Below are 109,837 nucleotides of genomic sequence, written 5' to 3' on the forward strand. Positions count from 1 at the left end.
TTATCGCTTGTTGAATCAGTTTGTTGTTGTCGAGATATATTCTTCACTCCACTTTTTCAACATGTGGTCTAACAGTCAATCCGTGCCACGATCTCCAGAACTTCGAGACGTGAGCTCTCTTAAGAGTCAGATGAAAGTTTCAGTGGAAAGTATCAGCTACTTTTTATCTGAGTCTGATCTGAACGCCAATGCGGACCATCCCTCGTCTCATCTGCCCTATTCCTGGAGCAGTGCAGTGAGGATGGACACAAGCACGCCTCTCCATCAGCATCCTAAGGTTGTGTGCTCAAACCTGACTGTTCTGAAGCTGCGCCATGTTCCTGTGAAACCTGAGAAGCAGAAGTTCTCTGATGGTCATGGGCTGCCAAAACGTCGAGGAGTGAGGTCTCTTAAGCATATGATGGAGGTTTCACTGAAAGACATCAGCTATCTTTCATGTGAGCCTGACCTGAATGCCAACGTTGACCATTCCTCATCTCTCCTGCCTCATTCTGAGAGTCGAGAAACTCCACGCTCTAAACTGCCCATTCTGAAGCCAAAGCGTGTTCCTGTGAAGCCTGTCAACCAGCAGAGTTTCACAGATGAACCATCAGAATGGCTGGACGTGGGGTCAAATCATATGATGAAAGGTACAGTGAAAAACATCAACCCTTCATTTGAGTCTGACTTTAATATCAGTGTTGCCCCTTGCTCATTTTTTGTGCCCCTTTCAGGGAGCCAATCAGTGAGAATGGACAAGCGTAGGCCTCTACGTCAGCATCCTGATGCTCCACGCTCTAAACTGCCCATTCTGAAGCCAAAGCGTGTTCCTGTGAAGCCTGTCAACCAGCAGAGTTTCACAGATGAACCGTCAGAATGGCTGGACGTGGACTCGAATCATATAATGAAAGGTACAGTGAAAACATCAACCCTTCATGTAAGTCTGGCTTTAATATCAGTGTTGCCCTTTGCTCATTTTTTGTGCCCCTTTCAGGGAGCCAATCAGTGAGGCTGGACAAGTGTAGGCCTCTCCATCACCATCCTGATGCTCCACGCTCAAAACTACCCATTCTGAAGCCAAAGCGTGTTCCTGTGAAGCCTGTCAACCAGCAGAGTTTCACAGATGAACCCTCAGAATGGCTGGGCATGGGGTCAAATCATATGATGAAAGGTACAGTGAAACACATCAACCCTTCATTTGAGTCTGACTTTAATATCAGTGTTGCCCCTTGCTCATTTTTTGTGCCCCTTTCAGGGAGCCAATCAGTGAGAATGGACAAGTGTAGGCCTCTACGTCAGCATCCTGATTCTCCGCGCTCAAAACTTCCCATTCTGAAGCCAAAGCATGTTCCTGTGAAGCCTGTCAACCAGCAGAGTTTCACAGATGAACCCTCAGAATGGCTGGACATGGACTCGAATCATATGATGAAAGGTTCAGTGATAAACATCAACCCTTCATGTGAGTCTGACTTTAATATCAGTGTTGCCCCTTGCTCATTTTTTGTGCCTCTTTCAGGGAGCCAACCAGTGAGGCTGGACAAGCGTAGGCCTCTCCGTCAGCATCCTGATGCTCCACGCTCAAAACCTCCCATTCTGAAGCCAAACCATGTTCCTGTGAAGCCTGTCAACCAGCAGTGCTTCACAGATGAACCCTCAGAATGGCTGTTCATGGCGTCTTGTGAGCATCAGATGGAAGTTTCACTGAAAGATCCTCCATGTGAGTCTGACCTGAATGTCAGTGTTGAGTGTTCCTCATCTCTTCTGACGGTGAGAGTAGGCAAATCCCAGCATACTGCTGCTGTTTCCACACACTTGCCTATTTTGAGGCCACGCTGTGCTCCTGTTAAGCTTTTGGCTGGACAGAAGTTCATTGACGAATCTCCAGAACGTCAAGCGTGCAGGTTTCCTCCTTTAGTGAATAAGGCAGAGAGAAACGGAACTGACCCTTCATTTGGGTCTGATTGGAAAGTTAAGTCTCACCTTTCATTACCCAGCCTGCCACGTCTTACAAGTGGAGTGAAGATGGACAAACATGTGCCTCTGCATGTTCCTTCGTCCACAACTTTGCCTGCTCTGAAACCAGCTCATGGTCCAGTGAAACCTGCTCTTCCTTCAAACTTCATGTTTATCCCATTTAATAATGAGGAAGTCAAGATGAAGAGGGCTCGCTCAAGAAAAAGAAGCCCTCTTCTGCTTTCAAGATTCCACTCTGCAACCTATTTTTAGGACTATTCTTGTTTTGTGTGTGTCAATAAATGTTTTCCAACTTTAAAATTATTCTCTGTGTGTTATTCTTTTTTTTAATGCTTATTTGTGTATTAATCAGTTATTTGAGCTTTAAGGAAAGTCATATTTTTGTGGGTCAGAAAGATTTTCAACTTGCTTTAAAAGGTTCCATCACCTTGCATAGATTAATAAATTAATCTCAATGACATGATAGGTTTGACAAATTATGAAATGAGCTTTACATTTTCTTTTCATTTTAAAAAGCCATTGATTTGAAAATTAGTATATACACATACATTTTACACAAATATAAAGTTCTAACTATTTATACTTGCAACATGTCAGCAAAAAAACATCAAATAAATAAAATAAAAATAAATTTATTTGTCTGAAGGTAGAAAAATACATCTAGTATTTTTTATTTTCAATAGCATACAAAAAAAATTTGGAATTCAGTACATTTTTCTACATCAAAGGAACAAATCTATAAAGAATAAAAACAAAATATAAGTAAAATGACAGGGTATATATTAATGACAAGAAATTAGCATAAGAAATTGATTCCAAAATCGCATACATCCTTATGGCTTTTTTATTTTTAATGTCTTTTAGCGTTTCAATATAATGCTTAAGATCAATTTTAATCAAATAAATGTTAGGTTCATCATGGGACCATTTTTGTTTGTGCATATGGTATTTCCCATATACAGTGCTGAGCATATATAAGTACACCCCTCACAAATCTCTCTTTTAAATTGATATTTTTAATAGGAAGCTATACCATATTATATTTGTGCATATACATTACATTAGTCAGTACTGAAGCCAAATCTAACAAAATAACTTACGATAACGGTGCAAAAACTAGTACAGCCAAATGTATATTATAGAAAAATATTAAATACAAATTTAAAAAAAGGAAAAATCAAGAGAAGCAAAAAAATTGAAAAATTTTGTTGAAATTTTGTAAATTGTAATTGATTTTGCAATATTTTGCTTGAATTTAAATGTATTATCTTTCAATTTCTAAATCTGTTTGGTGACTAAAATATTACTTTAATATATATCTGTTTAATAAATCTATTTTGTTTAAATGCACCAAAATATATTACCTATATTCACTGAGAAATGGATCAAAATAGTCATTTATAGTCGTATAATAATTAAATTAACGAACAATTAATGCTCAAAAGTTGTATTATTATTATTATTATTATTATTATTATTATTATTATTATTATTATTATTATTATTATTATATGTCAAAAAAATCTTTACAAGAAAGCAGAAGTTTTAATTTTTGTAAGTTTAAATATAAGATATTCAACGTCAAACCAAAACATTTGGGTATATGTGCATTCAAACAACAGATGTTTTATCAATTCCTCATTTTCACAAAAAGTGCACACAGATTCCAGGTCTCTAAAAACAATTTTAACAATTTGTTTCACTAGCTAAAATAAATGAATTGTCACTTCTTTAACTTTATAGGTCAGACAGCATTTACTAGGTAAGTTCCAAACTCTTTTCTATTCAATCTGCTCAAATAAGGAATCCCAAAAAGGTTTGCACTTAGGAAATAATATAGTTCTGCATAACTTTTGAATGTAAAAGTTGTTAAATTTATTGTCTATGGTTGGACACGATCATTAAGAACTGCTCACTGGACAGATATTGAAGAAGCTCTATGCTCACCTATACCTCTGACATGTCTTCCTTTCATTAACAATATGGAAACATTACTCCCAGTGACAAGAACTTGTGTTATCTACAACATCCTTCAGGCCTGAAAATATGCAAAAAGGTTTTGTGGCTCCTCTGCTAGAATATCTATATTAGCTCCTCTGTCCCCTAATTCAGATTTCCCACCTTCACTTGGGAAATCTTTGTTTATAAAGTGGAAGGAACATTGCATATGTCAGTTTCGAGATCTGTTTATCAATTGTACCCTTAAATCCTTCTCTGACCTCTGACCTAAGATACAAAGACAGGAGTTTTATAAATATCTGCAAATTCGCCATTTGATAATTAGTCATGAAAGGAGAGGTCAACTATCCCTAGAGCTCTCCAATATAGAGGAGATTTTGGTGAATTCTGAATCTTTAAAAGGAAAGATCTCTGAGATCTATTCTGCACTATTAGAATATTACAACTCTTCACTGGGATCACTTAAAAAACGTGTGGCAAAGAGATTTGGAATATAATTTTAATGATGATCAGTGGGAGACTATATATGCCAGAATACTCTCATTCCCCTTTCCAATAACAGAATAGTTGAACAATAAATGTATGCATAGGATGTATCTGACCCCACTTCGTTTGAGCAAAATGTACCCCAATGTATCATCCAGGTGTCACAGATGTAAAACCTATTTAGGATCAATCATGCATAAAATGCTAAAATGCTAAAATTTTTCTGGAAAGCAGTACAAGACTTTACAGTCAAAGCTTTGCAAATTCCATTGGACAACAGACCAACACTATACCTCTTTGGCACAGAACTGAACAAGACACTAGATCAGGCATGGGCAAACTCGATCCTGGAGGGCCGGTGTCCCTGCAGAGTTTTGCTCCAACACTAATCAAACACACCTGAACACCCTAATTAGTGTCTTTAAGATCACTAAAAAGCTACAAGCAGGTGTGTTTGATTAGGGTTGGAGCAAAACTATGCAGGGACACCGGCCCTCCAGGATCGAGTTTGCACATCCCTGCACTAGGTCCTACTTCTTCAAAGAGACTCGGCTTCATTTCCTATATCTAGCAAAATAAATGCATTTTGCTCAACTGGAACAAACAAAGGCCTCTAACATTTGAACTGTTCATGCAACTCTTGAATGAAACAATGCTCTTGGAACAATATACATACTATTTAAGAAACAAAGGGGATGTCTTTCAAAAAATATGGATGCCTCTAATGAACCTCTGACTCTCTGAACACCTCTGATGTATTTTCATAATATGTGTGACTTTACTCAATCACAGCATAACTTTATTTGTTTATTACGATTTTTTTGTTCTGTTTGTATGTTTATTTATTTGTTTGTTTTTTCTTCTGACTTTGCTGCTATACTTGTCTACTGATATCCTTGTCTTTGTCCCTTTTTTCTTTATGTTTGTATGTTCACTAAAACCAGTAAACAAAGAATTATAAAAAAATTGTATTGACTATAATTCTCACACCAGGCCTGCACGGTGGCGCAGTGGGTGGCACTATCGCCTCACAGCAAGAAGGTCACTGATTTGAGCCTCAGCTGAGTCAGTTGGCATTTCTGTGTGAAGTTTGCATGTTTTCCCCACAAAGACATGTGGTATAGCTGTTGCAAACAATTTATTTGTGTTGAATTTAAACATGCAAATTAAATGTAATAATGTTCAACTTAATTTGTCTGCTTAAATTCAGCCCAAATAAATTGTTTACAACCACTCAACGTTAAAAAAATTTAGTAAATCCAAGGAATCATCTTTAAATAATTATTTTCAGTGTAGGCTAAATTATCCATAGTGTATGTGTGTGAATAAGTGTGTAGGGATGTTTCCTAGTGATGGGTTGCAGCTGGAAGGGCATACGCTGCGTAAAACATATGCTGAATAAGTTGGCGGTTCGTTCTGCTGTGGCCACCCCAGATTGATAAAGGGACTAAGCCGAAGAGAAATGAATGAATGAATTTTCACACCATTGATACTTAATTGATGAGTATGTAAAAGACTGGATTCAGAGGACATATTACCAGATAAGAGCTGAACAAGTTCACTTGGAATTGCATCAAATACTATTGCAAATTATTTAGCAGTTATGGGGATCTTGTAATAATTGAGAAAGTCACGATAATTAAAAAGTTGTCCATTATATTTGAATAACTGTCTCACAATTGAACATAATTATTGTAAAAATTTGTATAAAATAAGGATTTATTTTTAAAGGTTATGCATTTGTTGTTCCATATCACTGATTTATGTTAACATCAAAATTACACCTCAAAAAAATTCTAAACCCCCCACCTGGTCAAAAACTAATTCAGGGATGATGCTCCAAATGTTGCCTCAGAATTCAGGTAATTCTGAATCCATTTGTTTTTAAATACACAATTAGCAGAGCTGAATTCAAAAACATTGAGACCACCATCTTCAACTGGACTGCATAAAATGTCTTTTTAAATAATGTGGTCTGTTCCTTCATATCAAATTGAACAAATATCCACTTCTTTTATGTAAATGTATTTTCTGTCACTTTTGATCATCTGTAAGAAAAACTTACAGTCTCCGGACTTTTATTTGTGAAGCATCAGCTCCCCCGGTCAGAGTTGACTGGAGTTTTGAAGATGGCGGCGCCCTGTGAGCTGTTTTGCTGGAAGGCTGGTTTGGGTTTACCGTCAGTAAACACAGATTGTCTCATCGTACTGGTGAGTTTTCATTATCTGCTGGATATTCATTATATGGACTGGTGTTTATATAAGTCGGTATCTGATTGTTGGATTTTGCTAGGTAACGTTAACTACCCGCTAAACCGAGTCGATCGATATATATTTAACGTTATAGTTATTAATTAATGTACTAGTTAGTGAAAAAAAGTCTCAAAGACAAGATTTTTGTTTTAAATTTGCACCAATGTCATCAGTAGTTTACAGATAAATAGGAAAATTGCGTTTTACTCTAACACACAATTAGTTAAATTGCCCTTTACAGCGTTTGTTTTGTTTTGTATAGCACAAAAAACTGCCATGATTTCAGACGTTTGTGTTCGTTATATTCAAATGGCACCAATGTTTTAATTTCAGTGTTAAGAAATTAGTATTTGATTGAAAATACAGTATAATGTAAAACAGTATATAGTGCAAATACCAAAGACTATAGATATACATACTAGGGATGCAATGATTAACTGATTTCACTATTAACCGCGATTTAATTCGTCACAGTTAATTATGCTGCATGGGACAAAACTGCTGCAACTAAACTAAAGTTTAGAGTCAGTCAGTCAGACAGAGGTTCAGCAGCCTTTGACTACATTTGTTCTCTTTAAAAGGGAAATACTTACTTTTACATGATTAAATACTTTTTAGATTTACATTAGACACATACTATTTTTTATTTTTATTTATTTATTCATTCATTGTTCTGTCGTTTATTTTCAGTGTAAAATTATTACTTATGTTTAAATGCCACAATTTTTTTACTTATTTTTAAGCACAAAGAGAGAAATGGGCAATTGTTTGTTTTTTATTAATATTATTTTGTGCTGTATTACTTGCTTACTGAGCAGCAATAAAGAACACTAAAATATAAGGAGTTTTCATGTGATTTACTAAACTAGTAGTGTTTTGAAACTAAAGTATGCATAATAAGTGTGATAACCGTGATTATTCCTCAGACTACAATTGTACAATCATAATCAATAATCGATGCATTCCTAATACATACTTAACAGTACAGAGAACTAGAGAATTTTTAAGTGCTTTCTTTCTTGCTTGCTTGCTATTTTTCTCTGTCTATCATTTTATTACAAAGTAGTTTTAATTAAGAAAATGCAGGGTTCCATAAAATTCATTCATGTTGTGCCAAAACAAATCAATAAAGTTAACTTAATTGTTTTTACAAATTTAAGTGGATTGAACATAAAATGGTTAACCCTCTACTGCACGCATTATGATAGATCTATTAAAAAATATTTGACTGTTTTTCTTTTCTTAGACTGCCTTAATTTGAGTGCTGTAAAAGAAATTATTAGGGATTTTTTTTTTAAAGTACTTTATGATCTGTTGCCATTAGGCATGGGACGATAATTGTTTTCAAGGTATACCTCAATTTGGAAAAGCTAAGGTTTTAAAACTGCCAAAATACCATTCCTACGGTATAAGTAAGATTTTTTAAATTTATTTATTTATTTATTTTTTGTTTGTTTTTTATGACAACAGTATCTCCAGCAGAAAAGATATCCAAAGATGTGTTTTTTTGTGTTTTTGAAACTAACGAAGTCCGCAGAAGTCAATGATTCATTTGAATTATTTAGCCTGACATGTTTACTGTTCCAAAACATTTTAAATGTTTCTAAAAAATAAAATATATTGGCTTTGTCTGAAATTTCTTACTACTCAGTGGGTACTGCAATTGAATTTGAATTTATTACTTGCGGATAGAAAAGTATGTTCTACACAGTATAAATGTAAGTAGTATGAATAAAGCTCAGAAGTTTGTCATCATCACGTGACATACCCGCTTCACTCCTATCAATGAATTCTCTCACGGTGCATCATGGGATAGCATAGCGTCTATCAGATGTACACTGCCGAATCTCACCAGTAGTAGTAGGTCATCCAGGTACTTGCATACTGTTTTTTGAATTCTACGAATTCGGACGTACTACTCTGCTCACTACTGTTTTTAGCCTACTATACAGTATCTAAATATGTTATTTCGGATGTAGCCATTGTGTTCAAAGCAAAAAAGTTCTTGTTTTTTACCCAGATATTTAAAAGACACATATTTTAGAGCAGTAATCACAACACCATGGAATGTGATTTTTTTTATCCAAGGATATCATGCCATTAGAGTCTTATACCGGCCCATGCGTAGTTGCCATGTTAACAGTGTCCAATAGTGGATCTAACTAGGAAATTTCTAATTTAGAACTTTCCTTATAATTATTAATTTTGTTGTTTGAAATGCTGTTTGTTTTAATTTAAATGGTGTTGCAGTATTATAAGCTTTAACACAGAACTTATAAATGACACCTTATACATACTTTTCAATAACTGTTATTCAAACAGCTTTCATTTATTCCATTCTTTTTAGCTGAATATTATTGAAAACAAACATAATATTGTATTATCATGTATGTAACATGCAGTAAATAGAAATATTTTCTCCAGTAAACATTATAACAAATAAATAGCAAGTCTAATATATCCATATGCATCAGAATAATGCAGCTACTAGCTAACAATGTTTACATATTATACTATATACTATATGCCTGTCTTATGTGCCTCAGAGCTAATTTACTCAAACTGTCTCCATCACTGCTCTTATCAAATGTCCAATCTGCATCATTCTCATGGTCACTAAAACCCATCTCATCCTCACTTTCATCTGCAGGAAGTGCCAGTTCTGTCCTTTTCTTCTTTCACTTACCATAGAACATGGTGGTGCTCGCTAATACACTGTTCCCTGTACATGTATTTAATCAAAATGTTGCTATTCAAATTCGATTTTGTCCATAATGCAAATGTCATTAACATATGCCTAATCAACATTAAATTACCAGGATTCATGTTATTGTTACAACTTAAAAGATCAGCTGACTTCACTAGCTAGCTAAGCTATTGCAATATTGCACATTCCACAATTGCAGTGTTGCCATTTGGCAACACATACATTTGATCGATTTGTGAATATGTCATCGTAACCTACTGGAGGTGATGTCCCATATATCTTTGTGGATCTGACATCATTTGATCCTTTGTTTTTATTGACGTTTACGTTTTTATTCAGCAGCTACGCACTATAAACTCCTATCTGTCAGAAATCGTGCCACAGAAAAACAGTGCACGTCATGTGACTTAACAAAAGCACATCATTGGTTACTCTAAGGTCTTCTCTTTCCAACAAAAAACAATTAGGACATTGGTCTTAAAGAAACAGTGGCAGGGAAATGAACATAAATATCATGTTGCAATATGGCAACACCATGCATTAGATGGTTAAGTTGTTCCATATAAAATTAATAATTATATTGTTTAAACTCATTTTAAATAAGTAGTTTGAACAAGCAGCAAAAGTCATTTTTGAGTGTATTATTAATGAGATATCTTGATTTAAATGGTCCAGAATTAACATGTAGAGATAAGGGGTGGGTTTTCAAAAACCATCATTAGCCAACCAAGGGCGTAAGTTGCGTTGTTACAAACATAGTTTGTTGATTTGGCGTTTCCCAAATCCATCATTCCAACCCAAATCCATCATTCCAACCCAAATCCATCATTCCAACCCAAATCCATCATTTCAACGAACATTCGCAAACTGTGTCACAAACTTGCATGCTTGCAACTGCACCTCTAGAGCTGTAGTTAGAAGCATAGTTCCTGGCTGTGTTCTAATCCCAATTGTCCTCCTTGGAATTAATTTGCTTTCAAAATATTTTTACAGTTCGGTTTTAGCGATCTTCATGTTTACAATAGCGCTCCCTTCGCAGTGCACTTTGAAAACATTGATGTCATTTTGAACAGAGCCGTGGATCGTGACGAAAGCTATAGGTGACCTATTATTTAAAAGTGGAATTTACATTACGACTCTAAAGCTTATGAAAACAAAATTTATAGCACACGTTAATGCTTTTAATTTATTGTAGGTTGTTTATTAAGTATCTGTATATATCATGGGCCTGTTGGTTAGAACATTTCTGCAGTGGTTTGAATGAGTCAAATTGTAAAAGTAGACTTTAAAAAATAAATAAATAAATAAATGATATCCTACTTAATAATAATAATAATAATAATAATAATAATAATAATAATAAAATCATAGTTAATATTAAAGTATGATTTTTTATTTCCTAATAAATAATAAATATAAAATTTAATTTCTTAATAAATAACCTCATTATTTATTTATATGATTTAAATATGATATTAGAAATGTGTTAGCTTTTATAAGTGATTTTATGTTTCATAATAGAATATGTTGTCAATAATATTTATAAAGGAAACAGATCCTATATGTGCAATTTACATATATTTTAATTAATATAGAAAGCGAGATCATGTTTTTACCAAAATTAATACTGGATTTTTTAAAAATGCGTGTGCATCTAAAACAATATAATTTGCACAAAGAAATTTTGGGGTTCTTCTCTAAAGAAGTTGTTACCACCCCCTTTAAAGCGTCATTATGGATGATTTTTGTTATAACCAATGTGGTTCAAATGATGGATTGCGACAGAGAAACTACCAGTTTTGGGAAACACTGGTCACTACATCGTTCTTTTCCCAACCGATGCATCGCACTATGATAGATCAGCCGTGAGTTATGTCGTTTTTTGGGAAACGCACCCCAGATCAGCAACAGTCAGATCATTCTGCCCTCATTTGAAAAGCAAATCTCCACTGTTTACCCTTCATGATTTAAGCTTGCAGTCTTTTAATACCTCAGTTCATCCCAAAGCCAAAGTGCTTATCGGCAGTTATTCCTGCAGCATGATTCATCATGTGGGTTACGTTTCCTCTGCTTTTTCCTATTTTTCCACTTCAGTTTGGTCACACCAGGGCGCCACCTGTCTGTGCTACTGTAAACCACAAACCCACCACTGTCATCTGGAGTTACCATCAGTCTCATCTCCCATCGGCCGCTTTGGAGACTGCATTCATTCACATTTTATTCCTGATCAGCAAAGGTTTGCGTGTGGGCAGGGAACCAGGTTGCTGTTGCTGAAGTGGCATGTTAAAGTGATTAGGTTACATCAGTGCTGTGTGTTTTGGACTCTTGGAGTGTGCTGGGATTTTTCCGGCTCGCCAGCGGTCTGTGTGTGTTACAGTCTGTCTGCACTCACTGCGAACCGCAGGCATGTTTTGCTCGCTCTGTCTGATGCTTAGGTAATGTCAAGTTCATTCAGAATTTTCCGGATTATCTCGCTGCTCCTGAAAGGATAGAGTTGCATTAAATTGGAACTGCATGTGAGGGGCTGGGGGTGTTTGGAGATTAGCCTGGTTGACCGTGATTAAATGTTAATCAAGTAAATGTGATTTTTACTACAATGTCTATTTTATTTCTACTTGTATGAATTTATATATATTTTTACATTTTGAAATGGTCCATTGCAAATTGTTGCTAACAATTTATATGAGCTGAATTTAAACATACAAATTAAGTTGAACGTTTACATTTAATTTGTTTCAATTCAGCTCATATGAATTGTTTACAACCAATTACCTTAAAAATGTAAATCCAATTAATCATTTTTGAGTGTATATAATTTTTATTTACAATTTAAGCAATTAATAAGGCTACAAATATTTTATAATAGTTCTTTTATCTGCTGCAACATTAGAAAGAAATTAATATTAAGTGTAAAAACAATCTGAATTTGTTTTATTTTCTCACCGTATATAATATAGGCACACAAATTAAGAGATTATTCAAAGTTATTATTGATTTTTTAAAAAGTTTTAATAAATTGGTATATGATTTGATTCAAAATTAAAAATGTTTTTTATCTCGTATACAGGAGCAACATCACACTCGAAGCAGTGTGATGTGGCTGTATATCGGCACTGGTGGGAGGTGTTCGTTGGTGCCTTGGTGTGATATTGCATTTATTCAACAGTTCGACAGCACAATCAAGTATATAAAAAAGAAAATCAAACACGGAGAGTCTCAAAAACCCTTTTGTAAGAGGAACTACTTCCTTCCGCCCTTCATTCACATCTGCAGCTGATGTCAGAACAGCAGAAACCCGTGCTAATTCACCAACGTCACTTTAGAGCTAGTGTTTGAATGATTCTCTAGCGTAATGTCTAAAGTGATGACAAAACAGGATATTTTACTCACATTTTAAGATTATAAAGCTGAACGGCATGAAAAACCATCAATCTACAGAGATTTCCCAGCATTTCTCTGTTGCAATCAGGATATCACAATAATTAATCCCGAAAAAGATAAAGCAGTGCAACGACTACCAGATTACTGTTGTGTTTGCGAGATAGAAAAACACTAAACACGTGGGCATTTCTTCTTTCTTTCTGTTTACTGAACTAGTCTGCAGTCACGAAAACAGGAGTTCTGATATTGCAGAATATTGCACTGCTATCAGCCAATCAGATTCGAAAACCAGACAGAACTGTTGTATAAAAGAGTGTATGTGTATGTGTATATATGTGTGTATATATGTGTGTGTGTGTATATATATATATATATATATATATATATATATATATATATATATATATATATATATATATATATATATATATATATATATATATATATATATATATATATATATATATATATATATTTATATTTTATATATTTATATATATTTATATATATATTTATATTTTATATATTTATGTACATATATGCTTTTTATTATTATTATTATTATTATTAACATTTAGATCTAAAGGCTTACTCAGATACTCTTTGCTCAAAAATAATTATTTTCTTATTTAAAATTGTCACGTTATCTGTGTGTTTTTGTACTTAATAGTTGTACCTATTAATCGCACATCCATAGAGACAATAATATACTTATATAACTCTATCTGTATATCTATATCTGTGTAAGCACTGTCAAATTATTAATAGCCCTGGCAAATTATGACTTAAAGTTTTTGTTCAAAATGTAAATAAAAGCTGAGAAATATATTTTTTCCCACAATGATGCCTCTTGTACATTTGTCTTGTCTTTTGCGAGAAGCTTTACATTTCTGGTAAAAAAAAACAAAAAAACCTTGGTGATTGAATAAAAGTTTTTTTATAATATAAAAGAACTTTAAGTGCGAATTAGCTAGGTGTATGAATAATTTCAGGCTTGACTGTGTATATATATATATATATATATATATATATATATATATATATATATATATATATATATATATATATATATGTATATATATGTATATGTATATAAATAAATGAGTAAAAAGTATGCAATTTTAACATTTCATTATGTCGTCCTTGGTTTTTGGCAGTAATTTTGGAAAATACGCTAACATATAATGTGACACATAGTTAATCCATCTTTCAAATGTTACTGTTGCTGTTTGCTGTTGTGTGTGTGTGTGTGTGTGTATTTTGTGAATTAACCTCTGCTGTGGCCGTTTTGTTTTGTTTTGTTGTGTTGGAGCATTCTCCCTTAACAACAGAGCAGGGATTGGACGCTCCACGTTTTGCCGGCGTGGCTTTAAATTAGAACCACCCAATCATCATATGTGCCACACTGTTAAGGGATCTTATGAAGGGCTGTAAATAATTATTACCATCTGCACTTTCAAGAGGAGCTGTTCTGTCATCCGTGGCCTAATTTCAGAGTGTTTATGTGTACAGCAGGAGTCTGATGAACAGTTTTTACTGTGGGCAAAGTGGACCTCAGCCAGCTGTAGTTTTACTCCCTAGTGTTTGCTTTGGACAGTGGCGGTTGTTCGCAGAGCAGTGATTTCTTTCCAAACTTGATCTCCTTCACTTTACGAGCCACAATTTAGGATTGTGTAGGAATCAATCTAGTAATAAATCTGAGGTTATGATGTCAGCCTTTGATGGAGTTAACTGGGCTTTTCCAGCTCACTGCTCAACTGCAACCGGGAAACGGAGAGAATCTCAGAACTCAATACTCGGCTCTTTCCACAAATCCAGTTTCCTCTACACATTTTTTTACAGTCACTGTGAGTTTTTAGTCAAAAGTATGCTTCAATTTGTTGTATGTTAGCGTACAGCATTTTACAGTATACCACGTGTGATAGTACCACATTTGCTCGACACATCATCCAGTGTCAGCTTCTTTTCTTTTTAGAAGTTATGAGCAAACAAATATGTTGTTGTTTCATTTAAATATTTTAAATATTAAATAGATTTGATTTTAAAAGATTTGCAGACATTTTTATCTTTTAATTCAGTTTACATAACTTATAACTTAATCTAACCGATATATAGGCTATAACAGATGGATAACCGATATATAGGCCATAACCGATGTATAACCGATATATAGGCCATAACTGATGTATAACCGATATATAGGCCATAACCGATGTATAACCGATATATAGGCCATAACTGATGTATAACCGGTATATATGCCGTAACTGATGTATAATCGGTATAAACGTCATAACTGATGTATGATATATAGGCCATAACTGATGTATAACCGATATATAGGCCATAACTGATGTTTAACCAATATACAAGCCATAACCAATGTATAACCGATACACAGACCATAACCGATATATTGGCCATAACTGATGTATAACCGATATATAGGCCATAACCGATGTATAACTGATATATAGGCCATAACTGATGTATAACCGATATATAGGCCATAACCGATGTATAGGTCAGTATATAGGCTACATAGGCTAATAAATAAATACAAATGTTTGCATGAGTTTTTCAAACCCTCCATAATTAATTGGCCTAATTGATCTCCCATCCCTGACTGAACATGTAATACAAAAATTACGGTAAATTGATAATGTTTTGTTTACACAAACACAATAACAGCATAATAAAAAAAGTCTTTGTTCCCCTTAATAATAGCAGATTTTGTCAGAATTGTTTCTTTAAAGACATGTTTATACATCAATGATTTCAACTTTTTTGTGTTTTGGCCATTCATTTACTCAAAAATGCTGTTTTGGTGGGCCTAAATTATATTTAAATATATATTTAAAAATCTTAACACTTTTGAAAACCTAATCTGTCTTTGTCAACACTAAATTGGTGGGAAAAATGTGAATTTGTGAAAACAGTGATGTCATGCATATGCATTATATTGGTATCTACTCTCTATTGCCATCTACTGGCCTGGCATGCAGTATATAGCCGTTTTTTCACCATCGCATCTGTGATGACCTGTCATTTTGACAATGCTATAAAAAAGTACAATGTTGTCATGTAAATGTACCCTAGGCATCAAGACTGATTATTCTTGAGTCATTCTTGGCTTCAGCCTGAAGTGTAAAGAGTTGCTCAAGGACATTTAACCCCAGTGATCAGTCGTATAAGATTATTACGAGTGGAAAGAATCTGCTGATCCAGGTGTGAAGCTCTGAATCTGTCAGCTCTCTGCTGCATGTGCTGGAATTGAAAATTACACCCCTCTTTTTCGGATATTGTCGTAAAATGAGGCATCCCGTCCTAAACTTTTAACAACTATACAGAGATATTTGGTTAATTTAGATTGTGTGATCACTGTTTTTGCTTGTTTTGAGTGCTTGTTTTATTTAATAGGGGCTTAAAAGAGAGAGAGAGCAACTGTTGTTGTAGCTTTTGTAGTTGTTGTTGTAGTAGTTGTTGTAGTAGTAGTTCTAGTAGTATAGTTGTTGTTGTTATTGTAGTTGTAGTAGTTGTGGTTCTAGTAGTAGTTGTACTAGTGGAGATGTAGTTCTGTAGTAGTTGTTGAGTTGTAGAGTTGTTGTTGTTGTAGTAGTTCTAGTAGTTATTGTAGTAGTAGTAGTGGAGTTGTTGTTGTAGTTCTAGTAATAGCTGTAGTTGTTGAGTTGTAGAGTTGTTGTTTTAGTAGTAGTAGTAGTTGTTGTAGTCATCGTTTTTATTTTTAAGCCATATTTTATTGTGCTATAGAATTAAAGATTATTTTAATTTTTTTCATTTTTAGGTTTGTCATTTTGTTGAGTTTTTTTATTTTTATTCTTTCGTCTTTCCTTTTTATTTATAATATTAATAATGTTACGTTTTAATTTAAACTAATTTTAAACATAAATTTTAAACATAGATTTATTCTAATTAACATTCATCTTGTGTATAATATATTTTAGTTTTAAGGTCTCAGTTGAAGTTACCGGTAATGACTCTTAAAAAATATTTAAAGAATTGGATAGGAGAAGATTATTAAGCTCGTTAATTACTTACTTTTTTTTTTTTTTTTTTACACAATTATTGCGTAAACCAGCAGTTTGAATCCATAAGCTAAAACAATAATAATAATACAATTTATTTATAGAGAACTTTACATTTAAGGTAAATCTCATTGCTAAAGAAAAAAATATGATGAAATAACAAAAAAAAAAAACAACAACAACTAGAATTTACACACTTGTGCTTTATTTACTGCAACTCATTTAGTTTAAGTTCAGTCAGTGCAATGTAATCCAATTTTGAGTTCTCACAACTTTATTTCTATCACATGCAATAACGGCTCAATTAATTTATACTTTTTTATTTTAGTCAATGTTTCAACAGTGCTAGATTAGATTGTAAATTATAAACGTGAAATAATTATATACAGCAGTTTATTCCGCTGTGAATAAAGGGACTAAGCTGTAAGAAAATAATTAAATGCAATGATTATAAACATGATACTTTAAATTTTTTGTCTCGTCTATAAGATTTTAAAGCTCTAGCCTAGAATATGGTTAAAAAAAATCTGTAAAAATGCAAAACCAGACACCTTAACAATCACGTAAAGTTACACACTAACTATGAGTTTGTCTAAACTTGGAAATTTGAATCTAATTAGCCAGCACAATAAAATATTATTACTGTGTGTGTATATATATTAAATATAATAATCTTAATAATTATCTTTTACATCATTTTCCAGGCTTACGCTCGCTTTGCTGGAGCTCCACTCAAAATTCACAAGATCTCTAACCCCTGGAGAAGCCCCACAGGTAAGCAGGCCCAGATTTAACAGTCTGTTTCTTGGCAAAGCCTCCATATTCATTAAAGCGGTTTTGTTTGGTGTGCGATTTAACTGAAGCAAACAGGCCTCTTCCTCTTTCCTGCCGAGCTGCTGATAACTTGCGTCTGGGAGTTTTCTCTTTTCACGATCTTGTCTGCCACCATTATTATTATCTTTGGCTCCCAAATTTTTCCAAATTGAAAGTATTCCATATTGAAAAACAGTGTTACTTAAATAGTTTTGTACTTGGCAGACTTTGCTTGACCAGGAGCAACTTGTGTACTCAATTCAATTCAATTCAATTCAATTCAATTCAATTCAATTCAATTCACCTTTATTTGTATAGCGCTTATACAATGTAGATTGTGTCAAAGCAGCTTCACATAAAAGGTCACAGTAAATAGGAACAGTGTAGTTAAGTTTGTAGTGTTTAAGTTCAGTTCAGTTTAGCTCAGTTCAGTGTGGTTTAATAATCACTACTGAGAGTCCAAACACTGAAGAGCAAATCCAACGATGCGCGGCTCTACAGATCCTGAACCATGCAAGCCAGTGGCGACAGCGGAGAGGGAAAAAAAACTTCACTAAAGGCGGAAGTGAAGAAAAAAAACCTTGAGAGAAACCAGGCTCAGTTGGGCACGACCATTTTAATTTCTCCGCTGGCCAAACGTCTTGTGCAGAGCTGCAGTCTCAGTGGCGGAGGCTGGAAGCTGGCCTCAGCGAAGACTCGTCTGTCTCTGGAGCGTCATAGGAAACAGTCTCATGTTCTCCACTCTTCCATGACCATCGCAGTAGTTGTTCAGGATTCGGCCAGGTCCAGGATATGGAAACCTTGGGATCATCTCGTCGTTGGTCTTGGATCGAATCAGTGACTCTGCATAGTCTGAGGGCCTCGGGAAGAGTATCCCCAGGTGGAAATGGAGAATAAAGAAAATAATTAGCGTAGCTGATGTTCACAGTGTATATCAGCAAGATGCATAACCTGTGTGGAAGCCCCCTAAGTGGTGCACTAAGTGTATGCTTTACTGAACAGATAGGTCTTTAATCTAGTTTTGAATTGGGAGAGTGTGTCTGAGCCTCGGACGTTATCAGGAAGGCTATTCCAGAGTTTAGGAGCTATAAATGAGAAGGCTCGACCTCCTTTACTCGACTTTGCTATTCGAGGTACTACCAGAAGTCCTGAGTTTTGAGATCTTAAAGAGCGAGTTGGATTGTAGCGAGACAGAAGATTGGTTAGATAAGCAGGAGCTAGATTATTTAGAGCTTTATATGTAAGAAGCAATATTTTAAATTCAATACGAAACTTAACAGGCAGCCAGTGTAAGGAGGATAAATTGGGGTGATGTGATCAAATTTTCTAGACCTGGTTAGAACTCTGGCAGCTGCATTTTGTACTAATTGAAGTTTGTTAATAGAGGATGCTGGGCAGCCAGCAAACAGAGCATTACAGTAGTCCAGCCTAGAAGTCATAAAAGCATGGACTAGCTTTTCTGCATCTGAGATGGATAGCATACTTCGTAACTTAGCGATATTTCTCAGATGAAAGAAAGCAGTTTTTGTGACATGGGAAATATGATTTTTAAAAGTTAAATTGCTGTCTAATATGACACCCAGATCTTTTATAGTAGAACTAACGCTAACTTTGTATCCCTCTAATTGTAGATCGAGTTGTGAGATCTGCTGTGTACAGGATTTAGGCCCAATAAGTAATAATTCTGTTTTGTCTGAGTTTAAGAGAAGATAATTGTTGGTCATCCAGTCTTTAACATCTTTAATACACTCAGTTAGCTTGGACAGATTAGACGTCTCGTCAGGTTTAGTTGAAATATATAATTGAGTATCATCTGCATAGCAGTGAAAGCTGATCCCATGTCTTCTAATAATGTCTCCCAGGGGTAGCATGTATATTGTAAACAGTAAAGGGCCTAAAACTGATCCTTGAGGCACCCCGTATTTTACTGGGCTGATTTGTGAAGGCTGTCCATTTATATTTACAAACTGGTAACGGTCAGATAAGTATGACTTAAACCATTGTAGGGCATGTCCTTGGACACCTGTAGACTTTAAGCGATTAATAAGGATACCATGGTCAATGGTGTCAAATGCCGCACTGAGATCGAGTAGAACTAATAGCGAGATGCACCCTTGGTCAGCAGCTAAGAGTAAATCGTTGGTTATTTTCACTAATGCAGTTTCTGTACTGTGATGAGCTCTGAAACCTGACTGAAACACTTCAAAAACATTGTTGGTCTGTAGAAAGGAGCATAATTGAGCAGAAACAACTTTTTCTAGTATTTTAGATATAAATGGAAGGTTTGAAATAGGCCTATAATTAGCTAAGTTGCTGGGTTCCAGTTGTGGTTTCTTAATAATAGGTTTAATAACAGCTAACTTGTAGGGATTTGGAACATGGCCTAAAGATAAAGAAGAGTTGATAATGTTAAGAAGAGGTTCTCCTATAACAGGTAGTAATTCTTTCAGTAACTTTGTTGGAATTGGGTCCAATATACACGTAGCTGATTTAGAGCTATTTATAATTTTGTCTAGCTCTTCCTGTTGTATGATTTTAAAGCACTGTAGGTTATTTAGATTCAGAGGCGTGTTTACTGGATCTGAAGTATAAGGCGGTGCAGAAAGTTTAATATCTCCTATTTTCTGTCTAAAGCCTTCTATTTTATCACTGAAAAAATTCATGAAGTCATCACTACTAATTTGCGGTGGAACGTTTTGTTCCAAAGATGACCGATTATTTGTTAATTTAGCGATGGTGTTAAATAAGAATCTAGGATTGTTTTGATTATTTTCTATCAGTTTGCGGAGGTGCTCAGCCCTGGCAGATTTTAAAGCCCTCCTATAGCTGGACATACTGTCTTTGTATGCAATTCTAAAGACTTCTAAATTAGTTTTTTTTCCATTTACGTTCCAGGGCACGGGTTGCTGTTTTGAGAGCGCGGGTATGACTATTATACCACGGTGTAGTTTTATTCTCTCTAGTCTTTTTTAGTTTGATGGGTGCCACAGTATTTAAAGTGCTAGTAAAGATGGCATCCATACTGCTGGTTACTACATCAAGGTCATTTGCGTTTGCGGGTGCATTTCGAAGTAGAGAAAGATCAGGTAAGTTATTTATAAATTCATCTTTAGTGGATGGAACAATAGTTCTACTAGGACGATATATCGGAGCGGATCTGCTAATTTCAGGTAAACACAGCTTATATAGTAAGAGGTAGTGGTCTGTAATATCATCACTTTGTGGTATAATGTCTACATCAGTGACCTCAATTCCATAAGACAGAATTAGATCTAGTGTATGCTTTAGGCGATGAGTTGGACCAATAACATTTTGCTTTATTCCTAGTGAGACCAGCAAGTCCGTAAACGCGAGCCCTAACGTGTCGTTAGCGTCATCTATGTGGATGTTAAAGTCTCCTACAATTAGTATTTTATCAGTTTTAACTAGTAAGTCAGAGATAAAATCAGAAAACTCTTTTAGAAAATTGACATAGGGTCCTGGAGGTCTATATATGGTGATTAGAGCGAGAGATAACATAGGTTTTTGCATAGTGTTTGGAAGGACAACATTAAGCGCTAGTACTTCAAAGGAGCTAAACATAAGTCCGAACTTTGCCATTAGAAATTAAACCTTGATTTAAGACCATCTAAAATATGATTTGCCTGCATTTTAACATGCTGGAAGCTCCTCTTTGAGTGGCTAGGATTGCATTTTTGAACTTTTCATTCAGTCCGCCCCTTTTAAAAAACAGCCAATAGTGTTTTGTTTTTATCATAGCTTTCCCAGTGAGAGTGGCTCAGCTCAAGCCCATCAAATGAGAAGTGTCTAAAAGAGGGCGGGGCATGTCAACCAATAGAGAACATTTGATTGGTCAAGATTTGATAAGAAACTATAGGTTTGAGGTGACGTGAAAAAAATAGTTGATCTTTGCATGTTTATATTAGTTTTATATTTTCTAAATGAGAGTTTTGTGATTGTTTTGGAGCACACTAGCTAAAAGATATCCATAAAACTAACAGCATCTAAAACTAGCATCTAAAACCATATATATTTTAATTTCACTGGAACAATCTTTGGAATAATCTTTGTAGCCCTGATAAAACATGACAAAACCTTGCCTTTAAAATCATTCAGCCAAAAATGTGTTTATCGATTTTGATGTCTTCACCGAAGGTTCACTTCCAGCTCTCAGGACCAAAGATGAGGGCAGCTGCTCACAACCCAGTCAGATCATCATTCAGCTGAGGAAACAGGTGATTGTTTTCTCTCTTTAAGGCTCTTAGGATCACATTTTGTTTCTTTACCGAACACTGCTCATGAGCTCCAGTGTATTTCACTTCAGGGGCACATTTTGTACTAAAACAAAATTTAATTTGTTAATTTTCAGGTTTGTTCATTTGAGGGCGGCAACCTTTTCTATGCTGCCTTATTTTCTCATTAATCATGTTCAATTGCACAATGAAAGTATCCATTAAATCTGAATGGAACGAGACACAGTAAACTTGGGTTTTAGTAAACTTGGGTTTTAAGGATTTAATTATGTGCGTAATTAAAACCCTTCTTAGGAACATGTTTATTGCATTTCATTCTACCTGCTAGAGTTGTTTACAGTCAGCGTCTGGTTGCATCATGGAAATAAAACCAATGGGTTTTTAGTTAAAGGGGGCCTATTATGCTTTTTTCTAATATCGAAAGTTAGTAAATGCGCATATCTCGATATGTTTTACGCAGCGGATGCCCTTCCAGCTGCATAAATTAGGCCAATATTATTAGCCTTATTATTAGCAATGATATTATTAAGAGATTTTGTTTGTTCTGTAGAGACTATCTACAAAATAAACAAACCTGATATCCAATGATTTGCTATTATGCGCCAATTCTAGGGGAAAACAACATGGGCATAATAAACGATAAAGGTTGTAAATGGTGGTTTTCCCAAAGGAAACAAACATTAAAAAACTTATGCAAAAGATCACAATAACAAACAAAAGAAGCTGCAAAGTAAATAAACTAAATAACCTGTAAGAAAAATACAGGGAGCTAACCTTCCTCCCTAAACATAGGGATGGCTGACATGAAACTGACGACTCGTCACAGTGTCGAGATCTTAAAGCGCAAGTGTTTCAAAACGCTGCACCGAAGTATGATCCTAAACACCCAGGTCATGTGACTAAGGTGATTCTAAACACACAGGTCATGTGACTTAAGTGATTCAAAGCATCTATCATTTCAGAAACGTTTCGAGACCTGGCGAATCTGCATTTGACTGACAGGGTCAGACTAAATCTCTGTTTCATATAGCCTAGTGGACTGTGCGTGTGCGCAAAGTTACTGTGCTGCATAAATAAATAGGCTGGCCACCACTACAAGCTCAAACTCTCAAAAAGTTGCAAGTATATACATGGACATTTGTACAAGAATAAAGTTGTCGGCCAGAGAGGTAGGGAAATCCAGGAGCTCTCGACTCCCAGCAACCATTGCACCAAAAATGAGCTCCTCGAACTCTGCTGGAAGTTCTGTTTTATAGCTGTCCGAGACCAGCAGCCAATCAGAGCTGTAAAGAGATAGCGAAGGGGACTCTATACTGCTCAGTGGGCGCCATCTTTCAGATGAGATGTTAAACCGAGGTCCCGACTCTCTGGGGTCGTTAAAAATCCCAGGATGTCATTGAAAAAGTCCATCAGGGCCTCCTAACCATCCCCATATCATAATTGGCTAATCACTCTCCACCAATCAGCTGGTGTGTGGTGTGCTGTCTGGGGCAATATGGCTGCCGTCGCATCATCCAGGTGGATGCTGCACACTGGTGGTGGATAAGAGATCCCCCCCAAATGTGTAAAGCGCTTTGAGAGAAAATGTAAGGAATTATTAACAAAAATAAATAAAAAAACTTTAGTGGAAACACTTGCCTAATTATCCTAACTAGCCTAGTTAACCTAATTAACCTAGTTAAGTCTTTAAATTGCACTTGTTAAAAGTAGTTGTAGTGTATGTGTTTTTCTTTTTCTTGCTCATGCTCTCTCTCTCTCTCTCTCTCTCTCTCTCTCACACACACTCTATGGTCTTGCTTTCTCTCGTTCTGAATCAGTGTTGCCAACTTAGCGACTTTCTCGTTATATTTAGCGAAATCACAGACCCCCTTAGTGACAAATAAAAAAAAAAAAGCGACTTTTTTGAGTGTTACTAGAGATTTTTATAGACTCTCATGTGTCCATACTATACAGTCCCTACTGTTCTCAGCCTGGCTTAACCACTCCCGATGTTATTTTGCTTTTTATTTTCTGTAAGTAAATAATATTTCCTTGTTAATTCTCCGTGGTTTGTGTTTTGGTTTATATATTGGGGAGAGAGAACAAGGGATTATGTTATTACTTACTGTTATCTTGTTATGTTTTGGTTGAACTTTTTTTTTGGTTAAGAATTTTTTTATTTCATTCGTAACAATTGGGGGCTCGTTCGGGTTCGTAACAAGCTGATACTGGTGTCTTGTAAAATAAGAAGAAAGATATTATGCACTGTCACCATGGCAAATCAAAAAAATTGTTATTAGAAATTAGTTAATAAACTAATATAATAAAAAGTAAAATATTATGTTGTATGTTATGTTTATAAAATCTTCTCTCCTTTTATCAGCACCTAGAAATATTTTTTAGATAATAAAAAATTCACAGGAGATCTAAAAATGTCGACTTCAACTGAACGTATCACAGGGTCTTGCAATAAATGTTAAATGTTTGTTTTCCCGATTGTTCTATTTTCAATTTAATTTTTTTTTTTTTTACTGCAGTAGTAACAGTGTACATTTGTTTTCTAGAAATTCAATGCAGACTATGATCTTTCAGCCAAGGAAGGTGCAGACACGCTGGCCTTTATCTCTCTGCTGGAGGAGCGACTGTTGCCGGCGCTGGTAAGATACTAATCCTGAAACTCCAAGAGGAAAGTTTTTGTCGGGTACATGCTCAAACTCTGTCCTCGTCTCTTAACAGATCTACGCATTATGGATCGATCCTAAGAACTATGTGGAAGTGACGCGCCGCTGGCATGGAGAGAATATGAGCTTCCCTCTTAACTTCTTCCTGCCGGGCCGCATGCAGAACAGGCAGCTGGAGCGACTCCGACTGATCCGAGGGAACAGCACGCTTGAGGCAGGAGAAGAGGCAGAGAAGGAGGTGAGATGGGAAAAATGTAGTTTTTTGGGGGGTTTGTTTTAAGAGTTTAGTTTATTATTCTTTGTTTTAGATTCACACAATTTACAGTAACCTAGCCATGTACTTCAGAAAGCAAGGTTAACTTGTCAACCACTAAAAGCTAAACTCTGTATTGGTTAACCCTAAACCTGCTTACTCGAGGTATGATAGTTCCAAAATTTATCTTGGGTATAAGTTCAGTCTTGGACATCCCATTGGAGGTTCTGGTACCGCTTAGAAACCACCTAAGGATCACGGTTAATTTGTTTGTGTCACAGTTGTAACCCTTTGTATGGCATGATGGGTCCTAAGCTTGTTCCTGGAGATCTAACTTCCTGCAAAGTAGGGTTTTCCAAAGTATCGAGTTCGGTACCAATCGGCACTGAACTTTTTAAAACACCCATTTCCTGAAAACATTTGAGTGCTGTTGAGCGTGTGCTTTAACACAGCTGATTGGCCATTGTGTTCACATGCTCAACAGAAATGACTGTGATAGGCTGTGAAGGTCATCAGTTCACCATTCAAAAACATTTTTCCAGTTTTTCTTATGTCAGCTCATATACAGACCAGTACTTTGAAACGCTCCGGTGTCCGTGTATCTGTATTTGCGCTTGGAGAACAACGATGAAGAATGGTGAACCAATGGCCTTCACCGCCAATCACAGTCAATCTTGTTAAGCATCTGATAACAACAGCCAATGAGTTGTGTTTAAGAATGTGCTCAAATGTTGTTGTTTAAAATGGATGTTTTAAATTTTAGTACCGATTGGTACCGAACTTAATATTTTTGACAAACCTACTGCAGAGTACAGCTCCAACCCTGTACAAACACAACTAAACCGACTAAATAGGATCTGAAGGAGCACTTGGTAATTAAAGCCAGATGTCTTTCAAGGTTGCAGCTGAACTCTGCAGGATGGTAGATCTCCAGGAACAGGGTTGGACACCCCTGCTGTTGGGGATCACCCATACACTCTCTCATTCATACACACTCCTCGCACACATTCACTACAGCCAATTAAGTTAGTCCAGTTCACCTATTCTGTGTGTCTGTGGAATGTGGGGAAACCAGAGGAGCACCCAGAGCAAACCTAATCAGACACGGGGAGAACATACAAACTCCACACAGAAATGCCACCTGGCCCAACCTTGACTCAAACCAGCACCCTTCTTTCTTTGAGGTGACAGTGCTAACCACTGAGCCACTTTCCTAACTCTATTAATGATCAAATTTGGGTTAAGTGGTGTATTTATAGAACTGTATGCAATTAGAGTACCACTGAGAGTTCAGAATATATTCAAGAGAGAAAAGTGATGTATTTTGAAAATCAATGCAGAATCGATTCCTTGATCAATTTTTCACCACCATTCTGTTTAATAATCGAAAGAAGAATGAAGAAGGAAGAATAAACTTTCATGGATGCCCATTAAGGAGCTTTATTTTTAAGAGTGTGTTTATTGTGTTTGATGCTGTCTTTTATGTGCTGTGTAAAATGCATCAGATGATCATTTAGACTGAGTGGGTGGGCCATCTCTGACACTTACGCCTTCTGAGAGACTGGAGAGTCCAGCCAGAGACAACAGTGTTCTGGTCCCCGAAGAGGACACTGATAAAGCAGCAGATGTGGGAATCTGGGCTCAGACGGAGCAGAAGTTCCGTTCTGGCAGAGAGTTTTGCTCTAGCTAGATGGTAATCTGGAGTTAGGAAACAACTCTGAGTTTATGACACTGAGAGTCATAATATTGAAGAATCTAACGAAGGCCCCGTTTACACACTAATACGTTTTAGTTTTAAACAGCGTTTTAGAATGAAAACGATCCACATCCACACTGGCGTTTCACCTAGCGTTTCTGAACAACTCTGCGTCTACATTACACAGCTGAAAACGCACATCACGTCACCACACACACATTGGCATACACTGCAGCATATCTACCCAGATGAGAGCTGCGCTCAACGGACTGTTCATCAAGGATCTAACGCTGGATCCAATCTCACTATATTTGTTAAATGTGATATTTAATTCATCTTGTTGTCTATATCTAACGACGTATCCCCCGACTTTGGTCTGTTGAATCTATTTTTTTGTTCTCAGGTAACGTGTTTTGGCTGAACGCAAAGATAAGTTAATGATTAATGTAACCACGTACACTGATTCTGCACATTTGACTGATTGCTTGCATTTATTTCCTATAGTGTATAAACTTATTGTACCTTGTACTTTTTTAATGGCATTATTGATTATTAAAACTGGTATTCAGCGAAAGAGAGAGTATGTTTCATATTTTTCACTGAAAATGAAAGGCGGCAGTAATGTCATCGGCTCAGTTTTGTTATAAATATACATACAGTGAAGGTGACGGTCATATAAATATGCAGCTTTACGATGCCTCAATATTACTGCTGTCTGTTAAGTTGCTAATATCAAAATGAAAATAGGCAGATCCTTGTATCATGTTTTCATTTTATTGCTAAGAAAGTGAAACGGCATAGCCAGTGTGATGTGAATGAGGTTATAAAGCACACCGTTACCTTTCAAGATTTATCAGATGTGTTCTCGGGAGTCTGTTTTCCATATCAAACTTGTGAAGTCTGAACTTACAAGGAAAGGATGCAAGACTGAACTGTGTGTAGGCTACTTAATATTGAGGAAAAAGCCCCAGTTAGATAGGTGAATGTCTCCAGCCCTGCCTCCATTTTCAGATGTCTCCGTTTTCCCTCTCCACATTAACACAGAGCAGCAGCATTTTCAAATAAAAACGGCCTTCTCAGCGTTTCCAAAACGATCCATTTTAGGCACCTGAAAACTGCAGCGTAGTGTGGACGGGTGGTGTAATCGTAGCAAAACTTTTGCATTTTAAACTAAAACGTATTCGTGTAAACGGGGCCTACGGATCTGAGAATGCTTATAGCAAACTTATGTGTGTGTTGTTTTAAGAAAACAACCATTCATTTGTGTTGTGTTTTATTTTCATTTGTTTGTATTCATTTATTAATAAAGGGACTAAGCCGAAAAGAAAATGAATGAAGGTATTCATTTATTCTTCATTTAATTATTTTGTTTAATCATATGATCATTAGTCATTTAAATAATTATCTTATATAATTTTATTGATCATTAGTTAATGATTTGATTATAATAATTGATTATTATTTGTCATTTTATTATGTTTTTTATATTTTATTATTGCTATTTTCCTATAATTATTGCTTTATTAGTATTTCATTTTTCCATATTGTGATAATTTTATGACTTTGGAATTAAGCGACACTTGATTTCATGAGTAAGAAATAAGAGAATGTCTCCATTTCAAGGTCTGTATTGTCTCCGGACAATGTTGTGAAGCAGTAATTTTCCATTGCTGTTGCTTGTGGTATAATAACACTTGTAGGATTTATCCTGGTCAGATGAAGTTTGAGCACTGAATTATATGCAACTAGGATTATTCGATAAACTCTGCTCTTTCTTTATCATTACTTCGTCTCCTGCTTCTGTTCCTCTCTGGTTTTCTCAGTCAACTCTTATATTAATAGGACACTGTTAATTCAGTTGAATTGTTGATGGTTAACAGGTTTGGGTATTGGAAACTCTGCTGACTTGTGTGTATATATGCACTTGATATACCTGGAAAAACTGACATTTCCCGACAAGATCTGGCGTTTGGGGCTGGATCGTATTTATCTGGCGTAGAGATGGTGAGCTAACAATATGGATTGCTGAGGATATAAAACAAAGTAAAAAGCTGTTTTCTTGCATGATTCATATACAAACCTATGGTGGCTATCCGAGCAGAAATTAAAGCTGTCGTCTATTATTTTTTTTGCATCCCTGTGTAAATTGATAAAGCTTATCTCACAGCATTCGATTTCTTGTATGTCTTCTTCCTTTCTCTTCAGCTGTACCATGATGCTCTGGAGTGCTTGAATCTTCTCTCTCAGCGTCTGGGATTGAACAAATTTTTCTTTGGAGATTCGTAAGTCCTTTACTTTACATACAATGTTGGGTAGGTTACTTAAAAAAACAATTGATTAATTACCATTACAATTGTATATAAATTATATTTCTAATTACTTTTTCAGAAAAGTAACTTAGCTACTGAGTTATTAATTACTTGAGTAAATATTAAAAATCCACAAATCTCAGTGTATACACAATAGAAAATCAACTCTTCTTTTATTTTTTGCAATTTTAAACAGAATATGTATCAAAGCATAAAATGTTTTAAATAAATGACACCATATTTCATACATTGGCTTAAATTTACATTTAATCTTTTCTTAAGCATGTGCTGTTGTCGGAGAAATGTTGTTGTTAAAATTGTTGGTTGAAAAATTGAGCTAAAATGCAAAATAACTGGGTAACAAAAAGCTGTTTTAACAATTGCTCTCTGAATTGATATAAATATAGATGATCTTCTGTAGATAAATACCTGAATTTTCTTAAACACAAAAAATTGTCTTGGTAAATGATGTTTTTATATATATATATATATATATATATATATATATATATATATATTATATATATATAACTTCTCTGAATTGATTTATACAGAACTTTTGAAGTTATGTACAGTATTTAAGGCTAGTAATTTACAAGTATTGTTATAAAATTACCTAAAAATGAAAAGTAATCCCTTACTGTATCATTCAAACAACAATCAAAACCCTTCTTTTCTATTATAACCTGAGCACTTTAACCCCCCCCCCCCCCCCCCCCCCCCCTCCTCCTCTTTACTTTAGCTCTTAATTCTCTGAGCACTTAGAGATCCTGTGTATAATTAGCACTTCTTGTATGTATTGCGAATGCCTCCTCATTTATAAGTCGCTTTGGATAAAAGCGTCTGCTAAATGACTTGATGTAAATGTTCTTTACTTTTTCAGCACTGAGTTCCCATGCTTCATGAAAGTACTTGAATTTCACACATTTGAATTCAAGGCCTGCAATGTACTTGAAAGTGCTTGAATTTAAAATTGATGGTGTTCAACAATTGTACTGTGCCGCTATCATAAACTACTTCAGAATCCGGATTTGAATATTGCCAGTATAGATTTCAACTAGTTGTATTATAGTTCTTTGAACATGACATTTATGATTTATTCATCATTACTGTGACATTTCAATGTAAATAACAAGTGTAAGTGAAATGTTAAATACAGGAAGGACTTTCATGGCGCTTCATATGCTGGGGGTGTGAATTAAAGAACTCTATTGTCCATGAAAGAGCGGTATCCCTGTCAGCATAAATGTAATATTAATTATAATTACTAGCAACTTTTTAACTATCAACACTGTTTACATAATGTGTACAAAGATTGATATTTGAGCTACTTAGCAAGTTGAATTTGATAAACATTTGTCTTTTCTGTATCGAAGGCCATCTTCTCTGGATGCATATGTGTTTGGTCATCTAGCGCCGCTTCTTAAGATCAGGCTGCCTAACTGCAGACTGCAGCAGAACTTGAAGAACCTGGACAACCTGAACACATTCTGCTCTAACATTCTCACTCTCTACTTTCCCAATGAGAGTATCGGTAGGCAACCAGCAACCACAATAATGCATTTGCAAAGAAAAAACTTGTGTTTTTCTGTCTAATGTTGTGTGTGTTCTGTGTTCAGAGGGCGTCAGTCGTCCGGTGTCCAGCACGCAGCCGGGAAGCGACTTGGACAATGAGCCGTACAAGAGACGCAAGCAGCTGCTCTCCGTGCTGGTTGCGGTCGCAGCTATGTTGAGTTATGCTCTACTCACCGGCATAGTGGCTATTGAGCATGTGCAGGAGGAGGAGCCTGTAGGCCCTGCCTCACTCATAGGCCATTCCCATGAGGAAGAAGAGGAGGTGTGAAGGAGAAGAATGAATGAAAGTAGGGCTTTCTGTTGGTTGCACTGGAATGTTCACTTCAACATGGTGCAGGAACTGTATTGTTGGGCATATACGTTTTATTTATTCATTGACTTGAGCTTTAATTGCATGATAATCTTTGGTTTTATTTTAATTTTTTTCCCCCATTGAGCTGCACTTGCTTTAATCTCTTGTCTGGGTTTGTTGATGTGTCTACTTTTTCTGAAATACTGTAATTCGGTACCAATTGGTACTATAATTTTAAAAACGTCCGTTTCCTGTGAACATTTGAGCGCTATTGAGCATGTTCTTAAACACCGCTGGTTTGCCATTGTGTTCACGTGCTTAACAGAAATGACTGTGATTGCCCGTACAGGGACACTGGAGCATTTCAAAGTTACGTTGATCAGCTGGTTTGTCTATAAGCTGACATACAAGCGATCCACCAATGAATCCCGGCTTTAAAATGCTCCAGTGTGCCTGTATCTGTGGTTACACTCAGTAAACAGCAGCGAACTGATGACCTTCACAGCCAATCACGGTCATTTCTGTTGAGCACATGAACACAATAGCAAATCAGCGCTGTTTAAGAACGTGCTGAACAGCACTCACGTTTAAGTATCAAATTTCAGTATCGATTGATACCGAATTCCAGTATTGTGACAACCCTACTTTGTAGCTAATATATTTCAGATGAGAAAGCACTTGAGAGCTGAGGGAAACCCAAAACTTTAATTTTGTGGACCAAAACATTAATTATAGTGAGATTTAAGCTCTTTTTACTGCTTTACGATAATAAGAATTTGTATCTTATGAGCATTTGCCTTGTATGTATTGACATTCAGACTGTGTTTTTCTCGCTTTAACGCACAATTTCATTCACTACTAGTTTGTGGTTATACTATAGTTCCAGTTTAAACCGAAGTAGATCTACGAGAACAAAATGGTGTTGATTCAGATGACATATTTTGTAGGATTGCTTATTCCTGCACAGTGAAAATATTGAGAATTTTGGATTTTTACTATGTTAAAAAAACAGCAGTGAACAGTGTGTGTACAATTTTTTTATGAGTAATCTGCAGCCATACTATCTATAATTTGTGTAATTAATTGTTAAAGTATTCCCTTTCGGTCAGATTTGTACTTGTACGTATTCAAATTTGGAGCAGCACGCTTGGTCACATGAGATTTGCCATTACTAATATGCATTCTGAACAATTGAATATTAGCTTATAATGAGATAATACGAGGTCATAAGATTTTTTGTCTACATGTGATGTAAACACATTGCTTTGGGATTTCTATTTTCATACTTTAAAGGGGAAATAAATGGTCCAGAGTAATCTTAATTACATTTGGGTTTCTTTATTTTCTGCTATGCGATGTTGCATTGACAGCTAACAATTTGCTCCAACAAAACTGATTTTATCTGTTTCATTGCTGTAACAAGAGGCCCTGAGGACTAAAGTGGAGGTTGTAAGAAAGAAAGACATTATAATGAGATGATTTGAGGTCATAAAATGATTCAGATTATCTGTATATTTTTGTGCAAATCCTAAAGGTTTACAATGACCTAAGTGTGAGTGAATGATTATATAAATTATATAAACATTTTCATTAATATTTTCATCTAACTAGAAAAGGATGAAGAGAGAAACTCGTGTAGAAATTGCTCACTGATGTCATTTTTAGTAATGGATTATTGAAGCCAAAAGATACTGTCCATTGAAAGCTCGCTGACAGACCGCAAAACTGGCTAAGTTTCAGTTTCTGTAACTTTCCATGAGGTCCTTGCAGATTTCTGTCTAATATGTTCTGTATTTTTTCTCTCTAGTTAAACTATGTGTGAGAGACAAACAATGAGTTCATAAAGATAGCTGATTTGGGTAATGTATTGTCTTCAGTATTTTTTTTTTTTGCCTAAACATTTGTTTTTCACAATAATGCTTTATAGGAGTGAAATCAGTCATTTTATTTATTTTAAGTTTTTTTTTGTCTACATGTGATGTAAACACATTGCTTTGGGGATTTTTATTTTCATAATTTAAGGGGCAAATAAATGGTCCAGAGTAATCCTGATTCTCCTTTGGGTTTCTTTATTTTCTGCTATGCGATGTTGCATTGACAGCTAACAATTTGCTCCAACAAAACTGATTTTATCTGTTTCATTGTTGTAACAAGAGGCCCTGAGGACTAAAGTGGAGGTTGTAAGAAAGAAAGACATTCTCTTGAAGCTTCGGTTTACCTGCCGGCAGTGTTTCCGAGCATCCGAGCCGACAGATCGAGAGCTGTGTGAATTCGTGCCCTGGGGAGACACAGCTGTGTGTTACAGCACCAGCCTGGAATCTCTCTCTGGCTCCTGATTTTTCTTAGGTTTGTTTCCTTGTACTTGTGTGTGGAAACACATTGAACCCCCTCCCCACCACCACATCCAGAGCAATCAGGAGCTCCCCGAAGCCGCACGGCAGCATTTAATGACCTCCACAAAGATCATCTGGGAAAGAATTCCTGTTCGAGAGGGAAAAATGCGTTTGGATGGTGCTCATTTTTCCACTCAGGGATTGGGACAGGGGGGAAGCGGTGGGTGGGGTTACGATCTGAACTGGTTCTGGTTTTGTTCAGAGTGTAAAAGTTTGATTCATGACTACATTGTGAAGATTTTACTCAAAACTCATATTTTCCCTTCTGGGAAGAGGGCTGTTTAACTAGCTGCTCATTTAAAGCACTTTCGGATGAAAAGCTGAACCATTTTTTTTCTGCTTCCAGGGTCCAGTAAAGCTCAAGTATGACTGAACTGTTCCCCTGACACCTGCTGTTAAAAGCTGTTTCTAAGGAAACTCAGAGGTAATGAAAAATAAACATCATCTCAAGACAGACTGTCGAGACTGGACGCTGAAACTGAGCAGCACTCATACTGCTCTACTTTAAAATGTCAACAGCGTTTTCTTCTTCTAAACTGTGTTTGCATGCAGACTGGCACAAAATCAAGCGCTTAAACAGGATAAGTTTAAATGATAATGGGCAGCGTAGGCCAGTGTATGGATTTGCTATTGTTATATTGACACTGACATAAGAATAAAACAGTATTGGCATGTTTTTGCATGATAATACAAGGAAACAGAGTGTTTGTAGCCATGAGGTCAAAACCCTGAAGGCTTGATTGACCACTGAGGGCCATTCTGAGGTCAAAACGAGTAGTGGTATGTAAGAAAAAAATACGAACATAAAAAATCTGCAGTGTGTGCTGAAAAGTGCATTCACCCTGGCCTTTTAAAGAATGAATTCATAGATTCAATGCTGTATGCTGGGCTAAAACTTGTCATTTTTGCACATAAATATAAGTCGAGGGCTCACAAATGCGTATTTAATGTGTAAAAGTGGTCAAAACGGCAAGGAATTTCTCCATTTTACACATACACAAATAGAGGACTTCGGGGTTCCCACTGGTCATGGAATTTTGGAATATCATGGTATTTTAAAAGGTCTATAGACCATTTTGAGGGATGTAAACAAAAACAAGGGTCCTAAAGTATTTCCTGTTTTACATTTTTCATTTCCATAGTTTCTTCGAATCCAAAAAGCATATTGATAAATAATGTTATGATAGCTTTTTAACGTAGACTTATGATTCAATTCACTCTTTTTTTTATAGTTATGAAATAATTTGAGAGCAAACAGGAAATGTTCATGGGCCAATAACATCGCCACATTGAAATGGTCTATTCCAGACATTCGAGTTAGGGAATTTTATATAATTTTTCCATATATCGGGGACTTTTGTTTGTCACTTAACACTTTATTTTAATTTATCAACGTATTTATCTGTATGGTATGTTTTTATCATGTTGTTTCACACTTTTGCCTATAGGCTATATGCACATGGACTTTTATTTTTTAGCCAGGCAGCCCAACAGTTTCCGGTGAACTGCCTTTCCATTACAAAATGGTCAAATTTAAGATCTGATTTCTTTAAAAATCAGCGATCTTCACTGGCTGTTAGATAAACATTATGAAGTGGGTCTCAGATTGGACAAGAAGCACTGCATTAAATTCCAATTCCCCCTGCCATGTCTTTAAAATATGACGGTTTAATTTACCCCAGTATTTTCAATGGAATTTCTGCGCTGGCCTGTTGCTACTGACAGCGCTAGTGGTGACAATGGTTTTTCATCTCGTTTTACGCTTGGAACAACTAAATGAATGCTTGAGTTTATTTAACTGAATGTATTGTAATTCCATTACAACATCGATGCTGTAAAAACCACCTCGTGAAATTGAAAATACTCACATTAAGCATTCACCGGAAGTTTATCGTTGGCTTTAAAACTCTAGCTGTGCATAGAGCCCAATGAGCAACATGTATTTTTCCATACCGTATGATGTTTTTATCATGCTGTTTCACACTTTTTCCTATTGTTATGATTCTGCTATGATTATGATTCTGGCAGTCACCAAGCTGTAGGCAAACCTGCCAGGAAAACGAACATTTCAAGAGCTTTGGCTATAAAATGGCCACTTTTTGTCTGTTTTCAAAACCTGAGGTAAATTATTTATCGTTGCTCTCATAATGGCTATTAAATTCATGAAGAATGATATTGAATCTTTTTCCATTTATTGTAGGTCATTGTAGGTCATGGATAGACCCTCCTAATTAAAGAGGACGTTAAAACGAGATGTGTGGGGGGTCAGCCCTTTGAAACTGAGAACATTTTTTAGTCTGATCTGTATTTTAAATAATAATGTTAATTAATTAATTAAAGTGAAGTTTAATATTCAACTTAGTTTGAGAGGAGCACATGCTCATGATTGACCCAGCTGGCCCACATTACCTAATCATGATCCTCCGATCAAAGAATCCCAAGTCACTATATATAGATCCTCATTTACTTTCTACATCTTTGCCTGGAAGAAACCCCCCTCCTCCCCTTCTTCCACCTTTATCCAGAATGGGTGGCACGGTGACCCAGTGACTAGCATTGTTGCCTCACAGCAAAGAATACCAATGGCACCGGGTCCTCGCTAGGCCATCTGGTATTTCTGTGGGGGGTTTGCATATTCTCCCCATATCCACGTGGGGTTCCCAGGTTTCCTCTCACCATCCAAATATGCTCTATATTATAGACAAAATAAGCTTAAATCTTTTTTCTAGATGTTTTACTCTCAGGAAGTTCACCTTAGCCTCAGCAGCGGGGGAGTTTTGAGATCGACCTGAGCTGCGAAAGGGAGGGAGCCCTGGGCCTGAGGATCCCTGTAGCTCAGGGCTCTCTCCTGGGACAGCATGCCAAACAAGCTATGTATAAATCATGAGCTAAGAGTGAATTCTAGAAAATAGACATCCATTTGATGACCCCTATAAAAGTTCTCACCAATCAGTCCATGCAAGGAAAAAAATCATTCAACCGTCTGAAACCGGCAGATTTAGAGCACCGATACACACTGTCAGAGTTCACAAGACGTTGAGAAAACCACGTTTTCTCATAAAATAAGTGTTTGTTTTTACATATTGCCTGAAAGTAACGTCAAATTAGGTGCATTATTGGCATGGTTTGTCCTAAAGAAAGCCGGAATATCCAATTAGGTCAGAATACACTAAATCCCACAAAACACTGAAAGCTTAAATACATTTTATGTATAAATTGGATGTAATTTAAATAAACATATACATTTGATACATTGATGTCAAAAGTTAATGTTAATCAATGTAATTCGCACACTGGTTATAAGTTGTTTTGGTGCACATCAACGAGGTAAAATTCCGATGAACATCACTAACAAATCACACCAAAGAGTTGATTAGGCTAAACCCACCGATCAAGTGTGAACACACCAAAATTAAATGTAAATGATATTTTCAGTTATTGTCCACCCGAGAGAACATAGGCTAGCTATTTCAACTTGAAGCAAAACAGTGAGTCGACATTATCTGTGGTATAGAACGATATTTTATAAGGTTTCCTGAGTGCCTCAAAACGAACCCTGATGCCAACACGAATAGGCTAATTTTCAGTTTATTTCATGGTTTTCTGGTTCACTAAAATCAAACACGTTAACTTTGCGCTCTGAAGACGGCGTCTTTCTTTGTTATTTACGTTTTTAGTTACCTTATTAAGCTAAGTATACCCTAATTAACTTTCACAAACACGTTCAGTTATTTTACAACTCGAACGCGTCTCAGTTCAACGGCCCCATTCAATCCATCATGCGTGTGTGTTTTACAAGAGAATAAAGTGTTGTATGATGGTGATGAGGGCGGATTCAGTTCTCAGATCATCTCTCTCTCTCTCTCTCTCTCTCTCTCTCTCTCTCTCTCTCTCTCTCTCTCTCTCTCTCTCTCTCTCTCTCTCTCTCTCTCTCTCTCTCTCTCTCTCTCTCTCTGTGTGAGCGCAGGTTTGCTCTACTGGAAATATTCCGTGTTTCAATGCATCGCTGACGGATCTGTTCTGGATATTTTCTGCACCACTTTTGCGTGTATTTTTGTAAACATGAAACAAATGTTTGTACACATTTGGGTCAGTCTGGTCGTGATGATGTTCGTCTGGTCAGCACAGAGCGACAAGAAACACGACGTGCCAGGTAATAATTCCCACTTTCTAAACTTCAAGTAATGACCTAATCTTACGTCCTTGAAATAGCTTTATCTTTTGTCTTTATAGTTGTATATGTTTCATTATTTTCTCTGCTTAATTCACATTCGCTCCGCATTTCTTTTTAATTGTGTATTAACGCGGTTTCGAGAACATTTGAGGAACATTTGACCTATTTTAATTGTTATAAAATATTTTGTAGAAAGGAAAAAGCAAGTTTAGATACTTTAAATTCTTTCATATTGCAGTACTGTTGTAGAAAAAGTATAATTAACTTTCAAATTGGACCAAACCAGTATAACCTTAATACTGAATTATGTAGCCTACTTGTAATCCTTGTCCAACAATTACAATGAATGTGAGTTGGAGCTTTCAAGAGGAGCAAAAAGGTTTAATAAAATTGACTCATTCATATGGGATTCTATTCAAAACTTTGAGTCATTGAGTCCATGAGCTATTTCATCTGAACAGTCTGAATGATTCATTCACAAAAATCGGTCTGATCCGGGTTCTGTGTTCAGCTTTAATTTCAGCAGAAAAAAAAAACAGGGGTGCACAAACTTTTTCTTACTAAAGGCCAAAACTAAATATCATTGAGAGGTGTGGGCTGAAGATAAAATATACCAAACTATTCTACATTAAAGTAATTTCGTAATTTATACATAAAACATCACTTTGAATCGTATTAACTAATGCAGTATAACTTTTTAAATTATAACTTATTGCAATAAAACAACAATCACATTTATAACACAGTGGAGTTTAATGCTGAATACACTAGTCGAGCAGAATCTGCCTTTGCTTTGATTTGCTTACCAAATTCTCTCTATTGTCCTCTATGCGATGAGTGACAGTATGTACATTTTAAACTAAACTACAGCATTTAAATTGAAATAATTATCTTCAGTTAGATTTTTTTTGTAGCTTAAAAATAAAACAAACAAATAAAAGGCTACATTAAATTTGAAATCACAATCTCTAAACCATCCCCATCATTCTCTCGCTCTTCTCAGATGGAATGGCAGGCCAAATCAAAGGTTATCATGGGCCAATTTTGGCCCGCGTGCCCTAGTTTGGGCATCTCTAGTTTGAAAATAAATACAGTTTTTTGGTTCAAATTGCACAAAATATTTATACATTTATTACAAAAGTGTAATACAGCTTTAATATTTTTCTGAACATTAGAAAGTTTTATTTAGCAAGCATTCACAGGATTTACAGAAGATTCCCAGGATATTGACATTTAGTGTTAGAATATTTATAATAGACGGCGCAGTGGGCAACATAATCACCTCACAGCAAGAAGGTTGCTGGTTCGAGCCCCAGCTGGGTCAGTTGGCATTTCTGTGTGGAGTTTGCATGTTCTCCCCATGTTCACGTGGGTTTCCTCCGGGTGCTCTGGTTTTCCCCACAGTCCAAAATATTATGCGCTATAGGTGAATTAAATAAACGAAATTAGCCGTTGTGTGTGTAGGAGTGTGTGGGTGTTTCCCAGTGTTGGGTTGTGGCTGGAAGGGCAACCGCTGCATAAAACGTGCTGGATAAATTGGCGAGAGATCTGCAGAATGAATGGCAACATCAACAGCCTGAGGTATCAATCAATACATTTGTGCTGCCCATTACATTACAAACCACAGGAGAGGGCACATTCTTCAGCAGGATAGCGCTCCTTCTCATACTTCAGCCTCCACATCAAAGTTCCTAAAAGCAAAGAAGGTCAAGATGCTCCAGGATTGGCCAGCCCAGTCACCAGACATGAACATTATTGAGCATGTCTGGGGTAAGATGGAGGAGGCATTAAAGATGAATCCAAAGAATCTTGATGAATTCTGAGTGTCCTGCAATATTACTTGCAAAAAGTCTCATCTTTGAATTATTAATATAATATAAGCCTTTGTTTTAACATAAATCAGATTTGTAGACAACATTTATGATGCTTTTATAACTTATTTGTTGTCTGGATGCTATTTTACAACAAAAAAAAGATTTATATAAAGACATTTCTAGTTTTCATTAGGAAAAAAATGACAATATATGTGTTTGGAACATTCACGTACATTAACATACTGTTCATGTATTTCTCGCTGTCTCTGTGTTTGCGTCTCTCAGTGATAGACGTGCTGGGTTTGGAGGATGTGAAGCAGACCGTGGCCGCGGTGGAGAAACTCTCGTTGGCTCTGAAGACTCTCAGTGATGTGTATGTGATGTCTACTTTTCGTCTTCCTTCAAAACTTGGTGGAGTTCTGCTGGGACTCTACAACAAACAGGATAACAAGAAATACCTGGAGGTTGCCATCATGAGCAAGATTAACAAAGGTAATTCTGCTGTGATCCTTTTGTTTTTTTGCAATCTATAATCATAATCAACATGCAACTGCTTTCTTTTTCCACTGACATCAGTGCATATGCTATTGCGTAATCTTGACCAACAGCCAAACAACAACATGTTGCTTTAAAAGGGTCATGAACTGCATTTTTATTAAGTTTGCACTGTTCTCTGAGGTCCACTTATAATGTTATCAAGATTTGTATTTAATTTAAAAACATAATTAAAAAATAATGAGTTATTTATGTGCTGTTTTGGCACACCATTTGAATAGGATTGTTGACTCAAGATAATCATGCATTGATATGATTGCCTTCCACAAGGTGCTGGAAATCCTTGAAAATACTTAAATCTCAATCTAGTGTTTTCAAGGATTGAAAAGTGCTTAGATTTTGGATTAAGTGCTGAAACTTCCTTTAAAATGTAATTGTGCTGCTTTAATAATAATTGATCTCACTACATTTATGAACTATTTTAATAAAATAAGTATTTTTGCTTTAGCGCAAAATGAAAACAAAATGCATCAAGATTACCACTTCATCTGTAAATAATGCATGAAATATGGCACATTTAGATGTTCTTAAATGATATTTAATAGAGCAAATGACGGTAATTTAAAGTTGAGCATGGGGGAAAATGCCATTAAAATTGTTCATAGCATCTGATATAATGTAATAAAGTTAATATGTCACTTGCCATACTTGTAAAGTGCTGATTAAGTTTGAAAATGCACCTGGAAAGTGCATAAAAAGTGCTTAAATTTGACTTTAGAAACATGTAGGAACCCTGCTTACAATTTTGCATGTTTAGATTTCTAAACATTTTACTTCTAAAATAAAATGCAAATATTTGCAAGCATGTGCCCACCAATGTAAACCTTTACATGTGTGTTTGATAGCCTACTGCATCCTTTGTAGATGCTACAGACACTGCTGAGATTTAGGTAAAAATGCCTAAATACTATGTGCACTGACAACAAACCATCTGTAATAACAAAGTAAGAGTGAAAACGTAATAAAGACTGTTTCAGTCTTTGTGAAATTACAGTGTGTAACTGTGGCGTATTTTTCAACTGAATTCACTGTTAAATGAAAGGAACAGGTGACTTAGTTTTACTGTTGGGGCCTGAAATTTTATTAAAAATAAAGTTTATCCACTCTTTCGTAATGTTGGGATCAAAAGGAAGGCCAAACAATTGCTGTTTTCCCACGGTTTACTGCCTTTGTAACCATTTATATAGTTTGGTTTCTGCGTAGAACATGAGCCTGTACCATGAAGTGAGAATAGCTGGCTGACCAGTTAAGTTTCAGTATAGTTTGCACTAGTGTTGGGTCGATAGGCGATGCCATCATCCATTGCCGATGGTCGATAGACATCACGATGCTAAGCCTGCATCGCAAACCTCCGCCCCGTCACAGCAGCAACCTGCTCGCGAAAAATACACACATATGTTTACACTAATATGCCTTAGTTTTAAAATGGCATTTTAGAACGAAAACGATCCACACTGGTGTTTCATCTAGCATTTCTGAACAGCCCTCGGTCCACACTATACCGCTGAAAACATGCATCACGTGACCACAGACACACACTTTGTCATGCGCTCTAGCATATGCGCACACAAAACCACAGAGAGCAGTGCACGTCGGACAGTTTATCAAGGATGTACCGCTGGATCGCATCTCTCTGTAGTTGTTAAACCTGATTTTTAATTAATCTTGTCTCTATCTAACGACTCTTCAGTCTTTTGAATATATCAGGTAACGTGTCACAGCATCAGTACACTACTTCAATCTTTCGCTTTAACACTTGTACTTAGTACTTTTAGCGAAAACCTCAGATACTGTTGGTTGGTTCCTGTAGGTTGGGCACCTTCTATACCAACCAAATTTGTGGATGCCATTATAACGACACCGATCACTCTGCCTATTCATGCCAGAAAAAGTGATTGACAGGTGGTAATTTGTGTTTGGCTTATCTTTATTTATGATTTGGTTATGGGTAAAACAAAGACCATGTGGGTCAGGTAGTTGAAACAGTAGACTTCAAATAATTAATTCATTATGAACAAATTAATTATCCATAAATAATTAATTCTCCGCCGCCTATGATGACGATGCCATCGTCTATCGTGATGTTTCACATTAGACATCGTACAATGCCAAATTGACTGACATCGCCCAACCCTAGTTTGCACCAATTCTGAGTTCGGTACCACGAAGGTGACTCAGCTCTGCTGCTCCATAATACCATGGCAACAAAGAGTGAAAAAATCAAGCTGTCTTCATGCTACCTAAAACCCACACTAAACTGAAACTTAACTGGTTAGCCAGCTAACCCAGCTTCATAGTACAGATCACTGCTTTAGTCTTTTTATTTACATACTGCATGCATGAATCAGTGGGCGGAGCTAAACGGACATTGATGTAGAAGTGGTAATCTTGTTCTGTGGCTACGAGTTTGGTCACACTATTACATAATAAGTCAGTTTCACAATCAACAACCTTGGCTCTTATTTCCAGATTGATTTCAATATAAGCTGTTTTTAGACTAAAAAGAACGTTTTTGAGTTCAGAAACTTACAGGAGGTTTTTATAGTACACTGACCTCTTATATGTCCAAAGATATCTCAGTTCACGACCTTTATAACTTATGTTCCTATTTAGCCTATTCAATTAGCATATTCAGTTCAGCCTTAATTTGGTCTGTTATGCCCACTTTAAACCACTCAATTAATAATTATCTTGTTCTACCAATACATAATATGTGACAGATATGAAATGGCTTGTGAACATGCCTTTTGAAGATCTATAAAAGCTGTGTTTTTGCTGTAGTTCTGGTCCGGTATGTCCGTGAGGATGGAAAGCTGCATACAGTGAACATGCAGAGCCCGAATGTGGCGGACGGACGGCCTCAGTCACTGATTCTGCGTGTCGGTGGCCTGCGCCGGGAGTTTCTGAGCCTCGAGCTCTATGTGAACTGTCGTCTGGCTGACTCCGCCCAGCGCCTGCCCCCATTGGTCGATTTTCCCAAAGATGCTGAGCTGGTGGAGATACGAAATGGACACAAGGCATATGCTCGGATGCAGGTGAGATCAACATAGTTAAAATCAGTGTCTTCACAACATTTGATTATTTATGATCTGTATGTTTTGGGTTTTTTTTGTTACATTTTAAATATATAGAAATAACATTTTAAATAAACATTTCTTGATCCACTTCAAATGCTGACCAACTTTTTCAAATATCATTTTAATACATAAATAGTTTTTAAAACATTTTTAAACATAATAGATTAATAACAAATCAATTTTGTCTTTGCCATGATGGCAATGAATAATAATTTTCTAGTTATTTTGAAATATACTACAATTCAAATTAAAGTGATATTTGATATGTAATGTTTATTAAATCTAATAAACTAAATTAATTAGGTTAACTAGGCAGGTTAGGTTAATTGGCCAAGTCACTAGCAACAGTGTGTTTGTTATACACTCACCAGCCACTTTATTAGGTACACCTCACTAGTATTGGGTTGTACCTCATTTTTACTTCAGAACGGCATTAATCCTTCATGGCATAGATTCAACAAGAGACTGGAAATATTCCTCAGAGATTTTGGTCCATATTGACGTGATAGCATCACGCAGTTGCGGCAGATTTGTCGGCTGCACATCCATGATGCGAATCTCCTGTTCCACCACATCCCAAAGGGTGCTCTATTGGATTGAGATATGGTGACTGTGGAGGTCATTTGAGTACAGTGAACTGAATGTCATGTTTAAGAAACCAGTCTGAGATGATTCATGCTTTATGACATGGCGTGTTATCCTGTTGGAAGTAGCCATCAGAAGATGGGTACACTGTGGTTAAAAAGGGATGGACATGGTCAGCAACAGTACTCAGGTAGGCTGTGGCGTTGACACAGTGCTCAATTGATACTAATGGGCCCAAAGTGTAACAAGAAAAATATCCCCCACACCATTACAACACCATCACCAGCCTGAACCGATAATACAAGGCAGGATGGATCCATGCTTTCATGTTGTTGACGCCAAATTCTAACTCTACCATCTGAATGTCGCGGCAGAAATCAAGACTCATCAGATCAGGCAACATTTTTCCAATCTTCTATTGTGCGAATTGTAGCCTCAGTTTTCTGTTCTTTGCTGACAGGAGTGGCACCCGGTGTGGTCTTCTGCTGCTGTAGCCCTTCCGCCTCAAGGTTGGAAGTGTTGTGCGTCCAGATATGCTCTTCTGCATACCTCTGTTGTAACGAGTGGTTATTTGAGTTACTGTTGCCTTTTTAGATTATACTAGATTAAACTTTATTGTTATTACGCATGTACAAGTACAAAGCAAGGAAATGCAATATCTTTCTATCAGCTGGAACCAGTCTGGCCATTCTCCTCTGACCTCTGGCATCAACAAGGCATTTGCGTCCACAGAACTGCAGCTCACTGGATAGATGTCACTAACAACCATGCCATTTTCAAAGTCACTTAAATCCCCTTTCTTCCCCATTATGATGCTCGTTTTGAACTGCAGCGGATCGTCTTGACCATGTCTACATGCCTAAATGTGTCGAGTTGCTGCCATGTGATTGACTGATTAGAAATTTGCATTAACGAGCTGTTGGATAGGTGTACCTAATAAAGTGGCCTGTCAGTGTTTAGCCTATCAAAAACAAAATGCTAAACATCACTTGGGAAATATTTGAAAAAGAATGAAAATTTCACATAATTTGTATTCCAATAAATGCATCCATGTATAAAACTGAACAAATTAATTTATTATTTATTAATTTATTCTAACATGCGTGAAACCCACATTTTGTGTAGTGTGTATTTAAAAGCATAACTGGAGTTCTGTAATTATTTAATTGTTTTTCCAAAATCTGAACTGCAAGAATTCTGCAGAAATTCAATTATTTAGCATGAAAACAAATTGCATAATTCAGGTTTGCATCAACGTGTGTGAGTAAATAATTATTGAGTTTCCATTTTGGTTTAATCCATTTATTTATGTTTTATTGATAGAAATATTCAATGTGGTCGGGTAAAAACTACAATCCAGATATCAAGAGTAATCCCTTGGTAAAATGCAGAATCTAAATAAACGTTAACCTTTATAACTAAAATGTCTTTCTTCAAGGGTTCGATGGATACTCTTAAACTGGCACTGGGGGGCACTGTTGCCCAGGCCGGCGCTCTCACCGACTGTCCCTTTCAGGGAGACGCCTCTTCATACAACATAGGTCCGCCAACATCAACACAGGACTGAGGTTTTTAAAGGCTTGAAAAATGTAGTCTGAATATTGTTTTGTTTTACCTTTGTTTTTCAGTGAATGGTGAGGTTAATTCTATTCTAGGTGAGTTGACTTCGCAGGTGCAGTTGTAATAGGGATTATTCATTTTCATTTATTTTTATAGTTATTTAATTTGAAGATGTTTTACTATTTTTGCACAGGTGACCACACTAAAGCTCTGATCGGCCAGCTGATCATCTTTAATCAGATTTTGGGAGAGTTAAGAGAGGACATCAGGGAACAGGTGTGTGTGATGGACATATATGGGCACAAATGTGAATGTTTACATGGGCATGACGCAGGTATATCAATGAGATGGTGAATTATGAGGACATTGCTGATGTCCCCATTTTTCAAAAGGTTTTTAAATCATACGGAATGTGTTTAAAGACAGTTTGTACAGTATAAAATCAATGAAAATAAATGGAATGTCCCCACAGTTCACAAAAACAAGCCAGTACGCGTGTGCGCGTATGTGTTTGTGTTTGTGTTCCTTTCTTTAAAGGGATAATTCACCCCAAAAAATTATTCGCTTGCCCTCAACTTAATTTGTTTTGTCTTCTGTTGAACACAAGAAGATATTTTGAAGTATGCTTGTAACTTATAGCCTTTAACTTCTATTCTAAGAAAAGTCAATGGCTACTGGTTTTCTAGATAATTCAAAATGTCAATTGTGTTCAACTGAAAAACTAGGTTTGGAACAAGATGAGCATGAGTACGTTTTGGCAGAATTAAAATTGTTTGGGTGTACTATCCATTTAACATTGAAGTGTTCTTGTGCTGTTTAGGTGAAAGAAATGTCCCTGGTAAGGAACGCTATTCTGGAGTGCCAGATGTGTGGTGAGTATCAAACCCTAAAATCAACCTGACAGAGCCCATAAACTGCATTCAGACAGATGCAGAATACAGTGTTCAGGCTTATTTGTAGAGCTGACAGTTTAGAGGGAGAGTGATAAGCAAAACCACTGTTATTAGACGGCAACCTTAAAGGGATAGTTCAGGCAAAAATGAAGATCTGCTGTTAATTTGTTCATTTAATAGGTAGCTGACTTAATTTCACACCATTATAGAAGGTTTCTAGATTAAATCATGCTTTTTGTGGATTCACACATAATTTAAAGTGACTATCAGTATTTTGAGAATGCAAAAACACATACAGGCAAACTTAAACTAATATCTGTGGCTCCTTATGATACATTGAGTTCTATTGAATTTAATTGATTTGTATCAATTGACCCAATTGTATTTTGAGTCTTGTATTACAGAGGATAAAATGCAAGGAGCGCCAAAATTTAAGAATAAAGTGAAGCAAAATGAAGCTACTAGTATATATTAGAGCATTCTGTGAGTGTATCCCAAAATGCATTGCAGTTGAACCTTAATTTTCATGAAAAACCACAGCTGATTGTCATTGTATCATTCTGTCTGTATTTGAAAAAGAAAAAAATATTCACTGGAGTGCTAATAATTTTGACTTCTATTATATAATTCACATGATGTTTAATTTCTTTGGGCTATTTTTTCACTTATTATTTCTCATAGTATTTCTTAAATGGTCCATCTCTGTGTTTTGAAGGGTTTCACGAGCCTCGTTCCCGCTGTCAGCCGAACCCCTGTTTCAAGGGTGTGTCCTGCATGGAAACGTTTGAATACCCAGGGTACCGCTGTGGGCCCTGTCCAAATGGCATGACAGGCAACGGCACACACTGTCAGGACATCGATGAGGTGATTACACTAATATAAAGTCAAAATTATTAGCCCATGTGATTATTTTTTTTTCTTCTACAAAAAAATGCTAAATTTATATTTAACAAAAAAAATAACAAAAAATATTAAACTGTTAAGTATAAATTTAGGATTTTTTGTAGAAGGAAAAAAAACCTAAATTTATATTTACAGTATAGTATTTTTTTCTTCTGGAGAAAGTCTTTTTTTTATTTTGGCTAGGATAAAAGCAGTTTTTAATTTTTTTTTTTAAGCATTTTAAGGTCAATATTATTAGCCTCCTTAAGAAATATTTGTTTTTCGACTGCCACAGAACAAACCATTGTTATACAGTGACTTGCATAATTACCCTAACTTGCCTAATTAACCTTATTAATCAAGTTAAATGTCACTTTAAGCTGTATAGAAGTGTCTTGAAAAGTATCTAGTAAAATAATATGTACTGTCATCATGGCAAATATAAAATAAATCAGTTATTAGAAATGAGTTATTAAAACTATTATGTTTAGAAATGTGTTGGATAAAATCTTCTTTCCGTTATACAGAAATTGGGGAACAAAGGGGGGCTAATAATTCTGACTTCAACTGTAAAGTGATGATGTTGCTTATGTTGAGTTATTAATAATTTTGAGCATATTTTGAGTTATTGAATGCATTTATTGTGTTTTCCTCCATCAGTGTTCAGAGGCTCAACCGTGTTATACACCGGGTGCTTGTGTCAATACTGCAAGAGGTTTTACCTGTGAGTCGTGTCCCCCAGGCATGTGGGGTCCACCTCTGTCTGGAGTCGGTGTGGAATATGCTAAGAGTCACCGCCAGGTACAGGGCATTTGCATTATTGAGAATACTGTAAAAACTGTGATATTGTGGAATTTTATTAGAGTTACTCCAGCTTTCAGAGTCAAATAATCAATCAGAAATCGTTCTATTACGATGATATGGTCCTATGATGTTTATTTGGAATTTCTGTAACATTAAATGGAATGCAAAAGTACAATTAGCAAGAAAAAATAATATATAAAAAAATTAGGGGTTTTCAGATCCGATCACGTGATCAGAAATTAGGCCTGATCACATGGTTTCATTGTTCTGGAGGTATTATAAAGTTGATGACGACAACATTGCCCAAGCGAACTGTGACATATGTAAACTTGGGATTGCCTGGCGGGTATTTTACATTGAGGTACTCTTTGTTTTTATTTTTGATTTGTTTTTATATTTACTGTTGCACTAAATTCCAAAAGTGAAGAATTAATGTTATTTATTAATTGATTGTCAAGCTACCTCACAGAAGTGCTCTGTTTGTTAATGGAGTTGTTGAATGTTAAAATAGGGCGAATTAAACCGATCCTGGATCTGTTTCTTTACTCTTTTTTTTATTATTTTTTAATGTATTATAGAAGTTTTAGATCGGGTTTTGGTATTGGTAGATACTCAAAATCAAATGACACTGACTCTAGGGCAAAAAAACCTTATCTGGACATCCCTAAAAAAATATATATACAGTATAGAATAAACAATACCCCCACCTACACATACATGGTATGCTTGTCTCAAATTTTGTCAAGACATTTTGTTGATTGTTAAATAAAGGTAGAGATACAATGGATAAAGATAATACTAAAGTGCTTAAGAAACTTTAAATAAATATTTGGTAACACTTAAGTTTCACACCGTTCACTACTGGCTTAGTAGCTGCATATAATTAAGATATTAACTGCTTATTAGCACTTATATAGCATGGTCTTGTTTTTCATCACTAGTCCTACACAATAATAAATTAATGCCCATAATAGAAACCCAACTACTACTTTACTAACTATTTATAAGCAGATAATTAGTAGTTTATTGAGCTTAAAGTCTTGGTTAATGTTTTTTAATTGTGTGAATTGTACATTAAAACAAAGTGTGACCAAATATTTTTTGATTGATTGTAAACATGAGTCAACCAAATATTATGAAGACACTTCAACGTTGAAGACACTTCAACGTAAAATGGAAAAGTCACCTATGGTTTTGTGTATAAAGACTTCATTTATACAGTGAAAAATCAAGGTGTAATGTAAATAGGATGCTGATTAGGGATCCAAACGCAGGATTTATGTAGAAGAATGGTCAGGCAAGCAACAGTCGACACAGGAGCAAACACATGTATACAGGCAATCTAGAGTTGTGGTCGATAAACAGGCAAATTGTCAGTACAGGCAGGAAGCAGGTAGCGTAAACAGACAAAAAAGGCGTGGGTCAAAAACACGACAAGGCAAGGAAACCGTTGTAATGTTCACTATACAGTTTAACAGCTTATAAGACTCAGCACCGATGTGTGTGTGAGTGCTTTTTTTATAGTCTATGTAATCGCATCATGAGCGGCTTCAGCTGAGACTGTGTGTGTGTATTTGTAAGCGTGCGCAACCACTGGAACTAGGAACATGTGTGTGTAAGCGGTGCATGACTGGATCTTGTAGGCCATGAAATGGCGGATTTGTAGTCCTTTAGTGATCTACAGCCGCTAGATTGCTGATGATCATAACACAATGTGCCTAAAATATTATTAGCACAATTTTTTTGTTTCCATTTGGCTGACCAAGGTTTTATTTATTTTTAAAATTATATTATTTTTAGTCTCGAGTAGCAAGGGTGTAAAAAATGGCAAACTTTTCAGAATAAAGGTGGAAGTGTTGATAATTTTTTTTTCTAAAATGCATTTATATTTAAGGACAGTATATCATCAGATCATCAAAGCAAATGTCAGCAAGTTTGTTTGTGTTTCAGGAGTGCTCTGACATCGATGAATGTGTAGATTTGGCCAACGCCTGCACACCCAACTCTGTCTGCATCAACACTATTGTGAGTATGAGTCAGAAAAACTCAAGACCTGTTTTCCTGCGTATGAATTAATAACTTGTTTTATATTCCTTCCTCGTCTCTCAGGGGTCATTTCGATGTGGTCAGTGCAAGACTGGATATGTTGGGAATCAAACAGCCGGATGTTTCCCTCGAAAATCATGTTCTTCACTCAGTTTCAACCCCTGTGACACGAACGCTCACTGTGTCATGCAACGCAACGGGGACGTGTCTTGCGCTGTAAGTTCATACTTAACACTGTGTCTGTACCAGCTTTAATGCAGAAATATTTATAGTGCTGCATTAATTCTGCATTAGAGGACTCCTATAGCACATTTATTTGCATCCAAAGTCAAGAAACGTGTTTATATTTCTCATAAAATCCTTTCAGCATCAGATATTTTCTCATACTGTCTAAAACAGTTATTTCAAGGATCTGGGGCCTCATGTACTAATGCTGCGTACACACAAAAACTTTGCGTACGCCTGGTTTCACGCTCCCGTTTGGATTTACTAACAATGAAATTAACGTGAGAATGTGCGTTGGTCCGCGCCAACTTCATGTCTGGTGTACGTCTATTTCTTGTGTGTGTTCGTTTTTTTCCATTGGCGACTCCTAGAGGCAATTATTTTAAATAAAATGGGTTAATTGACACTATATATATATATATATATATATATATATATATATATATATATATATATATATATATATATATATATATATATTTACCAATTATGTGATTTAGAACTTATAAAACCATTTGCAAATGTATACAACCCTTAGTCTATGGCAATGGCAGTGTTGGCCTTATGAGAGGACATTGTCAATGATCGAATCTGAAGGCTCCAAGGTGGCAGGGTGCGCAATGGGTGGCTTCTTGGTGAGTGATGTATGTAAAGATATTCCAGCTAAGTTTTTTTTTTATTTAATTTTTTTAATTGAGCATAATTATTTAACTGCATATCAGGAGACCGGGGTTATCCATTAAAGACGTGGCTGTTAACAACCCACAAACTGACCAAGAGCACAGATAAAATGTTGCCCATTCTCGCACTCGTCATTTGTAGAACGGGCGATTGGGCAGCTGAAATGCCGGTGGTGCTACCTTGAGAGCGGAGGGGTGCTGCTATACCGCCCTAACAAAGTGTTCCTGTAATACATCTGTGTCTCCCACAGACACGGATACTACACCAGACAGTAAAGTGTCGCCCACAATTGAGGCAACTCTCTTCTCAAAGGGTGTTAGTTCAGCCTCCCCTGTTCCCCCGCCTCTTCGGTCGACACTTTGACGGTGCGCCACTGTTCTCTTATTAACCTGCACCTTTACATTGGACCATTTCTTTTTTTAATTCACTCAAAGTGCGATGTTCAGACCCCACTGCATTAATTGCATCAGCTAAATTCTAGGAGCACCTCCAATTCAGATTTTGTGAAGTTTCTCTTCTTGCTTGCTTTTACCATTGCTCTTTCGTTTGGTTTTACCGAAGTGGAGTCATTACCATATTCATTAGGGGGAGGAGGCAAGGAGGGGTTTTGTGCACGTGCGCTCTGTTTCACGTTAATTCGGATGTACAAAGAGAATATGCGTGGGATTCCGCGTACGCAGTGTTTCATACATCAGATTTTTTTTTTACTGCGTAGTGCATACGCACATTTACAACTTTGTCCGTACGCAATGTTTTAGTATTATTCAATGCAACTCTTCGCACATGAGTATTCTCTTCTCTGATTGGTCAGACAGCTTAATCCATTGTGACCGTTTTTATTTGTTATTAGTGAAAACAGAATAGTCACTATTAGTATATATTGAAAGATGCACAAGTATCTAATGTTTAAATACTAATATCTAGATAAATAAGCACCAGTATCTGAAAATGACAATTATTATGGTTTAATAAAATTTGTATTATCAGGCTTTTTTAAGTACTACTATCTAAAGTAAGCACTAGTAACCAATAAATAAATACTCCTAGTTAATGGAATAGATACTAGTGTAAAAAAAAATTAATTAGCATGAAAATAGATGCTTGTGTCTTTTATGGGCTAAATGTTATAGGGTAGACATTGAAGGATTTTGGATCAATAAGGTTTCAGTGTGGGTGGGGGCTACCCAACGGTGTATTAAAGTAATTGACAACATACCAAATCACTAAGCACTTCTGCTCATCTATCATATCTTTTCTACATCATAGCAGTTTTCTGATAAACCTTCTCTGTGGTTCTCCTAGTGTAATGTTGGATGGGCTGGTAATGGTCACACCTGCGGGAAGGACACAGATATTGATGGTTATCCTGACCGCTCTCTGCCCTGTATGGACAATCACAAGCACTGCAGACAGGTTTGAAAATCGTCATCATCTCACCCACATTCCTTCTTTGACTCTGTATAAACGTTCACTGATGTTATTCTTGTAAGAACTTATAACCATGTTGTTTTATTTATTCAGTGATGGTTTATAGACTTGATGCACTCCAGCTCAAGTACTATTGTTCATACATCTTGTTCCTTTCAATTAAATTAAGCTATTCATCCTAGATGAGCTAATGTGTTGACATTTAATTTAGCATTTGTTTGGACATTTATATGATGGATAAGAATGCTTTTAGTGTGTCTGAAGGTTTAAAGTACTTTAAGTGTAGGGATGTTCATATATTGTGTGTTTTTTTTCAGGACAACTGTGTTTACACACCTAATTCGGGTCAGGAAGATGCAGATAATGATGGGATTGGAGATCAGTGTGATGAAGATGCTGATGGAGATGGAATAAAGAATGTTGAGGTGCATTTGTGTCCAATCCAACTAGTGTTTTTAGTAGGGATGCTCCGCTCAGGATTTTTGCAGACGACACAGTGTGTCGATTCCTCATCATGGTGATCGGCTGATGCTGAGTAACAATTCTGATGCTTCAAGCTATAACTTTGGCATTGCATAAAGCACATTTTCGTCTAAGAAGGATACTTAAGTGGAGATCTCTTCTTTCCTAAGAGAATAAATGAAGCAGTCGCATATAATCCCTTTAATATATCACTTATATCCATTTAGTGTGGACATGTCATGGTCAGAAGCAGCTTAACAGAATTGAAAATTTGGTAAGAAAAATGACTAACAGTGCAATTTGAAAAACATTGCAAATGATGGAGGAATAATTCATTGCGTCTCAATCAAGAAAAAGTTTGGAGTGCATATTTGATGCATAAGAGGTTTTCCTCTGCTTGTAAATTCATAAACAAACACTTGTGATCGGTTCATGAGATCAGCCAGATTAGCGAGTAACGATTGAGTCTTGAAATGTGATTATTGGGCCGATACTGATCTCTGGCCAGTTGACCATCTCTAGTTTTTAGTTGTTGTTTTTCGTTTAAATACAGCTTAAACTTGAAAAATGAAAAATTGTATTTCAGTTCTATTATGTACAGTACAGTGTCATGTGGACACTCATTTCCAAAATAATATTGCAACAGAAACCAAACTGTTAAACACATACTTGTGGAATGTCCTATTTTTAATGTTATCAGACAACAATTTTTTCTGGAGAGACTTTAAGTGAAGTATTTTTTAAATGTGAATCAATCCAAACTTGTAAAATTTTATCAAAAGTAAACCTTAAAAACAGTTTTAGATTTTTATCTCCTAAATTTTTATTATTACTATTTATGTATTTTATCTTATGCATTATTTATTGCTGTTGATGACTTTTTATTGTTAAAATATTTTTTATAATTATAGAAAAGTGATATTTAGAAATGTAAACTTGATCTGTTTTTTTTTGCCATGAAACAGCCAGAGAAGCTGATATGGCAATAAACTCAAAACTCTCTCTCTTGTTTCTAAAATAGGATATTAAAAAAATCTAATGTTATTTATCTCCTAATTCTCACTTTTTCCCACAATTTGGAGAAAGTAATTTGATATTGAGATTCTGAAAAATGTTGAGTTTATGGACCCTATCATACACCTGGCGCAATAAGGCGCAAGACGTGTTTGCCGCGACATGTTGCTATTTTTTAGACCAGCGTAACCCTAATTTTCCCGTTTTGCACCACGTTGTTTAAATAGCAAATCAATATTATTGTTAATTTATTAGTTTGCTATGAATTAGAACTGCATTTAGAAATTGTTTTGAAACAAATATGTGCAATTAACAAATAAAATTATAAATGTAGGCTAATGGATGTCTATGCGAACAACACCATTTGCTTATCTACAAAAGAGAGAAAGATAAAGTAAAGAGGTCGAATAGAGGAGGCTCATTCTTTATCCTCGCGCTGCAGATGGTCTGTTTAACTGTTTTCACGCTAGTGAAGAGTTGCTATGTAAATGGAAAATGTGCCATGGCATGACACAACTGACTCATAAAGGGAATGGGAGATGAGACTCTGATTGGTTTATTCTTAAAACACACCCAGAACTCATTAAGAAAATAAGCACAACCCTGTTAGACCAGGCACCGTGGTGCAAACCATATTTTTCCATTCCTAAAATTGCAAAAGTGGATTCGGACACAACTTTAATGCCTTTGCACCATGTGCTTTAGACTTTGCACCAAGATCGTTAAAATAGAGTCCTATATCTCAAAATTTTTACTTTTTCGGAATTATGTGCTTATAGATTTTCTCATAAATTTGACTTAATTTTTTCTAATTCTTTGACAAGATTCCATAATAACTAATTTAGGCTAAACAGAAATATTTATGAACCCTAATAAAAAATAGTGCAATTACTAAATGTCAACTAATATTTAATAAAAAAAAATATCCAGATTTTAACAAATGCTATGATAATATTAGTCATGCTGGTTTGAAACCACTGCATTTTTAGATTCTTTGTATACTTTTATAGAACTGATTAAAATATATATTGTATCTATAAAATATATATTGACATATTTTCAGTTATCACTTTCAATTTAGTTCTTTTTTTTTTACAATTTTTTTACAATTTAGTCATTATTTTTTATATTCAGTTTTGAGTTTAGTTTTTAATCATTTCAAGTTCGCAGTTTTAGTGCTTCAACTTATTTCTCTTATAACAACATATTTCTGTCTTATTTCTGTGGCATAAAGTTTTAATCTCACAATTCTGACTTTTTCCCTCACAATTTAAAGAGGAGTAAAAACTGTGAGAGATACTCTAAGAATTGTAAGAATTTAATCTATATCAAAATAGAAAACAAACTAATATAATGTATTAATTAAGAAAATTAATGTTGATAAATACTTTGTTCATATCTTATTTTTATTCTTATAAAATGACACAAGAACACTGCATCTGTCTTATTTCTTCAGGATAACTGTCGTCTGGTCTCCAATAAAGACCAGCAGAACTCGGACACAGATTCGTTCGGAGACGCGTGTGATAACTGTCCCACCGTTCCCAACATTGACCAGAAAGACACCGATAGCAACGGAGAGGGAGACGCATGTGATGAAGACATTGACGGAGATGGTAAAAAACCATTGGGCTCAATGGATTGGACTGTTTTGTGTTTTTACAGCATCATCTTGAGCGGATGTGATGTTTTGCAGGGATTCAGAATGTCCTGGATAACTGTCCTAAAGTGCCGAACCCGATGCAGACGGACCGGGACAGAGACGGAGTGGGCGATGCGTGTGACAGCTGTCCTGAGATCAGCAATCCCATGCAGGTACTCTAGCACAGCTTATATTAGTGGACAAAGATTAATCACATTCGAAATAAAAGTTTGTTTTGACATAATGTATGTGTGAGTTATATAAATTTATTATGTATATGTTATACACACATGCATAGAAACAGAGTCCAAAAGAAGCCTCTGTAGAAGTTGGGGCTGGTGCTCTGACTCTTTTTTTAGTTTGCGGAGGAAGTAAAGATGCTGCTGTGATTTCTTGACCAATGCAGCAGTGTTGTTCGTCCAGGAGAGATCCTCAGTTATGTGTACACCCAGGAACTTGGTGCTGCTCACATGCTCCACAGACGCACCATTGATGGTCAGAGGAGCATGCAGAGTGTACGCTTCTCTGAAGTCAAAAACAATCTTCTTCGTCTTCTCCACATACAGAAAGAGATTGTTAAATAGGATTGCATACTTATATACATATACATATATATATATATATATATATATATATATATATATATATATATATATATATATATATATATATATATATATATATATATATATATATATATATATATATATATATATATATATATATATATCCATACCTACATACGTTTGATATATACACACACACACACACACACACACACAGTTGAAGTCAGAATTATTAGCCCCCTTTTTAATATTTTCTGAATTATATTTAATAGAGCAAGGAAATTTTCACAGTATGTCTAATAATATTGTTTCTTCTGGAGAAAGTCTTATTTGTTTTATTTCAACTAGAATAAAAGCAGTTTTAAATTTTTTAAAATCCATTTTAAGGTAAAAATTATTAGCCCCATTAAGCAAATTTATTTTCGATAGTCTGCAAAACAAACCATCAGTATACAATAACTTGCCTAATTACCCTAACCTGCCTAGTTAACCTAATTAACCTAGTTAAGCCTTTAAATGTCACTTTAAGCTGTATAGAAGTGTCTTGAAAAATATCTAGTCAAATATTATTTACTGTCATCATGGCGAAGATAAAATAAATCAGTTATTAGAAATGAGTTATTAAAACTATTATGTTTAGAAATGTGTTAAAGAAATCTGCTCTCCGTTAAACATAAATTGGGGAAAAAAAATAAAGGGGGGCGAATAATTCAAGGGGAATACACATAATACATGTATACACAGTACATGCACATATATTATGTCAACACAGACTTTTGTTTCGGATGCAATTAATAATAATACGATAATTTTTTTTGTACAGCAGTAATATATATTCATGTACTACGGTAATTTTATCAGTTTGTAAATAGCCTGTATTGTCATTTTTGTGTATTTGCAGCATTTTTTCATTAACTATGTTTACTATGTTTTATTACTACCTGTTGTTTTATTTTTGTTTGTTTTTATTTATTTTTTTTAATACATTTTTAATCATTACTTTGATTTATTTTTTGTGTTTTTAGATGAGTTTTAGTTCAGTTTTACCATTTAGTCAATTTCACTTATTAATTAAATTTTAGTGATTTACAGTAGTCACCAAGCAGTATTTTCATTTATATTTTTATATTTGTATCTAATTTTATTTTAGCTTAATGAAAAAAAAAATTAACAATTTTGGTTAACCTTGTTTGGAACTACGTGATGTTGAGTAAATTAGTTGTTTTTTTTTAATTGAAAAATAATTTAAGTAGCTTAAAAACAGCTAGTTTTTCAAATGTATGTTTATTTGATGTTTTCTCTCATATTAATGCTAGGAATAATAAACTCAGTCATTACTTTTGCAGACAGATGTAGACAATGACTTAGTCGGGGATGTTTGTGACACCAACCAAGACACGTGAGTCCTCACAAAACAGCATTTGTTATATTACATTACATAGGAATATTAACATTGTATATAACAGGGGTCATCAACCTTTTTGAAACTGAAAGCTACTTCCTGCGTACTGATTAATGTGAAGGGCTACCAGTTTGATACACACTTCTTTAATAATTAATGATATTCATCTGTGTGAAGACACTGATCATGTTAATGATTTCTCTCAATAGTTGTCAACAATGATTTGGAGGTAGGAAACAGATAAATATCAAAATGCAACACTTTATATCTATAAATCTACAATATTTTCACTAGCCACTAACAATTTTTAACAAACCATACACTACATTGTACCATGTTTGTACAGATTATCAATTGTGTAATATAAATCAACTTAGATTTTACTGAAGTTATGACCAAATCTACAGCACTTTTTACATAACCGACACTCTTCTGACCATTGTAGTTGCCCTGTTGGACATAAGAGAAAGTGGAGATTACATCTGTTCCTTTTTTTTAAGCACAGTTTTGCCTTCACTTTTACACCAATGCAAGTGTGATTTAAAAATTATTGCTACAAAAAATATTGTATGAAGCTTACTGGTAAGTGGCTATGGTGAGCTATTTTTAGAACAGACCCGTGGGCAACTTGTGTGATCCCTGCAGGCGTCCTGGTGCTCGTGGGCATCATGTTGGTGACCCCTGGTATATAAGAAGTTTGCCGCCATCTAGTGTCTCCCAGCATTGAATGTCTCTTCAGTTGAGCTCATGTTTTAATATTGTGTGTTTCAGGGATGGAGACGGACACCAGGACACTCGGGATAATTGTCCCGATATCCCAAACAGCTCTCAGCTGGACTCGGATAATGATGGCATCGGAGATGACTGTGATGAAGACGACGACAACGACGGTATCCCGGACAATCATGCCATCAATGGCGTGGGGCCCGATAACTGCAGACTCATATCCAACCCCAACCAGAAAGACTCAGACAGTAAGAGCCTTCATATCCACCTTTCCTTATTAATGAACAGACATGATCTGAATAACGACACTCTGTGCTTGTTGAGTCTAAACACACATCAGTTTTCAACTCCAGATGGTCTAGAAGATGCCAAATGTGAACAACGAATGTTACTAATATGTGCTCTACTATACTGTTCTGTAATACTACACTATAGTAATTCATAATAAATACCATAGTGTCTTTGAAAGATACTACACCACCTGACAAAAGTCTTGTCATCGATCCCAGTTGTAAGGGCTACAAATAATAACTTGACTTCTAATTGATCATTTATAAAAGTGACAGAAGGTAGATTTTTCAGATGAATCATCTGATGAACTGCATCCCAATCATCACAAATACTGCAGAAGACATATTAGAACCTGCATGGACCCAAGATCAGTCAAGTTTGTGGAAGGAAAAATCATGGTTTGGGGTTAAATGCGAGAGATCTGCAGAGTAAATAGCAACATCAACAGCCTGAGGTATCAAGACATTTGTGCTGCCCATTACATTACAAACCACAGGAGAGGGCAAATTCTTCAGGAGGATAGCGCTCCTTCTCATACTTCAGCCTCCTCATCAAAGTTCCTGAAAGCAAAGAAGTTCAAGATGCTCCAGGATTGGCCAGCCCAGTCACCAGACATGAACATTATTGACAATGTACTGTATGGGGTAAGAGGAGGAGGCAATGAAGATGAATTCAAAGAATCTTGGTGAACTCTGGGTGTCCTGCAAGAATCAAGTTATTGATTGTTGTTCCTAAAACGTGGATAGGCGATAAGACTTTTGTCAGATTGTTTATAGTAAAGTATTTGAATTAATCTGTTGTGGTAATAGTTGCTATATTGATACAACAACTATAGTAATATAAGCTAGGTTTTCTACGCCTTATAGGTATATTGTATTACACCACAGTTAGTAGTGAAAAAACTATAGTATACTACTTTATTTATTACAGTTTATCATTCATTCACATAGTGTTGTAAAAGATATAATGTAAACAGTATAATACATATTAAAATATGGTATTTACTATAGTAACTTTGTTCATTTGGGCTAAGATAGTCGGAAAGTGATTCAACTTTGATTTATTGTTGAAATATTGGTGTCTGTGGTGCAAAGTGTTGGGTGAAGTTACTTTTAAAAGTTATATATTACAATGTTGGATGGCACAGTGGTGCAGTGGGTAGCGCTGTCACCTCACAGAAAGAAGGTGGCTGGTTTGAGCCCGGGCTGGGTCAGTTGGCATTTCTGTATGAAGTTTGCATGTTCTCCCTGCATTCGCGTGGGTTTCCTCTGGGTGCTCTGATTTCCCCCACAGTCCAAAGACATGTAATGTAGGTGAATTGGGTAAGCTAAATTGTCCATAGTCTATGTGTGTATGTCCTGGTCCTCCAGGTTGGGGGTTGAGCGTTGAGCTGACAACCCACCTCATTAAAACTAGATGTTTCAAAACCCCAATATGGTGCAGCTAAATATCAACTTCGATATAAAATGGCCCTGGGAGTAAGTATATTACAATCTTGAGTCACTTTAAAAAAGTATCTAAACATGTTACTTTGTTACTTCATAAGGAAAGTAATGTTAAAGTATCTTATTTTAGATTAAGATATGTTTAAGATTGTAATATGTTACTTTTTTTTAAAGTAACTTTACTCAACACGGATGCAGAAAGTCAGATTTTGTAATTCGTTCACTTTATTGTGTCATATGACTATACCAGGAGTGCCCAAACTTTTTCATATGAAGGCCCAAAACCAAATATCATTGAGAGCCATGGGCTGAAGAGAAATATACCAAACTATATTACATTAACGTTGCCACGGGTCATTTCCTAATTTATTTAATAATATTTCAAAATAAATAAAAAAACTAACTTTAAATCATATTAACTAATGCAGTATGACTTTTAAATGATAACTTATTGTAATAAAAACAAACAATCACATTGATAACACAGTGGAGTTCAATGCTGAGTACGCTAGTCAAGCAGAATCTGCCTTTGACTTGATTTGCTCACCAAAGTATCTGCATTGTCAGGTGACAGTATGTACATTTAATCAAAATCTGATTAATTTACACCATTTAATTGAAACCTTTAATTTCAGTTAACTTTTAACAATAAAGTAAACAATGGGTAACATTAAATTTGAATTGACAGTCTCGAAAGGATTCCCATCATTCTCCCTATCTTGTCAGATGGTATGATGGGCCAAATCAAAGGTGACCATGAGCCAACTTTGGCCCACAGGCTGTAGTTTGGGCATACCATACAGTGGTTATAACAGCTATTGAGATATTGAGTTTTCTCATTTCAAATGAGCAGAAGCTTTTTATTTATCCGAAAATAATATATTGTAATATACAGGTATATTGTACCTGAATCAAATTAATAAGAATATTTTTGCACTATTAGAAGATTAGTTCACTCAAAAAAACAAAATTCCGTTATTAATTACTCGCCCTCATGTTGTTCCAACCCCTGAGACCCAGAAATTAAGATATTTCAAGCCTGTTTCACACCGCAAGCATGAGCAGAGCGTGTTTTTTTTTCTGCGTCCATGTTAACAGGTTACAGCTTTTATACTGCATGCAGAAGCAGCACGAAGTAGCAGTGCCGCGATTGTTTCAGCGCTGGGTCAAGCTCATTTAAAGTGACAGTGCATTGATAATGACCAAAAGCACACTGAATGACAGTTAAAAAGTAGCAATTTTACCCAATAAATGCATCGATACGATCCATTGATTTTTATATATTCAACCAAATGAACTTAAACGATTAAAAACGGCAACAAATATTTATTTGGGCTCGAACTACAAAACCAAATTTAACACAAGTTTAGTATTAGTTTTGCTTAGTAAGTTGCACAGTAGTTTGATCATGTATAAATACCATTATAACTATATTGTATAAATATTATTAGAATTATAGGCCTACATCATCCTGACAATCAAAAACGAAATGACATGATATCGCAGGCGATTTCAGTCTTCTGACCGAGTGCATCTGAAAAGACATGAATGACACTCCTCAGTGTGTTAGAAGCATACAGCTCTGTAGGATCTATATAATTTGTAAAATAAAGACTTGGTTAAGGAAACAGGATAGGAGGAAGTTGCCGCAGGCCTTGGTGCAGATGAAAAGTAAAAAAAATTGTATTTATAGATAAATAGGTAACTAGATAGAATAGACAGAGATAGATTGAGCTCTGCAGCAGCTGCCAATGAGCTGCACGATGCAGACGCAGTCAGTGTAAAAGGTAAACGCCTGCACGCTGCTTCTGCTCTCCATACGTGCTTCGCAGACGCTGCTCATGCTCTGCTTGTGCTTGCAGTGTGAAACAGATGTTAGACAAAATCGGAGAGCTCTCTGAACCTTCATAGACAGCAATGTTCACGAAAACGTACATAGAAAATGAAACAAAAACATTGTCAAAACATTCTATGTGTCTTCAGTGGTTCAACTCTAATATGAAGCTCCAAGAACAGTTTTGTGCACATAAAACTTTAAAAACGACACTGTTCACCCAAATCTTCCATGTCCGGTCAGGGTTTATGTTTACTATGGGTAATATGATACTTGCTTGTTGTGCTGCCGACTTTAATGGCAATATTTTGTATTAACCATAGTGAACACTGATGAGGAATATATAGGCAAAGTCTTATTTACCCTTTTTTTGGTGCACAAGAGGGTTTTTGAAGCTTTGTTTGATTACAGTTGAACCACTGAAGTCACATGGACTGTTTTGAAATTTGTTTTAGTTCCTTTTCTGAATGCCTTGAGACCATTGTTGTCTATTGAGGATGAGAGAGCTGTCAGATTTAATCTAAATATTCTTAATTTGTGTTTGTAAGATCATGAATGAATGTCTCGGGGATTGGAATGACACGAGGGTGAGTAATCAATAACATTCATTCATTCATTTTCCTTCGGCTTATTCCCTTTTTTAATCTGGGGTCACCACCGCGGAATGAACCACCAACTTATCCACCATATGTTTTACGCAACGGATGTCTTTCCAGCCACAACCAAGCACTGGGAATCACCCATACTCTCCCACATTCACACACATACACTACAGCCAATTTAGCTTATTCAATTCACCTATAGTGCATGTCTTTGGACTGTGGGGGGAAAATGCAAACTCCAAACAGAAACGCCAACTGACCCCATCAGGCTTGAACCGGCAATCTACTTGTTGTGAGGCAACAGTGCTAACCACTGAGCCACCGTGCCGCCTAATCAATAACAGAAGTTCCATTTTGTTCTGAATTAATCCTTTAATTCTGAATAATGACGTATGTGAAGAATGCATCATCGACACATCATTTCTTTCATTCTGTTTTAGGTAATGGAGTGGGCGATGTATGCGAGAATGACTTCGACAATGATTCAGTGATGGATTTGGTTGATGTGTGCCCAGAAAGTGCTGAAGTCACACTCACAGATTTCAGAGCTTATCAGACAGTCATTCTGGACCCGGAGGGCGACGCTCAGATCGACCCCAACTGGGTGGTGCTCAATCAGGTAGAGGATCATGTTGATCTGACACATGTTGCTCTGACACAGTTTTTCCCAGAGATTACAATTGTTATCTGCTTATAAGCATCATTTAAATCATTCAGTATCTGTATTATTGCATTTTGAGTCCACTTGTACCTGAAAAGGCATTATTGTATGAAACAGTCATAGCTTAATTTTTTTTTAGAAAGAAATCATATTGAGTTAGTGTGGGGGAAATAAAAGTCCTAAATATTTTAACAGTGTAACTATAATTAGAAGTTCTTTAACAAAACACTTGAACCACCTAAAAATGAATGCATTATAGATGTACAATTGGGAATTTTTTTAAAAACATTGACACGTTTTATTTGATTATGTAATTATATAACATTTATAAGAACATGAAGAGTTCAGATGCAAAACCATCTAAATCCATCAGACCGATTTTCTTGTAAAAGAGCATTTTCTATCAGACTCCTATAATTAGGTTCAGAAGTATTTTTATTTCAATCAGAATTTTATTTGTAATGATAAGGTTATTAGCTGGGAAAAAATATATATATATTTTTTTTTTAAATGTCACTTTAGACTATTCTTTGGTTTTTAACATGAGGATTCAAGAAATATGTACACCTTTCAATATCTCACACACACACACACACACACACACACACACACACAAACGGACGCACAATCACAAAACAAGACAAAAACACCTTCACATGTACAAAATAACAACAAAGTAAAAGAATATAAATCACTCTCCTTCTGACAGACTAAATTTTGCATGTAACCAAAACACTAAATTTGACATTATGGACGAGGTTAGATGATAATAATAATGATAATAAAAGTTGTGTGTAATGTATGTCCTGGACCAAGGACAGCATTTGCAATTGAGATGCACACAGTTGAAGTCCAAATTATTAGCCCCCCTTTGAATTTTCTTTTCCTTTTTTAAATATTTCCCTAATAATGTTTAACAGAGCAAGGAAATTTTCACAGTATGTCTGATAATATTTTTTCTTCTGAAGAAAGTCTTGTTTGTTTCATTTTGACTAGAATTGAAGCAGTTTTTAATTTTTTAAAAACCATTTTAAGGACAAAATTATTAGCCCCTTTAAGCTATATTTTTCTGATAGTCTACAGAACAAACCATCATTATACAATAACTTACCTAATTACCCTAACCTAATTAACCTAGTTAAACCATTAAATGTCACTTTAAGCTGTATAGAAGTGTCTTGAAAAAATATCTAGTCAAATATTATTTACTGTCATCATGGCAAAGATAAAATAAATCAGTTATTAGAAATGAGTTATTAAAACTATTATGTTTAGAAATATGTTGAAATAATCTTCTCTCTGTTAAACAGAAATTGGGGGGGGGAAATAAACAGGGGGGCTAATAATTCAGGAGGGCTAATAATTCTGACTTCAATTGTATATTTCTTTTAGTTAGAGAAGATACTTATTTGTAAGCTTGGTTTATGTAGATTACTTTGAAGATGCCTAAATATGGATTTTAGCTCAAAGGAAAGTCCTATAGATTGTCCAGTAAGTTGCTTAACTGTAATTGAATAGTCTAAAAATGCAATGTGATCTTTTACTTTACTTTTCAGAAGGCAAGTATTAAATGCAGTAACTAGATACTTTGTAATTTATTACTAATGTTGGGTAAAGTTACTTTTAAAAGTAAGATATTACAATCTTGAATCACTTCTCTTTTTAAAAAGTGTTACTTAGTTACGTTTTAAGGAAAGTATGTGTCATGTTGTTTTTTAATATTATCATTATTTTTTATTATTAAGATTGGCTTAAGATTGTAATATATTACTCTTAAAAGTAACTTTACCCAACACTGCTAATTACACCCAAAACTGGTCATAAACATCTGAATTGGAATGTGTTATTGACAGCTGTTAAAAGGATAGTTCACCCAAAAAATTGAAAATTCAGTCATCATTTACTCGACCTTCACTTGTTCCAATCCTGTTTGAGTTTCTTTCATCTGTTAAACACAAAAGAAGATATTTAAAAGAAAAAAAAGTTGTAAAGCTGTAACTATTGACCTCCATGGTAGTTGTTTTCCTTGCTAATGTCAATGCTTACAGGTTTTTTTTTTTTGCAAAATATCTACTTTTGTGTTCTACAGAATCTATAAACTCATTAATGGCTCATTTCCACTTAGTGGTACGGTATAGTACGGGTCACCTTTTTCAGGCTTGCGTTTCCACTGCTTAAAGGGTACCAATGGTGTACCCTTGGTGTAAGTTTCAGTCGACGTCATTTGATTATAACTGCAGATCAATGATATAATAAATTAAATAATTATAAAAATAGTCTACTCTAATGTCTGAAATTATATAAAATAAATGCAACATATATGAACATATACAGACTCTTACAGTCTTCGATATGTTACCAATTACATGTAGTCCTTATTTGGGTTCAAAAACAACACGTAACATATAGCTCACAGCTCATCTGTGTCTTTAATCTTCACCAGTACATGCAACCTCTGTTAGAAAGTATTTTCGTCATTCCGAGCTCATAACAGTCCAACAGGTGATGATGATAATTAAACATGGCAGTATGTTCATGGTTTAGGTTGCTGAAAGAATCATTAGCTCCTTTGTTTTTTCTGGCTTCTTCATGTTTTTTTTGCTCTTCACTCTGGTATTTGTCTGTTTCTGAAAGGATTGGGTGTCAGAAGCACTTCAATAATCACTTGCATGTTATTATCATTAGCTCAAGAAGTTCGTTATTTCAAATATAGATGCGCACACAAGCTCTCTTGAGAAAGTGAAACCACTCACGCTCCGAGGTCTCGTAAAACAACAACAGGACACGACAGATTCTGTTCTTCTGGGCTTTGTGGCTGTTCATCAAGATGACGACAAGGTTTGTTTGAGCTCGCGTCGACAATGACTCGTTATTATATGTATATAATATTACGGCATAATGTCTCGGCTGTGTGTTTAAAAACAATGCTTCCTTTGTTTTCATTCTCCTACTTGTGTACGCGCTAGTGATTCTTCTCTCTAAACCAATAGCATTTAGCTGTGCATCTAGCTCTGCCTTTTGGTACCCTATTGTCGTGCTAGATACCGCTTGGAAAGGGTACCAAAAAGTGCTACAGTACAGTTTGCTTTTTGGTATGCTTTGACAGTGGAAACAGCCATAAAAGCGCACCGACCTGTACCGTACCACTCGGTGGAAATGGGCCAAAAGGTTTGGAAACTCTCTAGGGTGTGTAAAATAGTGATGACATTTTCAACTTGGGTAAACTATCCTTTTAAACATGAAGTGTATAATTTACAATACTTTAGTGCTCATATTAACAGATGAATTTGGGTTTCAGGGAATGGAAATAGTTCAGACCATGAACAGTGACCCTGGACTAGCAGTGGGTGAGTCTTGATTCAGATTATAATAGCTGAACGCAGAGCAAATCCTCAAAACGTGATTCATCTCTCCGCAGGTTATACAGCATTTAACGGCGTGGACTTTGAGGGAACATTCCACGTGAACACAGTGACTGATGATGACTACGCAGGCTTCATCTTCGGCTACCAGGATTCATCCAGTTTCTATGTGGTGATGTGGAAGCAGACTGAACAGACGTACTGGCAATCCATCCCATTCAGAGCCATGGCTGAACCGGGCATGCAGCTCAAGGTCAAAATGCTGCTAAATTACTGTCATTATAAACGTACACTGAAATATATTGGCTTGTGTTAAATATATCTTCACGTGACCTCTCTTGTATTGAGATTTTAAGACGCTGTGTTTGTGTAGGCAGTGAAGTCTCGTACAGGTCCTGGTGAGTTTCTTCGTAACGCTCTGTGGCACGCGGGAGACACTGATGGAGAGGTGAAGCTGCTGTGGAAAGACCCACGAAACGTCGGCTGGCTGGATAAAACATCGTATCGGTGGCAGCTCAGCCATCGGCCACAGGTCGGCTACATCAGGTGAGACTTCCTGCAACAGATTAAACACTACTGTTTGAGGCATACCTGTCAACCCTCCTGTTTTTGCAGGGATTCTCCTGTATTTTGCCATTCTATCCTGCAATCATCCATTTAAGTATTTTCCTGTATTTCTCCTGTAATTCTAATCTTTCTATGAAAAGTGAAAGTAGCATCGCTCTTCCTATGCAACCTCTGAATTAGTCCATTCATGTAACGGTGCTGACTGACGGCCACGATTCATTCCGCTGTGGCGACCCCGGATTAATAAAGGGACTAAGCTGAAAAGAAAATGAATGAATTAATATACTGACGGACGCGCTTCATGGTTATAAAGAAATGCTGTTCCCAGATCAGCTTCTGTACATGCGATTTGAAGAGGAGCAAAATTGAACACTTTTGTATTTGGGTGTGTTTTTAAACAGACAAATACACTTAACAACATGTGAACATGTCCGTCCTGGCATATTTTATTTTAAACACGAATAATTGTGTCTTAAACTAGCATAAACAGTTACGAAAGTAATTGAATGCTTTCATTATAGATCTGTGCGCTCTTAAAGTCACACCTCTGTTATTAAACAAAACCGTGGATCAAAATGAGAGAGTCGCTGCTCTTCACTAAATAACTATAGTAACTTTGGTCAATATTTAAATACAGTGAATGAGATTTTATGACTTGATTTAATTTATGTATAGGCCACTGTCTTTAATAGGCTAAACCTTTTATTTTATTTTCAATTTTCTAATGTTTCTTATCTATTCAATTATTTTAAGCTAATTTCCTCCCCTTATTTGTAACTATTTCAGCTTATATACAATTAAGCTGCTCTGAATTGCCAGATTAAGGAGTTTGGGTTCATTTGGGTTCATGAACAGCCCCATAAAGATTTAGATCCTCAGAGGATGCATTACGAGCACTATTCTATGACAGATACGTGATTGCAAGCCGTGTGGAGCGATTACAAAATACAACACACAATTAAATACATATTTTTTGAAAACTACAGAAAATGAGGCAAGCATTGTACAGGATCTGAAGGAAGAAGAAACTGGTCCATACAAACTGTGTAACATTTACTGACAAAGTCCTATACATTAGTAGTGTTTGCTGCTCCTTCCTTTAATAACAAACGGTCGGCGAATCCTGCGTTGCAGGGTAGGTTATTGTATCAATCATCAGAAAAATGACCGGAACAAACACAGCACAAGGTTGGCCATACTGTAGTGTTGTAAAAATGAACTTTAACCCTTTATTCCCCACAGCCGCATGTCTGGCCATCTCTCAGTGATAGTAATCTTCACGTCATGATCAATCCCATGATCCCTCGCACTCCGCTAGTGTCTGAAGAGAAAGGCACGTTCACGTTTTACCGGGTCCAGCACTACATATTTGGCAATGTCTCGTATTGACATCGACACGTGTAGACAAAAGATCCAAACAAAGGACGAATCATTCGACTCTGAGTCGACTAAATAGAGTCAATAGTTTAAAACACGGTGAACTTTCAGATTTAAACCTCAGCTGGATGCTTCCATTCACTTGATGATGGTTTGCTCTATAGACAATCTGGAAAAAATATTGTTTAAGGGGGCTGATAATATTGACCTTAAAATGGTGTTTTAAAAAATTAAAAACTGCTTTTTTAAAACAAATAAGACTTGCTTCAAAAGAAAAAATATTATCATAAAATTTCCTTGCTCTGTTAAACATCATTTGGGAAATATTTGAAAAAGAAAAAACATTCACAGGAGGGCTAATAATTCTGTATACAGTTATATAAATTCGAAAAAATATATACAAGTCTTGTATTTTTCTGGTGTATAAAACTGCACTCTATAAATTTTTAACACATTATTTTTTCATAACTAATTAATTAAATTAACTCATTAAACCGCTCAAAAAACTGTAGTTGCTCAAAAAAAAGTTAGTGTTTTTATATGCCACATTGTGGTCACAAGAGGGCGCAGTATGAGACTCGGTCAGCAACAGCTCTGTTGTGAGTGGCTGCTGGTTCTGGTAAACTGTAGGGATGCTGGTGCTGGTAGGAGGGTTCGACTAGTTCTCCTTCAAATGTCTCCTCGTCGCCCCCTCCTATCGCCCCTCACACCCCTGAGACTCCGCTGAGTGGTTGGGCCCCCGGGTCGCCCATTGTTGCGGTTGCCATGCCAATGAAATCCTTGGCAAGAATTTTCTTGGTGCCTGTTCATATGCAGATCCAACGGAAACTACTGTAGTGGACGAGCCGTTAAAGAAAGAGAGAGAACCCAGCGCAGAGGACAGTTCAACACACATTGTCTATGATTTCCTGTACTGGGTATTTTCTTGGCTTTGTGTTGTAAATCAGATGCTTTTTATGGCCAAAGAAACGATGCAAAAACTCTCAAACTGCTTTTTTAATCATGTCATAAGAGAAATTTGACTGATTTATTCTCACTTGATTGTTAAGGAGAGACAATAGAGGTGAAAATACAGGTTTTCCATACACCTGTCAAGCTATGATAGTTTAGTCTGTAGATAAAAGTTACCTTCAAGTCTAGAATGTAAAAAAATCATTTTCAATCAATATTCACTTCATTCAATATTCAGATTTTTATGCAGGAAATTTGATGAAATGTTTATTTAACATTTAAGGAAACTTGTAATACAATTTTTTTTTACATAAACTGGGGAAGCTTAATAACAAATATGAGTAATTTTTACCATATTTACCTGCAGCCTTCTGCTTTAAGAACTTCTGATACTTCCAAACTTTTAGGAACGCTTTAAAGTACTATTTCTGAAAATCTAGTGAACATAAATACCTACAGGAGAATGCAGAGATCAGTGTGTGTGTGTGTGTGCACGTGGATGAACATTTGTGTGAGACAATGTGTAGCTGAGGCTTTGTAAGGGCCCTTTCAAACACACACACATATAAACACACCTGCTTTGTATTCAGTGAGAGGAGTGAATAGAGCGCTGGACTTCGCACACACACACACACACACACACACGCACACACAAAGCTCCGCTCATACATAATGCAGTTGAAGTCGGGCTGCTGCTAAATCAAATCAGATGTCATTTATTATCAGGTAATTAGAGGGTGAGCATGTGGTGTATAACAGCTCTCTGCTTCATTCACAACAAATATTGTAGAACAACGCTTCTCAACTGCTGATTGTGACCCAAAGTTTGGTCAGTGATGCTGAAGAGAAAAAATAAAATGCCCTCAACATGTGCCGAACATACAGTGCATCTGAAAAGTATTCAGAGTGCTTGACTTTTTCCACAGTTTTTTATGTTACAGCCTTATTCCAAAATGGATTAAATTCATTTATTTCCTCAAATTCTACACACAATACCCCATAATGACAATGTGAACAAAAACATTATAAAACATATACATTATAATACTGCTATATAAAAAAAAAAAAAAAATATATATATATATATATATATATATATATATATATATATATATATAAATATATATATATATATATATATATATATATATATATAAATATATATATAAATATATATATATATATATACACATACAGTTGAAGTCAGAATTATTAGCCCCCCTGTTTATTTTTTCACCAATTTCTGTTTAACGGAGCGACATTTTTATTTTTTTTTTCCCCCAACACATTTCTAAACATAATAGTTTTAATAACTCATTTCTAATAACTGATTTATTTTATCTTTGCCATGATGACAGTAAATAATATTTGACTATATATTTTTCAAGACACTTCTATACAGCTTAAAGTGACATTTAAAGGCTTAACTAGGTTAATTAGGTTAGGGTAATTAGGCAAGTTATTGTATAATGATGGTTTGTTCTGTAGACTATCAGAAAAATATATATAGCTTAAAGGGGCTAATAATCTTGACTCCATTTATAGTGTATCTATAGAATGCAATATGCAGTAAATATTAAATATTTATAATCTATTAAATATTATACAGTTAATACAATGCTAGATTAAAACTATTTGTTTATATATATATATATATATATATATATATATATATATATATATATATATATATATATATATGAAGAGAACTTTGTGTGTGTGTGCGCAGGGTGAAGCTGTATGAGGGCTCAGAGATGGTGGCAGACTCAGATGTAGTGATCGACACCTCTATGAGAGGAGGTCGTCTGGGTGTCTTCTGCTTCTCTCAGGAGAACATCATCTGGTCCAATCTGCGCTACCGCTGCAACGGTAACAACTCATCCACTCTTTGCCATTTAAAAAACTATGTGAAGCTGCTTTGACACAATCTACATTGTAAAAGTGCTATATAAATAAACATGAATTGAATTGAAAATAATGATCCCAGCCTCTCAAACACAACACTAAACCAAATGTGCATATACAGTTGTTTATTGACAAAAGAACAGCACTATGACAACACACTGACAAACCAAATGTTTTCCAGATACCGTTCCAGAGGACTTCAGTTCACACCGTAAGCAGGTTCTGATGCACATAAAGGTGTGAAGAACTCCAATCGCCCTCCATCTCTCTCTCTAGCCCTTCTAAAACCAGTGTGGAGATCCCTCTGAGTGAGGGCCAAACAACCAGACTGACCAGAGTCTGTCATTCCCACGAGAAGACTGAATGAAAAGACAAAAAAGACTTTTATTTTACGTTTTTGTGCATTTGAGTCATCGTGGAGCTGTTTAATGTGTGAGTATAAGCGTGTGTGTATGTGTGTATGTATGTTTGAGAGACCATTAGTGTGTATGCGTAAACAATACGTCTTGAAATAAAGGGATATAATGTATTTTTTAGAACACAATGAATGTATGGTTCTATAATTTTATTATTCCATTACTAAAGCAGAAGTCAAGTTTATAAATATCATGAATGGCATTGTCCAGTTCTGTATTCCATTTATGATAAATTAAGTATTTGTATTAATTTAATTTTAGCTGAAATAAAAAAAAAATGTATATATATATTTATTTATATATACATACATACAGTTGAAGTCAGAATTAATATATATATATATATATATATATATACCGTATAACGGTGACTAGTGCTTCCTAAAGTTATGGCAACAGTTCTTTTAACTAAAACATTAAATGATTTTTGTACTTTATTTTTTTATTATAAGTAAATACAAACATATAAATTATATTTTAGCAGCTTTTTTAGCTTCAGCATGCTTATCTTATAATAATAAATATATAAACCAAATCATAAATAAATAAAGACAAGTGACACACAAATTACCACCTGTCAATCACTTTTTATACCGCGGGACTCTGGCATGAATAGGCAGAGTGATCTGTGTCGTTATAATGGTGTTATAACTTGGTACACACATGAAAGCGAAAGATTGAAGCAGTGTACTGACGCTGTGACACGTTACCTGATAGATTCAAAAGACCGAAGAGTCGTTAGATAGAGACAAGATTAATTAAAAATCATGTTTAACAACTATAGTGAGACGCGATCCAGTGGTACATCCGTGTGGTATATATATATGTATGTATGTATGTATGCTTGTATGAAGAGTTTAGATGCAAAAACCTCTAAATGCCATCTGAAATTTTCCTCTAAAATGAGCAAATTTCAGATGGTTTTGTATCCGAACTCTTCATATACTGTTGAAGTCAGAATTATTTGCCCCCTTTGAATTTTTTTTTTCTTTTTTAAATATTTCCCAAATTATTTCACAGAAATTTTCTTTTTTTTTTGTCTTATTTGTTTCATTGTGGCTAGAATAAAAGCAGTTTTTAATTTTTTAAAAACATTTTAAGGGCAAAATTATTAGCCCCTTTAAGCTAATTGTGTTTTCGATAGTCTACAGAACAAACCATCATTATACAATAACTTGCCTAATTACCCTAACCTGCCTACTTAACCTAATGAACCTAGTTAAGCCTTTAAATGTCACTTTAAGCTGTATAGAAGTGTCTTGAAAAAATATCTAGTAAAATATTATTTACTGTCATCATGGCAAAGATCAAATAAATCAGTTATTAGAAATGAGTTATTAAAACTATTATGTTTAGAAATGTGTTGAAAAAATCTTCTCTGTTAAACAGAAATTAGGGAAAAAAATAAACACGGGGGCTAATAATTCTGACTTCAAACGTAAATACTTGTTCTTGTACTCATGCAGTGCAACATATATTATGCACAGTATGATATGTTAGCACAAATAATATGAATATTTGCCTAATTCTGTAGTATACATTAGATCAGAGATGCCCAAAGTTGGCCCATTGTAACCTTTGATTTGGCCCGCCATCCCATCTGAAAAGACAGTGAGAATGATGAAGTGGGTTCGGGAGAATGCCTTTCGTCATGTTTAATTTGGCGTAATTTTTTTTTCTTTGTTAGTTTTATTGCTAAGATGCAAAAAAAGCAAATATTTCAGTTAAATGTTGTAGATTAACCAGATTTTTTAAACGTAAATACTGTCACTCAACGGATAGCGGACTATGGAGAAGACAACGGTGAGCAAATCACGACAAAAATTTGTGCATCTCCATTCGATTATAAACGAGATTTGTTTTTGTTTTTACCGTTATAAGTTCATTATAAAATGTAAAAAAGCATATTTATAAATATAAAGCAATGTTTTCTAGTTATTTTTAAATATTATAAAATAAAATAGAAAATACCCTATGACAACTATATTTACCTACTAGCCTCAATCAAGTTTGGTTTTTGTCCCTTCATAAGAAAAAGTTTGGGCACCCCTGCATTAGATGATTGTAGTGCACTGAGCCCCATATACTCACAGAGTTGTGGATCAAACACCTGCTGTGTAGCGCCGCCCTCGCGGTCGATATGTTCGGCGGTTGTTGTGGCGGGAGATTCCAGCAGGGAGTCGCGTGATCCTCGTGGTCAGGGAGGCCGGGACGAGTGCAATATTGGCGGGAGATTGAACAACACTGCACAACATCCCACACCTCCCTGACCGCAGGATAACTAACACAAATGAAGACTTCAGTTCTCTAAAGCTACAAAAATCAACATAAACATTTATTATGTAAACTATATTAATGTATTGACTTATTTTTATGATTCTGTTTATCTCTAAAGCTAATTTGTCCTATAAAACTTTTGAAGATATGTAAGTATTGAACTTCAAAAGTTTACTATTACTCATATAATCGTGTAAAACCTTCAAGATAACAAAATAACCACGTGACATATTGTGTAACAAGTGGTAAAATGTACTTATATAGAGTTTTTAAACACTTTCGAACAAGTTTAAAGTTAATTTTGAGTGCTTTTAATGACATTATTATCGTGTTATTTTAATATAACACGAAAATAAAAACAGCTTAGGGTACTTTCGTTATTTTTTGTTTGCTTTTTCGGTTTAACGGTGAGAATTCGAAATCGCTCCAAGTATTCCTGGCGTTGGCGAATCACTGTCCTAGACGACCTGTTGCTTAGTAACGGGTAATCTGTTGACCAGCGGATAGTGCAGCACACACAAAAGTTACAAAACAAAGAGTAACGTGTGTCTGTGACGAAAATAAAGTCGTCTAAGATGAATAGTTGCACAAGATAATTAGTCGCACTTCTTTAAGGATCCTCAACAAATAACAATAATCATGACTCTAAAACCAAACAAGCGGTTTAACGCTCACCTGCAGTTTCTCCGCGCGCTTTCACTGTACTGGACGTCGCTGTGTGTGAAGTTTATAGTGAAACTATTTTTGTAGAGTCCGCTTTCATGATTTTGGCGCGTCTGCAGCTCTCTGGTTCTGATTTTGCCCAAAATGTGAAGGGCACAAAAGGACCTGTGGCCCCGCAGCGCCCCGCCTCCATCCAGCCAACAAAGAGCCCAAACTCACTGATGCATGCATGCATGCATACTGCGGACAACAGAGCAGATCACACACACACGCACACAAACGCACAACCAAATGATGCCAACCAACAGTGTACAAGTGTGCAGCATACACTGAACTACTTATTTTACAATTCGTTTAAATTCTTAAAACGTGTAAGTTTTAAAAGCTGGTGAATTCTCGATGCCTTTCGCTGTTTACTGTATGCTAAAGCACAACTTTGTGTTGTTTCGCCCAAACTTGCTCTATTTGCGCACGCTCATTCCGTTCTGGTCAACAGCGCCGCCTCGCGGTCTGAAATACAAACTCGCGGCTTTCGTTTTTAGTAATTCAAACAGCAGCCAAATATTTAGTGAAAGTGCAAATAGAGCGACCTAATCAGAGAATGGGGACTTTTTCTGGCATCCCAGAGGCCAAAGAAGGACAAGCACATCCTCAAACACACGTGTTTAACACCAAACAGAGGAAAGAGACTGCGATATAACACAAATACACTCTTCTGCTATGCACAGGCTTTACATTTGTATTAAAACAGCTGTTTCTGCTTGCGACTGCTTCCCACAATGTTTTTTCAATTTTTAGACACTCAGCCTAATTATCCTTATTTGAGGGACCCCTTCATAAAATTGAACAACCCAATCAGATAAAGAGTTTTTCTGGCATCCTGGAGGCCAAACATGTGCAAGCACATCCTCAAACACACATCCTTAACACCAAACAAAGGAAAGAGACTGGAATATAACACAAACACACTCTTCTGCTATACACAGACTTTACATTTGCATTAAAACAGCTGTTTCTGCTTGAGACTGCTTCCTACAATGTGTTTTCAATTTTTCAGACACTCAAATATAGGGCTATCATATCGAGTTATGTTGATAGCGATAATAAGCTATGGACACTTTTACTCGAGATTGATCTAAGAGGCAATCACACAGCAGACATATACAACAACAGGAACCTGTAATTGTGTTGATATTAGAGATATGCAACGTCACATGGTATTGTTTAGCGAGCTCGATTCACTTCCCTGCCAGCAGTAATTACTGTTAAACTGTTGTTTATTTTAATGATGACTATTTTCACCATTTTTTAATTGAGTAAAACTTTGATTTTAAAATGATTCTGTAATTGTTTATTTTTAGAAAATGCAATAAGTATACTTTTGTTTGTGTATTTGCTGTCAGTTACAGTTTTTCAGAATATTCTATTTTATATTGTATAAGTATATTACAGAAAATACGAATTTCCAAAAAAATCAGAGTAAACGATTTTAATAAACAATACTTGTGGCTTCAGTCATTGTTGGGGTACTCTTTTAAAGATGGAAGAATTAACAATTTATATCGAAATGTATATCGTTATCGTTCAATATGGAAAAGAGTTATTGAGATTTTATTTTTGAGGGAATCAAAAAGGGGTCAATTTGAGGGACCCCTTCATAAAATGTGAAATACATCTTTCTTGTATAAAGACCCAATTTTTTTTTTTATAAAGGTTGAAACTTTTATTTGGGAAATATTTCATTTCTATACAGTTACATCATTTTTTAGCTCCTTAAATAACTATTTTTACACATTTCATATTTAGTTGAATGTTTATTATTTTATCACACTTTTAATTATTTAGCTAGTTTTTATGTAAAGTGTTACAATTAATATTTTTGTAATAAATCTTTCGATTTTAAAATCTCGTTTAATTTCATTATATTATTATTTTAACTTTATTATTCACATTCAAACACAATAACTTACACATCTGGTCCAACAAACATTTGCACAACAATTTACAATAAAAGATAGAATATACAAACAATACATACGAAAGTAAAGTAATAATAGAAATTATTACAGTAAGTATTTAATAAAAAAATAAACATTAGCCTAATATTATCATCATTTTACTAAAGTGTTTAATTATCGTAATAAAATGTTTGAATCTTCATTTGAATAAAAATGTAATTATTTCATAATTTTGCAAACCCACGTAATTTAAGGACACGTGATAAAATTCTGCGATTCTGTGTGATTAAAATTCTGCATCAAATATCTACACCAGCGAGTATTGTGTCTTCAGAAGGATAGACATTTATGTGTTGACAAACAGAGAGAGAGAGAGAGAGAGAGAGAGACTGGAGCTGCTCTCCGTCAGCTGGCGCGCGCGTGTGGCAGGTGCGCGCCGCGGGTGATTTACGCGTCTTCTCGTTCAGTGCGGGACGGTGACGCGGGTCACACCGTGACCGCACACGAGCGCGTCACTGTCAGTGACGGGGAAAGATCTCAGCGGCGGTCTACAGGAGACAGTCCTCTGATTCTGTGAGTTCATATCTTATGTTTTACCTGCATGTTTTGTCAATAAATAACAATTCAACTAATGTGAAAGTAAGTATGTTTAACCAAACATTTAATACTGCTCAAGAGCTACTATATTTGATCTTTAGACGTTGTTTTGGAATTATTGAATGCACTTTATTTTAATATCTGTTTAGCAATGATTTATAGGCCCTATACACTGAATTATTAATATTTAAATGTGTCAAACTCAAAAAACATGGTTATTCAGGGAGGATTTTTTGGATAATTTTTCTTCAACATAACACAAGAATGGGTGTTTTTGATTCACTTCAAATGTTAAATACACACTAAAAAAATGATGTCTGCAAAATTGTTGCAAACATTTTATGTGTTGAATTGAAACAACCAACTTAAATTTAGCAACCTTCAACTTAATTTGTTTGTTTAAATTCAGCCCAAATAAATTGTTCATCATCTTTGAATCATATATATATATATATATATATATATATATATATATATATATATATATATATATATATATATATATATATATATATATATATATATATATATAAGCAATGTTATTTTCTTACAGTAATCAAGTTCACCACTTTGGGTTATTTTGTGATTTAATAAGCTTCCACACAAAGAATTTGAGATGGTGTTTATTTATATAATGTTAATCTCAATAATAGTCTACAGTTTGCTCTTTGAACATGTTCTTTCCATAGTTAAACAGTAAACTGAATATATCTGACTCTAAAATTAAACCATTAAGCCTTGCAGCTCTAGTTTACATATTGGTGACTCGGTCACACTTTACAATAAGTTTTATTAGTTAATATATTTACTAACATGAATTAATTATGAACAATACTTGTACAGCATTTATTAATCCTAGTTTAACATTTAATCCAGTATTAACATCTGAATTCATGCTTGTAAACATTAGTTATTGCACCATGAGTTAACATGAACTTACGTTAACTAACATGGATAAATACTGTAATACATGTGTTCATTGTTTGTTCATGTTAGTAAATGCATTGACTAACACAACCTTATTGTAAAGTTTTACTGCTAACTATTACTTAATATCATATAATTAGACTGTAATTAAAACGAACTAATTAATAATGCACAGTTGCACTCTGTGCCACAGACAAAGTGCCAGTCATGTCTAGCAGAAAGGCATTGATTTCAATTCACTGGACTCTGTTTTCTGTGTGTGAGACTGAAAGAGAAGCAGCTGTTCAGAGGAGCATTCAGTGTCCTGTAATGTTTGGTAGCCCATGAACATTTAGAGACGTCTGGAGTGGAAATGAGCTCTTTGTAAAAGTGCTTGCACACCAGCTTCTGCCCGTTCCCACATACAGCAGCAGTTCAGTGAACGAGGGACTGATTCTGAGTCTGTCCGGCTGAAATTAGCCTGCAGAAGGAAACGGAGAGCTGTCGAGTTTCTGCTGTGTGTGTCTCACACCTGCTACAGTGCTGCAGAGCTTTCAGACGCAGCTATTTCCACTGGGGCAGGTGCTGGAGGGGCAGGCCGGTGTGCTGGGTGTATATTTAGACCCCCTATTTCTGCCCTGCAACTCTCGTAACTTTGCCCCGCCAGCAGTCATCCTAGCAGAAAAAATATCAGCTGTCATTGTTGGGAAAAAAAACACTGAAGCGGATCCAAAAGAAACCAGATTTGAATGAGATTTCTGATGACTGTTTGTTGTGTTTAAACTGAAAGGATTCAGCTCTGCCTTTGACAGATTGCTGATATCAGAGCTGTTGGTCAAGTGCAAACACGCATATAGGATTGGAGTTTACTCTCGCGTTCCTCCAGTGTTTGCTCTTGAGGCTTTGTAAATAACACATCGGTGCCGAGAGTCCAAACTGCCAGCACTGCCAGCATTGTGTGACCATTTATTTCAGTCAGATTCTATTATCTGAAGCATTCTGATTTTATTGCCTAATCAGCTATTCATGGATGTTGGTCTTGTGTTACAACATGCACACAACAGTCCATAAAAATTTGATCAGTTTATAATGTGCTGCTTTCTTTTTCAAAGGGTGTTCAACGTGATCAGGACATTATCAGTCTCTTGATGGCTCTCAGGAACTCTTAAGGTAAGGGAAAGTTTCTAAATGATAAGGGAACTAGAGGTGTAATGCCGGTGTCCTGACATTTTATTCATCAGATTATGCTACCAACACTGTATTTGAATGGTTCTGAGGTTGAAGTTAGGGATTAGGTAGGTTAGGGCAATATTACAATTTCATATCACTCTACACTCTCAGATAAAAAGGTACACGGTGGTACAAGTAATGTTCATTAAGGAACAGTTTTGTACCTTTGTAAAAGTTGTACCTTATATGGTACAGAAAAGACCTCCTATGATGCTGTTCTGTACCATTTATGGTACAATTGAAATGAAGGTACACAATTGTTCTCATAAAAATGTACATATGTGTTGAACTACTCCTTCTTTATTACAATATATATTATAAAATAAATATTACTGGAAAGTCATTTTATGAATAATTCCTATATTAAAACATGAATCTTCATTTAAAAGCATCTGTTTAAAGAAACTCATAATCATTCATTAAAAGTGTCTTGTCACTGTAGTGGTACCTTCATAGATCAGATTTGTACCTTTGATGAAGGTACAATATTGTCTCTGCAGGTTTTTAAAACCAAAGGTACATTTTGATTTCCCATGGTACAAATGATGTCCTTAAAGGTACAAACTGCAATGGTACAAATGTGTTTCTTTGTCTTAAGGTACAATACTGTCCCGTAAAGAGGTTCTGCCCCTGTGACAAGGGTTTGTACCTTCTTTCGTACAACATTGTTCCATTTTTTTCTGACAGTGTACTCCACATTAAAATTTACACTGGTATCAAAATCTAATGGGTAACATATTGCGTCATCAAAATTTGCTACCTACTTTTTGAATGGGAGGTGGGACAGTCTGACAAGGTAGGACAAATTGATCTGATCTGATGGAAAGTCACATTAAGTCATTAAGTAGATGACTACTCAATAGTTAAAATAGTCTCATTTTCGTTTCAATATAGCGAACGACACAAGGAAAGCTTTGTTTCCTCCAACAACTTTTAATGTTGAATATAGTTTGAAAAAGTAACTTTAATTGACATTTTTAAGATTTTGAGGTGATATATTGTCCGAGTTGTTGTAAATTTTAGTACAAAAAAAGGTAATAAACTGCCAGTAATAAATACTTTTTCTGTCGTTTTACACTCTTAATTATATGATGTTTCTTGTACAATATATTGTTTCAAAGTATTGAAAATGTCAATTGCAAAAAGCAGAGAGGAAGATCCCATAATGCAATTCATATTCACAAATAAACAGAAAAGGTGAATCACAAACTACAGAGCCTGTTAGTTAAGGGATATTTTTTACAGTGAATTTTGATCTCTGCCTCAGCAACTTGTGATGTTAAATGTTGATGTAAAAATTCAATTTATTTAAATGATACATTTTTAGTTTAGTTTGTTTTTGTGTTCCACAGATTCCATCACATCTGTGATACTGACCAATACGAGTACATTAGTGCTTCTTTACAGCTTTCAAATGTGGCCAAACAAAGAACTGTTAATGCAATGCTCCTAAAAATGGTGTCAAAAAGAGTTTTTGCAGTGATGCCATAGAAGCAGCATTTTGGGTTTCTTAAAGACTTATTTGTTTCTTCAGATAAGGAACATTTTAGTAATCTAAAGAACCTCTGATGAATGTAAAGGTCATGGATGTTACAGGTTCTCCAATAACCCTTTGACTGCCGCTCTACCAAACAGTTGACCATGTTTTTACTGTTTTCAATAATGACTGTTAAAATCATTTAAAGAATGGCTGTTTTAAATAATGATTTACACACAGCATTGTTGCTTTACGAGAAAATCAAACAAACATAATCCTGTTGCACCACTACACTTGATTTTCTTATTGTAAAAACAAAACAAGAAAACATGTTAAATGAGAATCTGACACTTACACTTCATATTTTCAGGTTTTTCATAGTATATGTATTAATTCCGGTACTTTTACCATAAATCGACATATCAACCATTTGGTAGAGGTTGGTGGGGTGGGGTAGTTAAAGGGTTGAAGTTGAGAACTTCATTAGCCGGCAGCTAGCTCTCTGCAACTCTCACATGGTCGCCCACTGAAGCTAAGCAGGGCTGCACAGGGTCAGTACCTGGATGGGAGACCACATGGGAAAGCTAGGTTGCTGCCGGAAGTGGTGTTAGTGAGACCAGCAGGGGGCACTCAACCTCCAGGCCTAACGCCCCAGTATATTGATGGGGATTCTTCCGTCTTTCGGATAAGAGGTTAAACTGAGGTCCTGACCCTCTGTGGTTGACATCCCAGGATGTCCTTTGAAAAAGAGTATTGGGATAACCCCGGCATCCAGGCCAAATTTGCCCCCTGGCCTCTGTCCATCATGGCCTCCTAATCATCCCCATATGATAATTGGCTTCATCACTCTGTCTCCTCTCCACCAATCAGCTGGTGTGTGGTCTGGCACAATATGGCTGACGTTGCTCATCAAGGTGGATGCTGCACACTGGTGGTGGATGAGGAGATTCCTCCCAAAAATGTGTAAAGTGCTTTGAGAGTCCAGAAAAGCGCTATATAATGTAAGGAATTATTGTTATTAAAGTGCTTTTGAGTCACAGTTTCCGGGCTGAGATGCCAAATCAAACAGCACATCCTAATATACGCTCACAGTGTGCTATAATGCTACTGAAAAAATCATGACTCTGAAAAGATCATGCCTCATCTCAAATTTAATCTATTCAAATATCGGTGTCTAAGATGCAGCAAATCCAGAGCCTGCTGTTAATTCTGTACATATATGACTAAACAGTGGTAATAAACTATGAAGATACTGAGTTCTCAATTCAAATGAATAGATGCTTGGATCTGGAAACAGTAATCCATATGCTGCTAATTAAAACTATGCAATAGAGACATCAAGACCCCCAGTGCAAAACATGCCACTTTAATAACCATTGTTGTATATGTTCTTAGGTTCCACCTTCTCCACTGACATCACGCATGACGATGATTGGTCTAGTAAATGTGTAGTATGATATGTTTTTAGAACATGTTTTAGGAGTCAAATTTGCACAGTCTCTATTGCAACAGCCAAAAAATAAAGTCTAGCCCGGCTAGAATGTTTGGCAAATACTTTATTTTGCTCTTTGCATATTCCTGATATGTTCTGAATATTAGATGATAATTGTCTTAAGAAGGAAGTGCTTTTTTGTGCAGTTTTTGAGTGTGTTTGTTTCCTTTATAATGTGCTTCAGTGGCCAGAGCTTCAGCAGCTGTGTGGACACCTGTGAGCAGGCCGTCCTGCCTGTGTCTGTATGGATGGGAATGGCAGCATCAGCTGGTGGTGGGAATCACTCACACACAACATGGAAACACATTGTGATCATTGTTTCAACAGTCCTGCTCTTTAGTGCTCCATCAGGTAAAAATCTATTTTTAGCTTTATAAACATTATGGTATGTGATGTCAATAGTGTGCTCCATCCAGGGTTGCCAAGTTTTCACAACAAAACTAGTCCAATAGGCAATCGAAACTAGCCCAAGGTATATATTTACATAACTGTGTGCATTATACAGTTTATTATTACTTTTAATCTATAAACTATATTAAAGATTCTGTCATCATTAAAAATCATCTTACCTTAAGATCACCTCACAGAATATGTTTCATCCGCCTAGAACAGGTTCATCATTGCTACTCACTGGCTACACACTTTATTAGGAACACCTTACTAGTACCGTGTTGGACCCCCTTTTCCCTTTGGAACTGCCTTCTGAGCCTTTGTGGCATAGATTCAACAAGGTCCTGAAATATTCCTCCGAGATTTTGGTCCATATTGACATGATAGCATCACACAGTTGCTGCAGATTTGTCAGCTGCACATCCATGATGGGAATCTCCCGTTCCACAAAATTCTAAAGGTGCTCTATTGGATTGAGATCTGATGATTGTGGAGGCCATTTGAGTACAGTCATAAAGGGATGGACATGGTCAGTAACCACTTTGGGCCCAAAGTGGGCCAAGAAAATACCCCCTACACAATTACACCACCACCAGCCTGAACTGTTGATACAAGACAGGATGGATCCATGCTTTCATGTTGTTGACACCAAATTCTGACCCTACCATCCGAATGTCACAGCAGAAATCGAGACTCATCAGACCAGGCAACGTTTTTCCAATCTTCTATTGTTCAATTTTGGTGAGCCTGTGCGAATTGTAGCCTCAGTTTCCTGTTCTTAGCTGACAGGAGTGGCACCCAGGTGTGGTCTTCTGCGGCTGTAGCCCATCCGCCTCAAGGTTGGATGTGTTTGTGCGTTCAGAGATGCTCTTCTGCATACCTTGGTTGTAACGAGTGGTTATTTGAGTTACTGTTGCCTTTCTATAAGCTGGAACCAGTCTGGCCATTCTCCTCTGGCATCAACAAGGCATTTGTGCCACAGAACTGCTGCTCACTGGATATCTTTTTTCAGACCATTCTCTGTAAACCCTAGAGATGGTTGTGCATGAAAATGCCTGTAGTTCAGAGTCAATTAAATCACCTTTCTTCCCCATTCTGATGCTTGGTTTGAACTGCAGCAGATCATCTTGACCATGACCATGATTAGATAATTGCGTTAACAAGCAGTTGGACAAGTGTACCTAATAAAGTGGCCGGTGAGTGTAAATTTCTAGAGTAAAATATTAAAACGTAACCATATAAATATAATTAATGCAATATATTAAACTGTTAACCCATGGAATAAAGAAACAACCAGCAGAAAGTGGTTAAAGATTGCTCAATTCTGCTGGACAACCAAGGATTTGGCAACCCTGTATACACCATGGCTGTGTTGTTTATACGTTTGTTTTTTATTAGCATTTTTCTGTATTTTTAATTTTCACTTTTTATTTAAGTTTTAGTTTCATTTTAACACTTATTTTGAATCTGTTAGTTGCCAATGCAACATTTTCATTATTGAGTTTTTTAAGTTTTAAAATGTTTTTAAGTCTTTCAGATTTTTATGAACAAAAGTCTTGGAAAGTTCTACTTTTTTCAACGTGTTTAGAAAATATGATATAAATGCACAAAATTACCATTGGTTACATTTAAGCATCGATATAAACACTATGTATGGATTCATCAGTCATACTGATATTGAATAAAAAGTGTCTGTTCCCAAACCCCTTAACAGCAATGTTTGGAATCCTGCCAGAATATGTTAAATTAAATTTATTACAGGCCGATAGATGCATCTTTACTGGCTAGATGACTTGCACTAATAAATTGCTCCCTCTTCTTATCGGCAATGGGTTTTTGTATTTTTACATGCTCTTATAATGGCAAAAATTCGATTCGCAATAAAACAAAAGCCAGGACAGCTCCAGAAAGGAGACACCTATATCCTAATTGCTTTTCTTTTCTTTGTATAATTTAGAAAAAAATATTTAATTTATTTATTTTTCCTTTTGTTATATTTTTTATTATTGTTTTGATGTTATTTTATGTGTGTATATTTTTGTGTATATGCAGTTGAAGTCAGAATTATTATAGATTTTTCTTTTTCTTTTTTTCTTCTTCTTTTTCAAATATTTCCCAAATTATGTTTAACAGAGCAAGGAAATTTTCACAGTATTTCTGATAATATTTTTTCTTCTGGAGAAAGTATTAATGGTTTTATTTCTGCTAGAATAAAAGCAGTTTTTAATTTTTTGAAAACCATTTTAGGGTCAAAATTATTAGCCCCTTTAGGCTATATATTTTTCGACTGTCTACAGAACAAACCATCATTATACAATAGCTTGCCAAATTACCCCTAACCTGCCTATTTAACCTAATTAACCTAGTTAAGCCTTTAAATGTCACTTTAAGCTGTATAGAAGTGTCTTGAAAAATATCTAGTCAAATATTATTTACTGTCATCATGGCAAAGATAAATTAAATCAGTTATTAGAAATGAGTTATTAAAATTATTATGTTTAGAAATGTGTTGAAGAAAAATCTAGCCGTTAAAACAGAAATTGGGGGAAAAAGAATAAACGGGGGCGAATAATTCCAACTTCAACTGTATGTGGTATTTAACTTATTATTTATATACTTATTTAGTGTATAATTTTGTTTTCCTGATAATTTCTCGTGAATTGTATCAGTGCAGATATATACAGCATCTGTATCTATCGTGAATTGTATCAGTGCAGATATATACAGCATCTGTATCTATCGTGAATTGTATCAGTGCAGATATATACAGCATCTGTATCTATCGTGAATTGTATCAGTGCAGATATATACAGCATCTGTATCTATCAATATTGTATGTATATTTTATTGTCTGACGTTAGATGAACCTAATAAAGGGAAAAAGGTGTCTATGTTAACAAAGCTAATGCACCATGCTAGTTTGTTAGAAAATGTAAAACCTTTCTCCTTTTGGAGTCTGATACATTGAGTGAATTCTAAGCCAACATTTTTCTAAAGTAAAGCATGTGTTTTCCTACAGTATGTGCGCAGTGTCGAATCTTGCGCTGCAACTCAGATTTCGTGGCTGCAACTTTGGAGAGTGGTGTCATTGGAGGAGGCAATAAAGAGGGTGTAAATACAGGCTACTGCAGCGCCCTTCGATCCTATGCCCACTGCACCCAGCGGACGGCCCGAGCCTGCAGGGGAGACCTTGCGTATCACTCTGCTGTACAGGGCATTGAGGACCTGCTCATACAATACCGCTGCCCAAAAGCAGGCCCTACGGCTCAGCCTCGGCTCCTGACCAAAGCCCCTCTCTCCGGGGACGGATGCTTCTACGAGAAGGGTTTTTTACAGAGGGAGGGCCGGGCCCCAGAATATCTACACTGTGGGGTGTTTGGGGACCCGCATATCCGTACCTTCAACGAGGAGTTCCAGACGTGTGCAGTGCAGGGCGCCTGGCCTCTCATAGACAACCAGTATCTGTACATCCAGGCCACCAGCAGTCCCACCAGGGGGAGCTCTTACACCACCATACTCACAGAGGTCTGGAAAACAATCACATTCACATCTTTATTAGTGGGGCTGCACGATAATGGGAAAATCTAACATTGCGATATTTTGTTATTCTGTAAATTATATATTACCATATGAATACAATTTCGCCAGATGACTTCAATATCTATTTGGAAAGAATATATCATTTTAGATTAATTCTGTAGGGGAGTGCTTCTGAAAAAACATTTAAGGACACCTATGATGAAAATCATCTTTTGTAAGGTGTTTGGACAAAACTGTGTGTCTGTATAGTGTGTTCACAGTCATACTGGGCTGATATAAAGACAATAAGCCTCTTTTTAAAAATTTCCTGACATTAAAAATAGGATCCAAATTCCTCCCATTTTGAGGCCGACTGCAACGTGACGTAGGAGTGCAGTTTTCCCATCCACCGAATTGTTTGACAGATGCGTATTAACATGTCTCTGTAGTAATCAAATCAACAAGACAGGACGTGTGCAAAGCAACCCGGGATTAAAAGATCTGTTCAGCTCTCTGTGATCATCAATCATCATCAAAAGAATGAGTTTTACAAGTTTAAAATGTTTTTAAAACTGTATGTTTGTAATGAATTACAGCGATTTTACAGTCTTTACCACCACAGCCGCATGACAGTACAATTATAAAAGAAGAAGCTTCAATCCCAGTTTGTGGACGTTAAATCAGGTTTACTTTGTACATTAACATAGACATGGGCCAGTATAAGATTCTGATGGTATGATAACCTTGGATAAAAGTATCACGGTTTCACATTTTCGCGGTATTGTGATTAGTGCTCTAAAATAAGTTCTTTTTAAATGTCTGGGTAAAAAACAAAAACTTTGTTTCTCTTTTGAACACAATATATTTTATTTTGAGAAACATTTCAAATATTTTGTAACAGTAAACATGTCAGGCTAAATAACTCAAATGAATTATTGACTTCCGCTGTCTTCATTTATTTTATAAACACATTTTTTTTACAACTTAAAACGACATCTTTGGATATATTTTCTATTGGAGACACTGTTGTCCTAAAAAGCAACAAAAAAAAGTTAAAAAAAAATAAAAAAATAGTACATATAACTTAAGAACGGAATTGCAGAAAATTTTGACGATTTTAAAACCTTGACCTTTCCAAACCGCGGTATACCTTGAAAACGGTTATCGTCTCATGCCTATACAGCAGTGGATATACATGTGTATCCTGACACATTTGCCATGCAAAAACAGTGCAAAGTGTGTGCGTGAACTTTGTATCGACATTGTGTATGACTCATTATTCACATCGTCTCATTAACTCCACAACAAATACATCAAATAATCATTGGGAAAGTTCTTTATAGTATTTCTTACAAACGTTATGCGAGATCAGCTTCTTTCACGTCTGTCACTGTGCTGTTTATCTGATGCAGAAATTGAGGCACACTCTGACAGGCACAGTGGGCGGGGAGAACTAGCATTAAAGGCACAGGCAACAAAAACAGCTACAAGATGCTCAAAGCTGAAAATTACAAACTTCAGAAAGGTATAATGATTAATCTGATGGGTGTTTTGAGCTGAAACTTTACATACACATTCTGGAGACACTAAAGACTTATCTTAAATCTTGAAAAATGGTCAAATAGGTGGCCTTTGATAAACAAATTAAAAGCATAGATAAATACATTAAAGTTACAATTAAAACAAACAGTGTTTTATTGTTTTCCGAGTCTAACAGGTACCGTAATTGTATATTAATACAAGTAATTCAATGCAATTAATCGTTAATGCTTTTTAAATCCTCATACAGTCTCAGGCCTCAAAAACACATGTAAATAATGAATTATAATACAAACTCAACATTGCAAATCCTGCGATTTAACTATAGCAAATGATCATATTGTGATATCGATACTGAAACGATATAATTTTTAGTTATTATGGAATCGTCCATTTTAATGTATCTGTAATCGCTTTTTTCCTCAGGAATAAGTTGCATTAACATTACTGGTTAACCCTTTAACTACCCCACCAAGAACAAAAATGTTTGGATTGCATTTATTAACTCCTAATGTCGCTAGTTAACACACTCAATGCATTTATTTGTCAACACATCCCATAATTTCTAAAATATCAACATCTACCAAATGGTTGATGTCGGGTTATGGTAAAAGTATACCGGAATAAATACATATACTATGAAAAATCAGAGGATATGACGTGTAAGACCAATTTATTTTAAATATATATTCAAAATAAAACATCTTTGAATACTAAATCATCTTTATTTTTAAGTATGCCATAAAATAAAATAAGTATGCCATAAAATATTTCAGATTCTCATTTAAAATGCTTCCTTGTGTTTTTTTTTTTGTAATTTTTTTTCAACAATATAACCTAAATCAAGTGTATAGTGCAACAGGATTATGTTTTTTTTTTTTTGCAAACCAATAATGCTGTGTGTAAGCCATTATATAAAACAGTCAAAATATGATCAACCATTTGAAAGAGCGGGCAGTTAACGTGTTAAAAATTTGATGATTAAAAAAATCAGTCTATATGTATAGATAGATTTCAGAATGATCATGTGACACTGAAGACTGGAACAATGATGTAAGAAATTCAGCACTGTTTTACATTATATAAAAGAGAAAACAGATATTTGAAATCAATTCTACTATTGTTTTTCATCAATAAACACATCCTTGTTGAGAATTAGAGACTTCAGAAATGTACATTTTCTTAATTAATGCTAAGATTTGATCAGTAATTTCCTCAGAGCTGCCGGGTGAGCATTAGATTTGAGATCTGTATTGTTGGCATTCCTCAAGCGCTGATTCTAAACTGAAGAGTATTATTTGAGACAGTTTTAGCCTAAGTTCAATATATATTTAACTGGCTTTATGAAACTTTTGGGAGCTCTTTGTCTATTTTGTAATGTAATGAGAAATTTGAAACATATTTGCATTAGTTTTATTAGCATATTATGCGCAGTCAGTTTTGAGCTGACGATGCAGTACTTTATATATATATATATATATATATATATATATATATATATATATATATATATATTTAACACTGAACATATTGTGGTATCAGCTATTAGAAGGCTAAATAAAAACAGCATATGAAGCCAAAACAATCCCTTAGTCCCTTAGTACATGGCATTTTTGGATGATAATTTTCTGCATCAAAAAATTCGATACATCCCTACGAAATTTTATGCATTACTTATTTATTTTTTTTAAATAATTTTTTCCAGGGTTTTCACCTTTAATTGATAGGACAGTATAGAGTATAGACAGGAAAGCATGGGGAGCAGAGAGAGGGGAAGGATTGCCAGGACCTCGAGGCAGGAATCGAACTTGGGTCACCATGAACACTGGAGTGCCATGTGTTGAGGCACTAACCACTATGCCATTTTAATGGATGTGCAAAGATTGGATGGATGCTGTGCCGACCAAAGTGCAAGAGCTGCAGTTAAAGTTTAAAATAGCTCAATATTTCAGTCTTTTGATATTGTATATTTGATATACAAAAAAATAAGTATGTTTTATAGAATTATCTGTTATCTTAGACCGTACTCATGGCTGAGAATTAATGTTATGAATTCTTGCCTCACTTACTCTTTATCCCTTGTTTCTGCTTTATAGCCATGCTTAGTGAAAGTAACATCATCATCATATTACATAAACTATAGATTTGTCAACTTGCAAATCTCGCTGCATGCCAACACCTGTGCACAAAAGGCTGTTACTCTGGTTTCACGGCGCGTATTTTATCAGCGTGCATGTAAAACAACCGGGATTCACATTGGAACACGGGAGGCGCGTGGGAATGGTTTTCTGCATGCATGCGTCAGTTTGCTTTCACCAGCGTTGTTTCGGTTGCACATAGAGAACAACAAACGTGTGCAAAAGATGCCAAATGTGAATGGCCGCTAACGTCTTTATTCTGGGATTGCCACTCTAAATTAAAACACTTGCATAAAGTAAATTGTATCTCAATACTTTTACTAGAGCACACTTTTTATTTTACACCATCTCCACATGCTACCCCCAGCAAGATGCCGCCCTGGGCGATCGCTAGGGCCAGATGGAATCTGCGGATGTTTTTTGCTATTTCTGCTGAGAATTTTGGTAAAATCTGCGGATTTCTGCAGATTGAAATTTTATTTAAAACTTTTTATTTTACAGTTCAAATCAAATTAGATTCACTTTATTTGGTAAACAAAGCAAGTCTATCATACATCTACTAAAAGACAGAAAATATTACTGTACAAACTGCATTGTAGATATATCAGATTTTCATAAATCCACAGATTCATAAATCAACATTATCATATTAGTCAATAATATTAGCGTAATTAATTTAAAAATTTTTAATTCACCACATTTACTCAATAAACAGAATTAATGATGGGCTAAAAATCTGCGGAATTCAGCGTGCGCAGATTCCGTGTGGGCCTAGCGATCGCCCATATTGCCCATGCCTTAATCTGCCACTGGTCTTGAGTTCCATACTGACGTAATGCCAACATGGCTAATAACTCGTTACCCTTACGATTTATTTAAACCACTGAGTCGACTCTCTTATAGATGAAGTTTTAAACACAGCGTATTTTCAGATTTAAGCCTTAGTTGGATATTTCACTTCACTTAGAGCTGTGTTACACACTGCATGGAAGGTCACTTTCAAAAACCCATCATAGGGGCCCTTTCTGTCAGAAGTGTCCACATTTTCAGCTAAACTCCTTCAACACGAACCTTTTCGTTTTCGTTTCGGCTTAGTCCACTTATTAATCTGGGGTCGCCACATCGGAATGCACCGCCAACTTATCCAGCATATGTTTTACGCAGCGGATGCCCTTCCAGCTACAACCCAACACTGGGAAACCCCCATACACACTCATTCACACACAATACGGCGAATTTAGCTTTTTCACGAACCTTTTCATTTCAATATCAAACTTTTTATTGCAATATTAAAGCTCCAGCTCTTATTTTGTCTACTCTAACTTACGATTCAAGTCTGCTCTGTAATTTCTCTCCTTCTAAGAGCCTGTCCAGCTGAGAGGAAGGAGGCTATAACACATTAGTCTTCTTTCACCGCTGTTTCAAACACTAACCGTACTCCACAGCCTGACATCTGATGATGAATCGCTATGAATAATTAATAAACCTCGCATAATGGGGATGTGTGTGTGCGGGTTTTGAATGAGCTGACAGTTCTCTGGCCTCTGTTTCCTCCTCAGGTCACGGTGATCTTCCAGAACTGGCGTGAGTGCGCCGAGCAGCAGGTTTATCAAGCAAAACTGGGCAACGTTCCTCTGGCGTTTGTGGACGGCTCTGTGACCGGCGGGGACCGCAGAGGGCATCAGAGTCTGCGTATTCACTCGCACGACCCAGGCCGGCATGCTGAAATCTGGGCTACTCACATTGGGACCATGATAATAGTGCGGCAGGTCGGCCAGTCGCTGAGCCTGTCCGTCCGCTCTCCTCGTGCCATCGTGGAGTCCTATACGCCGGAACAGGATCTGCAGTTGTGTGTGTGGGGGTGTCCCGTTTCACAACGTTTAGAGATGCTGCCTGCACATCCATTCGGCCCTGCATACACACACTGTTCCTCTCTATTTCCGATGAAAGATGTGTATTTCCAGGCGTGCCTGTTTGATGTGCAGGTGACCGGGGATGTGAACTCCAGCGCTTCAGCTGTGGCTGCGTTAGAGGATGCTCATGCCATGATTTCTGACCCCAAGAGGGTTCATTTGGTGACGGATGGGACGGGTAATGACTCTCCATCATTGCTGGTGGTTCTGGGTTTCAGTGTCCTCACAGAGACCCTCAGACGCAGTGTTTTGGGGTCAGCGTGACACCGTGAACACTACACTAAAGCAATATTTAAGGATATTTATACTGGTGTTCAATGTTTACATCTCATTCGTGTGGACGGTTGTGTTTTGTAGAGGCTGTCTGGAACGGCCTTTTTGCGATGATTTTGTGTGTGTTTTAGTGCACATGAAGTGTATAAGTTATACACATTTTTGTGAACACTTTTTTCAGGATGAACTAATGTTATTATTTTCTCAAAGGTGGATGAAATTTGTTCAGGAGTGTATTTATAATAAAGAAAAAAATGCACACAACAAAAAACTAAATCAGACATCCATTGTCATGTGAAGACACATAGAATTCATGATCATCAGAGTAATTTTTGTTTAAATGTTTTTTTAAAGGGCACCTATTTTACCCCTACAAGATGTAAGATAAAGCTTTGATGTCTCCAGAATGTGTCTGTAAAGTTTCAGCTCAAAATACCCATCAGATTATTTAATATAGCCTCCAGAATCTGCCTATTTTGGTGTCTGACTACAGTTTTTGTTTTTGTAGCATGTGGCTTTAAATGCAAATGAGCTGCTTCTCCCCGCCCCCTATTCCCACTAGCGTGTCTGCTTTTCATCATGCGTTATGTCAGATAAACAGCCGTCAGTGACAGAGGCCCTGTTTACACTGTTGGGTCTTGATGCCGAGTTCCGATTTGTTGCCTATATCTGATTTTTTTTGCCGGTCCGTTTACACTTTCTTTTAATGGTGACGCATATCTAGGCCCACATGGAATCTGCACGCGCAGAATTCCGCAGAGTTTTAGCCCATCATTCATTTTGTTTATTTACTTGAGTAAATGTGTGTAAATCTACATTGTTTGCACACGCCATACAATTTACAACGTAAAGGCAGGTTCTACCATCTGCGCCGCAGTCGCCGCGATGGAAGAAATCGTCTTGTTTTTAGCTCTGCGAAATATGCGAAGTTCACCCAACTTTAAAAGGATTTTGAGACTGAGGAGAAGGGAAAGGGCTGTCATCGCAGCTTGTGCCTATGGTTTATATATGGTGTCCTCCACTGACTCATCTTTCCACAGGGCAAGAAGGCAGGTAACTTCTGCCGTCGACCACCTACTACTTTCCTCCTCCGTGTTTCCTCTGTTGCTGTTGTTGTTTACCGCGTCGGCATCTCCACACACGCTCTTTCTTCTTTGTTATTAAGCCGCGGAGCAGTACCACATTATCACAAGTTTAATGACGTACGAAACAGAATGCCTCAATAAATCCAATCTGCCTGTTTACTTGATAGTCGCATTGTTACATATCCGATTTATATCTGATTTATTTCCACATATGAAGGAGGTCTGAAACAGTTTTTTTAATGTTTACACGGTCATAGAATCTGTCACATATGAGCAAAAATCGGAATTGGGTCACATTTAACTGGAAGTGTAAACGGGGCCAGAGACTGACCCAAATTAAGCTGAAATACAGCTCATAAGTCAAAAATGCCAAGTAAGTTTATTTCATGTATTTGTGGTGGAGTTTATTCCAGCCTTTCTGAAACGATGAGTCTCACACAAATGCAGTTTGCAGTGCACACATACAAATGTGCGCATTTACTGACACCATGCGGCCATGCGATTATAGCAGTTAAGAATTAAATAGCGATTTTGCTGACTGTTTTAAAAACATTTTAAACGTAAAATCACAGGGAGTTTTAGCAAATATTTTAATCCCAATTTATTTGCAAAAAATGTTCTGTGGACATGTGTATTCATGTTATTATAGAAACATGGCACCTGTCAATCAATTCGGTGGGCGGGTAAATCCACACTCCTACATCAAAATAGGAAAAAATACATCCTACATCAAAATAGGACCCACATCCTAGGGATTTTGAGGCCCACCGCAGGTCCTCAAAATCAATATGATTTGGGCCCTATTTTAAAGTCAAGAAATTTAAAAAAAGAGACTTGTTGGGTTTCTATCACTCCAGTATGACTGTGGACACATTATACCTACACACAGTTCTGTCCAAACAGCTTACAAAAGTTGATTTTCATCATAGATGCCCTTTAAATGTTCAGGTTGTCCAGGTTGTAATTTATCTTTTTTGTTTTTAGATTTAGTTTTAATGTGTTAAAGGGATTGTTTAACATTCTGTCATCACAAAAGGAGATATTTTGAAAAATATTGAAAACTATATTGACCTCCATAGTATTTTTTTTTCCTACTATGGAATTCAATGGATTCAGGTTTATAACATTCTTCAAAATCTCTTATTTTGTGTTTAACAGGATAATGAAATGCATAAAGGTTTGAAAACCACTTGAGGGTGAGTAAACGGTGAGTAAATTTACATTTTAGGTGAACTAGGCAACTAAAGTTAATGCATTAATGATTTAATTTAAATATTTTTAAAGAGTAAACTTGTCTCAGGGATGTGAGAGTAACCACTGTAAAATTAACATACTAATGTTGAGTTATTAGAATTATTTATTATAAAGAAGGAAAAAGTAACAAAAATAAATTCAGGACTTACTTTAATTTAAAAACAAACTGTTGCTTCATCAAATCATTTATTATCAATTGAATTCATTTTTAATAATTGGTTAACAATAATAACACTGGAGATGTAAAATAATGAATTCAATTGAAATTACTTTTTCAAAAAACTAAAATAAAAATAACTGAATTGTTTTGTTGTCAAACTAGTGCGTAATTATCTGTCTGTATACCATGAGAATTTTAAGACAATATTTTATATATATATATATATATATATATATATTAAATGGATAAAATCTAAATAATTTTTGTTCTTAAACCATACTTCCATATAGATACAAATCACATACTTGTGTGTAATCAAAAACCAATGTCTGATTTTGTATCAGGCCTGTAGCCAGCCTGGTAAAAGGGGTGTTTTTTTTTCTTTTTTTTTTTTTCAAAAAGTGGACCTTTGTAGTTATATGCCTCATTTTCTATTTAATTATAAGATTTAAATACATTTTAAGAGCTATTTTTAGCTGGATTAGCTTGTCGGATAGTCATCATAACCACACTTTTTGATGTACCAAAAATATTTCCTAGATTTAGAATAAAGAAATATGATGTATACAAATTTTTAAAATACAAATTTATTACATCTTATATTATGAGAAAAAAAGAATATGCTTTAAATTAAAAACAAGCCTATTGTCATTGATTAGGCAAATTATAAATAACAAACTGGCCAGCACATTCAACTTTCCTCAGTCAGAATTTGGCCTTTTAAATAATAATAATAAATAACAATAACAATAAAGTTTCACAATTTTTCTTCATTCAAAATTAAAATTCATGGATAACAATTATATTTAAATTAAATTTTAATTTGATGGTTTTCAATGGATTATTTTCACTATTTATGATGGCATGACAGTTAAATTAACTCGTATATGGGACAAATTCTGGACCTTTGTAATTGAGGGGTGGGTCTTTCGAACTACCCAAACCCCTCCTGGCTATGGGCCTGCATATGGTGCTCAGTTGGATAAACTTATATGTTTATGTTATAATAGTTGATCAAGAGCTATTTTTTTCCTCAACTCTTACCCTAAAATACCATTCACTATAGTTTTGTGGTTCTTTTATGTTAATATAATGCATGAAAAGCATGTTATTAATAAGTAGTACTATTACAGGAAGAGGTAGTTGAACATTACGCAAGACCCACCTGCCTCGGACAAGACTCAGTGGAGATTTATGAAAGAGGTAAGCAGCTGTTTGTTTACTGTATGTATTCTTGTTGTGGTGTTATATAAACAGACTCCTCCTAAACTTTGTGTATGAGGTATGTTGCCTGGAAATTACGTATGCAGTGAAGTATGTTGGATCAAACAGCAGATGGCAGTGCTTAGCCAATCAGAACAGCCCATGTGAGACACGTTTCAGAGCATGTGGACTGTTTGGTTTGGTCATCTCTGATAAACACGGGACATCACTGAACATGTCTATCTTGTCTGATATCTCCAGAGTTGGATAAAGTACCCATAATTTACGTAATATTGTTATATCTTTAATGTGTTGGGTAGTACCATGGTATTTTGGTATGGTAATTTATACCACATTAATTAATACAGTACCATGGTAATGCCATGTTTCTGACATGTATCAGGGCAATACAGTGGCATCTACCAGAGTAATTTAGCATTATTTTGTTGTTGTTTTGGTAGAACCAGGGTTATACCACAATTTTGGAAGCTGTATGTCATGGTAGTCTAATATTTGCCAGAATAATGCCACAAATCTGGACAAATGCAATGGTATTTTGTCTGGTAAAGGGATAATATAGTTTTTGGACATAAGGACCATCATACCATACATTTTTGGACATGTTTCAATAAAATATTGCAGTTTCTGGCCACATACCACGGTAATACCATGGTTTCTAGACATGTATCACATCAGCACCATGGTATTTTGACAAATACTGTGATCATTTTATGTTTTCAGACATATACCAAAGCAGCACTATTGTATCTAGACTATTTACTTGGATAATACTATGGTTTTTACACATTTTAGTGCAACGCCATAGTATTTTAAACATGCATCAATCTAATATTGTAGTTTTAATACCTTGATTTCTAGGCATGCGCCAGATCAGTACCTTGGTATTTGAACAGGTACTGGGAAAATGTCATGTTTTTAAATATACCAAAGCAGCACCATAGTATTTTAACCATTTATTTGGATAACACCATGTTTTTTTGACGTATAACTGGGCAATACAGTGGAATTGTGAACATGCTTCAAGGTAAAGTTGTAGTTTTTGGCCACAAACCACGGTTATACCATGGTGTCTTAGGGTGATGATGTCATAGTATTCTATATCAAGCACCATGGCATTACCTGAAGAACAATTTAAATACCATATTGCAAATGCATTAGGTAATCATTTGCTGCTATGGTATATGCGCTTACTGCAGCAGTACCAGGGGCAGTAAAGTATTGTATGCAGTACTTATATTTAACATGCATTTACATGGTACTCTAGGGTAATTTTGCAAAAATACTAGACCAATGTGGTTTATGTCTAAACTCGTGTTCTTTTTTGTTTGGCCAGTGGGTAAACGCTTGAATGTTTGGTGCCAGGAACAAATAAATTTCTTATGCATAAAGAAACCCGCTCTATTATGCATATGCCACACGTGAGACAGTCCATCTAACATTGTTTTGGATCATGTGCGCATGCAGTGCGCATTCATTCTCCACCTCTGCTCCATATAATTACTCCACCTCCTCGTCGACTCCTGCCCCTTACCCATGAGCTGTCCACGCGCTCTGGACAGACTGCCATTGGCCCGAATGAAGGCAAACAGCCCGTGTGTCCTATGAGAGTGACGCGCGTGGAGCGATCCACGGGGCGCATGTGGGTGTCCAGCACTGATGCCCATATCTGTGTCCAGCTCACATCATCATCAGAGCGGCCGTGTGAAGTATATAACCACCCACTCCCACTAAGTGTTTACCGACAGACCAGAGTCACCAACAGATTTCCAAAACATCTAAAATAGTATTATAATAGATAAAACCAGAACGTAATGGTGAGCTTGTTGCGCAACTGATTCATTCACTTTAAAAAGAACTCAGAAGAGACCTTTAATTTGAGTATCTGACGTAATATTTAAAATACACTAATTAAAAAGCAAAATGGGCGTACTGACGAAGAAACCCAAGGCCTTCGAGGTTCAAATGAGTGACCCGAACAAGATCGCGTACAGCAGCGGAGATAAAGTGGCCGGGCGGGTGATCGTGGAGGTGGCGGAGCTGCTAAAGGTCTCTGCCGTCAAACTGTTCGGAGTCGGATGCGCTAAAGTCAATTATAAAAAGGGAAAACTGCACTGCAGCGAGGAGATTGAGTACCTGAAATATGAAGAAATTCTTCATCTTGATCATCAGTCAACAACAGGTGAGACAAACTCTGCTCCGTGTGAATTCAGTCAACTTTTCCTGTCCGGAATTTCCGGACGCCGTCTAAATTTGTGCGACACTTCAAATGATATTTTTTGGCGGTCAAAATGAACTACCAGCTTTCTTAAATTTATCTTGAATAAAAATAATGTAATAAGTTGTAATAAAATTGTTAAAATCTACAATATATGAAAGTGACTAGGCAGAAAGCGCAGCAGTTACGCACTCACTGTTGCTAAATAAAGGCTTGGCTATTTAGCGTGGTCTGAATAAACTTTAAATCTTCTTAGCGGAGTTTGAATAAACTTTAAATCTTATTTTTATTGTCACTAAAACGTTTTAAAACAAATATGAACTATGTTTTATATAGCATTCATTGTTTTGTGGTTACCATGGTTTAACGACAAAGGCCTAACCTTGACCTCGTGATTATTTGTGGGAAGGGGGCCATTTTAAGTTGAAATACAGTTTTTTTTTATAAACTTTCTGTGTGTTTGCGAAAATTTAAAAGATGTGAAGTTTTTTAATGATTGGTTTAAAATGATTATCTCTTCACAACACAATCTCTTCTCCACAGATGAAGAAGGCTCCATCACTCTTAGGCCTGGAAACAGATACGAATTCATGTTTGGGTTTGAGCTTCCACAGTCAGGGTGGGTTTTTGTTTAGAAATTCATCATTACTGTTCCTAAAAATATGTGTTTGTGTATTTCTAACATTATTATTTTTAATGCTAAATCTCTAGGTGCTTAGTTTCCTCTTATGAGGGGAAGTTTGGCTCAGTCCAGTACTACGTGAGGGCAATCATGGAGAAATCATCCCAGACGTTTGCAGAATGCAAGCGATATTTCGAGGTGGTGGAACCCATTGATGTGAACACTCAAGAGCTCATGGTGATTAATCCCTGACTTGTCACAGATATGTTTAAAAATATGAATAGAATTCAAACATGAAATAGTAATTTAGTACTTTCTGCTTCATTGTAGGCTCCGGTTAAAGGATCGAACAGAAGAAAGTCACCTGCATGTTTATTCCCGATGGCAGCGTTTCAATAACTGCTAGCATAGGCCGAAAGGGTTACTGCGAAGGAGAAGAAATTTGCATCGATGCTCAGTTCGAGAACACCAGCTCTCGGATTGTCATTCCCAAAGCAGCCATCATAGCCAAGCACATTTACCTGGCCAATGGTCGCACCAAAGTGTTTGAAGAGAAACTGACCTCTGTCAGGGGAAACCACATCATCTCTGGCATGGGTGATATTTGGCAGGGCAGAGTCCTCCGTGTGCCCAAGCTGAAGCCCACCATCTTGGGCTGTGACATTATTCACGTTGACTACTCTCTAAGGGTGAGTTATATTCTTAAAGAAACATTAAGGGTGGGGTATGCTAATTGTACAACTTCCCTAAAGTTGAACAGTTGAGTATTACTATTTTTGAATCCATTTAGCTGATCTCCGGGTCTGGAGGGAGCCCTTTTAGCTTAGCTAAGCATAAATCATTGAATCAGATTAGACCATTAGCATAGCTCTAAACAAAAAGAAAGTTTTGATAATTACTCAGTAGAGATAATTAAGATAAATACTAGGATTAACAGAAAATGAAAAGTTGCTATTTTTTAGGTCAATATGTTTAAAAAAACATTTAATCTATTCTTCATATAAGAATAAGCATATACATTAGAACCTTATTGGCTTGAGACTTCCAATCTTATTCACTTCTAGTGACTTTAAGCCAAAAAAAAGAGCATGTTATGTAAACGTAATTCTTTCATTTCAGAATAAGGTCAACACTCTCATTCCAGCATAATAATAAAGGAACTTTGCTGCCATACCATGGCTTTTGTACATTTCTTTGAAGGAGATGCTAATGGTCTAATCTGATTCAATGAATTATGCTAAGCTAAGCTAAAGTCCTCCCTCCAGACCAGAAGATCGGCTGATTAGATTCAAAACTGCTAAAACTCATCTATTCAACTTAAGTTGACTAGTGAAAAGAGCCTATTTCCAAAAAAAGTGGAGTGTTGCTTTAATAATCAATGCAGACACCTCACACTCAACCAGATCAGAGTTTAACATCTATGCTCTCTCTCTCTGGTATCTAGATCTACTTGCACATCCCAGGAAGTGAAAAGCTGATCCTAGAACTGCCCCTGGTCATTGGGACGATCCCCTACAATGGCATGAACAGTCGCACCAGCAGCATGAGCAGCCAGGAGAGCGCCTCTAGTACCTGCGTGTCACTGCCGTCTTCTCCACCCAGCTACAGCAACATCTCCAACCGCATGGATAGTTCGTTTATTCCTCTCCTGGATGATTATGATGAGGATGACAGTCCTATCTTCATGCAGATTCATCATCATCTCCCCCCTCCTCCACTGTACACTGAGGTACACACACACACACATATATAAATATACACAGAACACAGCCTCAAGCCTAGTTCACACTTAGAATTGTGTCTCTTTCCTTCGATTAAGCAGCAGATCTGAGACTGCACTGGAAGTGGAGTTTTTCAATCGCTGCCTCAAAATATTCAACTCCAGATGAAGATCAAATGGAGGAAGATTCAGATTTTGGAAAAGGACCATGCATACTTGTGCACTATCTATCGTTGGTGAAGTCATCTGAGGGTGATTTATTCAATCACAGGACTTTTTTGCTGATGTAAGAATCCATCTCTTGAATACTAAAGTCTTTGTGTTTAATTCTGAACCGTCCTCAGCATCTGAGAGAGTTTGTGGATTTATCATTTTGCCATATTGGCGCAATATTCAATCTGCTCTTTTTCCAAATTGGAATGTATAGGGTATGTTCATTCATGTCCGAAAGACTTATTATTGTGATGCACAAAAATCTGATGCCGTTTTGTGAGTGGAAACCATATTGCGTATCATATTGAGTTGTTTGTTTGCTCATCTGCATGGGTATTTCTAAATAAATATAGAAATCAGAATATGCATTGATATCATTATAGGCAATAGACCTTAATATATATATAGTCTGTAATAGAATATCATTGTCAAAACAGATTATGAGCGTTTTGTATTCTTTATTTTTTTATTTGAACTTTACAGTTCTACAAATATAATAAAACATTAAATTATCAAATGCAGTCCAGTGTCATTAGTATTAGACTCTATCTATCTATCTGTCGGTCTTTCTGTCTTGTCTTCATCTGCCCATCTATCCATGTACGGGTAAATGGCAAAAATGTGTTTTCAAGCAATAGAGCAATGTTGAACTAATATTTTTATAGTTTTTCTGTTCATTACATTATCTATCTATCTATCTATCTATCTATCTATCTATCTATCTATCTATCTATCTATCTATCTATCTATCTATCTATCTATCTATCTATCTATCTATCTATCTATCTATCTATCTATCTATCTATCTATCTATCTATCTTTGCCTGCCACTTTATTAGGTACACCAGTCCAACTGCTTGTTTACACAAATTTCTAACCAGCCAATCACATGGCAGCAACTCAATTCAATTAGGCATGTAGACATGGTCGAGACGATCTGCTGTAGTTCAAACTGAGCATCAGAATGGGGAAGAAAGGGGATTTGAGTGACTTTGAACATGGTGTGGTCGTTGGTTCCAGACGGGCTGGTCTGAGTATTTCAGAAACTGCTGATTTTCACGCACAACCATCTCTAGGGTTTACAGAGAATGGTTCGAAACAGAAAATATTCAGTGAGCCGCAGTTATGTGAGCGCAAATGCCTTGTTGATGCCAGAGGTCAATGGAGAATGGCCTGACTAGTTCGAGTTAATAGAAAGGCAACAGTAACTAAAATAACCACCTGTTACAACAGAGGTATGCAGAAGAGCATCTCTGAACACACAACATGTCCAACCTTGAGGCGGATGGGCTACAGCAGCAGAAGACCACACCTGGTGCCACTCCTGTCAGCTAACAACAGGAAACTAAAGCTACAATTCACACAGTGGTGTGGGGGATGTTTTCTTGACACACTTTGGGCCCAGCAGTTACTGACCATGTCCATCCTTTTATGACCACAGTGTACCCATCTTCTGATGGCTACTTCCACCAGAATAACATGCCACATCATAAAGCGTGAATCATCGCAGACTGGTTTCTTTAACATGGCAATGAGTTCACTGTACTCAAATGGCTACAACACTCACCAGAACCCAATCCAATAGAGCACCTAATGTAGTGAATCAAGGGATTCGCATCATGGATGTGCAGCCGACAACTCTGCATAAACTGTGTGATGCTATCATGTCAACATAGACTGAAATCTCTGAGGAATATTTCCAGTATGTTGTTACATCAATGCCACGAAGGATTAAGGCAGTTCTGAAGGTAAAAGGGGGTCCAACCTGGTACTAGTAAAGTGTACCTAATAAAGTTGCCGGTGAGTGCATCTTGTCAATGATTCATTCGCTCTGAATTGAAGTATCTGTAAATCTCGTTTGTATGTTTACTGTACTAATATATACATACATACATACATACATACTTTATTTATTTATTTATTTAAAATAAAAATTTTACAATCAGTCAGAATATTAAGTGTAGCTTTGTTTCTGTGTACTGCTGCGGAGTCTGTCTAGAGTCCTAGCATGGGGATGAATGGACAGGAAAGGTTGACCGCAGAAGACAAAACATGCAGTGGTGTTAAAGCACCTGTTGTGTGTATCAAGAGAGGAATATTTTACAAGAGCTATTTACTCATGACCAAAGAGCGGCCATGCATGCGCCTGTGTTCGGAATAGCACTTTCGTTATGTAACTTTAATCCAGTTGGGCAAAGTGAACGTGCTGGTAACTCCCAGACAGATCAGACTTTGTACAGCATACCTACAAAATATGCTCTATTTTGCAATAGTGCATTTGAAAATGAAAATTCTTTCATGATTTACTCATTTTTATTACTTGTTTGTAACCTATTTGAGTTTCTTTCTTCTATTGAACACCAAAGAAGTTATTTTAAAAAATGCTGGTTGCTGGGACCCATTGACTTTCCATAGTAATATAAAAGTCAATGGGAACCATCAGCCAGCATTCTTCAAAATGTCTTCTTTTGTGTTCAACAGAAGAAAGAAACTTGTAAAGGTTTAAAATCTCATGAGGGAGAATAAATGATGAGGTCATTTTCATTTTTGGGTGAACTATCCTTCAAGCGGATCATCCTTCCACAGAGACATTTGTATTAAACTACACCAGCATTCTACCATCACTCTGATTTCTGACCGGTAAGCTAAAATGTTCCACAATCTGAAATATTATAGTGTTTTATTTTTATTTTCCTAATCTGTCTAAAGCTGCTTTGACACACAAATAAAGATGACATTTAAAGTCCATGTGAAATCAGTTTGCTTTTAAAGTCTTTTAAAGTTTATCCATTTTAAAAAAGTGTGGTTTAGTAATCTTCAATCAAAATCTGACCATTGCTTCTGCGTTTGGTGTGGCGGTTAATCTCTGTTGATGTCAGTTTGATGCATTCAGCTACAATATACTTAATTATGCCCCAACAAGAAAATGATGTGCAAAAATAATGGCCTGCCCCTACTCAATATTCTTTTTCAGTTGGAGGTACATCAACATACTGAAACAGAACATCCTGAAGATGCTTTCACGCTTGGTTTGATTATCTGGTCCAAACCCAAGTTTGATTACCAACACCCCCCCCCCCCCCCTCCTTGCCACCTTTCTAGCTGGTTAGCTGTCTTTTTTTCTTCTAAACCCTTTGTATTAAGCTGCTGTTGATGTGTACAGCTGTTTCTACACTCTCAGAAATAAAGGTACGCGAGATGTCACTGGGGTGATACATTTTCAATAGGTGCACATTTGTACTTAAAGGGTCCATATTGGTGCCCTAAAAAGTATAAATTAGTACCTAAAAATTTTAAGAGGAACACTTTTGTACTATTTAGGTACTAATTTTTACCCTTAATGTATTAATATGGATCTTTAAGGTACCACCCCAGTGACAGCTAGCATACCTTTATTTCTGAGAGAGTAGGTGACACTTTTTATTTTTTATTTTCACCAAAATTCTAATAGAACTAAACCCTTCCTGCTCTTCTTGGAATTATGAATTATGTTCATCATGTCAACCGAATTCTTTGTCATCAACAGTAGTTCACTTCTGTTATTTGGTACGATTACATTCATGTCAGAGTGACACGGTGGCTCAGTGGTTAGAACTGTCATCTCACAGCAAGAAGGTTGCTGGTTCGAGTCCCAGCTGAGCTAGTTGGCATTTCTGTGTGGAGTTTGCATGTTCTCCCCATGTTCACGTGGGTTTCTTCTACATGCTCCAGTTTCCCCCACAGTCATGACATGCAAAAACATGCAGTATAGGTGAATTGGGTAAGCTAAGTGTATGTGTGTGAACGTGAGAGTGTATGGGTGTTTTCCTGTACTTGGTTGCAGCTGTAAGGGCAGCCGCTGTGTAAAACATATGCAGGATAAGTTGCCGGTTCATTCCGCTGTGGTGACCCCTGATGAATAAAGGGACTAAGCCGAAGCAAAATGAATGAATGAATGCATTCATATCAGAAGTGAACCATACTGGAGTTTGCGCTAACCGTACCCCAGACCACCTCTTTCAGGCAGACCTGGGTATGGTTTGCAGATATGCAATCAAGTTCAGAAGACAGCGTTCACACTAGCCAAACATACCAATCTCTGACTTTAAACGAACCCGGGTGCAGACCAAAAGTGCAAGTGGGAAAGCTCTTTTGAAGATTTTTTTTCAGCACATTTCTAAATATAATAGTTTTAATAACCGATTCTTTTTTTAACTAATACTATATTTAGCTTAAAGTGACATTTCAAGGCTTAACTATGTTAATTAGGTTAACTAGGCAAGTTAGGGTAATTAGGCAAATCATTGTATAATGATTTTTTGCTTTGTAGAAAATGAAGGGGCTAATAATATCAACCTTAAAATGATTTAAAAAAATTAAAAACTGCTTTTATTCTAGCCAAAATAAAACAAATAAGACTTTCTCCAGAAGAAAAAATATTATCAGACATACTGTGAACATTTCCTTGCTCTGTTAAACATCATTTGGGAAATATTTGAAACAGAAAAAATAAACCACTGGAGGGCGAATCATTTTGACTTCAACTGAATGTCTATATTTTTAAACACTGATGAACTTAAAAAAAACAATTAATTAGGTTATTTTAGTGTTTTCTCTTTCTAAGTTGTTCTTCATAAATATTTGTTTTTAAAGTCCCTGCTACTGCTGAGTGTCCATGTAATGTCCTTTCATTCTGCATTACATCTACTGTGGTGCTTTGAATGACAAAATAAAGGAAACTGAAACTGAAGTGACTAAACTGAAATCTTACTTATTTCCAGTAAGGAGTTGCACAGTTCGCTGTCGTCCATGCAGGACCGCATGCGTGCAGGGATGGAACAGAGTCAAGGCCGAGATCAGCAATCCTGAACCATTAAATCAGACATCAGAAACCAGACGCGGCTGTTTACCCACCATGCAGCTGTTTCTCTTTATAGAGCGCTCTCAAAAAGGATCTCTCCCGAAGCCTCTCCGTATCTCTCACGTACTCATCCATTCCCAGCAACTGAACTTGAAGCTTGTTTAGGAATCCACACAGATCGTTTTCTCGTCTTCTCTAGATTTTCTTATAGCTGTGGCCTGAATTGTGTAATGCCTTTGCATGATAATGTGTGGGACAAATAAATCAGTGGTTGAAGCCCACCGCATGTAGGTCAGACACAGGTCTCTGTGAACCTGCTCTGGCATTTATCACTCTGTGCATTTGCGAAGCCGTTTAAAGTGAAAATGTCAAACGGTGACACTGAACAGAGACACGCAGAATATTTGAGCGACATCCCATTGTCTATTTATATTCAGTTTGGTTTATTATAATTAATTTATCAGTCTATTATTTTTTATATAAGATATTTAATTTTATTTTATTTTGCAAAAAAAAACAGTTGTGGCGGCGCGATGGTTTAGTGGTTAGCACTGTCGCTTCACAGCAAGATCACTGGTTCAAGTCTCAGCTGGGCCAATTGGCATTTGTGTTTGCATGGGTTTCCTCTGGGTGCTCCAGTTTCCCCCACAGTAGAAAGACAAGCACTATAGGTGAATTGTGTAAACATAATTGGCTGTAGTGTATGAGTGTGTGTGAATGCAAGAGTGTATTGGTGTTTCCCAGTACTGGGTTGCTGATGGAAGTGCATCCCCTGTGTAATACATAAGCTGGAATAGCTGGCAGTTCATTCCGCTGTGACGACCCCTGATAAAAAAGGGACTAAGCCGAAGTAAAATGAATGCAGAACCTAGTTGTCTTTGGTTTCTCCAGTGTAATGCGAGGTGGTCTTGCTGACTGATGCTGTCTATTGCCAACAGGGATTCAATGCTGTGATTGACAGGTATCATATGAACATTAGTTCTTCAAGTCACAGCAGTTTTTTGTCTTCAGTAGGAAGGTCATGTATTCGAATATATTTCTCTCTTGATTTCTCATGATCACGACTTATCTTGTGATCTTGACATAACTCATCCTAGTGATCACAACCTTTTTTTTGTTGTGATCTCGATATAAGAAAAAGCTGTTTTCTCGTGATCGTTTTCCTTGTGATCGCGACTTATATTTTGTTTTGATCTTGACATAAAGTAATTTTCATGTGATCACGACATAATAAAAAGTTTTTTCATGATCACGATTTTTTTGTCGTGATCTTAACAAAAAGTCATTATTGCATGATCAAGACATAATAAAAGTCATTTTCTCATGACCACGACTTTTATTTTTTTTTCATGATCTTTACATGATCATGACATTTATTTTGTCGTGATCTTGACAGAACAAAAGTTGTTTTCTCGTGATCATGACTTTTATTTTGTCATGATCTTGATATATCAAAAAGTCATTTTTATGTGATCATAATAAAAAAGTCATTTTCTCATCATCATGACTTTTATTTTGTCGTGATCACAACATACTAAAAATTTGTTTTCTCGTAATCACAGCTTTCATTTTGCCGTGATCTCGACATAACTTAAAGTTGTTTTCGTGTGATCAAGACTTTTATTTTGTCGTGATCTTGACAGAACAAAAAATTGCTTTCTCTTGATCACAACTTTTATTTTGCTGTGATCTTGACAGAACAAAAAGTCATTTTCTTGTGATCTTGACATAACAAAGTCATCTTTGCGTGATCACGACGTAACAGTCATTTTCTTCTGATCACAAATTTTATTTATGATCTCGACATAACTAATAGATGTTTTCTCGTGATCATGACTTTTATTTTGTCGTGATCTCGACATAAAAAGTTGTTTTCTCGCGATCATGACTTTTATTTTGTCATGATCTCAACATAAGCTTTCTCGTTATCATGACTTTTATTTTGTCGTGATCTCGACATAAGTTTTCTCGTTATCATGACTTTTATTTTGTTGCGATCTCGACATAAGTTTTCTCGTTATCATGACTTTTATTTTGTCGTGATCTCGACATAAGTTTTCTCATTATCATGACTTTTATTTTGTCATGATCTCGACATAAGTTTTCTCGTTATCATGACTCAGATGAATCATCTGTTGAACTGCATCCCAATCATCACAAATACTGCTGAGGACATATTGGAACCCGTTTGGACCCAAGATTCTCATAGAAATCAGTCAGGTTTAGTAAAGGAAAAATCATGGTTTGGGGTTACCTTCGGTATGGGAGTGTGCAAGAGATCTGCAGAGTGGATGGCAACATTAACAGCCTGCTGGACATTTGTGCTGCCCATTACATTATAAATCACATCATGAATTCTTCAGCAGGATAGCACTCCTTCACATACTTCAGCCTCCACATCAAAGTTATTGAAAGCAAAGAAGATCAAGATGCTCCAGGATTGGCCAGCCCAGTCACCAGACATGAACATTATCGAGCATGTCTGGAGTAAAATGAAGGAGGAGGCATTGAAGATGAATCCAAAGAATCTTGATGAACTCTGGGAGTCCTGCAAGAACGTTTTCTTTGCCATTCCAGATGACTTTATTAATTATTAAGTTATTTCAGGCACTGTGGAGATGTATGGATGCAGTCCTCCAAGTTCATGGGAGTCATACACAATATTAATTCTTTTTCCACTGCATCATGACTTTATATTCTATACTGTACATTATTTCTGTTAAGTGACAAGACTTTTGTCTAAGCAAAGTCAGACCTTACTGTCCTAATTAAATAATTAAAAATCAAGGCATGATCATATTTTATTTTGGTAAAATAAGTGTAATCTAGAGTCCTTTGCCTTTCATATAAGCTTCTGATATCAAATGATCAACTAGAAGTCAGGTTATTGATTGTTGTTCCTAGGTGACAAGACTTTTGTCAGGTAGTGTACGTCATACAGGTTTGATGATGAAATAATTATAATTGTTGGCTGAATATTTCATTAATTTCCTTAAAAAATTGTAAAAACAGTGTCATCAAAATATTGCTTTATTTGAAGTATAGCAACACAGGGTGAACCAATAGGGGAAACACGAGGCGGTGCTATCTGTTTTGATTAACCAATGGCAGGTGGGCAGAGGATTTTTGGCAACCTGTTTAACATTGTTTTTTTGTGCATCCATTGGGTGACTTTAGTGACAAAGCATGAAAGCAATGACATACTGTACATACCTCACCTTTAACACACTGACCAGAAGGCACAGCAATAAATTAAACCATCCAAATAAATCCTACTATCAAGAATCCTGCATGGATGATTGTATGTGTGCTGGGATAATGGAACTACTAAACATCAATCACAGCATCAGCAAACCTGGATCCATCAAATCAGAGAATCGGAAACCTGATCTGGTTGTTTACTCGCTATGCAGCTGTTCCTTTTCTTAGAGCGCTCTCAAAAAAGAATCTGTATCCTGACCTTGCTCACGTACTCTTTCTGTCTCTCTCCGTTTCCAACTTCTGAACCTTAGCCTAGTTTACAAATTCACCATAGTTGAACTGTGTTTCCTACTTTCTTTCTTGCTTTTTCTGTGACATTTGTTAGGCTGTGATTTTTGTAAGCTTTATCATTCTTGTTTAGTAGCAGGCCTGGAAGACTTGCATGATGTGGTGGCAATCAAAAAGTAATAATAATAATAAGGCCACATTTTTTAGGGTAATACATTTTATTCATATATTTAATATTTTTTTTATTCCAAAATTTCAGTTGAGCGATTTTGTTGTCTTAACCCCTTATGTTCCAAGTTTCAGAAAATATAGAAGTCCATTTTGCCTGTTCTTAAGGAATAAAAATCTTTAAAGGTACCATATAATGCATTGATTCAATAAATTAAATAGATTTCCGATGTATACATAATTGGTATGTGTTTTTATATATATATATATATATATATATGGGGCAGCACGGTGGCGCAGTGGGTAGTGCTCTCGCCTCACAGCAAGAAGGTCGCTGATTCGAGTCTCAGCTGGGTAAGTTTGCATTTCTGTGTGGAGCTTGCATGTTCTCCCCATGTTCGCGTGGGTTTCCTTCAGGTGCTCCGGTTTCCCCCACAAGTCCAGAAACATGCGTTATAAGTGAATTGGGTAAGCTAAATTGCCAGTAGTGTAAATGTGTGAATGGAAGTGTATGGGTGTTTCCCAGTGATGGGTTGCAACTGTAAGGGCATCCGCTGCATAAAACATATGCTGGATAAGTTGGCGGTTCATTTCGCTGTGGCGACCCCAGATTTATAAAGGGACTAAGCCGAAAAGTAAATGAATGAATGAATGTTTTTATATGCTTATACACCAGCCGGTCACTTTATTAGGTACACCTTACTAGTACAGGGTTGGACCTCCTTCTGCCTTCAAAACTGCCGTAAACCTTCGTGGCATAGATTCAACAAGGTACTGGAAATATTCCTCAGAGATTTTGGTCCATAATGACATGACAGGATCATGCAGTTGCTGCAGATTTGTCGGCTGCACATTCATGATGCGAATCTCCCATTCCACCACATCCCAAAGGTGCTCTATTGGATTGAGAACTGGTGACTGTGGAGGCCATTTGAGTACAGTGAATTCATTGTCATGTTCAAGAAACCAGTCTGAGATGATGCATATGCTGGAAATAGCCATCAGAAGATGTGGTCATAAAGGGATGGAGATGGTCAGCAACAATACTCAGGTTGGCTGTGGCGTTCAATTGGTAATGCTCAATTGGTACTAATGGGCCCAAAGTGTGCCAGGAAAATATCCCCCACACCATTTCACCACCACTACCAGCCTGAACTGTTAATACAAGGATCCATGCTTTCATGCTGTTGACGCCAAATTCTGCCCCGACCATCTGAATGTGGCAGCAGAAATCAAGACTCATCAAACCAGGCTACGCTTTTTCAATCTTCTATTGTCCAATTTTGGTGAGCCTGTGCAAATGATAACCTCAGTTTCCTGTTCTTAGCTGATGGAAGTGGCACCCAGTGTGGTCTTCTGCTGCTGTAGCCCATCCACCTCAAAGTTGGACGTGTTGTGCTTTTAGAGATGCTCTTCTGCATACCTCAGTTGTAACGAGTGGTTATTTGAGTTACTGTTGTCTTTCTATCAGCTGGCCATTCTCCTCTGACCTCTGGCATC

General features: G+C 36.0%; 4 protein-coding genes across 4 annotated transcripts; all 4 read left to right on the forward strand.

Moving 5' to 3' along the window:
• The first annotated feature begins 6,509 nt into the window (after window positions 1-6,509).
• On the forward strand, window positions 6,510-31,960 carry mtx1a (metaxin 1a). The gene is made up of 8 exons (XM_056475626.1): window positions 6,510-6,608; window positions 17,489-17,558; window positions 21,753-21,832; window positions 24,394-24,486; window positions 24,566-24,748; window positions 28,665-28,741; window positions 30,145-30,302; window positions 30,388-31,960. Exons 1-8 carry the CDS (start codon window positions 6,528-6,530, stop codon window positions 30,609-30,611), a joined length of 966 nt encoding a protein of 321 aa, XP_056331601.1. The 5' UTR covers window positions 6,510-6,527; the 3' UTR covers window positions 30,612-31,960.
• A 5,028-nt stretch (window positions 31,961-36,988) lies between these two features.
• On the forward strand, window positions 36,989-71,107 carry thbs3a (thrombospondin 3a). Its single transcript, XM_056474777.1, has 23 exons — window positions 36,989-37,181; window positions 39,302-39,508; window positions 42,353-42,606; window positions 44,672-44,774; window positions 44,862-44,888; window positions 44,987-45,069; window positions 45,614-45,665; window positions 46,402-46,550; window positions 47,229-47,369; window positions 49,323-49,397; window positions 49,482-49,634; window positions 51,627-51,737; window positions 52,070-52,177; window positions 54,685-54,844; window positions 54,925-55,043; window positions 56,783-56,835; window positions 57,610-57,812; window positions 62,177-62,355; window positions 65,696-65,744; window positions 65,816-66,012; window positions 66,133-66,305; window positions 70,384-70,523; window positions 70,741-71,107. Exons 1-23 carry the CDS (start codon window positions 37,091-37,093, stop codon window positions 70,800-70,802), a joined length of 2,889 nt encoding a protein of 962 aa, XP_056330752.1. The 5' UTR covers window positions 36,989-37,090; the 3' UTR covers window positions 70,803-71,107.
• Window positions 71,108-76,350: 5,243 nt separating this feature from the next.
• Window positions 76,351-91,821, forward strand: hjv (hemojuvelin BMP co-receptor). The gene is made up of 5 exons (XM_056475810.1): window positions 76,351-76,446; window positions 78,489-78,546; window positions 81,760-81,926; window positions 84,985-85,490; window positions 90,721-91,821. The coding sequence occupies exons 3-5, from the start codon at window positions 81,824-81,826 to the stop codon at window positions 91,336-91,338; spliced, it is 1,227 nt and encodes a 408-aa protein (XP_056331785.1). The 5' UTR covers window positions 76,351-76,446; window positions 78,489-78,546; window positions 81,760-81,823; the 3' UTR covers window positions 91,339-91,821.
• A 4,971-nt stretch (window positions 91,822-96,792) lies between these two features.
• Window positions 96,793-100,357, forward strand: txnipb (thioredoxin interacting protein b). The gene is given in 7 exon segments (XM_056475915.1): window positions 96,793-97,249; window positions 97,829-97,904; window positions 97,997-98,144; window positions 98,238-98,250; window positions 98,253-98,596; window positions 99,352-99,636; window positions 99,727-100,357. Coding segments are annotated over 7 exon segments (1,137 nt in total). The 5' UTR covers window positions 96,793-96,990; the 3' UTR covers window positions 99,739-100,357.
• Window positions 100,358-109,837: the final 9,480 nt, after the last annotated feature.

This window comes from Danio aesculapii, chromosome 16 (genome assembly GCF_903798145.1).
Source record: "Danio aesculapii chromosome 16, fDanAes4.1, whole genome shotgun sequence".
Classification (NCBI taxonomy): domain Eukaryota; kingdom Metazoa; phylum Chordata; class Actinopteri; order Cypriniformes; family Danionidae; genus Danio; species Danio aesculapii.

Excerpts from the sequence above, each read along its gene's own strand:
- mtx1a (XM_056475626.1), top strand. The coding sequence starts at position 6,528 with ATGGCGGCGCCCTGTGAGCTGTTTTGCTGGAAGGCTGGTTTGGGTTTA. Across the intron at positions 6,609-17,488 it reads CAGATTGTCTCATCGTACTG|GCTTACGCTCGCTTTGCTGG; the intron begins GTGAGTTTTCAT and ends ATCATTTTCCAG. Across the intron at positions 17,559-21,752 it reads CCCCTGGAGAAGCCCCACAG|GTTCACTTCCAGCTCTCAGG; the intron begins GTAAGCAGGCCC and ends TCTTCACCGAAG.
- thbs3a (XM_056474777.1), top strand. The coding sequence starts at position 37,091 with ATGAAACAAATGTTTGTACACATTTGGGTCAGTCTGGTCGTGATGATG. Across the intron at positions 46,551-47,228 it reads ACTGTCAGGACATCGATGAG|TGTTCAGAGGCTCAACCGTG; the intron begins GTGATTACACTA and ends TTCCTCCATCAG. Across the intron at positions 57,813-62,176 it reads CAACCAGAAAGACTCAGACA|GTAATGGAGTGGGCGATGTA; the intron begins GTAAGAGCCTTC and ends ATTCTGTTTTAG.
- hjv (XM_056475810.1), top strand. The coding sequence starts at position 81,824 with ATGGGAATGGCAGCATCAGCTGGTGGTGGGAATCACTCACACACAACA. Across the intron at positions 81,927-84,984 it reads GCTCTTTAGTGCTCCATCAG|TATGTGCGCAGTGTCGAATC; the intron begins GTAAAAATCTAT and ends GTTTTCCTACAG. Across the intron at positions 85,491-90,720 it reads ACACCACCATACTCACAGAG|GTCACGGTGATCTTCCAGAA; the intron begins GTCTGGAAAACA and ends TTTCCTCCTCAG.